Raw genomic sequence first — 121,896 nt, forward strand, 5'->3', positions numbered from 1 at the left:
ATATCTGGTGTCCGTCCGACTCACTGCATTGGTATTCACGTGTGTCTTTAGAAACTTAACATCTTAGGAACCAAATAGATTCCGCTCAATCCCATGATAAGATTAATCTTCTCTAAGCATTGATCTGTGGGACTTATGCTTCATTCAACATTTGAATGGCCTTCGGTAGCATTGAATTTTCTTGTGGTTGTAATAAATCTTCCCATGACTTATTACCAATTCCAACAAATATTCTGTCTGTTATGAATTCTTACTATAAAACTTCATAGTCATATTATGCGGCTAATCTGTAGAGATCATTAATTATCCATGGATTCTTACATATTGAACCCCTTTTGTTAAATGCGGTTTGGGGAAGGATATAATTTGTTCTGATACTAAAGGAATTGTCAAAGGTTTTCAGTTCTTCATGAGAATTATCTGAAGCGTTTTTAATCCCTTGCTGAGCTTTAAGATAAGTGTCAGGCTGAATTGAATACAAAAGTACATTTATTTGTCTGATTTACTATCTAATTTGGAAGCCATTCTTAACAATTATATCTGTCAGGATAGTTAACTTCTAGCCCATTTCTGAAATGTAATCTTCCTGCCAGTATTATTTCTAATGATATATCTTCCTTGTGTGTGCAGTTTTGGTCGCCCCACTCTAGGGAGGATATTATTAAGCTGGAGACAGAACAGAAAAGGTTTAGCAGGGTGTTGCTGGGATTGGAGGGTTTGAGTTATACGGAGAGGCTGGATAGCCTGGGATTGTTTGCCCTGGAGCCTAGGAGGCTGAGGGGTGACCCTACAGATTTACTACTGCCACCCCCTTTCCAGCCAGACATTTACAGGGTCTGTTCAGTCCAGTGTGGTACAGGAAAACTACTTGGCAGCTAAACAAGAGGATTGTGCTCTAACTGAGATGTAGCTTATTATATGGTAGCAACCGCAAACAGGTCATACTAACATTTCACAGAATCTCTACAGAGTGGCTACAGGCCATTCAGCCCATCGTGTCACACTGAGCCTCAGAACAGCATCACTCCCAGACTCACCCCCCCTAACCTATCCCTGTAACCCTGCATTTCCCATGGCTAATCCACCTAGTCTGCATACCATTGGCAATTTAGCATGGCCAATCCACCCAACCTGCCCATCTTTGGACTGTGGGAGGAGACCGAAGGAAACCCACACAGACAAGGGGAGAACGTGCAAATGCCACACAGACAGGTGCCCAAGGCCGAAATCGAACCCAGCTCCCTGGCGCTGTGAGGCAGCAGTACAAACGCCCACCGAGCCATCGTTATAGACATTAGCACAGAGTCTATGAGGACGGCCCAGATGGTGGTCCTACTCCTTCAAGAACCCAAACTGTTGCCCCCATTAAACCCAGATAAAACCATCAGGTGAGAGTTTAAGGCACTCCTCAACACTGCCAATTATTGGCACCCTTTCGGAATCCATCATTTGAAGTAAAGTTAATTAGCATGTATAAATGCTTGTGTTTATGAAGGGCCTCTTAAGACAAGTGCTGTTTATCAAATTTCAGACCATTATGAAATCTCAGGGTATAAGAATGGGTTCATTCATTCCAGAGTGCCTTTTGCTGACTGTTAGAAAAATCTACTCACTGAAACCAATTATCCTGCTCTTTGGCTGTCATTATTTTTTTCCTCTTTTAAGCTAATTTCCAATTTGCTTTTGAATGTTGCCATTGAGTCAGCTTCCACTACTTTTCAAGCCTTCCAGATAAAAATAACCTCCTGCATGCAAAAATAAATCCTTTTTTTTCTCTTGATTCACAAGGTATCCTCTGGCTACGAAGGTACCTGGCAACAGAAGGACTTCCTCCCAATCGATTCTGTCTAAGCTTGTGCATTTCTGAACAGCTCCTTTAAAGCTCTCCTTGATCCTCTCTTGCTCTCCAACGAACAACCCCAGCTTCTCCAAATTCTCCACACATCCCTTGGATCTTTCTAGTGAATTTCCTTCGTACCCTGCTGCATATGAAATTAAACTGGAAAGGGTGGAATTTTTTTTTCCACTGGAGCTTCGGAGGCTGAGGGGTGACCTTATAGAGGTTTTTAAAATCATGAGGGGCATGGATAGGGTGAATGGCAAAGGTCATTGGATTTCAAGACTAGAGGGCATATTTTTAAGGTGAGCGGAGAAAGGCCTAAGAAAGGGCATTAGGGATAACTTTTTTAAACAGAGTGTCTCGTGTTTGAAATGAACTGCCAGAGGAAGTGATGGACGCGGGTACAGTTACAACATTTAAAAGACATTTAGATAAGTTAATGAGTAGGAAAGGTTTGGAGGGACACGGGGCAAGCACAGGCAGGCGGGACTAGTTTAGTTTGGGATTAATTTGGCATGGACTAGTTGGGCTGAAGGGTCTGTTTCCATATGAATCTATGACTCTGTGACTAAGGTTTGAAGAGTTCATAGAACATAGACCATAGAACAACTCAGCGCAGAACAGGTCCTTCCGCCCTCGATGTTCCGCTGACCTGTGAACTAATCTAAGCCCCTCCCCCTACACTATCCCATCATCATCCATATGTTTATCCATGGACTGTTTAAATGCCCCTAATGTGGCTGAGTTCACTACATTGGCAGGTAGGGCATTCCATGCCCTTACCACTCTCTGAGTAAAGAACATGCCTCTGACATCTGTCTTAAATCTATCACCCCTCAATTTGTAGCTGTGCCCCCTCGTACAAGCCGACGTCATCATCCTCGGAAAAAGACTCTCACTGTCCACCCTATCTAATCCTCTGACTATCTTGTATGTCTCTATTAAATCCCCTCTTAGCCTCCTTCTCTCCAATGAGAACAGACCCAAGTCCCTCAGCCTTTCTTCATAGGGCCTGCGCTCCAGACCAGGCAACATCCTGGTAAATCTCCTCTGCACCTTCTCCAAGGCTTCCACATCCTTCCTGTAATGGGGCGGCCAGAGCTGTACGCAATATTCCAAATGAGGCCGCACTAGCGTTTTGTACAGTTGCTGCATGATTATCGATTCATTATCAATATAGTGCCCATGGATTTTTGGGAAGTATTTAATGTTTCACAATAGGCCCGAGAGGAAGATTCATGTATATGATGTAAGAAGAATAGAGTAGCACAATTAGAATCTTTTCCAAAGGGAAAGGTATGGAAAATAGATGTTGCTCAGGTTGTACTTGGATTAAGAGTGTTTGGGCGCAGGCATCAGCGCTGAGATCTTGGTCTCAAGACTTGGAAAGATGTTTTGCACTAGGATATAAGGAACACAATTGAGGGGAATTGGCAGACAGAATGGAGAAGTGGAAAGAATGACCAAACAGACAGCAGATAGGCACAACGTACACAGCAACTTAATGTGGAGAAATGCAAATTGATTATGTTTATTCCTATTGATGACCCATCATAAGTGAAGATGACGGTCTTCCATGAGACTGATGATGCCTGGTGAGGTTGATTCAGGATCTGCAGACTGGGTGGGACACAGGGCAAGTGAGGTACCCAAATACAAAAGCTTAAACACACGTGCCAACAGATTCAAAAACAGCTTCCTCCCTGCTCTGACTAGACTGCTAAACGGACCTCTCAAATTTTAATGATCTCACTCTTTGTGCACCTTCTCCGCATCTGTGACATTGCGTTCCTCCCTCTGTTCTATTGCCCGAATGCACTGTATATGGTATGATCTGCCTGTACTGCACGCGAAACACGACTTTTCACTGTACCTAGGTGCATGGGACAATAATAAATCAAATCAAATATTAGTTTTGGGTCATGGCTTTATCTTTACCCGACTCACACTTTTCCTCTTCCTTTTGTCATTGTTGGGTTTCAAAATCCTGGAATCCTTCCCATCGGCTCTGCCTCCATACGGCTCAGTCCAGAGCACTTATTTGATTAGAAGTGTATTAGTGAAGAGAGAAAGTCCTAAGGACTCTAGTGTATCAAGTTGTGCACTTTTAAAGAATGCCATTAAGGCCAACCAGAATTTGGGGTTTTTATCAATGAAAGCTTACAACACAAGTGTAAAAGAGCAATGCTGAATTCCTATGAAGTATGAAGGCAAGAATGGAGTACTTTGCGCAGGTTTGGAGCAGATAGAAAGGACACTGAAAAATTAGACAGTTCACAGTGTAGATTCACCAAACATGTTTTAAAAGCAAGACTGTAAATGTTATAACAGTGAAGAGAACTGAGATAACAGGGTTATTTCCACAAGAGGAAAAAAAGCCAGGAAGAAATGTAATAGAATGAAGGCTTGTGTTTGAGAGCATGGGCAGGCAGGCTGAGGGACAATTTGAGATTGCCACCAGAAGAATGAGGTCAGGTTTTAGGTAAACCTTCCTCGTAGAGAGTGGAGGAGCATGTAATGCTGCAACGCAGAAACCTGCTGAAATAATGACTTTGTTACACAAAAACTGTATCAATGCTCGAAGCAGAAGGTCAGACAGGTGTGTGACGGGGCATTAGAGTCATTTTCATTGAGTTATAGAGCCACACAGCATGGAAACAGACCCTTCGGTCCAATAAGTCCGTGCCCACCATAAGCCTGATGTGTTCATCCAGTTCCACACCTTGTTATCTCGGATTCTCCAGCATCTACAGTTCCTACTATCTCTTAAACTAGTCACTTCTGCCAACTCCTGGCCCATATCTCTCCAAACATTTCTCACTCACGTGCTTATCCAAATGTTTGTTAAATGTTGTAACTGTGCCCACATCCAGTACTTCCTCTGGCAGTTCATTTCACACTTGAATCACTCTCTGTGTTAAAAACTTGCTCCATTTTTTAAAAATCTTTCTCCTCTCACAGTAAATATCTGCCCCTGCTCTTGAATCCCCCACTCTCGGGTAAAAGCAACTGCTATTCTCCTTATCTACACCCCTGGGCCCCACACCTCAGGAAGGACATACTGGCCCTGGAGCGTGTCCAGCGGAGATTCACACGGACGATCCCTGGAACGGTAGATCCAACATACGATGAATGGCTGAGGATCCTGGATTGTATTCATTAGAGTTTAGAAGGTTGAGGGGAGACCTAATAGAAACTTACAAGATAATGCATGGCTTAGAAAGGGTGGACGCTGGGAAGTTGTTTCCGTTAGGCGGGGAGACTAGAACCCGTGGGTGCAGCCTTAGAATTAGAGGGGGTAAATTTAAAACAGAAGTGAGGAGACATTTCTTCAGCCAGAGAGTGGTGGGCTTGCAGAATTCATTGCCACGGAGCGCAGTGGAGGCCGGGATGTTAAATGCCTTCAAGGCAGAGATTGATAATTTCTTGATCTCGCAAGGAATTAAGGGCTACAGGGAGAGTGCAGGGAAGTGGAGTTGAAATGCTCATCAGCCATATTAAATGGCGGAGTGGACTCGATGGGCCAAATGGCCTTACTTCCAATCCTATGTCTTATGGTTTTATGATTTTATAAACTTCTATAAGGTCAGCCCTTAACCTCCTACACTCCAGTGAAACAAGACCCAGCCTATCCAACCCATTTTTGTAACTCAAACCCTCCATTCCGAGCTACGCCCTGGTACCTCTGTTCTGAATCCTCTCTAGTTTAATAATATGCTTCCTATAACAGCACTCCAGAAGAGACTTCACCAACTTCCTGTACAATGTTAACAAAACTTCCCAATTCCCATACTCAAAGGTCTGACAATGAAGGCAAGTGCGCTAAATATCTTCTTAGCCACCCTGTCTACATGTGACACAAACTTCAAAGAATTATATATCCGAAGTCTACAACACTACCCAAGGCCCTACTTTCAATTTCCTTTGTTTGTTTTACCAAAATGCAATACCAATGGTTTTGGATATTTGGGAGAAGAGTTGGCACAAAGCAGAATAAGTTCAATGGTCTCTGTAAACTTGGATTTCCTACCTTACAATGGCAACTATGCTTCTTTTTGTCCATGCAATGTGGGCAAGTCTAGCTGGGTCAGCATTTATTGCCCAGATTCCAGCTTAGACTCAAGAACGTTGTCGTGAGTCTGGAGTCACATGTGGGCCAGGTAAGGAATGGCGGATTTCCTGACCTGACAAGGATTTGTGAATCTGCTAGGGTTTGACAGCAATCAACAGTAGCTACATGGTCACCATTGATTGTCAATTTCAGATTTTTATCACATTCAGATTTCATCATCCACTACGGTGGGATTTACACACACCATTCTAGGGGCCTCAGAACCATCAGCCCAGAGAGGCACCCTTAGTACAGCACTGCCTGCAAAGCAGTTAGGCACTTGAGGTTTTAAAAGGTATTAAACAAATGCAAATCTTAGTTCCCTGATTATTCAGGGTGGGAGAGACCAATGTAACTACTGCATCTCCTTTTCAACAGACCCTCTTTTTAGTTTATTGCCATAGCAGTCTGACGGTCTAGAGCAAGTTTCTCTCCAAACTCTTTAGCCTGTTTGTTTTTACAGGTCTCAGCTCATAGCTGAAGAACATTTTTATTTAAACTCTCTGCTACTTTCCTGGCTTTTGAATGTTTTTTGAAAAAACAGGTGAAATATCTGGATTTCAAAATACACTTTGAAATTTGAATTAAATGCACAGTCACATTGTTGAAGACGGGATCGAAAATTTTCAAATTAACTGGATTGAAAATATCTCGGAAAATAAAACTTTGATGAGAGTGAGAGCCCCTTAAATATTTACAGATGTGCTATTTCAACGTAGTTATTACACCTGGGCACAAGTATTCCAAACATCAAATTTAAACATTAACAGAAAACTGGACATAAACCAGGAAAATTCCTGGGAATTTTTTTCAACTAAAGTGCAAAGAGTCCTAAAAGACAGTGGAATCACAAACTCAAGTCCTTTCATGTTATGGTTGTAAAACTAATCCAAAGACTACGGTCCAAGCAACTTTATTGGCATCAGAGTCTCTCTGCCCAGAAGGTCCAGACTCAGTCCCTGATCTCTCCTCTCTGACCAAGCTGGATTTGACAGAGGAATAATTTGGATGGTCTCAGCCTTAGTTGCAGGCCCTGGTTTAGGAAAGGTTGAAACCAACCTGTGTCGTCCCTCGATTAAATTTTGGAAATTGTATCAAACCGAAATTTCTAGAGGTTTAGAAAATCCTGAGGGGCATGGACAGGGTGAATAGGTAGGGTCTTTTCCCCCAGGGTAAGGGATTCCAAAACTGAAGAGGTGTAGGTTTGAGGTGAAGAGGGGAAAGGTTTAAAAGGGGTCGAAGGGGCAACGTTTTCATGCAGAATATGGTGCATGTGTGGAACGAGCTGCCAGAGGAAATGGTGGAGGCTGGTACAATTACAACGTTTAGAAGGCATCTGGATGGGTGCAAGAATACAAAGGATTTAGAGGGATATGGGCCAAATGCAGGCATTAGTTTAGGATATCTGGTCGACATGGACAAATCGGACCAAAGAGTTTATTTCCATGCCTTATGTCTCTCTGACTGTATGGGCCTTTGGTCCCCATTGTAAACTAGCCCAACAACATTTAATGAAAGATTTTATTTTCATACAGTGACCATAATGACATCTTATAGTACTTTGTAGCCAATGCAGTGCAACCTGGGTGGCACAATGGCTTAGTGGCTACCAGTGTTGCCTCACAGCACCAGGGACTGTGGTTTGATACCAGCCTTAGCTGTCTGCGTGGAGTTTGCATGTTCTTCCTGTGACTGCATGGGTTTCCCCTGTGCTCCAGCTTCCTCCCACAGTCCAAAGGTATGCAGGTTAGGGGGATTGATGTTGTGAACATTGTCTAAGTATGGGCTGGTTAGGTGGATTAGCCAGGGTAAATGTAGGGTAATGGGTGGACAGAAGGGATCTGGATGGGATGCCCTTTGGAGAGTTGGTGAGACTTGATGGGATGAATGGCCTCTTTATGCACCATAGGGTTTCTAAGTGCAGTTGCTGCTGAAATGTGACTACTAGCAAGCTTCTACAATCTCGTTTGTGTTTTCATCCACGGGATATGGGCATCCCCGGCCAGGCCAGCATTTTTTGCCCATCCCTAATGGCCCGGAGGGCAGTTGAGAGTTAGCCACGTATTACTGTGGGCCTGGAGTCACATTTAGGCCAGACCAGGCAAGCACAGTGGATTTCCTTCCTTGAAGCAACAGATTCATGGCTCACCATTGCACTCCTTATTGTAGATATTTTATTGAGCTCAAATTCCTAAACTGGTGGAATTTGAGCCCAGAGCCCTGGATCTTTAATAGTCATGCTGTAACATCGCCAGGCCATCATCTGTCCAAAATGACCAAGTAATCTGTTTTCGGTGACGGATCTAGGGGTACAACACCGGGAGAATTCTCCAGCACTTGGGTTAGATGTATGGTTAGCTCTTACTCGAGAGGGAAAGCAGCAAAGGTTCGCTCAGCTGATCCAGGATGTCGGGAGGAGAGTTTGGGTCGACTGGGTTCATTGAAGTTTAGAAGAATGGGAGGGGTTCTAAGGGCTGGGCAGGCTTGATGCAGGACAATGGTCAGGGAGACTAGAACCAGGAAACACAGTCTCAGGATACAGGGTAGACCATTTAGGGCTAAGATGAGGAAACATTTCTTCATTCGGAGGGTGGTCAGCCTGTCAGAACGCTGTGGAGGTCAGGTCGCTAAGTGTATTCAAGAAAGAGATTAATAACTTGTTGTATATTAAAAGCATCAAGAGGTGTGGAGAGAAAATAGGAGCATGAGCGTTGAAAAGAAGGATCTCTTAGAGTCATAGAGCTGCACCGCTCGGAAGCAGACCCTTCAGTCCAACTTGTCCATGCTGACCAGGTATGTCAAATTAATCTAGTCCCATTTGTCAAGATTCGGCCCCCAATCCCTGTAAACCCTTCCTATTCATACACCCATCCAGATGCCATTTAAATGTTGTAATTGTACCAGCCTCCACCACTTCCTCTGGCAGCTCATGCCATACACACACCACCCTCTGTGTGAAAATATCACTCCTTAGGGCCCTCTTAAATCTTTCCCCTCTTACCTTAAGCTTTTGTCCTCTAGTTTTAGACTCTCCCACCCTGGGGAAATGACCTTGTCTATTCACCCTATCCATGCCCCTCATGATTTTATAAACCTCTATAAGGTCACTGCTCAGCATCTAATGCTTCAGGGAAAATATCCCCAGTCTATTCAGCGACCCCCTCTAGCTCAAAGCCTCCAACCCTGGCAACATCCTTGTAAATCTGTTCTGCGCCCTTTCAAGTTTAACAACATCCTTCATATAGCAGGGAGGGCAGAACTGGGCACGGTATTCCAGAAGTCCTGTACAGCCGCAACATGACCTCCCAACAACTATACTCAATGTGTTTATATTGAATGGAGGAGGGGGCTTGAAGGGCTGGATGAGTCACTTCTGCTTCTATCTCCATTAAATGGTATCATGAAATCTTTTGTGCCTTACCACCTGGGCTTTCAGTCAAACAATACTCACTAACAACAATACGGCCCTTCTTATTGATTGGATTTTGCTGTGTACTCAAGAGGTCAGACCCAGTCTCAACGCAAAAACTTCTCACTTTGAGACAGAAACAAAGCCATTTGTGACCTGGGGCTGACTGACCACGTGGTTTTGATACCAGAAAGTACCTGCAGGCCCCTGTGAAACATCTCCAGACCGAGCCAGGGGTTTGAAAGTGAGGAGTGGGAGATCTGAAGCCATTACCTAGCCTCTTGTATCTTTGCAGCCTCCTCACTGGACCTTCCTATACAATCCTAGCTTTGGGAGCTTCCACTTTGATAGCGGATTCAGTAACTTGGCCGACACAAGCCCACACTCCCAGAATATTGGAGCTCCCAAATCCCTTTCCTTTCTGGCATCTCTCCCCATCAGACTAGTGGATGTCCCTCTGCCACCACTGTCCCACCTCTTTAGAACATAGAACATAGAACAGTACAGCACAGAACAGGCCCTTCAGCCCACAATGTTGTGCCGACCATTGATCCTCATGTATGCACCCTCAAATTTCTGTGACCATATGCATGTCCCGCAGTCTCTTAAATGTCCCCAATGGCCTTGCTTCCACAACTGCTGCTGGCAACGCATTCCATGCTCTCACAACTCTCTGTGTAAAGAACCCGTCTCTGACATCCCCTCTATACTTTCCTCCAACCAGTTTAAAACTATGACCCCTCATGTTAGCCTTTTCTGCCCTGGGAAATAGTCTCTGGCTATCAACTCTATCTATGCCTCTCATTATCTTGTATACCTCAATTAGGTCCCCTCTCCTCCTCCTTTTCTCCAACAAAAAAAGTCCGAGCTCAGTCAACCTCTCTTCATAAGATAAGCCCTCCAGTCCAGGCAGCATCCTGGTAAACCTCCTCTGAACCCTCTCCAAAGCATCCACATCTTTCCTATAATAGGGCAACCAGAACTGGACGCAGTATTCCAAGTGCGGTCTAACCAAAGTTTTATAGAGCTGCAACAAGATCTCATAACTCTTAAACTCAATCCCCCTGTTAATGAAAGCCAAAACACCATTTGCTTTCTTAACAACCCTGTCCACTTGGGTGGCCATTTTAAGGGATCTATGTATCTGCACACCAAGATCCCTCTGTTCCTCCACACTGCCAAGAATCCTATCCTTAATCCTGTACTCAGCTTTCAAATTCGACCTTCCAAAATGCATCACCTCGCATTTATCCAGGTTGAACTCCATCTGCCACCTCTTAGCCCATCTCTGCATCCTGTCAATGTCCCGCTGCAGCCTACAACAGCCCTCTATACTGTCAACGACACCTCCAACCTTCGTGTCGTCTGCAAACTTGCTGACCTATCCTTCAATCCCCTCATCCAAGTCATTAATAAAAATTACAAACAGTAGAGGCCCAAGGACAGAGCCCTGTGGAACACCACTCACCACTGACTTCCAGGCAGAATATTTTCCTTCTACTACCACTCGCTGTCTTCTGTTGGCTAGCCAATTCTGTATCCAGACAGCTAAGTTCCCCTGTATCCCATTCCTCCTGACCCTGAATGAGCCTACCATGGGGAGCCTTATCAAATGCGTTGCTGAAGTCCATATACACCACATCCACAGCTCGACCCTCATCAACTTTTCTAGTCACATCCTCAAAGAACTCGATAAGGTTTGTGAGGCATGACCTGCCCCTCACAAAGCCGTGTTGACTGCATTTAATCAAGCCATGCTCTTCCAGATGGTCATAAATCCTATCCCTCAGAATCCTGTCTAACACCTTGCAGACGACAGACGTGAGACTTACTGGTCTATAATTGCCGGGGATTTCCCTAGTTCCTTTCTTGAAGAGAGGAATTACATTTGTCTCTCTCCAGTCCTCAGGTACGACTCCAGTGGAGAGCGAGGATGCAAAGATCTTCGCAAGTGGCGAAGCAATTGCATTTCTCGTTTCCCAAAGCAGCCGAGGACAAATCTGGTCCGGGCCTGGCGACTTGTCAATCTTAATGTTTGACAAAATTTTCAGCACATCAGCTTCCTCTATCTCTATCCATTCCAGCATGCACACCTGCTCTTCAAAGGTTTCATTCACTACAAAGTTTGTTTCTTTCGTAAAGACAGAAGCAAAAAACTCATTTAGGGCTTCCCCTACCTCCTCAGACTCCACACACAAGTTCCCTATGCTATCCCTGATCGGCCCTACTCTTTCTTTGACCATTCTCTTATTCCTCACATAAGTGTAAAATGCCTTTGTGTTCTCCCTAATCCGTTCTGCCAAGCCTTTCTCGTGCCCCCTCCTGGCTCTCCTCAGACCATTTTTGAGCTCTTTCCTTGCCTGCGTGTAATCCTCTCTAGCTGAGCTTGACCCTAGCTTCCTCCACCTTATGTAGGCTACCTTCTTCCTTTTGACGAGAAGCTTTGATGTGCCAAGGCAGAGAACGACCCTGCCAGAATTCCAGAACCTGGAGTGGCAGCAGCAGAGATAAAAGGTGATCTCCGACAAAGGTCGCGGGCCTTCAGTCAGGTGTAATTGACACACCATCTGACAAAGTTATTGCTTTCAGCCTACTGTTAGCAACAGAGACACGGCCAGCCTAATGTTTGAGTTGTACTTTCATACAGGCAATCCCCACAGCTCACTGATTTGTTGGGTAAATGCATGATGTGGTGCAAATCATCAGGCCCACCTTACCTTGATAGCACATACTCATACTAAGAGCAGTTCAAAGAAGGTTCACTCAACTCATTCCTGGAATGAAGGGTTTACCATCTTTGTATCGTCGAATCCCTACAGTGTGGAAACAGGCCCTTCGGCCCAACAAGTCCACACTGACCCTCAGAGCATCCCACCCAGGCCCATCCCCCTGTAACCCCCCTAATCTACACATCTCTGAACACTACGGGCAATTTAGCACGGCCAGTCTGCCTGAGCCTGTGCATCATTGGACTGTGGGAGAAAACCCATGCAGATGCTGAGGGAATGTGCAAACTCCTCACAGACAGTCGCCCATGGGTGGAATTGGACCCGGGTCCTGACACTGTGAGGCGGCAGTGCTAACCACTGAGCCACCGTGCCACCCCTTTGGGTACGTTGGATAGGTTGATCCTGGTGGGTGTTAGTTAGCTCAGTTTGCTGGATGGCTATACAGGGTGATGCCAACAGCGCGGCTCAATCCCATTCACCAGCTGAGGTTACCAGGAAGAGACTGTCCTTCCCAGCCTCTCCTCTCGCCTGAGGCACGGTGACCCTCAGGTTAAACCCCCACTAGTCACCTCTCTCATGAGAGAGTAGCCCTATGGTCTGATAACACTCTGGTGACTTTACGTTTGCACCCAATGGAACATGAAAGAATGAGATTTACCTTACCGAAACATTTTAAATCCTGACTTCATGGGTTGACACGGAGAGCATTGTGGGAGAGACTAAAACTAAAGGACGCAATTTAAAAATGAGGGGTTTCCCATTTAAGACTGAGATGCACAGACCTTTTTTTTTAACCCTTGCCCTTGGGGTGGTTAATCTATGGAAAGCACTTCTCCCGAAAGCTTGGCCACTGAAAAATTATTCCACACAGAGTTCAATAGATTTGTGATGAACAAGGTGATGGAGGGGACAGGCAGGAAAAGGGTTGAGAGGACAGTGAGAAGTGCCCAAAGCCACCAATCTCCAGGGCCATCTTAGATACAAAACCAAAATAACTCCAGACACAAAAATAAACAGAATTAAAACAAAAGCAGAGTTGAGAAGAAAAGGAACAGTCTGTATCTTAAAGCCTTGACTCCTTATGGTAAGTGAACCTCCACCATTGAAGCCAGGAGTCACCGTTAACTTGCTGCTGTCACTGTCTCTCGCTTATCATTATTGTCGGTTTGATAAATGGCCTTGTCTCTGTTGGCATCCTTCCAGCCAAATGTAGGGCTCACTGGAAAGCAACCAGGAGATAGGAATCTTCTCCTCTCACAGTCTTACTCAGACAAGTGGAACCTAACACTAGGGAGACTGGAAATTCAACCTGGTCGCTCTCCAGCCTGTGGACACACACCGGCACTCATAAATTTGTCGATTCGCACAGAAAAGGCTCCTTGGTTGTGAGATGTTGTGAGATCTGAAGTGCTCACCCAAATGTGTGTTGAACGTTGTGATGTTGCTGGCCTCCACTACCTTCACAGGCAGTGCATTTCCAGACTACGACCACCCTCTGAGTGGAAAAAAAATGTTTCCCCAAATGGTCTCTTGAATCTCTTTCCATCGGGCAACGGGAGGTCTACAGTCTCCATCCGAGACCCCTCATCAGGAGAAAGGCTGATTGCATTGCATAAGAGATAATGGGAACTGCAGATGCTGGATAATCCAAGATAACAAAGAGTGGAGCTGGATGAACACAGCAGGTCAAGCAGCATTTTAAGAGCAGGAAAGCTGACGTTTCGGCCCTAGACCCTTCATCAGAAAAGATGAAGGGTCTCAGCCTGGAATGTCAGCTTTTGTGCTCCTCTGACGCTGCCTGGCCTGCTGTGTTCATCCAGCTCCACACTTTGTTATCTCACATTGCATAAGAAGCTGGATATCAGGCTGTTAATTTAATTTTAACATCTATTGGGCTTCTCAAATTCCAATTGACCTCAGTAGGCTTTTGGGGAAAGAGTTGACCAGCAGAGAATCAAACTCCATCAATGATGCCCCATGTAGTCGAACAGAATGGCATCATTCCTTGTTTGGCTCCCCAGCAATTTGGTGTCTGGACACAGGTTCAGTGGGATCCTCCAGCGCTCGCGGAACTGTCCTCAATCAGCATCTTTGGGGAGACTGAGAGAGAAAATGTGCATATTGCTGTTTTCATCGACGTGGAGCTGTGGTGGGAGTGGACTGCTTCGAGTCTTAGAGCGCTAGAGATGCACAGCATAGATACAGACCATTCAGTCCAACTTGACCCTATATACTGAATTAATCTAGTCCCATTTGCCAGCATTTGGCCCGTATCCCTCTAAACCCTTCCTATTCACTTACCCATCCAGATGTTTTTTAAATGTTTTAACTGTCCCAGCCTCCACCACTTCCTCACTCCATACACGCACCACCCTCTGTGTGAAAAAGTAGCCCCTTCGACCCCTATCAAATTATTCCCCTCTCACCTTAAACCTATCTCCTCTAGTTTTGGATACTCCCATCTTGGGACAAAGACCTTGTCCATTCACCCTTTCCATGGCCCTCATGATTTTATGAACCTCTATCAGGTCACCCCCTCAGCCTCCGATGCTCCAGGGAAAGTAGCCCCAGCCCAATCCACCTCTGCAGATGGTTCTCTGTTCGGTTTACCGTTAATCTTTCAAATGGGCACCATTCTCAGTCGAAAGGAGGGTGTTTTTGAGGGAGGAGTGGAGGTTACTGTGTGAGGTAGGAAAAAAAAGCCTGAAGAAATCGATCCAGCAATGCTCGCGGGCTCAAACTATTTCATCGCCTCTTGTGGGAAGCAGTTTGGGAATATTCAGACCCAAGTCAGAGAGAGCAGAGGATGAGGCCGTTTCTAGGCGGGCTTGCTTGCTGTTTCATCTGCTCTAAGGTTCTTCTAAAGCTCAGTCGAGGACTACTTTCCCCAGTTACTGACCCACCACCACACCCCCCCTCACCCCCACCGCAGGGTTTAAATATAAAATAGAATACCGAATGCAGTACGGTTCAGCAACTTCAGTGAGATATTCAGAGGCTGACTTTAAGGTCGAAGGCTGCAACTATTTTGGCAGATGTGGGGACTAAAAGGGCCTTGAACCGTTAGGGCTGCTCTGACAAAAAAAAACAGCCAAGCATATGTTTCACTGCCTGCATTTGACAGACTGGCAAATGGATACTGCAGGAAGTGGAGTCTATTAATAATAAGAGTACACAGACTCTATTTTACCTAGTAGAGTCATTCAGAAGATGCTCAGTGCAGGAACTGACAAAATTTCCTGCTCCCCATGAGGTGGAAAGTGAGTTTTTATGCATAAAAATGAAACCATCTGTATGATTGGCACTTTAGCACTGTCAGCGAGAAGCTCCCAGAGTCATGCAAGTCACACTGGCCGCTGATTTGCAGCCCTTGCTACCCACTCACGTCCGTTTCTAAAAGCCCCCTCCATAAATCGGTTTTGTGCAACGGCTTTGCTCAGTCAGAGCTTGGTCTGCATTCCTCTCTGTGTTTGAACAGCAAAGCCTTGCATTGTTAGTGTGCATCGGGAGGTCTGAAGCCATTTTACCGCCAAATGAGGTATCTTCAAAAGTACAGATACTGCAGGAAGACCACCTACTGCTGAATCTCCCACCATCAACATCTCAGGAGTTACCATTGACAGCTCAAACACGCAAATACGACGGCAGGTCAGAAACTAGAGATTTTACAGCGAGTAACTCACCTCCTGACTCCCCAGACCCTGTCCACCATCAACTAGGCACAAGTCAGGAGTGTGATGGAATGCTCCCCACTTGCCCTGGATGAGTGCAGCCCCAACAACACTCAAGAAGCTTGACACATTCAAGGACAAAGAAGCCCCCGCTTAACTGGCAACACATCCACTCCCTCTACCGCCAACACACAGCACCAGAAGTGTGTACCATCTACAAGGCGCATGGCAGATATTCACCAAAGAGACCTGCGAGCTTTACCATCGAGGAGGACATGCATGGCAACATCATCTCCTGCAATTTCCCCTCCAACCCACAGACAATCCCATATCCTTCATTTTCACTGGCGGTAAATCCTGGCGCCCCCCCCTCCCTAACAGCACTCTGGTTGTGCGTACATCGTGCGCAGCGCGGTGGTCCAAGAATTAGAAAGCAGCAAGAAATGCTGCTCATTGCCATGATAATTGTGTGTGAACGGATTTAAAATAAATTCCCGCAAAGTGCGAAAAGATGGGGCCAGACAACCAGCTTGGAGTGATGATGCTTGAGGGATCAGTTGAAACGGGAGAACTGTCCTGCAGCTCCTGGTATGGTGCGAAGACTATCTATTCAACAGGGAAAAGGGAACCTCGGTTCAGCACCTCATTACCACTTCATTTCAAAAGATGCTAGCCCTGACAGCTCAGCACTCCGTCCACGCTGCACTACAATACTAGCCCACTTGGCTCCCTTCGCCTAGGGAAAAATTAGTGACTGGGATTTGTGGAAGAGGGTTCCAAAATTGTACAAGCAATATTTTTGAGAATCCGAGGGCCTTTTAACTGCAGTCCTGTCACAAGGTGAGATACACGTTCCGGTGAGGCAACAGCAACAGATTTTATTTAATTTAACAGTGTGTACAGCTTGGCAGGAGTGGATGTCTAATTTGGAGCCTTGGCAGTCCCAGTGTCCAGTCCCACATGACACCCAGAGTAGAATTACAATTTCCCGTACACTACAAATTCCTTTATGGGTTCCCCATTTTACAATTAACATGTATGATCATTCTCCTTCACGTTCTCCCCTCACTTTCCCCAGTTTTCAGATGCCAGGTTGAACCAAGGCCCCACATCCCCTCCTAGCTGGATGCAACAGAATCTGATGTTACTATTCTAAAGGAGAGCAGGACATTCATCCCAATGTTTATCTTTGACTCACAGTCACCATCTGGTCATCATCCTGTTACTTTCTCCCCTCAGCCTTGAGGCATTAATTCCAGACAGCACTCTCGGGGCTCTGGGAGGAATGTGAGCCAAATGCACTCTCTCACAGAATCTCAACAGTGTGAAGCAGGCCATTCAGCCCATCAAGTCCGCACCAACCCTCTGAAGAACATCCCACCCAGACTCACCCTAATGCTGTAACCCTGCATTCCCCACGGCTCACCCGCCCAGCCTGCACACCCCTGAACACTATGAACAATAGAGCACGGCCACTCCACCCTAACCTGCACATCTTTGGACTGTGGGAGGAAACACTCACAGACGCGAAGACAATGTGCGAGGCTGGGATCAAACCCAGGTCCCTGGCACCGTGAGGCACCAGAGCTAAGCACTGAGATGCCGTGCCACCTACCTGAGTTATGTTTTGGAAGTATAAAACATTGGTGATGCTTCCAGTGTGTGACCCACAGGACAACCCAAACTTCGCACTGAAGAAATGCGGATTCACGGGAGAAGATCCCTACACTTGTTTGATCACAGCCTCTTGGAAACGAAGGCATGGCAGAGAACTCCTCAGTCTCCTGGGAAAGGTAGAATAGACTGGAAGATGAATCAAGTACATTCTAAAGATTGCAATCGAGGCCAGGAGATAACAGCCTAGAATAGAATCATAAAGTCATACAGCACAGAAACAGACCCTTCAGTCGAATCACTCCATGCCAGACATAAACCCTCCAAACCTTTCCTATTCTTGTACTTATCTAAATGTCTTTTAAACGCTGTAATTGAACCTAGATCCACCTCATCCTCAGGAAGTTAGTTCCACATACAAACCGGCCTCTGCGTGAAAAATTTGCCCCCACGCCGTTTTTTGTTATTTCTCTCCTCTCACCTTAAACCTATGCCCTCTACTTTTGGACTCTCTTATCCTGGGGAAAGATCTTGGCTATTCACCTTATCAATGCCCCTCATGATTTTATAAACTTCTACAAAAGGTCACCTCTCAACCCCTTATACTCCAATTAAAAAGAGTCCCAGCCTATCCAGCCTTCCATGAGGACAGGAACAATGTATTCTTACTATGACTGAGTGCAGGGAAGTGGTGTAGAAATGCCCATCAGCCGTGATCTAAATGGCAGAGTGGACTTGATGGGCCGAATGGCCTTACTTCCACTCCAATGTCTTACGGTCTTATGGACTGTACAAGGGCTTGATGGGATCAAACCTGAAGTACTACAAGCAGCTTATGTCTCCTTACCCAAGGAAAGATATATACACACCATAGGAAAAGATCACGCAACTGAATCTGGGACGGCAGGTTTGTCAAAAAAGGGGAGATTAAGTTAACTTGCTCTGTTTTCATTGGAATTGAGAGGAACGCGAGGGGACCACACTGAAAACACAATGTTCTGACAGGGTTAGCTGGGCAGGCTGAAGGCAGGGATGTTGTTTCTCCAGGTTTGGGGTGTGGCGGCAGGGGACATCAGCTTACAGCGAGGAGTCATCTCTTCACTCAACGAACCTGTGGAACTCTATCACACAAGGCTGTGGAGGCCAAGTCACTGAATTTGTTCAGAACAGAAACGGATTCACTGGGTTGGTGACTTGCTCGCTGAGCTGGCTTGATTCATTCAGATGTTTTGTCTCCATGCTAGGTAACACCATCAGCGAAGGTTTCCCTTTCCCTAGGTAGTGGTGTGGCACGGGGCAGTTGAGGTTGCGAGAACAATCCAAGAGAATGGTCAGGATGGAAAGCTGAATAAACTGTGAAAGCAGGATTTCACAAGCAATTTGCAGAGCTCCTCACAGCGACAAGTGAATGGCTGGCCCTCTTAACACTGCCTTCGGATGGTTTGTGGGTTCATCCCTGCTTTCAGAGCATATTCTGAATCTGTTCAGCCACTTGCAGCACTGTGCTGAGAGGGTGCAGCACAGGTGAAGGTTGCAGCTTTCAGATTCCAGATCAAGCCAAAGCCCCAGATGCCCTCCTAGCTGGACGTAACAACATCTGATGGCATTATTCTACAGAAGAGCAGGAGAGTTCATCCCAGTGTTCGAACCAATATTTATCTTTGACTCAAAGTCATCATCTGGTCATTAACCTGTACTGTCCATGGGGGCCTGGCTGTACAACATTTCCTATGTGACATTGTCTATCTCTTGCCAGGGCTTTGGAATGCCCTGAGGATGTGAAATGTTCTATATCAATTTAAGTTTTCTTTCCTCCTTTTGTTTCAAAAGGTCTATTTCCATCTCCAAACAAATGGAAGGAAGTAAGCTTGTTATTAGAAATACAATCTGCGTCCTGAGGAAGGGTCACTCAACCCGAAGCATTAACTCTAATTTCTCTCCACAGATGCTGCCAGACCTACTGAGCTTTTTGTTTCTGATTTACAGCATCCGCAGTTCTTTCAGTTTTCTGTAATGTCCAGAGCTCAACTGACAATCACAGAGCACATGAGGTGAAATCCCATGTGGACATTTTCAGAATTTAAATGCAGTTTTCCATAAAGTAACAGTACATAATACTGTAAATGTTTTTCCGAAAGCTGTTAGATTGTTGTAAAACTCATAACTGCCCTTTTATGAAGGAAGCAGGCTATACTTCCAGCATCTGGCCTTTATGTGCTGTTAATGTAGTCACTGAACTGACCTGCTGTTTTTCATAAGTCAACAGAAAGCATTGAAAGGGTTCAGGAAAGCAGATCACCAGGAGCTCCACAAGGCCAGCTAATGGTGGGTCATTATTGCCAAAGTTCCCAGTGAAGTTGCACAATAAATGATGGAGGACAATTCAGCCCAGATAACGTCTTGATCTTTAGGAGTCTTCAACTACTTCACTTTAATATGAGTGCCATAGAATCTCTAAACTGTGGAAGCAGGCCACTCAGCCCTTATTAACCCTCTGAAGAACATTCCACACCTCGTCCCCGTAACCCTGCACTTCCCATGGCCAATCCACCCTAACCTGCACATCTTTGGGCTGTGGGAGGAAACCGGAGCACCCGGAGGAAACCCATGCAGACACTGGGAGAATGTGCAAACTCCACACAGACAGTCACCCGAGAGTGGAGCTGAACCTGGGTCCCTGGTGCTGTGAGGCAACAATGCCACTGTGCTGCCCCTGATTACTGGCATTATATTGTAGGGTTGTTAAGAAGGCATTTGGTGTGTTAGGTTTTATTGGTGGAAGGATTGAGTTTCGGAGCCATGAGGTTATGCTGCAGCTGTACAAAACTCTGGTGCACTTGGAGTGTTGCGTACAGTTCTGGTCGCCGCATTATAGGAAGGATGTGGAAGCATTGGAAAGGGTGCAGAGGAGATTTACCAGGATGTTGCCTGGTATGGAAGAAGGTCTTACAAGGAAAGACTGAGGGACTTGAGGCTGTTTTCATTGCAGGGAAAAAGGTTAAGAAGCGACTTAATAGAGACATACAAGATGATCAGAGGATTAGATAGGGTGGACAGTGAGAGCCTTTTTCCTCAGATGGTGATGGCTAGCACGAGGGGATTTAAATTGAGGGGGGTTAGATATGGGACAGATATCAGAGGTAGGTTCTTTACTCAGAGAGTAGTGAGGTTATGGAATGCCCTGCCTGCAACAGTAGTTGCCCTGCCAGCAACTTTAAGGGCATTTAAATGGCCATTGGATAAACATATGGACGATAATGGAATAGTGTAGGTTAGATGGGCTTCAGATTGGTTTCACAGGTCGGCGCAACATCGAGGGCCGAAGGACCTGTACTTCGTTGTGGTGTTCTATGTTCTATGTCCTTTTAGCGTTTCTCCTCCAGTAGATATGAGAACTCATTAACAATCAAAGACAATTTCCTTGCCAGCAGTTGGTTTACTTTGGGAATCCCCATACTGCAAATAAAAAATAACTTTTGGTGACCATTGCCAATCCACTCGTGAGATTTCCAATTCATGTATGAGCACCTCATTTGTGACAGAGAAAGTAGCAGCAGTGTGTACTATCTACAAGATGCACTGCAGAAATTCATCGAAGCTCCTCAGGCAGCACCTTCCGAACCCATGACCACTTCCATCTAGAAGGACAAGGGCAGCAGATACATGGGAACACCACCCCCTGCAAGATCCCCTCCGAGACCATCACCATCCTGACTTGGAAATATATCGCCGTTCCTTCACTGTCGCTGGGTGAAAATCCTGGAATTCCCTCCCTAAGGGCTTTGTGGGTCAACCCACAGCAGGTGGACTGCAGCAGTTCAAGTGGCAGCTCACTTCCACCTTCTCAAGGGGCAATTAGGGGCAGGCAATAAATGCTGGGCCCAGCCAGTGACGTCCACATCCCACAAAATGAACAGAAAAAGAAACACAATAATGTATCAGTGGCCTTTTTATTCTTTATCTCACCAGCACACATTTTTCAAGTTTGCCCTAAACTCTTGGCCACATGTTTTGTCACACCTCTGGTCAGCATATATCCAGCACCGTGAAACAAACTATATTCTTCATCCAACCCACACTTCCTCCACCTTCCCAGCTTCCTCTTGTCTTCTCTTCCCTGGACGTGGCAAGAGAACTGGGGACGAGGGAATAATCAGGGGAGTCTGCCCTGGAGAGAAAGTTGACCTCAGCAACTCAGTGCTGGGAAAGAGAGTTTTCTTGAACTGCCAATGATTATGGCCCTTTCAATCGATACTAAATGACCTCAACCTTCCCTCCTCCCTGGTTGGTGAAAGGCGATTGGTTACCCAACTGGGAAGCCATGGCAACGTGTCAGCTGAGTTACAGGAATGGCCCTCCAATTGCCCAATCAAGCTGCTGACATTCAACACAGTTTGAAAAATGTCAAAACGCATGGTGAAACAAAACCCTAACTGTTTTAGCATCATCACTTTACATTATCCCAATAAGAGTGCCCTTCTCCATCACATCAGTAGGCTTGGCTCAACTGTCCCTTGCAACTGTGAAGACAGATGCTTAGTGGTAATATCAATGGATTGTTAATCCAGAGACCAAGGTAATGTTTTGGAGGCCTATGTTCAAGTCCCACCACACCACGTGGTGGAATTTGAATTCAGTAAAAGTCTGGAATCAAGAGACTAATGATGACCGTGAATCCATTTTCAATTGCCAGAAAAGCCCCTCCGGGTTCACTAATGTCCTTTCGGGCTGGAACCTACCACCCTTACCCTGGTCTGGCCTACATGTGACTCCAGACCCACAGCAAACTGGTTGACTCATAACTGCCCTCTGGGTAATAAATGCTGGCCAGCAATGCCCTCAACCCATTGAATAATAATTTTTTTAAAAAATCCCAATCCTGAGACATTAATAGCCCTTTCCTTGGTTATTCAAACAACCGAGCTTAACCTTTCTCAGCTTCAATTTATCCCTTCAGGGCTCTAAGCGAGGACTTCTGATCTGGGACTTGTGGCCTAAAACCCTTGCACCCATTTACTAACTGTTCTGAATCCCTCCTTTCTCTAAGAGAAATTGATTTTGCATCTGATCCAGCTAGGCTGTGAACTGATATGAAAAAAAGGGTCTTCCACGTACAGGTTTTTCCTGATCAAAAATCAATTCTTGCTGCTTCTAAACCAAAAGCTACTTAATGCCTTTCAATGCTTGCACTGTCTTTGATTGTGAAACTCTCATAATACAAATCAATTCTTATTGTCATTCCAGGAGGGTCCCCAGTCACATACTGGTTTAAAATCATGGCTCTAGAAATACTGAGAAATTAATTACTAAACCCCTTCACACACACATCCCACTAATTCAAAATATAAAACCTAAAATAAATTATTTTAATATGCACCTTACAACAGGGTCAGAGTATTGGAAGCAATTGTAGATTCTGTTTTAGATCAGACAAATGACCACCCAAACAGTAACTATATAACAATCTTAGGAAGTGTCAGACTAATCAAACTAGGCTGTAAGCTGATGTTCTGAAAAAAAAAGACTGACATGTGCATTTGCAGAATAAAAACCGATAAAAAACCAGAGAGTGGTGAATCTATGGAATTCACTGCCACAGGAGGCTGTCAGGGCCAGGTCATTGAGTACATTTAAGACTGAGATAGATAAGTTCTTGATTATCAAGAGGATCAAAGGTTATGGGGAGAAAGCAGAGGAAAGGGGTTGAGAAACTTATCAACCATGATTGAATGGCGGAGCAGACTCGATGGGGCGAATGGCGTAATTTCTGCCCCTACATCTTACGGTCTTAACTGCAGAAGCTGTAAATCAGGAACAGAAACAGGAAAAGCTCAGCTGGTCTAGCTGCGTCTGTGAAGAGAAGAATCAGAGTTGACCTTTTGGGTCTGGCGACCCTTCCTCAGAACTTAGAAGCGTTAACTCTGATTTCTTTTCTTCACAGTTGCTGCCAGACCTGCTGAGCTTTTCCAGCAGCTTCCCGTTTTTGATACACATTTTGAGCCCCATCACCTCAGCTGCACGCCATTCTTTAAAATAAACATTGCTACAGCATTCAGCTAACCAGATTTATGACATGTTTGTTCTGCCGGTAGCGCTCTGCCCTCTGAGCGAAAATCCTGTGAGTTCTAGCCCCACTCCAAAGACCTGAGCACCAAACAGAGTTTGATTTTGTCACGAGGGAGTGTAGCACTGCCAGAGGTTTTATTCTCTCAAGTGAGACATTACATCAAGACCCAGCCTGCTCTCTCGGGTAGACATTAAATATTCAATGGTGTTATTTTGAAGAGGGGTATGTAGCCTCAGTTGGTCTGAGTGCCACAAAAACAGAATTACGACCCTTCTTCAGGTCCAGAACTCAAATAAAAGGTTAATTCTGACGATTTCTTCCTGAGATGCTACCAAAACTGCTAAGTTTCTCCAGCAATTTCTGTTTTCGTGTGTTTCAAACCTCCAGTATCCGAGGTTCTTTGATCCTCTATTCATTTGTGGGATGTGGGCATCGCTGCTTGGTCCAGCATTTATTGCTCGTCCCTAGTTGGCCCTTGAGAAGGCGGTGGTGAGCTGCCTTCTTGAACCACTGCAGCCTGTATGCCATGGGTAGGCACCCCATTGTGGTTAGGAAGGGAATTTCAGGATTTTGACACCGAAGGATTTGACCATTTTCACATCACTTTGTGGCGTCCTTGCAATGCATACATTAGCTGATGCATTCCCGACACTATCAATGGTTGACTGCACCTCAAAATGATTCACTGACTTTGGGAAGTTCAGAAGTCCTGCAAGGTGCAAATAAAGCCCTTTCTTTCAATGTGGGAAACTACAGGATTTAACAAGCGTTTGCCAGCAGGTGGCGGCATATACCCACTGTGCGGGAAAACCCCAGATCCCAGTGAGATTTAAGCTGCTGTAATAATTCACTACATCAATGCTTAAAAGGCACAGTTTAAAAACAGGTTCAAAATCTATTGAACTTGGAAGTGCTATATGCACACAAGGTCATGCAATATAAAATATTGGTTCTAAGTTTATAACGAGGTAGGATCCATTCTACCGTTGTCTTGCATTGTTCCTCTGTCAGACCAGCATCAAGATATGGCTTCAATACAAAACAGATTTATAGCTCGAGAACAGAGTGAGCCTCAAGCAATCTACACACCAAGACAGAAACATAAGTGCAGGAGTAGGCCATTCAGCCCTTCGAGCCTGCGCCACTATTCAATATGACCATGGCTGACCATGCAATCTTAGCATCCCATTCCCCACTCTCTCCCCATACCCACGATCCCTTCAGCCACAAGGGCTATATCCAGCTCCCTCTTGAATATATCTAATGAACTGGCCCCCAACAGCTTCCTGTGGGAGAGAATTCCACAGGTTCACAACTCTCTGAGTGAAGAAATTCTACCTCATCTCAGTCCTGAATGGCTTACCCCTTATTCTTAAACTGTGACCCCTAGCTCTGGACTTCCCCAACATCGGGGAACATTCCTCCTGCATCCAGCTTGTCCAGTCCCATCAGGATTTTATCTGTTTCTATGAGATCCGCCCTCATTCTTCTAAATTCCAGAGAGGGCAAACCCAGTTGATCCAGTCTTTCCTCAGATGTCAGTCCTGCCATCCCGGGAATCAGTCTGGTGAACCTTCGCTGGACTCCCTTGACAACAAGAATGCCCTGCGTCAGACTAGGAGACCAAAACTATACTCAAGGTGTGGCCTCACCAAGGCCCTGTATTACTTCAGGAAGACATTCCCACTCCAATTCCCAAACCCTCTCACTATGAAGCATGCCATTGGCTTTCCTCTCTGCCTGCTGCACTTGCATGCCAGCCTTCAGCGACAGTTCCACTGCGACACCCAGATCTCATTGCATCTCGCCTTTTCCTAAACTGCCACCATTCAGACAATAACCTTCCTCCCTGTTTCTGCGACCAAATTGGATAACCTCAGATTCATCCACATTGTACTGCATTTGCCAAGTATATGCCCACTCAGCCACTCTGTCCGAGTCACTCTGCAGCCTCTTAGCATCCTCCCCACAGCGCACACTGCCACCCAGCTTAGTGTCATCTGCAAACTTGGAGAGACGGCATTCAATTCCTTCATGCAAACTGTTATGTGTATTGTGAACAGCTGGGGTCCCAGCACTAAACCTTGCGGTACCCTGCCACTCTGAAAAGGACCTGTTTATTCCAACTCTCTGCTTCCTGTCCAACAACCAGCTCTCTATCTTATGATCTGAGGAAGGGTCACTGGACTCAAAATGGTAACTCTGTTTTCTCCTCCACAGATGCTGCCAGGCCTGCTGAGCTATTCCAGCAACACTGTTTTCATTCCTCTAGCTTATGAATTGGGTGCAGACGTAATTCACTCAGCAACTTGAGGCCACTCCAACGTTTAATAAGATCTTGTCTGATTTGATTGTGCCCAGAACTGCACAGTTCCCATCGAACCTCGGCAGTCCCTCACCCCTTTGTCAGTCAAGAATCTATCTGCCTTCGCCTTAAAAAAATACCCCATGACCCAGCTCCCATTAGTCTCTGGGGAAGAGAATTCCAAAAACTTGTGGCCCTCCATCAGAAACAAGTTCCCAACTCCCAACTCAGTTTGGAGACCTCTTGCTTTCAAACTGTGCCCTGTTCTCCAAAAAACCAAGAGGGAGTTTCATAACATTCCCAAATAAAATCTGGTTCAGTGAGTAATGCTCTAACCTCTGAGCCAGAAGGTCAAGCCCATTCCACAAACCCAAGCACAAGATGTAAACGGATCTTGAATACTGAGGAATTGTAACACTGTGGTCAGGAATGTCAATGTTAACTCAAAGCCTATTCCCCGCTCAATATAAATGAAAACTTCCACAGCACATCACTGAAGAAGACTTGGGGAACTGAGTGCACAAAAACAAATAAGAAGAGAGAAGGAGAGACTGGGTTAGCAGAGGATAAAAGAGACCAAAAGGAAAAGTAAGCACGTTTCATTTAAAATTTAGCAATTTTAAAATGCAAACCGTGGAGAGATTAGACTTCACATTCAGAACAATTCAATTTCAGTGCCAAAGAGATTCACAGGCAATCATTATCATTTGGTTAAAAATGTACTTACCTGCTTGTATTTTTATCGACTTAATGTTTGTCATGTAATCGTGTGAATTCACTGCTCATCCTCCTCCAGCACCATTGTCTCATCCTCCTCCAGCACCATTACCTCATCTTCCTCCAGCACCATTACCTCATCCTCCTCCCGCACCATTACCTCATCCTCCTCCAGCACCATTACCTCATCCTCCTCCCGCACCATTACCTCATCCTCCTCCAGCACCATTATCTCATCCTCCTCCCGCACCATTACCTCATCCTCCTCCAGCACCATTACCTCATCTTCCTCCAGCACCATTACCTCATCCTCCTCCCGCACCATTACCTCATCCTCCTCCAGCACCATTACCTCATCCTCCTCCAGCACCATTACCTCGTCCTCCTCCAGCACCATTATCTCATCCTCCTCCCGCACCATTACCTCATCCTCCTCCAGCACCATTACCTCATCCTCCTCCAGCACCATTACCTCATCCTCCTCCAGCACCATTGTCTCATCTTCCTCCAGCACCATTACCTCATCTTCCTCCAGCACCATTACCTCATCCTCCTCCAGCACCATTACCTCATCCTCCTCCCGCACCATTACCTCATCCTCCTCCAGCACCATTATCTCATCCTCCTCCCGCACCATTACCTCATCCTCCTCCAGCACCATTACCTCATCCTCCTCCAGCACCATTACCTCATCCTCCTCCAGCACCATTACCTCATCCTCCTCCCGCACCATTACCTCATCCTCCTCCAGCAGCATTACCTCATCCTCCTCCAGCACCATTACCTCATCCTCCTCCAGCATCATTACCTCATCCTCCTCCAGCACCATTACCTCATCCTCCTCCAGCACCATTACCTCATCCTCCTCCCGCACCATTACCTCATCCTCCTCCAGCACCATTACCTCATCCTCCTCCAGCACCATTACTTCATCCTCCTCCAGCACCATTACCTCATCCTCCTCCAGCAGCATTACCTCATCCTCCTCCAGCACCATTACCTCATCCTCCTCCAGCACCATTACCTCATCCTCCTCCAGCACCATTACCTCATCCTCCTCCCGCATCATTACCTCGTCCTCCTCCAGCACCATTACCTCATCCTCCTCCAGCACCATTACCTCATCCTCCTCCAGCACCATTACCTCATCCTCCTCCCGCACCATTACCTCATCCTCCTCCAGCATCATTACCTCATCCTCCTCCAGCACCATTACCTCATCCTCCTCCAGCACCATTACCTCATCCTCCTCCAGCACCATTACCTCATCCTCCTCCAGCACCATTACTTCATCCTCCTCCAGCACCATTGCCTCATCCTCCTCCAGCACCATTACCACATCCTCCTCCAGCACCATTACCTCATTCTCCTCCAGCACCATTACCTCATTCTCCTCCAGCACCATTACCTCATCTTCCTCCAGCACCATTATCTCATTCTCCTCCAGCACCATTACCTCATCCTCCTCCAGCACCATTACCTCATCCTCCTCCAGCACCATTACCTCATCCTCCTCCAGCACCATTACCTCATCCTCCTCCAGCACCATTATCTCATCCTCCTCCAGCATCATTACCTCATCCTCCTCCAGCACCATTACCTCATCCTCCTCCAGCACCATTACCACATCCTCCTCCAGCACCATTACCTCATCCTCCTCCAGCACCATTACCTCATCCTCCTCCAGCACCATTACCTCATCCTCCTCCAGCACCATTACCTCATCCTCCTCCAGCACCATTACCTCATCCTCCTCCCGCACCATTACCTCATCCTCCTCCAGCACCATTACCTCATCCTCCTCCAGCACCATTGTCTCATCTTCCTCCAGCACCATTACCTCATCCTCCTCCAGCACCATTACCTCGTCCTCCTCCAGCATCATTACCTCATCCTCCTCCAGCACCATTACCTCATCCTCCTCCCGCACCATTACCTCATCCTCCTCCAGCACCATTACCTCATCCTCCTCCAGCACCATTATCTCATCCTCCTCCCGCACCATTACCTCATCCTCCTCCCGCACCATTACCTCATCCTCCTCCAGCACCATTACCTCATCCTCCTCCAGCACCATTGTCTCATCTTCCTCCAGCACCATTACCTCATCCTCCTCCAGCACCATTACCTCGTCCTCCTCCAGCATCATTACCTCATCCTCCTCCAGCACCATTACCTCATCCTCCTCCCGCATCATTACCTCATCCTCCTCCAGCACCATTACCTCATCCTCCTCCAGCACCATTACCTCATCCTCCTCCAGCACCATTACCTCATCCTCCTCCAGCACCATTACCTCATCCTCCTCCAGCACCATTACCTCATCCTCCTCCAGCACCATTACTTCATCCTCCTCCAGCACCATTACCTCATCCTCCTCCAGCAGCATTACCTCATCCTCCTCCAGCACCATTACCTCATCCTCCTCCAGCACCATTACCTCATCCTCCTCCAGCACCATTACCTCGTCCTCCTCCAGCACCATTACCTCATCCTCCTCCCGCACCATTACCTCATCCTCCTCCAGCACCATTACCTCATCCTCCTCCAGCACCATTACCTCATCCTCCTCCCGCACCATTACCTCATCCTCCTCCAGCACCATTACCTCATCCTCCTCCAGCACCATTACCTCATCCTCCTCCAGCACCATTACCTCATCCTCCTCCCGCACCATTACCTCATCCTCCTCCAGCACCATTACCTCGTCCTCCTCCAGCACCATTACCTCATCCTCCTCCAGCACCATTACCTCGTCCTCCTCCAGCGTCATTACCTCATCCTCCTCCAGCACCATTACTTCATCCTCCTCCAGCACCATTGCCTCATCCTCCTCCAGCACCATTACCACATCCTCCTCCAGCACCATTACCTCATTCTCCTCCAGCACCATTACCTCATCTCCCTCCAGCACCATTACCTCATCCTCCTCCAGCACCATTACCTCATCCTCCTCCAGCACCATTACCTCATCCTCCTCCAGCACCATTACCTCATCCTCCTCCAGCACCATTACCTCGTCCTCCTCCAGCATCATTACCTCATCCTCCTCCAGCACCATTACTTCATCCTCCTCCAGCACCATTGCCTCATCCTCCTCCAGCACCATTACCTCATCCTCCTCCAGCACCATTACCTCACTCTCCTCCAGCACCATTACCTCATCCTCCTCCAGCACCATTATCTCATCTTCCTCCAGCACCATTACCTCATCCTCCTCCAGCACCATTACCTCATCTCCCTCCAGCACCATTACCTCATCTTCCTCCAGCACCATTACCTCATCCTCCTCCAGCATCATTACCTCATCCTCCTCCAGCACCATTACCTCATCCTCCTCCAGCACCATTACCTCATCCTCCTCCAGCACCATTACCTCATCTTCCTCCAGCACCATTACCTCATCCTCCTCCAGCAGCATTACCTCATCCTCCTCCAGCACCATTACCTCATCCTCCTCCAGCACCATTACCTCATCCTCCTCCAGCACCATTACCTCATCTTCCTCCAGCATCATTACCTCATCCTCCTCCAGCACCATTACCTCATCCTCCTCCAGCACCATTACCTCATCTTCCTCCAGCACCATTACCTCATCTTCCTCCAGCACCATTACCTCATCCTCCTCCAGCACCATTACCTCATCTTCCTCCAGCACCATTACCTCATCCTCCTCCAGCACCATTACCTCATCTTCCTCCAGCACCATTACCTCATCCTCCTCCAGCACCATTACCTCATTCTCCTCCAGCACCATTACCTCATTCTCCTCCAGCACCATTACCTCATCCTCCTCCAGCACCATTACCTCATCCTCCTCCAGCACCATTACCTCATCCTCCTCCAGCACCATTACCTCATCCTCCTCCAGCACCGTTGCCACATTCTCCTCCAGCACCATTACCTCATCCTCCTCCAGCACCATTACCTCATCCTCCTCCAGCACCATTACCTCATCCTCCTCCAGCACCATTACCTCATCCTCCTCCAGCACCATTACCTCATCCTCCTCCAGCACCATTACCTCATCCTCCTCCAGCACCATTACCTCATCCTCCTCCAGCACCATTACCTCATCCTCCTCCAGCACCATTATCTCATCCTCCTCCAGCACCATTACCACATCCTCCTCCCGCACCATTACCTCATCTTCCTCCAGCACCATTACCTCATCCTCCTCCAGCAGCATTACCTCATCCTCCTCCAGCACCATTGCCACATTCTCCTCCAGCACCATTTCCTCGTCCTCCTCCAGTGCCATTACCACACCCTCCTCCAGCACCATTACCTCATCCTCCTCCAGCACCATTATCTCATCCTCCTCCAGCACCATTACCTCATCCTCCTCCAGCACCATTACCTCATCCTCCTCCAGCACCATTACCACATCCTCCTCCCGCACCATTACCTCATCCTCCTCCAGCACCATTGCCACATTCTCCTCCAGCCCCATTTCCTCATCCTCCTCCAGCACCATTATCTCATCCTCCTCCAGCACCATTACCTCATCCTCCTCCAGCACCATTACCTCATCCTCCTCCAGCACCATTACCACATCCTCCTCCAGCACCATTACCTCATCCTCCTCCAGCACCATTACCTCATCTTCCTCCAGCACCATTACCTCATCCTCCTCCAGCACCATTACCACATCCTCCTCCAGCACCATTACCACATCCTCCTCCAGCACCATTACCTCATCCTCCTCCATCACCATTACCTCATCCTCCTCCAGCACCATTACCTCATCCTCCTCCAGCACCATTACCTCATCCTCCTCCAGCACCATTACCTCATCTTCCTCCAGCATCATTACCTCATCCTCCTCCAGCACCATTACCTCATCCTCCTCCAGCACCATTACCTCATTCTCCTCCAGCCCCATTTCCTCATCCTCCTCCAGCACCATTACCTCATCTTCCTCCAGCACCATTGCCACATTCTCCTCCAGCACCATTTCCTCGTCCTCCTCCAGTGCCATTACCACACCCTCCTCCAGCACCATTACCTCATCCTCCTCCAGCACCATTATCTCATCCTCCTCCAGCCCCATTTCCTCATCCTCCTCCAGCACCATTATCTCATCCTCCTCCAGCACCATTACCTCATCCTCCTCCAGCACCATTACCACATCCTCCTCCAGCACCATTACCACATCCTCCTCCAGCACCATTACCTCATCCTCCTCCAGCACCATTACCTCATCCTCCTCCAGCACCATTACCTCATCCTCCTCCAGCACCATTACCACATCCTCCTCCAGCACCATTACCTCATCCTCCTCCAGCACCATTACCTCATCCTCCTCCAGCACCATTACTTCATCCTCCTCCAGCACCATTACCTCATTCTCCTCCAGCACCATTACCTCATCCTCCTCCAGCATCATTACCTCATCCTCCTCCATCACCATTACCCTTCATCTCCCTCAAATTGTTCACCATTGACCCCTTCTATTTGTCACTAATGTACCCCATCTGAAAGTTAATTTTCATGTTGCTTGTACACTAAAGACACACAATTCTGCCTCACTGCCTCTTCTTTTCATAGAAGCTCCTACAGAGTCCCTATAGTGCGGATAGAGGCAACTAAGCCCTTCGAGTTTGCACCGACCATCCGTGGAGCATGCCACCCAGACCCATCCCCCTACCCCATCTCTGTAACTCTGTATTTCCCATGGCTAATCCACCTCACCTACACATCCTTGGGCATTATTGACAATTTTGCGTGGCCAATCCACCCTAACCTGCTCATCTTTTTCACTGTTGATAAATTATCACACTGCTTACCTGACATGAATTTCATATTGGAAAGCCCAAATCTATTGTTCCTTGACCCTTGTTCTTAAATGCGGTTCCATAGTGACTGATTCCATCCATCTGACTTGAAACAGCAAATTTGGTGTCACACTTGATCCTGTTTCCAACCTGATATTTGTGCTATCATGAAGACTATCTCCACCTCCACAATACTGCCTGACTTTGTCCCTGCCTTTGCTCATTGGCTGCTGAAACCCTCACCATGACCTTCAATACTAACAACCTCACAATTCTCCCAGCCATCTGAGCTCCCTCCAAAATTGGCCTTTTGCATATCCTCCCCATTTTATTCACTCCACCAATCCTGGGTGTGACTTGAGATGCCTTGGCATCAATGTAAAGCTGCCTTGGCCCCAGAGGGCCCTAGGGCTGCCCTGTCATTGGAGAGGCAACTGGTGGTGGTTTAACATGAGGGTCATCGGGGCAATGCTGGGACTGGTGCCCCACTACGAGGATTTGCAACAGTGGCGTTTCTTTTTATTCATTAATGGGGTGAGGGCATCTCTGGCCAGGCCACCATTTATTGTCCATCCCTAATTGCCCACTTATGGCAATTAAGAGTCACCGACATTGCTGTGGGTCTGGACTCACATGTAAGGTATGGAAAGGCAGTTTCCGTCCCTAAGGGGCATTAGATGGGTTTTCTACCCGCCCCAACAAGTGGCAACACTTTCATGGTCAACATTTGACTCAAGGTTCTTTATTGGGTTCAAAGTCCACTATCTGCCGTGGCAGGATTTGAACCTGGATCCCCAGAACTTGGGTGTCCGGGTTTACGGCCCACTGATAGTAATACTGGGCCGCCACCCCCCCCCCCCTCCCAGTGACTGGGGAGGGATCAAACCAGGTTGGCCGGGGGATGGGGTCCTCTGCGAGAAATCAGAGGAATCAGGGACAAGAGCAACAAAGAGGAATAAGAGAATTGATCATTAGAGGAATCAAAGGCCAGAAACAGACAAAGCCACTATAAAGAAAAGGGATAAGGAATGTTAAAAAGACAAGCCTTAAGCTTTGTGCCTGAACAAAATAAAGAGGATGATTTAATCACGCAAATGGATGTAAAAGAGCATGATATAGTTGGGATTATGGAGACAGGCTGTATGGGCGCCCAGAGATGGGAACTGAATATCCAAACTTGCTCACTTTTTGGGAAGGACAGACCAAAAGGAAACGGTGGGAGATGATATAAACACCTTATTGAGGAAAGCTGTTAGCTCGGGCAATGTAGAATCGGTGTGCGTAGAATTGAGAAGTACCAAGCGGGAGAAAACATTAGTGGGGTAGTATGGAGACCACCAAACTGTAGTAATGGTAGCAGGAATGGCGTTAAACAGGAAATCAGGGACACATGTGGTCAGGGAACATCAGTAATTATGAGTGGCTCTAATTTACATATGGATTGGGTGAATTAAATTACTCCCCGTACAGAAGAGGAGGAATTCCTGGAATGTATACGGGATGGTTTTCTGGATTGATACATTTTGAAACCTAACAAGACAACAAGCCATCCTAGACTGGGTACTATGCAATGAGAAAGGATTAATCCAGAAAGTAGAATCCCTATAGAACCCATTTCCACCGTAATGGTTAAGACCAAAACATTGAATTCTTTCAATGATCTAGTTCCCACAGCTGAAGGGATCAACAGGCATGGGGAGAAAATGGGAATGGGGGAGCTGAGCTGAATAATTGGCCATGATCATATTGAATGGTGGAGCTGGCTCACGGGACTAGATGGCCTACTCCTGCTCCTACCCTCTCTGTTCCTGTTTCACCAGGTGAGGGGCACCCTGCCTGGTGACTGCCCAGAGGCCGGTATCCTGCCACCAAGTCACCCTTTGTTTACATGTGCACAGAACATGGGCTCTGACCAGCCAGCTCGGAGCTAGTTCCCAGAGGGAGGAGACTCTCTGAATCTCCTGCTTATACCTGTCAGCCAGGGCTCCCCAATTGGGTCAGGATAACAATCTCAATTAGGGATCTCATAGTCATTGAGATCCACCCAGTTCCAATCACCACAATGACCTCGGCAGCAGTTGGCTGGATAGCTGGCTTGGAATGTAGTTTTTACTCTTAGCAGTGAGGGTTAAACTCCCACACAGGCTGAGGTTACCATGAAGGGCTCTATGGAGTTTAGGGGCACGACCCACTGCCCTGGTCTAATGAGGAGGTGGGACTGCAATGACTTTAGTTCACTCAACCTCAAGCTCTAAAATTCTCTCCTAAAGCTCTCAATCTCTCGATCGTACTCTCCTCCTTTAAGACATCCCTTTGAATTTTCCTCTCTGACCAGGTGTTACACCTGACTCTACATCACTTTGTGTGGCTTGATGCCATATTTTATTTCATCACCTTCCTGTAAAGCATTTTAATGTGTCCAAAGCACCATTCAGCTGTCTGGGGGTTGTGTAGCTCTCTGGGCCTGAGGAGTTGTTCGGCGACGCAGAGTGAGATTGACAGCACGGGTTCAGTTCCCACACTAGCTGAGGTCACCATGAAAACTGCTCCTTCTCGATCTCTCCCCTCACCTGAGGCATGGTGACCCTCAGGTTAAACTACCAGGGTGGCTCAGTGGTTAGTACTAGCCTCACAGTGCCAGGGACCTGGGTTCGATTCCACCTTTGGGCAACTGTCTGAATGGAGTTTGCATGTTCTCCCCATGTCTGTGTGGGTTTCTTCTGGGTGCTCCGGTTTCCTCCCACAGTCCAAAGATGTACAGGCTACGGGGATTGGCCATGCTAAATTATCCCATAGTGTTCAGAGATGTGTAGATTGGGGGATGGACCTGGATGGGATGCTCCAAGGGTCCGTGTGGACATGTTGGGCCGAAGGGCCTGTTTCCACACTGTAGGGATTCTATCTCTTACTAATGAGAGAGCGACCCCCTCTGGTCTGTAATAGCATGGAAACTTTTACTTATTTCAGTTGCAAATGGTAAGAGTTAAAGTTGGCAAATGCAGCAGGATCACAAAAAACAGTGGAATCTTGGTGAATAACGTGAACATTTCCTGACTCCCAGACATAATGACATTGTCTTTGCCAATTTATTAACAGCAGATTCTGACATGATCATCCATAATCATGACATGCATGCCTCACAGTGTCTGACATGTATACAGTAACTCTCCATGGCCAAGTCTAAATATATGCCTCAATTAGATTTAGACTGACTCTCGGTATCTCCTGGTAACTTCACCTCCCTCTCTTTCAGGGTCCCTCTGTGCTTGTGTATTTCAGTAATGCTGTAAACGCTGTAATGCAGATTTTTCTCCCTAGAAACGTGCATTTCTCACCCTCTGTTTACGTTCAGATGGGGCCAGCCTGTCCCTCCCACTCTCTACTCTCTCTCCCTTCCAGTGTGCTAGTGTATGTCCAGTATTCCCTGTGTGTGTGTGTGTGTGTGTGTGTGTGTGTGTGTGTGTGTGTGTGTGTGTGTGTGTGTGTGTGTGTGTGTGTGTTGATAGCCTACTGTGAATTGTCCTGGATTCAATTCCACACTAATCCTGTACTCCCTCAATGCTGCCCTGTGCCAGTGCTGTACTCCCTCAGTACTGCCCTGTGCCAGTGCTGTACTCCCTCAGTACTGCCCTGTGCCAGTGCTGTACTCCCTCAGTACTGCCCTGTGCCAGTGCTGTACTCCCTCAGTACTGCCCTGTGCCAGTACTGTACTCCCTCAGTACTGCCCTGTGCCAGTGCTGTACTCCCTCAGTACTGCCCTGTGCCAGTGCTGTACTCCCTCAATGCTGCCCTGTGCCAGTGCTGTACTCCCTCAGTACTGCCCTGTGCCAGTGCTGTACTCCCTCAGTACTGCCCTGTGCCAGTGCTGTACTCCCTCGATGCTGCCCTGTGCCAGTGCTGTACTCCCTCAGTACTGCCCTGTGCCAGTGCTGTACTCCCTCAGTACTGCCCTGTGCCAGTGCTGTACTCCCTCAGTACTGCCCTGTGCCAGTGCTGTACTCCCTCCGTACTGCCCTGTGCCAGTGCTGCACTCCCCCAGTACTGCCCTGTGCCAGTGCTGTACTCCCTGAGTACTGCCCTGTGCCAGTGCTGTACTCCCTCAATGCTGCCCTGTGCCAGTGCTGTACTCCCTCAGTACTGCCCTGTGCCAGTGCTGTACTCCCTCAGTACTGCCCTGTGCCGGTGCTGTACTCCCTCAATGCTGCCCTGTGCCAGTGCTGTACTCCCTCAGTACTGCCCTGTGCCAGTGCTGTACTCCCTCAGTACTGCCCTGTGCCAGTGCTGTACTCCCTCAATGCTGCCCTGTGCCAGTGCTGTACTCCCTGAGTACTGCCCTGTGCCAGTGCTGTACTCCCTCAATGCTGCCCTGTGCCAGTGCTGTACTCCCTCAGTACTGCCCTGTGCCAGTGCTGTACTCCCTCAGTACTGCCCTGTGCCAGTGCTGTACTCCCTCGATGCTGCCCTGTGCCAGTGCTGTACTCCCTCAGTACTGCCCTGTGCCAGTGCTGTACTCCCTCAGTACTGCCCTGTGCCAGTGCTGTACTCCCTCAGTACTGCCCTGTGCCAGTGCTGTACTCCCTCCGTACTGCCCTGTGCCAGTGCTGCACTCCCCCAGTACTGCCCTGTGCCAGTGCTGTACTCCCTGAGTACTGCCCTGTGCCAGTGCTGTACTCCCTCAATGCTGCCCTGTGCCAGTGCTGTACTCCCTCAGTACTGCCCTGTGCCAGTGCTGTACTCCCTCAGTACTGCCCTGTGCCAGTGCTGTACTCCCTCAGTACTGCCCTGTGCCAGTGCTGTACTCCCTCAGTACTGCCCTGTGCCGGTACTGTACTCCCACAATGCTGCCCTGTGCCAGTGCTGTACTCCCTCAGTACTGCCCTGTGCCAGTGCTGTACTCCCTCAATGCTGCCCTGTGCCAGTGCTGTACTCCCTCAGTACTGCCCTGTGCCAGTGCTGTACTCCCTGAGTACTGCCCTGTGCCAGTGCTGTACTCCCTCAATGCTGCCCTGTGCCAGTGCTGTACTCCCTCAGTACTGCCCTGTGCCAGTGCCCATTGTGCCAGAAACCCTCCTCAGAAGTTGTAGATAATTCAGTTGATAACTAAACAACTGTATATTAGCCTTCAAGAGGCCCCAGCATAACATGAGGGAAGTCCTGGCGGCGGAAGGTTTGGGAACTAGGACAGCAAAGTTACCTGTCCCAAATAAACATGCGATACTTATCATGTGTCCTGTTTCATGTCATGCTAAATAGTTTGGGGCTATTTTCCCTGAAACATCAGAGCCTGTGGGGGTGACCTTATAGAAGTTTATAAATTCATGAGGGGCATGGATAGGGTGAATAGCAAAGATCTTTTCCCCAGGATGGGGGAGTCCAAAACTAGAGGTTTAAGGCGAGAGGGGTAAGAGTTAAAAGGGGCCCAAGGGGCAACTTTTTCACACAGAGGGTGGTGCGTGTATGGACTGAGCTGACAGAGGAAGCGGTGGAGGCTGGTACAATTACAACATTTAAAAGGCATCTGGATGGGTGTATGAATAGAAAGGGTTTAGAGGGATATGGGCCAAATGCTGGTAAATGGGGATGGATTAATTTAGGATACCTGGTCGGAATGGACAAGTTGAACCGAAGGGTCTGTGCAGCTCTGTGACTCTATGAATCCGTATTCCAACTCTACGGAAACCCAGTTATATAAATTTACTATTCACTCAGTGAGATATTATTTCTGAAGATTAGTTTTGGATTTACACTCCAGTTGCAGATCATGTACTCTAGATCTTCTATCCTGGACAAGGTGATGTAGCTCATCACGTTTTCCATTTGCAAAGTGACGGGTTGTGAATGCACAGTTCCTTTTTTCAAATCTTTGCTTCCAAACCATGATCCAGAACAGTGCTAAGCCAGAAGATCATTCCATTTGCCTCTCCCGCCCTTCCTAATGTTTCGCTGCTCCCTTTCTACTGCCCTCAGGTAAGCTTCAATCTTCAGAGACAGCTATCATTCCCATCGCCCACAAGGGTGAGCACGGCCGCCTCACAGCGCTAGAGACCCGGGTTCAATTCCACCCTCGGCTGACTGTCTGTGTGGAGTTTGTGCATTCCCCCTGTGTCTGTGTGGGAATCTTCCCACAGTCCAAAGATGTGTAGGCTGGGTGGATCGGCTGTGCTCAATTGTCCAAGGATATGCAGACCAGGTGGGTTAGCCATGTGAAATGCAGGGTTACAGGGATAGGGTAGGTGTGGATGGAATGCTCTTCTGAGGGTGAGGATGGGCTGAATGGCCTACTTCCACACTGCAGTTGTCTCTGAAGTGAGTTGCATTCCTGAACTAGATGACTTTAGACATTGAAATTGATCTTTTAGAAACCCTATAAAGATGAGGATGATAAGTATTTTGTTCAAATATGGTGGTACGTTTTTTTTTCTGTCTGTTTAACCTTTGGTGGATGTACAGACTTATTTGAAATAACTCTGCAGCACATGACAGTTTTCAGATAAAATCAGAGCATCAAATTATCATTGCAAGTGCAAAATACCTAGATTAAAAACTTGGATGGTGAGATAGAAAGCTACATTTTCAAGTTAGCAATGAACCAAAAATAAGCAGCATTGTCAGTAATGTTTAAGGAGATATTTGAATCAATACACTGAAAGCACAAAACTGTGGCCACAGGATCTCAATTTGTTCCAATTTTGATGTAACGTCAGTCACTTCAGACTTAAAAGTGATGGAACAGGGTACTGTCTAAATGGTGAAATGCTAGCACAGTGGACGTCAAAATAGACTTGATGAACTAAGAACATGGTTCCTAAAATGTGGTGGGCATGTACAATAAATGTTAACAGAACACTTTTACACTTAGAAAATGAGAGTACTAGAGGCTCTATCTCACACTCTGCAATTATACAGAGGCCCCTAGTTTGACCACACCTGGGAATCTATGACAGATTCTATGAAGTCTACTGAAGTAAGAAATAGACTTGGAGAGTGTGCACTGTTCAATTGTTAGAGCAATGCTACAAGGATTAAATTATAAAGACAGATTATACAAATCAGGGTTGTATTCCCTGTATTTTCAAAGATATCATGGGTTGATTTGATGGAAATTTTCAAGTTATTCATGGGAACAGAATATCTCTGCTTATTGAGGCATTGAGGATCAGGAAGCAGAGCCTAAAATGTGGAGCACACTCTTTCAGGAGTGATGAGAGGGACACTCCTACATGCAAAGGCTGGTAGAAGTTGGAATCTCACTCTTACAAATGGCAGTTGATGCTAGATCAGCTGGTAATTTTAAATCAGTAGTTGGTGTGTTTGTGAAAGGTTTTAAAGGGTGTTGGGTAAAGGTACTATATGGAGTTGGTTACAGATCAAAGGTGTAGAGGTTAGTTGGATTGGCCATGCTAAATTGCCCATGGTGTCCAGGGATTTGCAGGCTGCGTGAATTAGCCATGGGAAATGCAGGGTTCAGAGATAGTGATACAACTTTTCAGTTGTTTCAGCAGTGGGAGTCCGGCAGAAAGCGGGAGGACAGCCTGGGAAGGTAAGCTTCCACTCAATAAATTTCCGAGTTGACTAATACCCGAGGCACTACACCTGTAAAATCTCCCATCCTTCCACCTCCTCTAACCAAATAATAACGACTAAGTGTGGTGAGCAGGTAGCTATTTGCATTTTTTTTCATCTCTGTTATCTTTTGCGGTGGTCACCCAGATGCCAAATCCTCTGGGAGCGGGTCGGAAGGGAAAGCTGGAATCTGTTTGAGTATATAACGGAGTAAACTTACTGGTGCAGAAAACACTGCAAAACTAAAAAAAAAGCTAATTAACTTTAAATAACTAACTAAGTAGAGATGGCAGGCCAGGTGGTGTGCTGTAGCTATATGATGTGGGAGCCAGCTGATCCCATTGAGAACAGCAGTGACCACATCTGTAGCAAGTGTTGGCTGCTTGAGGAGCTCCAGCTCAAAATTAATGATCTGGAATCCGAACACCAAACACTGTGGCACATCCGGGAGGGGGAGAAATACCTGGATGCTCTGTTCCAGGAGGCAGTCACACCTGGTAGATTAACTAGTGTTAATTTGATCGATGGGCAGGGACAGCAGTGTGTGACTGCGAGTGAGGTAGGTCGAGGGACCCTGCAGACAGGAACACAGGAGCCACAGCCCTTGACATTGCCCCACATGTATCAGGCAGTTGTTCCCTGCGTGGATGAGGAACAGGGCTGCAGGAAGGATGAGTCAACTGACCAAGGCGCCATGGTCCAGGAGGCCATTCAAGAGGGGGGAGCAAAAAGACAGATTGTAGTTGCAGGGGATTCCATCATCAGGGGGATAGACAGTATCCTCTGCGAGCAGGTTAGAGAATCCCGCATGGTGTGTTGCCTGCCCAGTGCCAGGGTGCGAGACATCTCTGACCGGCTTGAGAGGACACTAGAGAGGGAGGGGGAGGATCCAGTTGTTGTCCATGTAGGTACCAACAACATAGGCAGGACTAGGAAAATACACCTGTTTCGGGATTAAGGAAAGCTAGGAACAAAATTAAAAAAACAGGTCTTCAAGGGTCATAATCTCTGGATTGCTGCCTGAGTCACGTGCAAATTGGCACAGGGAAGTAAACACATGGCTAACAGAGTGGTGTGGGAAAGAAGATTTCCTTTTCATGGGGCAGTGGCATCAGTTCTGGGAGAGGAGGGATCTATACCACTGGGATGGACTCCACCTGAATAGGGCCGGGTCTAGTGTTCTGGCGAAAAGGGTAAATAGGGTGGTCAATAGGACTTTAAACTGGTAAGTAGGGGGCAAGAGACAAGTGAGCGTACAGGGAGTATAACAATAAATGGAAGGCAAAGCAGTAGGTTAGCAGGTGACAAGGAAGCTTCAACTCCATTGAATATTAGGAAAAAAGTTAAAGGGAAGGAGAACTCCAGAGCTGTTAGTAATAAAGTTGACAGGACCCAAAAGGAAGGTGCAAAAACTAGCATAAGGGCACTTTATCTGAATGTTCAGTGCATTTGGAACAAGGTGGATGTGTTGACAGCACAAATCATGGCAAATGGGTATGATTTAGTGGCCATTACAGAGACATGGTTACAGGATGGTCATAACTGGGAGCTAAATATCTAGGGGTATCAAACTGTTTGGAAGGACGGACAGGAAGGTAAGGGAGGTGGCGTATCTTTTGATTTTTAAGGATGATATCAGGGCGGTAGTGTGAGATGATATAGGTTCTACTGAACAAAACATTGAATCCATTTGGGTGGAAATTAGGAATAGCAGGGAGAAGAGGTCACTGATAGGTGTGGTCTATAGGCCACAAAATAATGACATCGTGGTGGGACGGGCAATCAACATAGAAATAGCGAATGCATGTAAAAATGGTACAGCAATTATCATGGGGGATTTTAATCAACATATCGACTGGTCAAACCAGGTCGGTCATGGCAGCCTTGAGGAGGGGTTCATAGAATGCATCCACAATAACTTCCTTGAACGATATGTGATGAACCTACGAGGAAGCAAACCATCCTAGATCTAGTCCTGTGTAATGACACAGGAATGATTAATGATCTCACAGTTAGGGATCCTCTCGGAAGGAGCGATCACAGTATGCTCAAATTTAAAATACAGATGGAGCTTGAGAAGGTGAAATCCAGTACCAATGTCCTGTGTTTAAACTAGGAGGCTACGATGGGATGAGGGAGAAGTTAACCACGGTGGAATGGGAGCAAAAACTTTCTGGTGGGTCAATTGAGGAGCTGTGGAGGAATTTCAAAACGATTTTTCACAGTGCTCAGCATAAGTATATTCCAGTGATAAGGAAGAACTGTAGGAAAAGAGAGAGCTGGATGTCTAAGGAAATAAAGGAAAGTATCAGACTGAAAAAAAACACATATAAAAAAAGCAGAGTAGAGAAAACTAGTAGACTGGGAAATCTTTAAAGACCAACAGAAAGCCACAAAAGAAGTTATAAAGAAAAGTAAGACAGATTATGAGAGTAAACTAGCTCAGAATATAAAAACAGGCAGCAAAAGTTTCCATAAATATGTAAATCGTAAAAGAGTGGCGAAGGTAAACATTGGTCCTTTACAGGATGAGAAGGCCAAATTAATAACTGGGAATGAGGAAATAGCCGAGACATTAAATAGTTATTTTGTGTCGGTCTTCACAGTGGAAGTCACAAATAACATGCCGAAAACTAATGGCAAGAAGATTATAGCGGGTGAGGACCTAGAAACTATCATTATCACTAAGGAGGCAATGCTGGGCAAGCTAATGGAGCTAAAGGTAGACAAGTCTCAGGGCCCTAATGAAATGCATCCCAGGGCACTAACTGAGGTGATGGTGGAAATAGCAAATGCACTAGTAATTATTTCCCAAAATTCACTGGACTCTGAGTGGTTCCTGCAGATTGGAAAACAGCCAATGTGACGCCAGAGTTTAAAAAAGGAGTAGACAAACAGCAGATAACTATAGGCCAGTTTGCTTAACTTCAGTAGTGGGGAAAATGCTTGAATCTATCATTAAGGAAGAAATAGCAAGACATCTGTATACAAATTGTCCCATTGGAAACACTCAGCATGGGTTCATGAAGGGTAGGTCATGTTTAACTAATTTGGTGGAATTCTTTGAGGACATTACTTGCATTCTGGACAGTGGGGAACCTGTGGATGTGGTGTATCTGGATTTCCAGAAAGCATTTGACAAGGTGCCACACCAAAGGCTGCTACATAAGATAAAGTTGCACGGTATTACAGGTAATGTATTGGCGTGGAGAGAGGATTGGTTGACCAGTAGTAAGCAAAGAGTAGGAGTAAATGGGTGTTTTTCTGGTTGGCAGTCAGTGGCTAGTCGTGTGCCTCAGGGATCAGTGTTGGGACCGCAATTGTTTACAATTTACATAGATGGTTTGGAGTTGGGGACTAAGTGTCGTGTGTCAAAATTTGCAGATGATACTAAGGTGAGTGGTAGAGCAAAGTGTGCAGAAGGCACTGAAAGTCTACAGAGGGATACAGATAGTCTAAGTGAGTGGGCAAAGGTCTGGCAGATGGAGCACAATGTGGATAAGTGTGAGGTCATCCATTTTAGTAGGAATAACAACAAAATGGACTATGTTTTAAATGGTAAAGAATTGCAGCACGCTGCTGTGCAGAGGGACTTGGGTGTCCTTGTGCATGAATTGCTATAAGTAGGATTGCAGGTGCAGCAGGGAATTAAAAAGGCAAATGGAATTTTGTCTACCATTGCTAGAGGGATGGAGTTTAACAACAGGGAGGCTATGCTGCACCTGTATAGAGCCCTGGTGAGGCCACACCTGGAGTACTGTGTGCAGTTTTGGTCTCCTTACTTGAGAAGGGATATACTAGCACTGGAGGGGGGGCAGAGGAGATTCACTTGGTGGATTCCAGAGTTGAGAGCGTTGGATTATGAGGAGAGACTGAGTAAACTGGGATTATACTCATTGGAATTCAGAAGAATGAGGGGAGATCTCATAGAAACTTATAAGATTATGAAGGGAATAGATAAAGTGGAGGCAGGGAGGTTGTTTCCACTAGCAGGTGAAACTTGGACTAGAGGGCATCACCTCAAAATAAAGGGAAGCAGATGTAGAACTGAGGTCAGGAGGAACTTCTTCACCCAAAGGGTTGTGAATCTGTGGAATTCCCTGCCCAGTGAAGCCGTTGAAGCTACCACGCTGAATGTTTTTAAGGCAAGGTTGGATAAATTTTTGAACAGTAAAGGAATTAAGGGTTATGGTGAGTGGGTGGGTAAGTGGAGCTGAGTCTCACAAAGATTAGCCATGACCTGCTTTAATGGCGGGGCAGGCTCGAGGGGCCAAATGGCCTACTCCTGCTCCTAGTTCTCATGTTCTTATAGGGAAGGAGGGTGGGTCTGGATAGGCTGCTCTTCACAGATCATTGCTTCAAAAGTATGCAAGTGCAGTCAGCAGGAAACAATGGACTACAAAATACCAAACAGTTCCACATGTTTATGCCAGCAATGGGAAGCATTATGTCAATGGATCCACAATTATTGACAACATATCAATGACTTGGTAAGGAAAGTGAATCCAGTGGGAGATTGAGAGGTGATCCTATGGAGGTTTATAAAACACTGAGGGATATAGATAAGATGAATGGCAGGTGTCTTTTCCATAGGATTTCAAGACGGGGATCTATTTCTTCAGGTGAGAGGAGAAAGAGTTAAAAATGACATGAGGGGCATGTTTCTTTACACAGAGCATGTGAACTTCCTGAGGAAGTGGCGGATGTGGGTACAGTTACAACAATTAAAAGATATTTGGATAGGTACATGATTAGGAAAGGTTCGGAGGGATATGGGCCAGGAACAGGCAGGTGGGACTAGTTTGGTTTGGGATTATGGTCGGCATGGACTGGTTAGACCGAAGGGTCTGTTCCTGTGCTGTACGACTCTGTGACTCTACTATAGTCCAGTTTGTGGATGACACAGAAATAGGTGGGAAGGAAAGTGGTGAAGACAACAGAAAGAGTCTGCAGAGAGATATGGATGGGTTAAGCCAGTGAGCAAAAGCATTAGATGATGGACTATAATATGGGGAAATGTGAGGCTATCACTCTAAAAGGAAAGAGGATTTTAGAGGAGCTGAATATTTTTTTTCTCTCCATTCATTTGTTGGATGTGGGCATCGCTGGCAGGCCGGCATTGCTTGCCCATCCCTAGCTGCCCTTGAGAAGATGGTGATAAGCTGTCTGCTTGAACCACTGAAGTCCTCCTGCGAAGTGGAGAAAAACTGCAGAAAGCTACAACACAGAGGGATTTGAGCGGCCTCATGCCTAAACTACAAAAATCTAGCAGACAAGTTCAGCAGGAAACAGGGAAGGCATGTGAAATGTTGGTCTTTATTTCAAAGGGAATGGAGTGTAAAAATAGGGAGGTTTCACTGAAATTATACAAGGCACTATTCAGATCTCAGATGGAATATTGTGAGTATTGCCCCTTATCTAGAGAAAGATGTACAAACAATGGAGGCCGTTATTAGGTTGATCCTAAGTATGGAGGGGCTATCTTATGAGGAGAGACTGGGCCTGTACTCACTGGAGTTTAGGAGAATGAGACAAGACATTATTAAAGCATACAAAGGGACTTGTTGGTAAAAGTTGTTTCGTTTTGTGGGAGAGTCTAGGACCAGAGGGCATTATCTCAGTGTAAGGGATTGCCCATTTAAGACAGAGATAAGGAGGAAATGTTTAAAAATTGAAGAAAATTCTGAGCTTTGGGAAAAAAGGCAAGTAAGTGGAGTTGAGAATTATCTGGTCAATCATCATCTCATTGAATGGTGAAGTTGACTTAGTGAGCTGAATGGCCTACATCGGGTCCTATTTCTGATGGCCAATGAAAATCAGTCAATTCTCATTACTGGCCAATGTCAACTGTGGGCAGACAACAGAGCTATGCCCAATTTTGCTTTGAATTGAAGAGCATAACATCCCAGAGAACAGTCAAGAGTAAAGCCCCTGAATCCATTTCTTGCTCTTCGGGGCTGGTCCACGGGAATTAAGGTCAACTATACGGTCATAATTGTCACAAATCTACTCGGTGTCCATGGCTCAGCTCCTCACAGTGCTAGCTACGGGAGTGAAGGGTGGACCTTCATTCCATACTCTGTCTATGGTACCATAATTTTTTTTAATAAATGAAGACTGAACAAAAAGAGACATTGATTAGGTTAGTGTGGAAACAGGCCCTTCGGCCCAACAAGTCCACACCGCCCCTTGAAGCATCCCACCCAGACCTAACCCCCTATAACCCACACACCCCTGAACACTACGGGCAATTTAGCATGGCCGATCCACCTAACCTGCACATCTATGGACTGTGGGAGGAAACCAAAGCACCCGGAGGAAACCCACACAGACACGGAGAGAATGTGCAAACTCCACACAGACAGTCACCCGAGGGTGGAATCGAACCTGGGTCCCTAGCGCTGTGAGGCTGCAGTGCTAACCACTGAACCACCGTGCCGCCCTTTCTTACACTCCCCAATTGGGCTAACATCTCAAATGTTACCCTATGGATTATGCAGTCTGCATCCTGCAGATGATGAAATGAAGGCAGAACAAGGTTTAAGTGTGAATGTCCCCTCCCAATCATAGAATCCCTACCGCGTGGAAGCAGGCCATTCGGCACCTTGGGCCTGACCCTCTGAACAGCATCCCACCCAAACCCACCCCATCTCTGTAACCCTGCATTCCCCATAGTCACCTAACCTGCGCATCTTTGGACTGTGGAAGGAAACTGGAGCACCCGGAGGAAACCCAGACGCAGACATGGGGAGAATGTGCAAACTCCACACAGACAGTCACCCAAGCCTGGGATCAAACCCGACTCCCTGGCGCTGTGGGACAGCAGTTCTAACCGCTGTGCCACTGAGCCACCAACTAATAGAAGATCATTGAATCCCTATAGTGTGGAAATGGGCCTTTTGGCCCAACAAGTACACACCAACCCTCTTAAGAGCATCCCATCCAGATGGCTACTCTTTTCCTATAACCCTGCATTTCCCATGGCTAACACACCTAGTCTACCCGTTTCAGGGCACTATGGGACATTTCAGCATGGCCAATCCACCTAACTTGCACATCTTTGGACTTTGGGAGGAAACCGGAGCACCCGGAGGAAACCCACATGCTTGTTTTCATCATTGGGCTGTCTCAGCTTAACCAATAAACAACAATTATTTGGATGAGGTATTGTAGGTCAAACCACCTACCTCTGAAGCTGTGTACGATAATATACCGGATTGTACTGAACCATGCCTTCAAGACAAATCAGTCTCAGTCTGTAAATCAGTTGAGCTAAGTGTCCAATTTCTAGATGTTAATGATTGTTTTTGTTATTCCTCATTCAGATACCAAGGTTTACGCTGCAATTGGAAACCATGATATTCATCCAAAGAGCCAGTTCCCTGCTAATGGCCACATACTTTACAAACGAACTGCAGAGCTGTGGGCCCAGCGGTTGGAAGGAGCATCAATTCTCCCTTTCCAGCAAGCTAATGTTTTCATATCTAAAGCAGATCCGAGCACTGCCGAGTTGTTGCGAGTGTTTTTAATTTTAGCCTCTGCATAAATCATCCCTAGGGTCACTGCACCACACCCGCCATCCCGCAACCCCTTCCCACCAAATAAAAAGTCAAGACGTCACTTTGGTTAAATTATTCGTGAAACATTTTGCCTCAAGCACTGCATCGTCCTTCTGCTCACAGCTCCACAACTGGCAACCTTCCCATACCTTGAGAGGGTTCAGAAAAGATTTACAAGGATGTTGCCAGGGTTGGAGGGTATGAGCTATGGGGAGAGGCTGAATAGGCTGGGGCTATTTTCCCTGGAGTGTCAGAGGCTGAGAGGTGGGTGTTCATAGACGTTTATAAAATCATGAAGGGCATGGATAGGGTGAATAGCCAAGGTCTTTTTCCCAGGGTAGGGGAGTCCAAAACTAGAGGGGCATAGGTTTAAGGTGAGAGGGAAAAGGTTTAAAAGGGACCTGAGGGGCAATATTTTTACACAGAGGGTGATGCGTGTATGGAATGAGCTGCCAGAGGAAGTGGTGGAGGCTGGTACAGTTACAACATTTAAAAGGCATCTGGATGGGTACATGAATAGGAAGGGTTTAGAGGGATATGGGCCAAATGCTGGCAAATAGGACTGGATTAATGCAGGACATCTGGTCGGCATGGAGGGGTTGGGCCGAAGGGCCTGTTTCCGAGCTGCACAGCTCTGTGATTGTATGGCTTTATTTAAGGGTTACTGAATAGATAAAGCCATCTTCCATGTGAGATGGCACAGTTCAAAATACAACTGGAAGGGTTGGGTTCCAGAGAGAAGAACCTGATCACAAAGCAGCCTTTTTTGATTCTTGTGCTTCAACAGGCGCTCCTGTCATTTGTCGAGATTCCTTTGGGAAGGCGGGTATGCAGTGGACTAATTTGCTGAAGGACATCTAGGGATGGGCAAAAGGCAGCAATGTCGACATTCCAATAAGAAATTAAACAAAAACTACAAAGTCCGTTTCTGGGTGGAGTTAGTGGAACCGAAAAAGATGTCTCCCTCACAGCGTTTGTGACAAAAGAATTGCATCGTTCCTTGGCGGCCTTTCAACAGAATTATATTCAGAGATTTCCCGAGTGGTAAAAATGTAACTTCTTTTACTTTATCTCACTTTTTCCAACAATTGGAAAATAGATTTTAGAAATAACGTCGAGCTGATGAAGTGTGAAAAGAATAATAATTCCAAGCAGTGGTGGGAGTTGGTCAGTGAGCTGGGAGGAGTGGATAGGTGGGAGAGAAGGCGGACAGGTCATGGAGGCAGGGATAAGGGGAGGAACTAGTCTTGGGATGAGGCTAGCGGGTGGGGAGATTTTGAGGGTGGCAAAGTCCATATTGAGGCTATTGAGTCGGAAGCTCCCGAGGCGGAATATGAGGTGCTGCCCCTCTAGTTTCTGGGTGGTGTGATTGTGACACTGGAAGAGGCCCAGGATGGACATGTCGTCCAGGGAGTGGGAGGGGGAGTTGAAGTGATGCAATGATTTGGATATGAAAATAGAAGGTGTGGTTCGTAAGTTTCCCAATGATTGAAGGTGTAGTAGCCAGCCAAGAAGGTCACCTCAGAATGCAATGGGGCATTGACAAGGGCCAATAAATTGAGGAGTGGCAGATGGAGTTGAGGTTAGATAAATGTGAGGTGCTACATTTTGGAAAGGCAAATCAGGGCAGCACATATACACTGAAGGTTGTGGGGAGTGTTGCTTAATAAAGAGACGCTGGAGTGCAGTTTCGTAGTTCCATCAAAGTACAGCCACCGGTAGAAAGGATATGAAGGAGACATTTGGTGTGCTCACCTTTATCGGTCAGTGCATTGAGTATAGGAGTTGGGAGATCACTTAGCAGCCATATAGGACGTTGGTTCGGCTGATTTTGGAATACTGCAATCGATTTTGGTCTCCTTGCGAGAGGAAGGATGTCGGCGCAACATTGAGGGCCGAAGGGCCTGTTCTGTGCTGTCTTGTTGTATGTTGTATGTATGTAAAACGAAGGCAAATTACTGTCCACAGTCTCCCAGAGTTTAATCACTTGTTTATGTGAATCGCTTGCTTCATGCCAGACTCTGCATAGTATTTTTCCATTGTACATGCACACTGGTTACATCAGGAAGGACAGCGTATGATTGTCCCCAACATAAACTTTTACCACAACACGAATGCGCTGACAGTGGGTCTGAACCACAGTTCCCAGTTGTTCGATGACACCCTCTCCAGGGCCTCCGCGGCGAACAATAAAGTAAGAGATTATGCTCAATGTTTGGTTTAGAGTCACAGAGACGTACAGCGCAGATACAAACCTTTTGGTCCGACTTACCCATGTTGACCAGACACGCTACATTGATCTAGGCTCATTTTCCAGCATTTGGCCCATATCCCACTAAACTCTTGCCCTTCATGGTTTTATAAACTTCTATAAGGTCACCCCTTAACTTCTGATTCTCCATGCAAAATATCCCCAGCCTATCCAGCCTCTCCCTGTAGCTCAAACACTCCAACCCTGGCGACATCCTAGTCAATCTTTTCCAAACCTTTTCAAGTTTCACAACATCTTTCCTATAGCAGGGAGACCAGAATTGCATGCAGTATTCCAAAAAGGGCCTAACCAATGTGCTGTACAGCCACAGCATGACCTCCCAATTCCCGATACTCAATGCACTAACTAATAAATGCAAACGTACCAAAAGCCTTCTTCACTACCCTCTCCACACAATAGTACACAGAAGCTGACACTATGTTCAGAAGAGAAACAGACGTTTAAATGATGCTTATCAAGGCCAAAAGTGCTTTATAGACAGTAAAGTATTTCTTGAAGTGCCATCACTGTTGTAAAGGAGGAAATGGAGCAGCCAGTTAAATGCAGCAGACTCCCAAACGTAGCAGCAAGATCAATAGCAAAGCAGAAGGATGTTTCCCAGAGTTTACATTTGCCACTCTTTCGCATCTGTGCAATGAACCAACCATGGAAGGTTTTGCTGCGATAGGACTCTGTGCAGTCAGAATGCTAAGATGCAACACGTTGCCCTGCAGCTCTCGGCAGTGTGGATGACACAAGGGGCAGCATGGTAGCTCAGTGGTTAGCACTGCAGCCTCACAGAGGCAGAAGCCCCGGTTCAATTGCACCCTCGGACAACTGTCTGTGTGGGTTTCCTCTCACAGTCCAAAGATGCGCAGGCTAGGTGGATCGGCCACACTAAATTGCCCCATAGTGTTCAGGGATGTGTAGATCGGGTGAGTTATAGGGGAATGGGTCTGGGTGGGATGCTCTGAGGGTCAGTGTGGACTTGTTGGGCCAAAGGTCCTGTTTCCACACTGTAGGGATTCTGAGAAAGGTGTGAATACCGTAGAGTGGACAGATTACACAATTTTCCAACTGGGGTGATATTATGGCTTTAAGAGATATATTTTCTCCATTTTTTTTAAAATGAAGAAAAGTTGTGAGAGGTGACAAGCAGTCTATATAGAGCCAATAAAGTAAACAGTGTGTGAGGTCTTGGTTTTATTTTTAAAGTTAAAACAATAAAAGCAGCCTGAATGGGTGGGGTCAAGTTCCCACAGAAGCAGGGTTTTTAGTATCAGTTTTTCAGTGCTGGTTGCTGGGGTCTTGAAGCTGAATATGGAAGCTGCTGTACATCTGTCTCTGCTACTCTCCCTCTCAGAGTTTTCTTTTGATGCTTTTCCTCTCAGACTGAGAACTGCCTGCTGTGAGACAATCTATTTTACTGAATTTGCCTTTGTCAAGGGCATGTTTATAGGATGTTACTCTCTGGGAACAGTTTACTGTTTAGAAGTTAAATAATCTATTATTCTGTTAAGTTTTCCAATAGAATGAACTTATTCCAATTTCTTTTCTGATGAAGGGTCTAGGCCTAAAACGTCAGCTTTCCTGCTCCCAAGATGCTGCTTGGCCTGCTGTGTTCATCCAGCTCCACACGTCGTTCTCTCCAATTGTCCAGCATCTGCAGTTCCCATTATCTCTAGTGACAATATTACTCAACCATTACCTCCCACGAACCACTGCCAAACTGTCAGCATTCAACTTTTCACACTTTTGAAATTTGGTAGGCTTACCTCTGTCCCAATGAGTGCAAGATGGCAAGTTGCTTTCTTCAGCATTATTGAAGTAATTTTAATCTTATCATGGCTGTGTCAAGTAGACACAGAAAAGGGATGGAAACCAGCAGCTTATCATTCTTTCACTGAAAACAGTGACACAACAGCAGCTCTGAAGCATTGCCGCTACAATTGGAACTTACTTTTTCAAACCTCAAAAATGAAATGACGGCTAATTTGTCTCTTTCTCTGCTTTCCCCCCCCCCCCCCCCATTTTAGAGCATGGTGACCTAGTATTTAAATTCAACTTTGGCCAATACTCAGGCTCCACACTGGGAAAAAGAATACTGCTTAAGAGGGATAATTTAACATTATTGCGGAGACTAATCAAAAGTAGAGGCTCAAACAATAAGCCTTCCAAGTACGCAATGGTACAGCTAAATCCATGCAAGCTGTGCTGGATAAATTGAGCCAAGACAAAAGTTACCTGCAGAAATTTTACGAATATAACTCAGTCAGTTACAACTTGGGCGAATGTGACAACAGGTGCCACGCTAATGACATTTGTGTAATTAAGGACGTTGATTACTCAAGGTACAAAGTTGTATCAAGCCTGAGGGATCATCCATAATTAGTGAAATTCATTTGCTATTACACCTTTCTGTGCTGTTATGTAGCCTGTTGCTTCCTTGTAATTGACTGTAACCTGATGTATATGGAATTTCACCTCCTAGTATGCAAATCATTGTTCAGATATTCCTGTTGATTTACTAGGAAAATGGTGGGATAAAGCCTGCAAGGAATATAAGCAACAGGTTAGACCTTTGGGGTCAAAAATCTTGCTTAAGTGGTTTAAATTCTGTACCCGAGTGCAGTGAGGCACCATTATCTTTATTATTCAGACAGAAATAATTTCAGGCTCAGTTCTTAAGCCCATGGATATTTTGTCCACCTTGAACATTAAGACTGAAAAATTGAAGGCTATCTTCTCAAAGGATACAACCATGGGACTCCATCACAAACAATGAGTTCCACTTGCACAACTGGACACAAATTGTTTTGTTTTCCATTTAAGAAACTACACATGGTTTCAGCTACTGCCCTTGATTACTCTCAGCAATAATATTAAACCTTACCTGCAAATTTGCAAACATTTCTCTCAGGGAAGCTGTTAATTCAATGGTATACATCAACCGTTTTAGTCCATACTAAGCCAGATGTTCAGCTATCACTGCTGAATATTACTGGACTATTTAGGCTCAATTTTCTCAGTCATTTAAACTAGAATTAAGCACTAGCCTTCTCTTTTGCAAGAGCCACAATCCTAGTTGGCACCTTGCTTGAAGAACATTCTCAGATGCTGATTTAAGAAAAAAAGCAATGAGATGCAGGTCTTCAACTAAAGGCTTGCAAATTTGTAGGGATAATTTAACATTATTGCGGAGACTAATCAAAAGTAGAGGCTCAAACAACATGTAAGTTTGTAAGTGGAAAACAACTCAAGTCCTAGGTATGAACGTGGAACTCTGTTTACATATGGCAAAGTCCCTGAATTTTAGTTACTTGCTTGTGAGCAATTAAGCAAGATAATATCCAGTGCTTCCTCAGCAAAAAAAACCTTCAGTTTAAAGTTAAAAGGCTTTCTTTTAAGCATGTTGAAACTGGAATATCCTTAACACCCTTTCTTCAACTTGTTACTGAGAGGCAAGGTAAAGGTGAGCTCCACTCCAATAAACAATCAATAGATAGAGAGCCATTAACTACTCAAATTTTATGGCAAGTACATGTTAAGATTCTCAAAGACATGAGGGGAGAGGGGCACGACAGCCCCAGTGCCACATTTGAACACAAAGGTTAAAACCACTTTGTTCTGGGCAAATTGTCCAACAAGATAACCATTGTTCCAGGGTGAAGTCAAATCCCACCTTCACAGTTTGTGAATTGAATTCAGTAAATAGTACAAATCCTTAATAAGCTGTGATCAGTATTAATGATCATGAAACTACTCTATTATAATATGCTGTCTGGTTAATCATTCACTTTTAGGAAAGGAGGCTTTTCGTCTATATTCAATCTGCGTGTGACCTCAGACCCACACCGCTGCTTCTTAATTGATCTGCAAAGTATCTGAAAATCTATCAAGAACAGGTGGTGGTGGTTGGGAGCGAGTGGGAATAAGGGGGAGAAGAAATTAGGGATAGCCCTGACAGTGACGTCTATGTTCCAAACAAATGAACAAAACCTGCCCAACAGTTCCGATTTTCTTTTGGTTCCAAGGTCGAGCAGCAGGTGCTGAGGAACTAAACCAATTCCAGTTTCAGTTCCAGCACTAGCATTGAGATTTATGCTAACATTTAAAATTGTGTATGAATCATACAAGCATACAGAAATAAATTAAGATTTTTCCGATTTATATATGCCAAACCTGACAACTGACCTTCCTCCCCGAAACTAGAGTTAAATTTCGGCCCAATCGAGGCACTCAAAGTCACATATAGCAATATGAAAAAATATTTTGCCAGCAGATGACAAAAAAAGGGACTCAGGAACATCCAACATCACTTCCTGATGGGAGCAACGTTGGTGTTAAGGGGTGCATCTTGCATTAACTTTATGACCACCATACTAAACTGCTCTGGTTAAGCTAACATTCTGGAGCACATTGGAAAAACTGGACTCTACAGGAACACACAGAACAATGAAGGATAGATATATGAACACGTTTATTAAAACTTTTAAGTGAAAAATAAAATCAATTTAAAAATGATTTACAAATCCATCTTGTTTTTTTCTTAAAAAAAGAGCAATCAGATACAGCGATTTGGACTATACCATTTAAATACTGAACAGATGTCTAAATCAAAGTGCAGTCAGCTCCAGAAATTCAGACAATTTTCACATGTCCACCTAGGTCTAACTGTTAGAGAGGATCCCTCAGCCAAACAGATGAAACCAGAACATTACCCACATCTACCCAAATTGTTCACTTCCAGTGTATTGAAATCAAATAATTCATTACTTTAAATTCGACAGACACAGATTTTCATTCTTCCCAGTTTTCTATCCACCACTCCCCCAAGGATCCACAAACCCTCAAAGCTCCCCACTACCTCAACAGATTAGTCTTTTTTCACGGACATATCAGGACAGCAAGGTTTAGAAAGCTGTTTATACTTGAGGGGTTTAAGGATGACCCAATTCCAGTCTCAACATCAACGTGCAGGGATTAATTGCTGGCCAGGTCAAAATGAGTAGAAATTTCTTTCCTCTCCTGCACGTTAACCCTCACTCCCTTGCCCAAAAGTGCTAAAGTCTCACACTACATCCCAGTTAGGGTCAGTGAGCTCCCCTATGATGAGAGATCTGATCTACAGTGCATGGTTCATATGATTCAGTATCTCAGCATTTTTATGCAGAGGGTGACAAAATAACACCTGACAAAGTAGCTTGATGGAATCACTGGGCTGCAATGTATTTTTGATTTACCACATGTAGAGAATCATTAAACCGAAGATTTTGTTTCCTGAAATTCAAATTATGCCATTTTGGTGGTTGCCAGCATGAGAAATAAGAAACTTTTCAAAAAAAAAGGTGGAAATAGTTTATTTCAAAAATGAGAACTTCTGAAAAATGGTCCAGGAACTTGTACATGACAGTTACTGCAAAACACAAGGGAACAAATCTCATGAAGCAACATAATCTCTACATAAAATGCATCAAGTTCCAAAAGAGAAAAGAAACTAAGAAGATGAAAAAAAAATGGAAAATGTTCACTTGAAAACAGGCAGAAATTTACAGTGAGGCACTATTTATTTTTTCAACATTGATATAAATCAGCGAATTGATTCTGGGGCATTCATACAACATATAGATGTCTTCACCTTGGTATCCAAGACCAAGTACCCATTTTCAATACAGCTGTCTTCATCCATGTTCGCAAGTGGACTAATTAAGATACTCAACAGTTTAGACTGATGGTTTCCAAGCATCGCACACACTCTCTCCCTCCACTTCAGCTTTGCAAACACTGTGCCCAGAGCCTTGCTAAAGGTGTGCTGCTACTTTCAAGGATATCTCTCACGTAAAAGATATCAGTGGTGCAAGTAATGGATTAAAGCAATAATATCCTGTCCTTTAGCGTAACATTGCCTCGAGTATGCACTTCACAATCCAGACAGCTCCTCTATATTTCCTTTTGAAAAGAATGTATGTAAAATCTTAAAGCACAAAAGCATCTTCCCTGGGAAATTAGTCAGCATAAAGTCTGCAACATAAGAACCCACTTTCCGATCAGATGGCTTGGTCAAAGCCAGCAGGAAACCCACTTTTTCAGACTTAGCCAGACACCTGAAATGAAACCTTTTTGTCACACAATGGCACACAACTCTGATTCCTGCCTCATGTTGAGAAAACTAGGCCTGTTAATCTTGAAAACATTAAGTGGAGAAGTGTAGACCTAATGGTGCATGTGAATTGGTACAGATCAAAACTCAAGAGGAGTCATAAAAATCCAGGGGAGAATAGGCCTCAGTTGACTGGATTAATAGCAATCGATTTGCCCAACCTAAATGGTATTTTTTTCAGAAAGAGGGGTGCCCAAGCAGTGAAAGTCATGTGTGATAGGTTATTGCCTTGAAAGAGAAGAAATCACACCTATTTATCATTCAAGTTTTTCAAACATCAGAACTCGATGACCAGGTTCAAACAACGGGTAACAGTTCAATCAAAAACAGAGAGCAAAAGTGGTCGGCTGTGATTAGATGAGCCTGATTTATCACACAAGCACAGCACGTGTTTGAAGCAGCGAATGAAGTAAAGAAACTGCCTGTTGAAGACGGGGCCATGGCCTCAGCTTTTAGAACAGTTTGTATGCGGAAAGCCATAATTCTGCCTTGAACAACCTGCCAACAAGTTACCAAGTTGCTGGCAGCAATGGATCATGAAGGTTTAAACTTCCAATATCGATGACCAAACCAGCAAGGCTGGATATCTGAGTAATGCAATCATCTTGGCTCCCCCTTCCAGCAGTTCAATGATGAGATGCCCTAAAGTGTAGAACTGTCAAACTCAGAAGGATGTCCTACATCATTAGTAGTACTTTGGTCTACTGGATTAATATGAACAGACCTAGACTCTGACATCCCAGCAGTTTCTTAGACTGCAAAACTTGGTGAATGCAACCCAATGGGGTCAAGCTCAAACAGTACTGTCACTAACAGTAGAACACAGCAATGGCCACACTCATTTTCCTACCCTAATAAAAATAAAGGAGATGGAGAAAAAGAAGCCCCGATCGATGTAATGAAATTTCCACCCAACCTCTATCCATCCAAAAAAAGCAGCAAAGTTCAAAACTCTAAAATAGTAACAATTTGAATGCAGTCAGATTGAGAACCCACCTCTGGGATCTACTCCTGCCAATGCACCATTCAATCACGGATACTCAGCAGTGACATGGTACAAGTATTTACAGCTGCCTCCAAGCAATCAAGATCAAGGGCAGCTGCATAAATGGAACACCAACCTTTTTCTAACCAAATCGAAACAGGACACCACCCTGCCCCAAACCCGACAGTAACATGTAAACAGTGGTTCCTACGTCCTTCACCTGCAATGACTGATATGACCAAAACCAATGCTTCCAATCACAAAAACAAACGAAGGTCAATAAATTATAGTGCTGAGAACATTACGAGAAAATCAGAGCACTTGCTTGCTCTGAAGAGTCATTCAATAACAACCAGAGATTTAGAAATAATTAACTCTTGCTTAGCCTTTCCTTAATGACTAAGTAAAGCATTACTCACACTTCCATGATCACATCTGGCTATGTCGAGGCTGCCCTGCACAATTTTTAAGGATGGCTCAAATGAAAAATGTCACACAAAAGCTGGACTAATTAAGTCTTAGAAACAAGTTCACAGGACATTGTTTGGTAATTAGTTTCAAAAATGTTAAGATTAGCCAATGGATGTTTGAACAGCTCAATCATTGATTGGGCATGGAATACAGACTTTAGCACACTTAAATACTGCCTAACTCCACTTTGAACACTATTACTGAAGCATTCAGAGCTTTGGTGTGATGAGAAGAAAACTGATTGACAATGGCTTAACAAGATATGGGGTAAAAGAGGCAACAAAGCAGTCAACTCAATTTGGACACAGCTGCCTTTTTAAACAGTGAAGGCACCTTTCCAGAAACACACCCGGCAAATACATTATCCATTGCGTGATAAACTCCATTTGGAAAGAAAACTTTGCATTTACACAGCATATTTCAAAATCTCAGGATACCCCAAAGCACTTTACAGCCACTGTTTTGTAGGAAGCACTGCATATCATGGAAGTTGGGTAGGGGGAAGAAACTGGATAAAATCCGACGAGCCAGGGCTTGAACTGTGTAATTGAAAATGTGCTTTTGGCTAGTCAGCCTTCTCTGTATTTAAACCAATCAAGCACAGGTCATCGTGATCATGGCCTATACCAGTTTCTTGGCTTCAAAGAAGCTTTTCAGATGCCTCATCTGCCAGATCCCAGTCAGAATGAGGATCAGTGTTTGCACAATGGACCACCATAGGACTCGCTGGTTAGTGCTCTCACTGGTCACCCTGAAACGCTCCTCACGATACTGGAACAGAAAATAAAATTTAGGATATCCATATCTCTTGCAATAGTCATTACTTTTCACCCATGCTACATAAACAACTTGCTCTGCTGTCTCTCCACAGACCCAGCCAAACCTGCTGAGTTTTCTGTTTTCATTAAATGTTTTGTTAAACAAAACAGCACACTGGTGGCTCACTGGTTAGCACTGCTGCCTCACAGCACCAGGAACCCAGGTTTGATTCCACTCTCAAGCAACACTGCTTGGAGTTTGCACATTCTCCTTGTGTCTGTGCAGGACCCCTCCAGGTGCTCTGGTCCCCTCACACAGTCCAAAGATGTGCAGGTTAGGGGGATTGGCCATGCTAAATTGCTCAGTGTCCAGGGATGTGTAGGCTAGGTGCATTAGCCATGGGAAATGCAGGGTTACATGGACAGGGTAGGGGGGTGGGTCTGGGTGGGATGCTCTTTGGAGTGTCTGTATGGACTTGATGGGCCAAATGGCCTGCTTCCACACTATAGGGATTCTTTGCTAATCAATAGCAGTTAAACAGTAACTAGACATTTGAGCCCCACAGCAACAATTTCAAAAAGTACAGAGTGCAGTACTAAGCTCAACTTATTGACATGACTTTTTTGACTAGTTTTACTGCTGCATCTAACCCACATACATGTGCCTGATTTCTTATTTATTAGCGTTTTAAGTTTCCATCCCCCTTACTTACAGTAATTCCCTCATTTTCTATTTTGGTCAGTCCTATCCATCTCCCCGGCAATTATATTCCCCCCAATTCATTTATCCCAAAAGCTTTGTCCTTACCTCCCACCTACACAAACAGGTGAACCCTAGATATCCTTCCCACTATCCTCACTTACCCGCTGGTAGTTCTGCTCTTTCTGGATTTGTTCCACCTGTTCAATGAGTTGCCTGACACGGAGTTGGAGCTCTGACAGCTTGTCCTTTGCTGCGATCTCAACATAATCATTGGCATGTTCACCAACCTGGATGTCCAAGTGAACCCGCTGCAGGTAGAAAATTCATTACCCAATGCACAATAACTTAGATGCTCAACTAAATCAGGGAGCATCCTGATCTATATGAGTTAACATTAATATAAAGGTATTCAGACAGGACCACAAGGCTACATTTCAATGCTCCTTTAATTAATAGTGTTCAACAGTGCTCTTTTAAACAATGGATTGGGATTAAAAAGGGGTGTGCAAGAAGGTTACAGTCACACTGGCAAAAGAAAGGACTGGCTCTTAAGCCTACAGCTGAAATACTACAAAAAGAACATGGAAATGTTCAATATGAATGTCAAGAGCTGGTCAAACAAATCCAGATTCATTTATGATCATCAGCCTGATAATTTTCTTTCTACTTTCTCCTCTCACTTCAAACTAAAAGCAAACCCATAAGAAACATTTCATACCTTGGGCAAACATCTTAAACCAAAGAACGTTAATTTTTTTCTTAAAAGCTAGCTAAATTGTGGCTGTGAATTACAGGAAACATGACGCTGTTAGATAATGTTTCAAATTAGCTTATCTGGCAATCAAATATGGTCAGCAGAATACTTCCATTTTTTAAATACCTCAAGGGATCAACAGCCCCTTTATCCCCACTGTATAAGACTTTTCAATGTAATAGGCAATGTATCTAAAGTAATATCACGTTATCACTCCCAGCACAGTTCAGGAAATCCAAATAGTGAGGACGAGGTGAATGATGCAGAACTAAAATTAAAAAGTTAACACTAACATATTTGTTGGATCTTTGATATGATTAAAGTATGAACGGAATTCATTTCAACAGAAAGGAAAGCAATGAAATTCACTAACATTCTTTCCCCATAACTACATTAAAATCAGAACAAATCTTATTCATTAAAAGACAAAAAGGAAAAATAAGCAAAATCTACTTACAAGGAGAAAGTTATACTAAAGAACCTTAGCGAAACCACACTCTCAATAATGTGTATAGATCTAGACCATGTTATAAAAAGGCATTTGAAAAGGATAGTTTCTGGGATACTAAAACTGAGAGGTTATAACCGTCTTGAAAGACTAAACAGGCTGAGGCTCTTTTCTCTATTCAAAACTAAGAGGTAGTCTAAAAAATGCTGAAAATTGTAACTTGGTTTAATCCAGTAGTTGCAGAAAAGTTGGTTCCACTTGTAAAAGACTCCAAAACTAAGTGCTGTAATGTAAGGTAATCACTAATTTGGGAATACCGTTTGGGAATACAGGAGAAAATTGCTTACTGGAGAAATTATTAGAACATGAATTTGGTCAATGGGATTGGATGACGTTTTCTTTTCCCATTCATTCACAGGGTGAGGGTATCAATGGTTAGGCCAGCATTTATTGCCTTTCCCAATTGCCCACAGAGCAGTTAAGGGTCAACCACTTAGCTGAGAGTTTGGAGTCACGTGTAATTCAGATGATTCGGTTAGGACGGCAGTGTGAATGTCATGTCTCTAAAGAACATTAGTGAACCAGGTGGATTTTCCTGACAACAACAGATTTATGGTGATGTGGAGACAGTAAGGACTGTAGATGCTGGAAGCCAGAGCCAACGTGAAGCTGGAAAAGTACAGCAGGGCAGACAGTATCCGAGCAGCAAGAAAGTCAATGTTTCGGGCCAAAACCCTTTGTCGTCAGGAGTCCCAATGAAGGGGAGGTCTCCTGACGAAGGGTTTCGGCCTGAAAAGTTGACTTTCCTGCTCCTCGGATACTGTCCGACCTGCTGTGCTTTTCCAGCTTCACACTTATTGATAATGGATTTCTGGTTAACATTAGAGTCGGAATTCCAGATTTTAACTGAATTCAAATTCAACCATCTGCTGCAGCAGGTTTCGAAACAGGTTCCCATAACATTACCTGGATCTCTGGATTAACAGTCCAGTGATAACACCACTCGGCCGTTGCCTCCCCAATACAGGATGGAAAGAGGCTCAGCAAAGACCACTTGGGTAAAATGACTACTCTCTACATTGCAAATTTGATGTAAAGTTTTCATAATCAATATCCATTACAGATTTTATGCTTCTTTCCCAAAGACACTGTTTCAGTCTTAGAAATTCTTTCCTTACCAGCATTCCTGATGCAAAGAGAGAGAGTTTGGTGGAATTGGAGTGTAGGCAAATCTGGTGCTCTCCTGGAATATGGGAGGTAAATGTGAATCTTCCCTCAGAAGCATACTGCCTTGACAGAATGACCTACACAGCAAAAGACAAACATGAAAACATTAGTTCTGTATTTGATATTAGCTACATTTTTTTATACCTTAATCTGCAGACGTGTCTACAATCTTTTATTGGCTTTTAGAATCATCTCCGGACAAATGCGTAATAATTGCAAAACATTCTGAGAACTATAGACAGTCAGGGTTATAGAAACAGCTTCATACCCCTTTCATTAAAAGACAGTGCCAAGGCAGACTTGCAGATTCAGAAAACATTTTTAAAAATATATATTTCTTCAGAGGATGCGAGTGTCACTATGAGACCAGTTCTTACTGGCCTTCCCTAAGTGAACTTGAGGTGATGTTAAGTGCCTTTTCTTTAACTGCTGTAGTCCATGCATTTTAGGCATAGCCACAGTGCATTTAGGGAAGTGAGTTCTAGGGACTAATCCTTGCAACAAAGGAGCAGCAATACAGAACCAGGTCAGGATCGTGCGCAATTTGAAAGGCGGTTGTCTTCCCAAAAGCTCTCTGCCCTTGTTCTTCTCAATAGTAGCATTTGCAGGTTTAGAATGTGCCAAGGGAGCATAAAGGCAAGGAGCAGGGATAGGCCTTTCAGCCCCTCGAGTCTATTGCACCATTTAGTAAGATCACAGAGTACTCCATGCTCCTGCCTACCCATGATGACCATTCACCTTCCTTATCAAGAATTTATCTACCTCTGTCTTCAAAACATTAAAAAAAAACACTGCATCTTTAGGGAAAGCATGTTCCAAAGACTCATGACACTTAAATTTTCACCTCATCCATGTCTTAAATGGACGACCCCTTATTTTTTAAGCAGTGACCATGACTGCCAGGTCTAAGTTTAAATCACTAATGAATTGCTGCAATGCATCTTGTACATGCAGCAGGCTGCTGCCATTGTGCACTGATGGTAACAGAATGTGTGATGTGATGGATCAAGTACCAATCAACAAGGCTACTTTGCCCTGAATGGTATTTAACGTGTGTTGTTGAAGTTGCATGTGATTGGGCAAGTGGGGAACATTCCATCTCTCTCCTGTTCACTGTCTTTAGCCAGTGGACAGGCTCTACAGAACTCCCAGCTGCTGTCCCACTCTTACACTTAGGGTACTTATATATTGATGCCTCTACGTTTTTGGTCATTGGTATGATGTTGACATTTGGGAATTCAATAAAGGGAATACTCACACAGGTATGATTTTCAACAATTTCACCTTTGGTCTGCCAGCGTGAACATTACACCACACACTCTGTAGTGACAAAAACCATCATAGGGATACAAATACTGTTTAGCTAAGCTTCTACTTCCAGAAGTAATACAGCAAAGGGAAACTTCCCCGCCAATTTTATCCTGAGTCAAACTGAGCTCTGAATGAAATCAGGTAAAAAATACACAATTTCCCAACACACTCATTTACACAAGCACAACATTTGTTTAAAAAGTGATTTAGTTGAGAAATAAAATCTCAAAGTCATTAGATAGTGCGCTTGAAGTGAGCAAATAAGCAGGCCTGGATCTCTGAACTTGATTATGTTGTACCTTTTCATCGGGATCCTTCACTTCAACAAACATTCCTAGTCCTGGAGGAGAAGGCAGGTACTCCTCCCTCTGTTTGTCATACATCAGTGTTTTATAATTACCTAAAAACAAGAGAAATTGATTAATTCCATTAATTTCTAAATAACAATTGGTCAATGGCAAATTGTCAAATAAATCAAGATGCAAGACAGTGCACCTTGCTTAAACAAGCCCCTGCCTCATAAATATAAACAGCAAGTGCAGAAGAAACTCAGCAAGTCTAGCAGCAATACATGGTGAAAATCAGAGTTTCAAGTCATAACCTTGTTAGTGTAAATGGTTAAAAAGCATGACCTTTACACCAACATCCAATACAAGTCTATTTGGGAAGGAGGGATGTGGAACTTGAAACATTTATAACAAATACTTTGGCTCCAGGCCACACATTGGTCACTAAGAATGGCTCAGCAGCACCATTACTCGATGAGCCCTGAAGGACAAAGCTGCCAGGCCGGGCCAGTGATTGGTGTTAAGGGAATTAATGAGGAAAACCTACCTGGCCAAGTCCTCTCTAAGCTACAAGCTGCAAATCCATTCATAGCTGAATAGGTGTGACCACACAGTCCTTCTCATCACATCTACATACTGAGCACATCCTCCACGACATCATGTGGCACTACCACTCTTCTGGTTGTGATAGATTTCAATGAATTCAGCAATCATACAGCACAGAAACACACTCTTCAGCCTAACTCATCCATACCAACCAGGTTTCCTGAACTGAATTAGTCCCATTTGCCTCATTTCGCCCTATTCCTCTAAACTTTTCCCACCACATACCTGTACAAATATTTTTTGAATGTTGTGATTGTACTTCCCTTTACCACTTCCTCTGACAGTTTGTTCCACATAAAGACAACCCTGCATGAAAACGTTGGCCCTCAGATCCCTTCTAAATCTTTCCCCACTCACCTTAATGGTACAGCCTCTAGTTTTCAACTCCCCTACCCTGGGGAACGGACCTTGGCTATTCTACTTATCTGTGCTCCTCACGATTTCATAAACCTCTATCAGGTCACTCCTCAGCCTTCTATGCTCTCTGCATCTCATGTGATCTAACCTCATCAACCAGTCTACCGTGCAGAATCTTGTCGAAGGCCTTGCTAAAGTCCATGTGGACAACATCTACCACTCTGCCCTCATCTCTCTTTCTGGTCACCTCTTAAACACTCAAACTTAATTCTTAAATAATGACACATCACTGTAGACTTGCTCGCCGAGCTAGTGTGTTTGTTGCAGATGTTTTGTCACCCTGCTAGGTAACATCATCAGTGTGCCTCCAGTGAAGCATGTGTGTTCTGTCCCACTTGTTATTCATATGCCTCTGTTTGCTGTGGAGGTTAGCATCACTTCCGGTTCTGTTCTCCAGTGATTTGTATGTCTGTTCCAGTTCAGCATGTCATTGATGGAGTTCTGGTTAGAATGCCATTCCTGGAGGCCTGGCATTCCAACCAGAACTCCATCAACAAACACAGTGAACTGGACCCAACATACAAAGCAGTGAAGAACAGAACCAGAAGTGATGCCAACTACCTCTGCCAACTGAGGGATATAAATAAGCAGGACAGAACACCAACGCTTCACTGGAGGCGCACTGACAATGTTACCTGCAGCTAAATGTCTGCAATCAAACACACCAGCTCAGCAGGCAAGTCTACAACCTGATCCACAACCCAAGCTACAAATCGTCTCAAGAACTTTATTGGCACATCATTAGCCAGTCTCCAGTCTTCCGTCAGTTCACCCGTGGCTGTTGATGATACAAATATCTCTGCTGGGGCCCCTGCAATTTCTTCCCTACCTTCTCACAACGTCCTGGGACACAATTGGTCAGGTCCAGGGGATTTAGCTACACTTATGTGTTTAATACCTCCAGCGCTTCCTCTTCGGTCACGTGAACTCTTTTCAAGGAATTGCTATTAAAGAGGGGAGGCGACGGCCTAGTGGTATTATCGCTGGACTGTTATTCCAGAAGCCCAGATAATATTCTGGGAACCCAGGTTCAAATCCTGCTATGGCAGCTGGTGGAATTTGAATTCAATAAATATTTGGAACTGACAGTCTAATGGTGACCACGAATCCATTGTCGATTGTTAGAAAAACCCATCTGGTTCGCTACTGCCCTTTAAAGGAAGGAAACTGCCATCCTTACCTGGTCTGGCCTACATGTGACTCCAGACCCACAGCAATGTGGTTGACTCTGAACTGCCCTCTGGGCATTAAGCATGAGCAATAAATGCTGCCTGACCAACAACACCCTCACCCCATGAATGAATAAAGAAACAAGTTTATTGCGCCAAGTTCCCAAATTATCATGTCTTTCTCCACAGTAAATATTGATGCAATACAGACAGCCTCACTGATCTTTAAAGGGACTCCCTAGTTACTCTTTTGCCCTAACTGCATTTGCAGATTCTCTTTGCATTCTCTAACTATATCTGCCAAAGCTATCTTTTGTCTTCTTTTTTTGCCCACCTGATTTCCCTCTTAACTGTACTCCTACACCCACTGTATCTTCAAGGGATTCATTTGATCCCAGCTGTCTATACCTAGCATAGATCTGCTTCTTCTTTACTAGACTTTTAATATCTCTAATTATCCAGTGCTCCCTACACCCGCCAGCCTTGCCCATCATACAAACAGGAACATGCTGTCCCTAAACTTTCATTATATCACTTTTGAAAATCTCTTACTTGCCAGCTGTTCCTTTACCTGCGAACAGCCTCCCCCAGTCAACATTTGAAAGTTCCTATCCAGTATCAAAATTGACCTTGCCCAATTTATAACTTTAAAGTGTGGAATATGCCTATCCTTCTCCATACTTACTTTAAAACTAATAGAATTATGGTTGCTGGTCCCAAAGTGCTCCCCCATTGACACCTCAGTCACCCCATCTTATTTCCCAAGTGGAGGTTGAATTTTGCTTCTTCTCTAGTCGGGCCATCTACATATTGATTGAGAAACTTTTCTTGAACACACAAAGCCCTCTCAATCCAAGCCCTTAACACCACGGCAAGCTCAGTCTATGTTTGGAAAGTTAACATCCCCTGCTAATACAACCCTCAAATTCTCACAGCTATCTGTGATCTCCCTGCATATTTGCTCCTCACTTTCCTGCTGACTACCAGGGCCGACTGTACAAACCCATCATAGTGATCACCCCCATCTCATTACTCAGCCCACCCATATGCTTCACTGGATGACGCCCATGAATATCCTGAGTACTGCCATGATTTTTCCCTAATCAAAAACACTCCTCCTCATCCTCTCTTGCCTACCCTGCTATCCTTCCTATAGCATTTGCGCCCCAGAACATCGTGCTGCCAGGCCTGTCCCTCCCCGTCATGTTTCTGTAATTGCTAGATATCGCAGTCCTGTGTTCTCATCCGTGCACTGAGTTAACTTGCTTTACCTGTCAGGCTTCTTGCATTGAAATAAGGCAGTTTAATTCATTAATCTTTCCTCATTGCCTACCACGCTCTTGTCTCCCTCGTCCTTTTAACTTGCTCTCTTCTGTACCCACCTCAACCTCCTTTCTTGTCTGACTACTGCTTAAAGACCCAACCCACTGCCAAATTAGTTTAATCCCTCCCCAGTAACTTTTACAAACCTCCCTGTCAGGCTATTAGTCCCCTCCAGTTCAGGTGCAACTTGTCTCTCTTGTACAGGTTACTTCTCCTTCAGAAGAAATTCCAGTGATCCAACAATCTGAATTCCTATCCCCTGCAGCAGCTCCTCAGCCATGCATTCATATGTCCTATCCCCCTATTCTGACTCTCGCTAAAGTGTGGCACTGGGAGTAATCTAGAGATTACAAACCTTGAGGTTGTGCTTTTTAACCTGCCCAACTCCCTGTATTCACTCTACAAGACCTCATTCCTTTTCCTACCTACATCATCGATGCCAAGGTGTACAACGACCTCCAGCTGACCTTTGAGAATTTGCTGCAATTGCTCAGAGACATCCTTGACCCTGGCAGCAAGGAGGCAACTTACCAGCCTCAAATCTCACTCGCGACTGCAGAAACACGTGCCCCCGGCCTAGGGTGTCCCTACCACAATTGCTCACTTGGTCTTTGCCATGCCCTGATTTATAGCAGAGCCAGTCATGGTATCTAAGACTTGGTTGCTGCTGCTATTTTCCCCTGAAAGGCTACTGACTGTACTTACAGTGCAACCACCTCCCTGAAGCTACCGATCACACACACTTCCTCCTACATGCTCCTCAGTGCTTCCAATTACTGTTCCAACCAATCCATGCAGTCTGAGAGAAGCTGCAGCCAGACACTCTTCCTGCAGATATAGTCACCAGGGTCATTAGACAGCTTCCTGATCTCCCACATCTGACAGGAGGAACATACCACTCCACTCACTGCCTCCTCTGCCCCTTTAATCACGAGCAGACTTGGGGAGAAACGAAGGTCTGACCTTACCTTCACCTTGCTGCTGCTTCCTCTCAACAAAGCCCGATATTCACTGAGGCCCACTCTTAATCTAGCCAGCAGCATCTCAATCACAAAGCATCGCCTTGCAAAAACAAGCCAGAACAAGACAAAAACTTCTCCCTCCCACACTTAGCTCAACTCCCAGTGTTTGTACACTGTCGCACTCTTTTGCCAGCCCATAAAACAGGTATATACAAGACAGTGTGGGTCATCAGCAGAAGGGCATCAGATACATGTTAAGGCAAGACCTCCAAGTTTATCTCCAAGCCATCCAAACATGGAATTGCAACACTGTCTTCACTGATGTGTGATCAAAACCCTGGCACTCACTTTCCAGCAACATCAGTGTACCTGCACCTCATGGACTACAGCGATTGGAGGCAGCACACCACTTTCATGAAGGCAATTCATTGTTCAGGAGATCAGATAACTAGGCCCAAACATGAAGCTAAACCAAAAACTTTCTGCTCTGCATGCAGCAGTTAGTGGTTTCATCTGCCACATACCTGAAGAGCTGAGTATCTCATTTTCCTTCTAATAAATCCTGCATCTCTGTTGAGGGGTGTGCAGAGGTCTTCTGCAAGCATAACTACTTTCTTTAGCATTGGGCCTAAACAGCACAGTGCTCTTCGAAATACTGTACATAAAAAACAGGATGCTGACCCAGAGTTGATAAGTAGCTCTAAAGAAATCATTATCCCGTTTGTAATTTTGATGAAGAATTGCTGCAAACTGATGCAACACAGTGCAAGACTTAGATCTAAACATTCCTCTAGAAGACCTACAACTCTCAAAAACAGCACAATCTACAGACTCTTTTAAGAAAAACATCCTAGAAATTTTGGAAATTCTTACACATGAGAAGGTTTGCCCAACCTTGCATAATGTCAGGGACTACATGGAGAACAAAATGCACTGAGGAAGATGCAGTCTGCACAGCAGAAAAATGCCATATCAACAAGTTACAGAACATTATAGAAGTGGCAAAAGGAAGTGGTTCACTGAAAGAGAAAAGACATACTTAGCAACTGGTTGAGACTGTGACTAAAACAAATTCTGACTAAACTGAAAGATAATTGACCTAAAGGATTTGGTCATTATCATACAATGGGCGCTTTCTGCTTTCCCCTTTATAAATACAGCGATTACACCTCAATAAAAAAATCTTTAAATGGATGAAAACCAACTTTTGTCAAGATGCCATGAAAAGTGTCACAGAATTGCAAGTCTTTCCATTTGCAAAACGAAAGATTACAAAGTGGCACACAAAACGGAGCATCATCAGAACAACCACGCTAGTATGCTCCACACACAAGGTAATCTGCAGAACACCAACAAAACTATTGGTTAATGGAGCGCCACCTCTCATGGAAAAGACTTCCACTCTCCTCTTCTGAACCCTTCTTTTCCAAAAATATTGATTCGTTCCCTTCACCCTCTCACTAAAAGAGAATTTTATCTAAAATAAAAATCAAGCAATTTTTAGAGCTTTGCTGAGGAGTCTTTCTGTCCATTTAAGACCAATGCATTTTGAAGGGAGAGCAAATCCCAAAGTGACTATTTTTAATGCAAACTGGATCAAAGTGTCAGTTTTTTTCCAGTATATCTGAAGTCAAGCACTGATGATTGATGAAGTCAATTTACAGCTCTGAAATATGGAAAAAGGGCTGCATTAACCAATGGACAAGTAATGTGGTCTTATTCATCGCTCCTAAATGACACCAATGCAAGTGCCACGGACAAATTTATGGCGTGAGATTGAAGTAGCACATTAATGAACTTAAAATGGTACTGTTTCACCAAGTAGCACAGGCTGAAGGGTCCAGCACTGAATTTCACTATTCTTAAAAATTCTTTCATTTGGATGTGGACAGTGACAAAGCCAGAATTTACTGCCCATCCCAAAACATCCCTGAGCTCAGTGGTTTGATATGCCAACTCAAAAGAACAGTTAAAAGCCAACCACATGGCAGGATTAGGAATTACATATGGGCCAGACCTGGTAAGAGTGGCACATTTCCATCCCTAAAGGGCATCAGAGAACCAGATAGATTTTAACACAAGGAAAACTTGCACAGCCAGCCACAAACAGGCTTCAAACTGGTGGATTGCGAAATCCTCTCACAGCAAGGGGGTGAGGCACGAGACAGAACTGCCACAAAAATAGAACCTTGATGGCCAGAAGTTCTGGTCAAAAGTCTGGTAAGAAAAGGGACCAAAAAAAAGCTAGAGTGTTTGGGTAGCGTGGATTAAAACTAATAAGATAAGTACAGTGACAGTTCCAAATGGGGCAGACGTAACTTTGCCACTCTGCAGAAATAAATCTTAGCATTTTAAAATAAAAGTATGTAGTAGGGCTATAGATGAGTTTAAGAGTAAATGGAGGGGAGAAGACAGAAGGTTAGCACGGACAGTACTGCAATCACATCTGCAGGTGACAAAAACTTGCAAGCAATGGGCAGAAAAACTAAGTTGCTGGAAAAGCTCAGCCAGACACCAAAGATGATGGTGAAAAACTGTCTCATACTTGGATCCATTTGTTCAACAACCCTCGACAAGTACTTCTTGTTCAGTATTTCTAAGACTGCATGCAGGAGTGTTATTGAATAATTTGAGTGTCACTCAGAGACAACAGTGACTCCGCAATAAAAACTGCACATTTTGACTGCTGTAAACCAACAGATCCCACCTTTGTGGCCACCAGAACCACACCCTGATCCCTCCTCTCATGTTCACTTTCCCATCACTCAATTCAAAAACACTCCCAGCCTGCATCCCTGGCCCACACAAACTGCCTTGTTCTATTCAAGAATGGGTCACCCTGCCATGAACATCCATGCATTAAAAAAGGAACAACGCAAATACTTACACTGTACTACCAGTCCATCGAAGTACAAACTGAACTATTACAGTAAGCTTCTTTAAAAAATATTAATTCACAGCAACTCATTCAAGGAAGCTCAATGCAGAAGGCTATTGACGCCACCAATCATTATGATCCAATTACAGAAAGGAGGAGTGTGGATGCTGGAAATTACAATTTGTTCTGGAGAAGAGTCACTGGATTTGACAAATTAACACTGCTGCCTGACCTGAGTTTTATTTCTTCCCCAACAATTTGTTTTTGAATCCTACTACAGACCCTACTTTGGTTCAGCAAATCACCACACAAAAAACAAAAGCCAATCTCCCAACCCTCACCCTCTCTCTTCCCCCGTCCCCCCACCCACATTGACCTTGAAGGTGCAGCCAGTTACCTGGCATTAACAGGCACCCACGGTTCTGATGCAAGTGTAGTCAGGGCAGAAACCGGAGTCATTGAACTGCACAGCTCGGAAACAGGCCCTTCGGTCTAACTTAACCATGTCAACCAGACATTCTACATTGATCTAGTCCCTTCTGCCAACATTTGGCCTATATTCCTCTAAACTCTTCCTATTCAGCGTACCATTCCAGATGCCTTTTAAATGCTGTAATTGTACCAGCCTCCACCATTTCCTCTGGCAGCACATTCCAAACACACATCACCCCCTGAGTGAAAAAGTTACCCCCTAGGTCACTTGAAAATCTTTCGCCTCCCACCTTAAAACCTACTCCTTCTAGTTTTGGACACACCCACCCTGGGGAAAAAAGACCATGGCTACTGAACCCTCTCTGCGCCCCTCATGACTTTTTACACCCCTGTAAGGTCGCCCCCTCAGCCTCCGACGCTCCAGGGAAAATAACCCCAGGCTATTCAGCCCCTTCCCTCCAGGTCAACCCCTCCAACCCTGGCAACACACTGTTAAATCCTGCAGGAACAGAAACAGCTGCAGCAAGAGAGCAGAGTTAACGCTTCAGGACCAATGTCTTTTCTTCAGAGCAGGTTCTGATTTCCAGTATTCGCAGTGTTTCCACGCCCCATACCCCGCAGTTGGATCTGAGGGACTGCTGACAGGGTTAGGGTTCTAGGCCAAGCCCCTAACCTTGCCTGGTACGTGTCACTCCGATTCCATATTAAGGCACAGACTCTCCATTCCGCTTACCGATGACCATGGTCTCGTCGGGTATCTCCTCAATGAAGCATTTCTTCTCGGTCTCGCCGATGTGGAAGTAAAGGCCAGAACATAACGTGGCCACCAACTGCAGCACCGTCAAACCCCGCAGCCACTCACCCACCGCCATCTTAGACCAGGCCCGCTCACTGCACTGCGCCGCGCCTGCGCATCACGGCCCCCCCAGCGGGCGTGGGGAGAAGGTGCGCCTGCGCCCAACCGGCAGCGCGACGCCGCATCAGCAGTGAGCACGCGTGTGGCCGGCAGCCGGTGGGGAACGCTGCGCCCATGTTGCCTGGCCGTCCTCGCCGGCGGAAAACCGGCCGACAACGCGCATGCGCGCAGCGGAGGCCTGCCCGTCGCCACCACGCATGCGGTCATCGCAGTGCCACGTACTCCTTACCTTGTCGCCTCTGATTGGACGGCTGCTCACGACCTCCGGTGACAGGTGCATCCTCACCGCCGTGGCTTCGCGGATTGGTCAGGGGCACGTCCTTCGTTGTGATTGGCTATCAGTGCCGGACGCTTTGTCGCCCCCTCCGGGTGGATGGGGGTAAGTTCAGGGACATGGTCAATCCAAAAGAGAAGGTTTCTCCATTGGAATAGCTACTTGTCAATAGAAGGAATTAACTTTGATTCTCAGAGGCTGAAGTGGGTTCGTCCTTGTTAGCAACCACATACACAATACAAAAAACTCGAGAAAAAAGAAACGAAAGAACTGTGGGCCCTGGAAATCTGAAAGAAAAACAGAAATTGCTGAGGAAGATGACTCAACAGGGTCTGGCTGTATCTGAGCATAAAATCATACAGTTATTGGGTCATCCAGCATGAAAACACACCCTTCAGCCCAACCAGTCCATATTAACCATAATGGGTGGCAAGATGGTGGCAAAGCTGCCTCACATTGCCAGGGGCCCAAGTTCAAGCCCACCCTTTAGTGACCGTGTAGAGTTTTCCCTGGGATGGCTCTCACAGCCCAAAGATGTGCAGGTTTATGTGGATTGGTCTCAGGAGATGCAGGGTTATGGGGCTGGGATGCCGTTGAGAGGGTTGGTGTGGACTTGATGGGTCGAACGGCCTGCTTCCGCACACTGCATGGATTCTATCATATTCCCAAACTAAACAAGTCCCACCTGCCTGTGCTTGGCCCAAATCTCAACATGACGTTCCAACTCCTATACTATGGGCAATGAAGGCAAGCGTTCTAAATACCTTCTTAAACATCCTGTCTCGTGAGAGAAGCAGAGTCAGCATTTCAGGTTCAGAGACCTATCCTCAGAATGTTCTGGAGAAGGGTCACTGGATTGGAAACATTAACTCTGTTTTCTGCACACATATGCTGCCAGACCAGCAGAGGTTTTCTAGCACTTTCTGCTTTTGTGACAAAGAACTGGACATCTGAAACAGATAAAGTCATAAATTGCTGGAGAAACGCAACAAGTCTGGCAGCATCTGTAATGAGAAAATGGAGTTAATGTTACCAGCCCAGTGAGCTTTCTTCAGGACTTGAAACATTAACTTTGCTTTTTCACCACAAATGCTGCCAGACCTGCTGAATTTCACCAGTAACTTTGTCTGGTAATCACAACTAGTATTTCAAGCATTTTGAGCGGTCAGATCTATCAGCTCCAAAAATTAAATTTCCACACCCAGCAGTCAACCTTATTCTTGATGTGGGTTTCAACTTATGGATTTCACTCAGTGGACTGATAAAGCCCAACAAATTTCCCCTATTTTGCCACTCTTTCAATGGGAGGTGGCATCATGGTGGTAATGTCACCGGACTAGGAATCCAGGAGCCCATGCAGTAAAATGAACTAGTGAAATTGGTTCAAGAATTTGTGAATATTTCTAAAGCAGTGGTAGATAGATTTTTGATCTGGAACGAGGTTTGGTTTAATTTGATTTATTGTTGGCACATTTACCTGAGTACAGTGAAAGTTTTGTTTTGTGAGGAGAACAGGTGGATCATAACATACAAGGACATACAGATCATTGGGTATTTAGATAGATCGAGGCATGTAGGGTTACAGCTGCCCAGGAGGTGCACAAAGCAAGATTAACATTAGATTTGAAATTAAGGAGGTGAGCGGCTATCAGGATAAACAGGAATTTGGAAGTGGAGTTAAAACATCAATTCAGCCATGATTTTTTTATTGAACGATGGAGCAGACTTGAAGGATTGTGTAGTCTACTCCTGTTCCTAATTCTTATGTTCAAATCCCATGTGGAATTTAAATTCAATTAATAAATCTGGAATTGAAAACTAGTCTTAATCATGGTGACTATAGCGTTATCAGGATTTATTACAAATTGTATCTGGCTCAATTACATTGCCGAGAGAAGGAAATCTTCCATTCTTACCTGGACTGGCCTACATATATCTCCAGGCCCTCGCAAAGGTGGTTGTGTGAACTGCCTGCTAAAATGGCCTCAAAAACAACTCGATTCAAGAGTGATTATGGATGGACAACAAGATTATCAGTCTTAACAATTATCAGTCATGCCCACATCCCATGAAAGAATAAGGAAAACAATGAAATTCTCCCTTGATTATTTTCAATGGATATGTGCCATTGTTTATCTGTGCAGACTATTTCACACCTTCTGCCTCATGGAAATTTGAACCAGTGACCCCCACCTTTGGAATCTGTGCCGATCTGAAAAGATAAAGCGCAAATTTTGCAGTGGCCATGGTGGCACAAGCTGTCTGGTTTTCATTATCATTGCTCGTTCAAATTTGACAGAAATCTCAGGACCCAGCTCATGTTCAAAACAATGACAAAATCAAGAGCTGCTAATTCCTGGGTTCTCCCAAGGATGCACAGATGAGGTGCCACTTCCTTCAAATCTTAATCAGTAGAAAACTAAGAACATAAGAAACAGAAGCAGGAGTAGGCCATCTGTTCCCTGTCAAACCTGCTCTACCATTCAATAAAGTCATGGCTGATCTTCTCATGGACTCAACACTACTTCTCCGCCCCACTCACCATAACCCTTAATCCGTTTACTGTTCAAGAACCTATCTTTACCTTAAAAACATTCAATAAGGTAGCCTCAACTACTTCACTGGGCAGGGAGTTCCACAGATTCACTACCCTTTAGGTGAGGAAGTTCCTCCTCAACTCAGTCCTGAATCTGCTCCCTGCACCCCCCTGTATTTTGAGGCGATGCCTCCAAATTTGCCCACCAGTGGAAACAACCTCCCTTCTTCTTTCTTACCTATTCCCTTCATAATCTTATATGTTTCTGTGAGATTCACACCCCAACCCCCATTCTTTTAAATTCTAATGAATGTAGTCCCAGTCTACACAATCTCCTGTCATAATCCAACCCTGTTAATTCCAGAATCAACCTGGTGAACCTCCTCTCACCCCCTCCAGTGCCAGGACATCCTTCCTCAAAAATGCACACAGTACTCCAGGTGTGGCCTCACCAATACCCTATACAGCTGCAGCATAACCTCCCTGTCATTTAAACTCCATCCCTTTCACAATGAAGGACAATATTCCATTTGCCTTCTTAATTACCTGCTGCACCTGCAAACCAACTTTATCTGATACATGCACAAGGACACCCAGGTCCCTCTGCACAGCAGCATTCACCATTTAAATAATAATCCATTTTGCGGATATTCCTACCAAAAGGGATGACTTCACATTTACCAACATTGTACTCCATCCGCCAGACCCTTGCTCACTCAATCCTGAGGAGGGAGGTCACCGGACTCAAAACGTCCACTCTGATTTTTTTCTGCACAGATGCTGCCAGACCTGCTGAGCTTCTCTAGCAACTTCTCTCTTTGTCGCAGAAGTTGGGGTTGGTGATAATTAAAACAAAGAAGGCCAGGAAGGAGAATGTGGGTTATTTTTCAATCAATGCTTTCAGAAAGGTGATGACACACTCTGATTTGGAACACAGGACTTCTAGTACACAAGTAGAAACTGCTGCCACACCACAAAAGCTCTTTGCAAGAGTCAACCTCATTGCTGGAGTTGGGGTTTCTCTTTGCAATAATCAATGTTGGTTTTCACAATCACAGTTACTGAGACTAACTTTTAATTCCAGTCTTGTTAATGGAATTTGATTTCCGTTAGCTGCCCTGATGGGATTTGAACCTGTGTCCGTGGACCATTTGCCAGTCCATTGATATTCCTGCTGCTCTACCACCTTTCCCAAAGGCGCGTTTGCACTGACTAATTAACTCTGCCAAGTGTCACATTGCATCGGACCAACTGGAGCACCAACACCAAAGCATGCAAGTAACAAGAGGAAATTTTACAGCTGGTATTCCATTGCAGTATCTATCACTCCTTAATTTGGTTTTCTACCCTCGCCCTCATGCACGACACCAAAGTTGCTGTTTTTTATTCCTCCTTTTTTCCTGTTTTGAAATCAAAACCCATGGCACAGTCTCTTCACTAACTTCTTCTTTGTCAGCCCTTCCCCTGCCCTGGGACACAATCCCTCCTTCTGTCAGTCTTTCCTCCGTTATGGAATTTATACTGAGAACTTAGCAAAAGCCTTCTAAAGAGGGGATTTAATAGAGACATACAAGATGATCAGAGGATTAGATAGGGTGGACAGTGAGAGTCTTTTTCCGAGGATGATGACTTCAGCTTGTACAAGGGGGCATAGCTACAAATTGAGGGGTGATAGATTTAAGACAGATGTCAGAAGCCGGTTCTTTACTCAGAGAGTGGTAAGGACGTGGAACACCCTGCCTGTCCATGTAGTTAACTCAGCCACATTAGGGGCATTTAAACAGTCCTTGGATAAGCATATGGATGATGATGGGATAGTGTAGGGGGAGGGGCTTAGATTAGTTCACAGGTCGGCGCTACATCAAGGGCTGAAGGGCCTGTTCTGCGCTGTATTGTTCAATGTTCTATGTTCTAACACTGTCGTGCTGAACTTTCTCACTTAATTCTTTATTTCTCTGTTTCTGGAACTTAAGATTTTATGAAGCAGTTGAGGTTACTTTGCTGAATGTTTTTAAGGCAAAAATAGATAGATTTATTGAACAATAAAGGAACTAAAGGTTATGGCGAGCAGGCACATAAATGGAGCTGAGAAGATCAGCCATGATCTTACTGAATGGTGGGGCAGGCTTGATGGGGCAGATGGCCTATTCCTGCTCCTAGTTCTTATGTTGGTAGCTAAGATGGCATTATGTGTGGCAACCTTGTTCAATTTTCAAATACCCCATACCTGAGTATATGTGACAATAAAACCTAACTCTAAAACCTAATCTAATTTACAAATAATTTACTTCCGAACTCCATACTTCCAAAGCTCTCTGATGAAGGGTCTAGGCCCGAAATGTCAGCTTTTGTGCTCCTGAGATGCTGCTTGGCCTGCTGTGTTCATCCAGCTCCACACTTTGTTATCTTGGATTCTCCAGCATCTGCGGTTCCCGTTATCTCTCTCTCTACTTCCAAACTTGGTTTGGATCAGCAATTGAGCACATTTTGGCCCCACTTCTTGTCAGTTTTTTTTTTAGATTCACTCGTGGGACGTCTTTTTGGATTCTTCCACGAGACATGTGCCAGTAATGGTTGACCACCCTTAATTCCCCTTCAGAAGCTGGTTGTGAACCATTTTTCTGAACCGCTGCAGATCCCACGGTGGTGGTACATCCGTATTGCTGTTGGGATAGGAGCTACAGATATTTGACACAGCAGCAATGGAGGAACGACAGTATGTTTCCAAGTTAGGATCATGAGTTACTTAGAGAAGAACTTGCAGATGCTGGTGATCCCATGCATTGCCTGTCCTTGCTGCTCTAGGTGGACGTGATCATAAGGTTTGAAATGTGTTATCAGAGGAACCTTAGATGTTGCTGTGCGGTGCATTTCACAGAACAACAGACTGCTGTCAATGTCCACTGGCTGTGGAACCAGCCAATGTTTAAGGAGTTGCCTCTGTTGCCAATCTAGTGATTTCGGGCTTTTTGTGGAGATGGTCATTGCCTGGCATTTGCGTAATGTAAGTGTTGCTTACCGCCTGCTGCCCCAGGCCTAAATGTTGCCTCGATATCTCTGCATGCACGTGCAGACCACATGAAGTTCTGAAGAGCTGTAACTTATACTGAACCAGCTGGCAAACATCTCCACTTTGAGATGACATTGGTGTGAGTGTCAATTGATGAAGCAGCCGATGATGGCTTTGTATAGGAGTCGGCTCTGTCAAATGCCTGCAACAGTGCACTATGGCTGAGATAGCTGACAATCGTAACTATCACCAGTGCTCAAGGATGCTGCAAAGATAACTGTTAAGGCCCCAGCTATTTCCTCTCTTGCTTCTATCGATCTACCTTCCGATAGATCCCATCCAGACCTGGGGACTTGTCCACCCTAATGCCTTTAGAATACCCAGCACTTCGGCCCTCTTTATGCCAACTTGACCCAAAGTAATCAAGCATCTATCCCTAACCTCAATATCCGTCATGTCCCTCTCCTCAGTGAATACCGATGCAAAGTACTCATTCAAAATCTCATTCATTTTCTCTGACTCCTTGCATAACTTTCCTCCTTTGTCTTTGAGTGGGCCAACCCTGTCTATAGTTTACCCTCTTGCTCCTTATGTATGAATAAAAGGCTTTGGGATTTTCCTTAACCCTGTTTGCCAAAGATATTTCATGACGCCTTTTAGCCCTCTTAATTCCTCATTTCACATCAGTCCTACTTTCCCGATATTCTTCCAATGCTTCATCTGTTTTCAGTTGCCTAGACCTTATTTACGCTTCCTTTTTCCTCTTTGATAGTCTCACAATTCCACGTGTCATCCATGGTTCCCTAATCTTGCCCTTTCTATCCTCATTTCACAGGGACATGTCTGTCCTGCACTCTAATCAACCTCTCTTTAAAAGCCTCGCACATATCAAATATGGATTTACCCTTAAGCATCTGCTCGCAATCCACATTCCCCAGCTCTTGCCAAATTTTGTGAAAGTTGGCCTTCCCCCAGTTCAGCACTCTTCCTTGAGGACCACTCTTGCCTTTGTCCATCAGTATTCTAAAACTTACAGAATTGTGATCACTATTCCCAAAGTACTCCCCTACTGAAACTTCAACCACCTGGCCGGGCTCATTCCTCAACACCAGGCCCAGTATAGCCCGTTCCTGATATGGACTCTTCACATAATGACCCCTCTCTCTTCAGCCCTCTGTGGTTATAAATTTGCAGATTCATGACCTTCTGAAAGAAGAAATTCCTCATCATCTCTGTCCTAACTTGGTGACCTCTGTTCTGTGGTTTGGTTTGTTCCCTAGCCCTAACTCTTCCACAAGGAGCAACAATCTTTCCAAGTCTATCATGCAATATATGTAATCCTGCAATAAGTGCATCCCATTCTTTTAAACCCCATAAAGTACAGGCCCAACCCACTTAACATCTCCACGTTAAAAAATCCCTCCATGCCCAGGATCAAAATAGTGAACTTTCTGCGTACTATCTCCAATGCCAATATATCTTAGATAAAAGGACCAAAACTGTTTGTAGTAATCTAGGTATGGTCTAACTTGTGCCTTGTGTAGTTTCAACAAGACTTCCCTAGTTTTATACTTTATTCTCTTTGAAATGAATACCAACATATTATTCACCTTCTAGATTTCTCACTGAAATTAGATGCTAGCTTTTTTGTATGATTTCTGCACGAGGACACTCATATCCCTCAGCGCTGCAGCTTTCTACAGTCCTTCTCCGTTTAACTAACATTCAGCTCTGCTATTCTTCCTGCCAGAGTGCATAACCTCATATTTTCTTACACTCATTCAACCTTCCTGTCTCTCTCTGTCGACTCTTCGTGCCAATTCTCACGAGTTATCTTCTCAGATATTTTTGTTGGGTTGTCCGTAAATCTGGTGATAGCATATTAATTTTCGTCATCCAAGTCAAGAATATATATCGGAAATAATTGAGGCCGCCAGCGTTAATTCCCCAGGTACACCATCATTTGCTGGCAGCTTGAAAATACCCCCCCAATCCCAACTCTCCATTTTCTTTAATTTATGTTGCATAAAACATGGACACACACAATCTCTTCACGTCAATCACTCAGCTCTGTTCATTTGTCTAATTGTTCCATTATCAGAAGGGCCCACCTTTGTCGCCTATACAGTAAGTACTGACCTGTGCAGGGGAACTGTTCTCTGGGTGCCATTGAATCATAGAGTCATACAGCACAGAAAAAAACCCTTCGGTCCAACTCGTCCATGTTGGCCAAGTTTCACAAACTAAACTAGTCCCACCTGCCTGCATTTAGCCCACATACCTCCAAACCGTTCCTGTTCCTGTGCCTGTCCAAATGTCTTTTGAATGTTGTAACTGTACTCACATCTACCACTTCCTCAAGCAGTTCATTCCACACACAAACCGCTCTCTGTGTAAAAGCATTTCATGTCCTTTTTAAATCTTTCTCCTCTCACCTTAAACATATGCTCCCACACCCCAGACCTTGTGGCTGGCACAGTGGCTCAGCGGTTAGTACTGCTCCCTCACAGCACCAGGGACGTGGGTTCCATTCCACCCTGGGACAACTGTCTGTGTGGAGTTTGCACATTCTCCCCGTGTCTGTGTGGGTTTCCTCCGGGTGCTCCAGTTTTCTCCCACAGGCCAAAGATGTGAAGGTTAGGGTGGATTGGCTGTGCTTAAATTGCCCATAGTGTTCAGGGATGTGCAGTCTCAGTGGGTTATAGGGGGGTGGGACTGGGTGGGATGCTCTGAGGTTCAGTGTGGATTTGTTGGGCTGAAGGGCTTGTTTCCACACTGTAGGGATTCTATGATCTAGTTTTGAACTCCCCTATCCAGGCGAAAAGACCTTTGCCACTCACAATATCCATGCCCCTCATGATTTTATAATCCTCTATAAGGTCACCCCTCAGCCTCCTACACGAGAGTGAAAAATGTCCCAGCCGATCTAGATTCTCTTCATATCTCAAAACCTCCTGGCAACATACCGGTAAATATTTTCTGAGCCCTCTCGAATTTAATAATATCCTTCTTATTGCAGGGTGACCAGAACTATACACAGTCCTCCACAAGTTTCCTTACCAATCTCCTGTACAACCTCAAAATGATGTCCCAACTCCTATCCTCAATGGTCTGAGCCAGGAAGGCAGCAACATTTTATTATAGAGATAGCAAGAACTGCAGATGCTGGAGTCAGAGACAACATTGTGTGGAGCTGGAGGAACACAGCAGACCAGGCAGCATCAGAGGAGCAGGAAAATTGACATTTCAGGTTGGGACCCTTCTTCAGAAAGTGGCAACTTTCTTGCTCCTCAAAATTTTATTGTACTTTGGAATATATTGTTGAAGCTGCCAATCTTATTGTGTGAGCCAGATGTCGAGTGCTTTCAGGTTATCCAAATAAACCTGATCTTTTTCTCATCTGATACCCCAACATGTGTGATTTTTTTCGTATGGATCCCCAGAAAACAAGCAGGAGGGAGCGGGAGAGAGAGAGAGAGAGAGAGAGAAAGAGACAGCGAGAGAGAGAAACTTGCTAAATTTCCCAGTGCAACCCAGCTGCCAAACATAGCCTCAACTTGTCAGGCATGAAGATGAAATAACTAAGTCTTTCCCAGGAATCAGAATCAGGAGTGAATGACTCAAACGTTATTGAACAATGTCTTTGTCTACCAAAATACTGCAATATCTCGTTAATGTGTACCAAGTGGCATTTTAGTGGTTTAAGGCTGCCAGGAAGTGGTTGGGGGGCAGGGTGTGTATAGGTGACAGAACATAGGTCCATCGTAAACAAGGAAGTTGATAGTTTCCAGATCTTGCTGATTGGTCAGCATTGACAATGGCCTGAGATATCTGGTCCTTGTGTTATGCTGATGCATCAGGACATTAAATCATTTACAGCCATATTAAACTTTAACACCAACATGTTCCGCTTTTAAAAGATCATTTACAGCTAAAAGATTATTGTGGATGTGAATCTACTGACTGGCAGTTTTGTCTGGAAATTCACAGCGTTAGGAAAACGTCAAGCATGAAGATTAAAAAAGAAGAGATAACGAGTAGCTTTTCAACACACTCTCCTCTCAGCTCAGAGCCATCTCCACAGAAATATATGTGTTTTGCCCTTCCAGGGATATACGAAACAAGGGAGTTAAAAACCAAACCCTGATCTGTGTTTATAGAAGGCCTGAGTAGCATGTAGCTTACTGTGTGGTGAAGGTCACAGTTGAGAACAGTTAATAAACACCCCTGCACTGTAACGAAAAGAAAAAAAAGGATTCTGCCACTCTGATTTATACAAATTAGTGAGCATTGAAGGGAAATAGGACAAAAGAAGTTCAATTAACCTGTAAAGCCAAGAATTTCTGAATTTAATATCTAACCACCAACGTCAACACTACCAGTACCACCCAATGTAATGGCCCCAATTTTCTACTATTTATTCTTTGCTATGACTCAGAAACTGCTGCGTTTTTAAAACTATTTTTGGACTTATTTCCTAATCAAGCACATGTGCGTGTATCATCTAGAATCGCTACAGTGTGGAAACAGTCCCTCAGACCAACAAGCCCACAGCAACCCTCAGAACATCCCACCCAGACACATCAGGGCAATTTAGCACAGGCAATCCACCCTAACCTGCACATCTTTGGACAGCGGGAGGAAACCAGAATACCCACGCAGACACAGGGACAATGTGCAAACTCCACACAGACAGTCGCCCAAGGGTGGAATCGAACCTGGGTCACCTGGTGCTATGAAGCAGCAGTGTTAACCACTGAGCCACTGTACCACCCTAATGTCTTGCATTATTAGTTATTCTCTAACTAGTAAACTCAATGTAATGTTATCTCAACAATACCTGACTAAACTGGCTCCTTTTAAAACATAAATACAGTTGACCTGGGGAAAAGGCATTGATGAGGGAAGGGATCCTTCTTAAATTAATCTTCTTGTGACCCACCAAAGTGATGGATCAATAACCCGGGGAGCCGCTTTATCCAACCTCACCCAAGAACTTAACGTTTTGTGATTTCCTGTCTGGAATTGGGACAAATATCGAAATTGCTGGAAAGACTCAGCAGGTCTGGCGGCATCTGAGGAGACAGAAAAAGAGTTAACGTTTCAAGCCCAAACACTTCTTTGGAAAGTTCTGGAATTTCCATCCTCAAGTCTACGAAGAAGCCAATGTTAGCCGAAGGAAAAGCAACTCAATCTTCCCTTATTGGCTTCATAGGCCCTGGGATTTAACATTTAAGTTTATGAGTATTGTCTTCATTGAATCCCTAAGGTGCACAAGGAGGCCATTTGACCCAATGACAAGCATCCTGCCTGGACCAAGGCCCCTCTCCCATCAGCATAACCCTCCTCATTCCCCATGGCCAATCCACCCTAACCTGCACATCTTTGGACTGTGGGAGGAAACCGGAGCACCCAGAGGAAACCCACGCAGACACAGGGAGAACGTGCAAACTCCACACAGACAGTCGCCTGAGGGTGGGATCAGACCCTTATCCCTGGCGCTGTGAGGTAGATATAACCCTATCACCACCATGCACCCCTTTTGATTAGGCTCCCTTCTCCCATCTATCTTCTACTATTCACACCTACCATGAAGTGGTGTCATATTAGACTTGAAATGTTAACTCCGTTTCTCTCTCCAGAGATGCTCCAGACCTGTTGAGTTTCTCTGGCAATTTCTATTTTTTTTTGTTTAAATTTCGGAGCTACAGCATCTGCGGTATTTTGCTTTTATTTCTTCAAAGAGTTATCCATCTTATAATCTGATAAAACAGTGTTTGATGGTTCTACTCAGACAGACCTTGCTTTAACTTAGCTGGTGAAATGGGGTCTTTGATCTATCAAAGTTTCAACATTTTTCTGAGATAATTTATGCCTCATTTCAGGCAAATTCTTCACAATTCTGAAAGGATTAGGATCTATTCAAAATGCAGCAGAAGTCCAAGCATTGACACAGAACTTTTTTATCCTCTAGGTGTGTGGAATAGATTGCCAGAGAAGGTCATTGAAGCAGACTATATCCAGTTTTAAAAGACATTTAATTGTGTTTTTATTGTGGGAAGATTTTGAGGGCTACGATTTATGAGGAAACACTGAGAACAATGGAAAAGCAATGGATTTGTTGGCTTCAATGAACTCTTTCCATGCCTAAATATTCTTAAGCACACATTAGTCACCAGTACAGGCTCTTAACTTTGACCTTGAAGACCAAAACTTGTATCAGCAATTATGCAAGCCACACATCTAGCGATATCGTCAAAAGCAGTTCCTGGGGATACATTTCCTCTTCTGCTCCAGGTCTGGGCATGGGGTCCCACTGCTGGAAGGCCATGTGTGAATAAACCGTGTCCTACTTCTGGTCCCAAACTGAGTGCAATCTCCGTTGCACAAACCCCAGGAAGACCAGCTGGAAACTTTGCAATCCAGAGGCGTTTCTGTATTTCAAAGCAAGATCAAATTGGAATCAGTGTGACGCTGTTCTTGGAGGCTGTCTAACTCCAAACAACAACATAAGTATTCAGGAAAATGGATTGCCCTCCTTGGAACAAAAGGCATGAAGGGGTATTTAACCAAGGTGTTCAACATTATAAAGGGTTTTGATCGAGTCCAATGAGTTGATATTCAGAAGGCACAAACTTGATACAATTTGTAAAAGAATGGGGGGAGGTGGTTGGCAGTAGAAATGAGGGAGAAGCTTTTTTTAATGATCTGGAATGTGTTGCTTAAAGGGTGATGGAAGGCTATTCAGTAGTAACACTCAGAAGAGAATTGATTGGATACTTGTAAAGGAAAAACAGGAGAGACGAGCAACCATCAGATTGCCCATTGAAATAGCTGCACCTGCCATGGTGGCCTGAATAACTTCCAGGCATGCTGTAAAATACTCTGTTCCCATGGACTGTCTTTGGCGCTACACCTCAACTCTAGACCATCTGGACTATGTGCAATGCACTCGTACTCACCTGCATTCCCCCTTCACACTACTGAGAAAAGAGTTCAATCCAATTCCTGGCCTTATTATGGTGTGCCCTATTTTTATCTGGAGTTTGTTCTTTACCTCCAGGGGAGAAACGCCGTCAACAACAGCATTTGGCCTTAGCTACAGGCTGAAGGATGGCACACTGCTGACATTCTGGCATTATCAAGTATGATATCATTATCCATTTAACTTTAGAACCACATGAGCATCTACAAATCCATTCCATAATACAAACAGGTTGCATTCGGAGCCCAGGTGTCTGCAACCTACAGCCTCTACTGTACATTTCACAGTAATAAAGAGATTTATGATTTTGACTGCATCTAACGTGTTACAGCGTGGCCCACCATGTCTGCACTGGCTTTATATTGACAATTCATCTGTGTCTTTGTTTCCATATAATATGTAGTCAGGATTAATTTCTGGTCAGCACTGGGTTAGCTGACAAACCTGAAACATTAACTCTGATTTCTCTCCATCAATGCTGCTGAACTTTTCCAGCAATTTTTGACAAACTTAGCTGATCGATGTAGTATCAGAGATAATGGGAACTGCAGATGCTGGAGAATTCCAAGATAATAAAATGTGAGGCTGGATGAACACAGCAGGCCAAGCAGCATCTCAGGAGCACAAAAGCTAAGTACTTGGCTCATAACAGTTCGCTTAAGCACACCATGCCTGGGTTAAAACGGGGGAATAAGGAATTTGTCAGGATTCCTGGCACTAACCTCCGACCAGTGACCTGTGCCAGAAGGTGCTGGTGTATGTGAAGCTGGGGCTGGATTCCTTAAAAATCTTTGGCAGAGGTTTTGGTCAACTGTCCTAATTTCCTAATGTACCTCATTGTCGTGTTTTGTCTGATATTGTTCTTATGAAGTGCCTTCCAATGTTTCATTATGTCAAAGGAGCTATGCAAATGAAGTTATTGGATGGCCTGCTAAGGCAACCTCCTTTTTTATTGTCTATGGGGTGGTGCAGTGTCTCAGTGGTTAGCACTTCTGCCTCACAGCGCCAGGAATCTGGGCTCAACCCCATCTTCAGGCAACTGTCTGAATGGAATTTGCACATTCCTCCTGTGTCTGTGTGGGTTTGCTCCAGTTTCCTCCCACAGTCCAAAGATGTGCAGGATTGGCTGTGGGATGTGTAGGGTTGTGGCTCTGGGTGGGATGCCCTTCAGAGGCTCCTTGTGGATTCAGTGGGCTGAACAGCCTGCTTCCATGCTGAAGGGATTCTGTGAGAGAATGGGATTTTGGAGGAGTTGTCATAGAAGGCACATGGAATTATATTTTAACAAGAAAGAGGAGGAGACAAAACCCACCAGCAGTGGCAAACAGGGATTAAGAAGTTTAAAACTAAAACTGAAATTGCTGGAAAAGCTCAACAGGTCTGGCAGCATCGATGGAGAGAGAGAAATCAAGAGTTAATGCTTCAGGTCTGGTGACGCTTCTCTCTGCTTTTTAATTAAGAAATTGATAACTGATAACAGCAGCAAAATATTTCACTACAAAATGTTTCAAGACCAGACGAATTCATTAAAGGATAAGTTAGGTTCTGGTATTAAAGGAGAACTTGCAGTTACAGCTGTCTCAAATTAATCACAAATAGAGTTCTGGGCATGGTCCATGCCCAGCGATTTTGGTTCAAAATTTATAGCAGAAGTGGAAATCACTGAAACATGTGTCCCGAAGTGTTAAACAGCCACGGGATACCTGGAACAGATGGGATACACGCAAAAAACCATGAAGGAAATAAATGAGGCGACAGACCAGGCCCAAACCAAGATTTTTAACATCTCTATGAACAAAGGACTGGAAAATGGATGAAGTTATGGCCCAGATAAAAAGGTGTAGAGCTGGATGAACACAGCAAGCCAAGCAGCATCAGAGGAGCAGGAAAGCTGACATTTCAGGCCTAGTCACTTCTTCAGAAAATTTTCTGCATCTGCAGTTCCTACTATCTCTGAAGGACTTTGGAGAACATTATTGGCCGTTGCAGAGAGAGTCAGAATGGGTCGGAAGTGTAGTTTTAGAAATGATACTGAAATTAAGAGACATTGCTAAGTTGTCTGACTGCTAATAAATTAAAAAGACTGTGCCCTGAACCAATTTCATTTTGCTTTGGTGTGGGTCCTCTGCACTTTATACAACTCAACACTCTCTTGCGGTATAGCTGGGCTGATACACTGTATTTAAAAAAACATTGTATAATTTCAAACAATCGTTCTGAGGAAAACCAAACGAACTGTGGATGCTGTAAATCGGGAACAAAAACAAAGTTGCTGGAAAAGCTCAGCAGGTCTGACCCTTCCTCAGTTCACCAGACCCGAAATGTTAACTCTTGTTTTCTCCTCCACAGATGCTGCCAGACCTGCTGAGCTTTTTCAGCAACTTTGTCAATCATTTTGAGGGTCTGGCCATCTCTAGCAAAGCTGACATTTATTCGCCATTCCCTAGCTGCCCTTGAAAAGGGTAGGGATGGTCTTCTTGCATTGTAGCAGTGTGTACTCAGGGAGGTTCACTCAGATGTTCCAGGATTTTGATCTAACGGTGATGAGGGAACAGCAGTGTATGCCTGGGTCGAGATACTGTGTGACTTGGGGGGTGGAATTTGGAGGCAATAACTCTCTGCGTACCCACTGCCCCTTGTCTTGCTGGCTGTGTCACCATCACACTTCTGAACCTGCAATAGGATTTAACGCAACCTAGCACTTTAGAAAGGCCTGGTGGTATTATCACAAAGACCCAGATAATGTTTTGGGGACCCAGGTTCGAATCCTGCCATGCGGTAATTTGAATTCAATAAAAATCTGGAATTAACAAATCAAATGATGACCATAACTTGACTATCAGAGGCAGAAAACCCATTTGGTTCACTCATGTCCCTTAGGAAAGGAAACTGCCATCCTTACCTGGCCTACCCAGTGATGCCCACATCCCGTGAATCAGTAAGGAGGTTTAAAGGAAAATATTTATGTGAAAGAGTGGCTGTATTTATTCTGCACTGTTCCTTTCTGTTCAACGATTGTAAATAGGCCCTGCAGCATGTCAACTATTGAATATTTGTTGCTGGTGGGTGAAGTTTACAGATTGTAGCCTTATGTCTCCACATCAAAAAGAAATCACTTTTAAAACAGAGATAATGTGAACTGCAGATGCTGGAAAATCCAAGATAACAAAAGTGTGGAGCTGGATGAACACAGCAGGCCAAGCAGCATCTTCATCAGAGAGTGGTCTAGGCCCGAAACGACAGCTTTTGTGCTCCTGAGATGCTGCTTGGCCTGCTGTGTTCATCCAGCTCCACACTTTGTTATCACTTTTAAAACATTTGCCTCCTTCATTCCGTTGTGCGCAGTGTTAACACTTGGTAACTTGGCTGCGTGAAATTTGGCAGAAACACCACCAGATAGGAGGGAGAGGTGCTTTTGCAACTTAGTCCCTTTCATCTGCCGTCTTTTCAGGGAGTGGGTGGAATAGAGGAAAGACCAGAAAAAGCACCAGCCTAAGGAGCAAATACACCATTTATTTGAGGGGCCTGCAATATTCTTCTGCCACAATGAAACACAAATTAATAGCTTTTCCAATTTAACTTCAGAATTGGATTTGCTAGGGGCGAGGGGAATGAATTGGGGAAAATGGTGAGAAACCAGGCCTCAGAATTAACCCAGAAGATTCAGAGGCAGGGGTTGGGCCTAGAAAGTGGTAGAATATTTAGGTTTGGCTAAAACACAATTTATTAGAGTGGTACAGTGGTTAGCACCGCTACCTCACAGTGCCAGAGATGTGAGTTTGATTCCACCCTCAGGTGACTGTCCATGCGGAGTTTGCACATTCTCCACGTGTCTGTCTCCCACAGTCCAAAGACGTGCGGGTTAGGGCAGACTGGCCATGGGAAATTGCCCCAGAGTGTTCAGGGATATGCAGCCTAGGTGGGTTAGCCAAGGGAAATGCTGGGTTATAGGGATAGGGTTGGGGGTACATCTCAGTGGGATGGTCTTTGAAAGTTCAGTATGGGCTGAATGGCCTGCTTCTACTCTGAACGGATTCCATGAGGAAACATTAGGATTGTACTAACTCTTTTTTAAGAAAAGCAAAGAATTCCAGATGCTGGAAGTCCAAAAACCAAAGCGTTATAACAATGTTGGCAAATTTGTTGATAAAGTTTAGATACAGACCATTTGATAATAAACTGGGCAAATTCATGATGCAATTTGGTGCCAGCAATGAGATTTGCCTGTTTGCTAACTAATAGGCTGAGCTTGATAATTGTAAGTTGTTTTGCTTCGCAGAGACCTCCGACCTTCTGTATGAGTAACTCATTATCAGTGAGGCTCAGATACAGTTCAAAAAGGAATGGACTAAAATGCAAGTAGCCATCCCACACCTTATTGCCATTCTTCACTGCTGAGCTTAGGCTGCGAATGTGGACTATTCCTCTATGGTAGACATCCCAATTCCTCCTGTCTGATCCGCATTAGTTCCTTGTGGACAGGGAGGCATTGTTTGATTACAAAAGTTGCCAACACTCTACGCCCCTGTACCACTGGCTCAGGGACAGAGGCCAATGTTGTCACCTCTGTTCCCTCGTTGAATGAAATAAAGTGCTGAGCAGAAATTGACGCTGTTGGTTGCTTGTAGTAACACCGCACGCTTTGTCAGTGTGGTTCCTGACTGTGGGCTGTTGTAGGATGCAGTACAGTAATTATAAACCAGCTGCAGCTCCACAGTTTATGGAGGCCACATTAACTTTGTATGGGTCCTGTTATACATAACCGTCCCCAGTTTGCTGTATGGACTGCTGATCTTCATAAGTACAGAATACCTTTCCGGTCACTCAGTCTTAGAGAAGATGCTTAAGCAAGCGATTTATGTACCTGCATTTATGTAGCACCTTTCGCAACCTCAGGGTGTCCATAGCCCTAAAAGGCTTTTGGGGTGGCACAAGGTTTAGCACTGCTGCCTCACAGCACTAGGGACCTAGATTCAATCCCACCCTCGGGCAACTGTCAGTGTGGAGTTTGCACATTCTCCCTGTGTCGGTGTGGGTTTCCTCCCACAGCCCACAGTTTGCAGGCTCGGTGGATTGGCCGTGCTAAATTGCCCACAGTGTTCAGGGATGTGTGGATTATGTGGGTTTGAGTGGGTGCTCTGAGGGTCAGTATGGACTTGTTCAGCCAAAGGGCCTGTTTCTGCACAGTAGGGATTCTAATTTTTTTTTATACAGGAAGCTCTCAGAAATTGTGATATAGCTAGTGGTGTATTTACAAAATAGGTTAAACTAGATTCCTTAGAGTGTGGAAACAGGCCCTTTGGCCCAACAAGTCCGCACCACCCCATGGAGCATCCCACCCAGACTCATCCCCCTATAAGCCCTGAACACTACGGGCAATTTAGCATGGCCAATCCACCTAGCCTGCACATCCTTGGGCTGTGGGAGGAAACAGGAGCACCCGGAGGAAACCCACGCAGACATGGGGAGAATGTGCAAACTCTGCACAGACAATTACCCGAGGCTGGAATTAAACCCGGGTCCCTGGCGCTGTGAGGCTGCAGTGCTAAACACTGAGCCACCGTGCCACCTCTTCACATGTATCTGTTGTCCTTGCTCCCCCTAAAACCACACACCATCCTGACTTGGAGCGACATCATTGCTCCCTCACTGTCGCTGGATTAAATCCTAGAACTCCCTTCCCAACATCACTGTGAGTGCACATGAACTGCAGTGGCTCAAGAAAGTGGCTCAACAGCACCTCCTGCAGGACAGTTATGTTGAGGTTATGAGTAGACAAACAGGAGGCTGGAAGAACACAGCAGGCCAGACAGCATCTGGAGGGAAGGAGCAGTCAACGTTTTGGGCTGGAGAAGGGTAATACCCGAAACGTTGACCGCTCCCTTCCTCCAGATGCTGCCTGGCCTGCTGTGTTCTTCCAGCCTCCTGTTTATCTACCTTGGGCTCCTGCCTCTGCAGTTTCTTTTGTCTCTGAGTAGAGGCCATGGGTTTGGGAAGTGCTGATGAAGGAGCACTGGTGAGTTGTCATTGAGTTTTGTAGATGATGCCACTGCAAACCACTGACAGAAGGAATGAATGTTTAAGATGGTGGAGAACGTGTTAATTAAATGGGCAGCTTCGTGGCATTGCCAACAACACGGTCCATCAATGGGTTGATGAATGAGAGTAAATCGATGGGTGGTAAGTGCTTTTTGTAGATAGGACTCACCTCATATTTCTTACCTGTTGAGGAAACGCTAATATTGTGTGTTTTTTTCCTTTATTCATTCACAGGATGAGGGCATCACTGACTAGGCAGCATTTATTGCCCATCCCTAATAGCTAAGTATTGCTGTGGGTCTGGAGTCACATGTAGAACAGACCAGGCAAGGATGGCAGTTTCCTTCCCTGTGGGGCATCAGTGAACCAGAAGGTGCGGAGCTGGGTGAACACAGCAGGCCAAGCAGCATCAGAGGAGCAGGAAAGCTGACATTTTGGGTCGAGACCTTTCTTCAGAAAAAGGCTCTCAACCCGAAACGTCAGCCTTCCTGCTCCTCTGATACTGCTTGGCCTGCTGTGTTCATCCGGCTCTACACCATATAATCTCAGATTCTCCAGCATCTGCAGTTCCTACTATCTCTAGTGAACCAGATGGGTTTTTTTTCCTGACAATTGATTTGGATTCATCATTACACTCTTAATTCCAGATTTTTTAAAAAAAAATTGAATTCATATTCCACCATCTGCCATGTTGGCATTCAAACTCTGGCCCCCAGAACATTGTTTCAGAGCTAGTAGGAACTGCCGATGCTGGAGAATCTGAGATAACAAGGTGCAGAGCTGGTTGAACACAACAGGCCAAGCAGCCCCAGAGGAGCAGGAAGGCTGATGTTCCGGGCCGAGACCCTTCTTCAGAAAAGGATCTCGACCCGGTACATCAGCCTTCCTGCTCCTCTGGTGCTGCTTGGCCTGCTGTGATCATCCAGCTCTACGCCTTGTTATCGCAGATTTCGAGAACATTACCTGGGTCTCTGGATAAAGGGCCCAGCTATAATGCCACTAAGTTATCACCTCCTCTGAAACAGTTTGGACTAAGGTAAGCGTGATTCTAGTGACCAAGCAGTCAGTACCACTGCTGAGAAATTGTCAGGGCCCATAGCTTTTGCAAATACCTATGTTAATCAGGTGAAGTAGCTCTAAGTAAACATTGGCACGAGGAATCTGTTTTTGACTTGTTTTTGGGGTTTGGTGTGTGACAGGATCTGCCAGTATTTATTGTCTATCCCATATTGTTCTTAAACTGAATGGCTTGCTAGACCACTTCAAAGGGAACGTAGGAGTCAACCATATTGCCATGGGTCTGGAGTAGGTGGCTCAGTGGTTAGTACAGCGGCCTCACAGCAACAGGGACCACGGTTCGATTCCAGCTTCGGGTGACTGTCTGTGTGGAGTTTGCACATTCTCCCCGTGTCTGCGTGGGTTTCCTCCGGGTGCTCCAGTTTCCTCCCACAATCCAAAGATACGCAGGCTCAGTGGATTTGCCCCACAGTGCTCAGGGATGTGTAAGATTAGCTGGGTGAAAGGGGAATGGCTTGGTGGGTGGGGGGGTAGGATGCTCTGAGTGTTGGTGTGGACGTGTAGGGCCAAAGGGCCTGTTTCCACACTGTAGGGGGCTGTATGAGTCATGTATAAACCAGACCAAGTGAGTTTTCCTTCCTTACAGGATATTAGTGACCCAAGTGGGCTTTTTAAATAAACGGTCAGCATATGGTTGCCATTACAACAGCTTTTTATTCTAAAAATTTATTGAAATCAAATTTCACCATGTCTTGAGAATATTAGCCGAAGGGTTAAGGATTGCTCTCGAGTGGCACTATCTCACAGCCATGAGCATGCCCAACATTTCACAGGTTTATACTGGGACTTGTTGCTAACTGGACACTTCCTGGGAACCAGTCATTCCAATACCCTTCCTTTATCAAACAATCCACAAGGAATGGGGCTGACTTACCCAAAACACTCTCCATTTCCCCGCCATGAGGTGTGGAATTTAAGTTGCCAGTGTGTTCATTCACTGACTGCTGATCCTTTAACTTTTGTAGTGTGACTGTTGCCATCGGTGGAAGGTGTCTGAGTCGAGGGTAGTAGAACGAATTAGCGCCATGATTGGGAAAACTCGAGGTTATCTGCAAAACGCAACCTGTTACAACCTGAAGTTACAGATTAGCCAAGAATAAAACCCCTTGTTCAGAGAGAGAGCGAGAGACAGACAGCTTTCAGAATGTATATATAATTAAATTGCCCCCTTCCGGGGTTAGCGAAGCAAGGAAGAAGTCTTGATCAGGTTAGATCGGAAAAAATCAGATGTCACTTTCAAAACAGCCTCTTGTGATTAAACGTTCTCACTTTAGATAGAGAGACCACCATTTACGGTTCTTCTGCCAAAGTTAAATGAGGGTCTGTTCAGTTATTGGACCCTTTCTGATGCCGCAAATAGATGTAAATATGATCTGTACAGCCTTGATAAAAACCAAAAGAACTCAGGATGCTGTGAATCAGAGACAAAAGCAGAAATTGCTGGAAAAGCTCAGCAGGCCCTGGCAGCATCTGTGGAGAGAAATCTGAGTTAACGTTTCAGGTCGAGTGACGCTTCCTCAGAATTGGAAATCCTCGGGTTTGTTTGCTGGATACAGTCAAACTCCATTGTTCGTTCGTTTCTTCATCTGCTACTGTACAGAACCAAACTGCTGTAGTGACTACGTACAAGATATTTTTATGATTACAGTATATTTTTGAAAATTAAAAACCTGTACTGAATCTCACTGTTAGGTGGCAAGAAGGGTATTTGCATGCATTTGTGTCCCATCAATACCTCGACTTGGCATATTCTAATCTTCCTCAACACAAAGACCGGGAGTGATGGAAAGGGAGTCTGTTTGCAGGGATTCCCAGGCTGTGAATTGTGAGCATCAGTGCAGTCAGTTATAAACTTCAACACAGCAACAGACCTCGAGCAAAGTGCTACAGAGTCTCCTAAAGGTGTTAATAACCGACATGGCCCTACAGCTCACTCTTTATTTAAAACAAAGCGAAACAGTAAGGCTGTTTCAGAGATAGTAGGAACTGCAGACACTGGAGAACCTGAGATACCAAGGTGTAGAGCTGGATGAACTCAGAAATGCTGCAGAATTCAGAACTTCTGAAGAAGGGTCCAAACCCGAAACGTCAGCCTTCCTGCCCCTCCGATGCTGCTTGGCCTGCTGTGTTCATCCAGCCCCACACCTTGTTATCTCGAACAGTAAGGTTGGTACCTTTCACTTCAAAACACAGAGGATTAAAAAAAGCTTTACATTCTACACGAACATGTCAGTGTATGAGATAATTCATCCCAGGTCACGGTGAAAATAGCACCATGAAACACCCCCTACCGCCCCCAGGGTATCCCCTCCCTTACCCACCATCTCACAGCTGGGTACTGGGCCTGCTCTCCTCGCAATGAGACACAGGAAAGGGATCGAGGGGGATGGAAGTGGATGCAAAAGCAGTCATTGATTGTACATGAGCAGGAGAGGCTGCCATCTATGAGTGAGCAGGAAGTGCAGAGGCCAGGAAGGGTTAGCAGTGATGGAAGTTGTGTTGGGTGCGAGCCCTCAAGTGGACATGATGCCCATGATGGCGCTGAGGTTGGAGCCCATGGTGAGATGCCTGCACAGCGGTAGAGTTAGAGCGAGTCGTGGCCCTATGGGTGTGAGGCAGCAGAGAGAAAAGACAGTGCGACTTCCCTCTAGATGCTGCAGGACTGACCTCTTTGATGGTTGACCTCTTGTTGCAGTCAGTCAGGAAGAGCACAGACCTTCTCCCCATCGACCCATCCACCAGCGTCGTGAGATCTAACTCCGCGAAGCGGTTCGGTGCCAGATCATTTTGTTTCTGTGCCAGCTGGTCAGAGTTTCAGAGTGAGCACCGCACAGTGAAAGTTAGTTCCCATCTTGCGGTGTCGGAAGTGGAGTCCTGGGCTTTAACTCTTCTAGCACCAGAGGCCTGTCTTGACTTTCTACATTGCTGCCCACACGAGTTACCAAATAACCTCTCACTTGCACAAATGATAAGGAAAGGAACATGTCAGTGTATGAGATCATTCACCCAAGGTCACGGTGAAAATGGCACCATGAAACCTGCTCATGGCCATTCTTTCAATTCAGGTGGGAAAATAGGAGCAGTAGATTTTGTTCATATTCAAGATGGCAGCAGAGTAGGATGTTCCAGTCAGAACTCCCTGGAGCTCCTCTGCTTACCAGGCCCTTTACCTTTCGCGCCTCTTTTTTTTGTCTGCCCTCACCTTTCTCCTCCCAGGCCCTGCACACCCACCTGGAGAGTGGGTTGCGAGGTGAGCAGGCTGAGTCCCGTGGTGGACCGGGGCATGTTGGCTCCTTGTTGGTTTGCCCAACTGATGATTGATGGGTTTGGGTTTGATGAAAGGATCAGGATGAACCTGAGGCGGTCTTTGATCGGTTTGGAGCAATGGGAATTGTCTTCGTCAAGGCTCAGTCTTGACAAATGCTGGCCAACATATTCAATGAGATAGTGGAATCCAGATTTTCTTGTCGTATAGTTCATGTCTCTTTCCATTTTGGCGAAATTAGCACCCCAGGGGGTGATCACATAGTCCATTGTGAAATGCTATTGCTCTGAAACAGTACTCCACTTAATCCTATTCCCCTCCTGCACACACATGCTCTTAAGTTGTCCATGTTTAAAATAATTATCATTTCTATTGAAACAATTACAAATTCTGTTTCCATCCTTATTTCTGGTGGAAAAGCGACTGCTCTGACAACATTCTGCATTTAAAATAGCTAACCTTTCCTTTTGATCCTTCGGTGAAGATTTTATATTTGCGTTCTCTAGTTACAGATGGATCAGCAGAAATTGTCTTTCACAATTTAACTTGCAAAAGCTGCCCCCAAAATTTAAGCTGCTCCATTAGATCTCCTCTTTATCGTTTACTGAAGACAATGGAGTCCATGTGGCAATAAAGGGATATTGTACTGTCTTGAAATCCACTTCCATTTGGCTCCCATTTAACTAAAGCTTCTGTTTCCACCTCTCATTTGGTGTAGATCTTTGTGGGAATGTTTAGCGTACAATTGTATCAGTGATAATGGGAACTGCAGATGCTGGAGAATCCAAGATAATAAAATGTGAGGCTGGATGAACACAGCAGGCCAAGCAGCATCTCAGGAGCACAAAAGCTGGCGTTTCGGGCCTAGACCCTTCATCAGAGTGGGGGATGGGGTGAGGGTTCTGGAATGAATAGGGAGAGAGGAGGAGGCGGACCGAAGATGGAGAGAAAAGAAGATAGGTGGAGAGGAGAGTATTGGTGGGGAGGTAGGGAGGGGATAGGTCAGTCCAGGGAAAACAGACAGGTCAAGGAGGTGGGATGAGGTTAGTAGGTAGGAGATGGAGGTGCGGCTTGGGGTGGGAGGAAGGGATGGGTGAGAGGAAGAACAGGTTAGGGAGGCAGAGACAGGTTGGACTGGTTTTGGGATGCAGTGGGTGGAGGGGAAGAGCTGGGCTGGTTGTGTGGTGCAATGCGGGGAGGGGACGAATTGGGCTGGTTTTGGGATGCGGTGGGGGAAGGGGAGATTTTGAAGCTGGTGAAGTCCACATTGATACCATTGGGCTGCAGGGTTCCCAAGCGGAATATGAGTTGCTGTTCCTGCATCCTTCGGGTGGCATCATTGTGGCACTGCAGGAGGCCCATGATGGATATGTCATCTAAAGAATGGGAGGGGGAGTGGAAATGGTTTGCGACTGGGAGGTGTAGTTGTTTATTGCGAACCGAGCGGAGGTGTTCTGCAAAGTGCTCTCCAAGCCTCCGCTTGGTTTCCCCAATGTAGAGGAAGCCACACCGGGTACAGTGGATGCAGTATACCACATTGGCAGATGTGCAGATGAACCTCTGCTTAATGTGGAAAGTCATCTTGGGGCCTGGGATAGGGGTGAGGGAGGAGGTGTGGGGGCAAGTGTAGCATTTCCTGCGGTTGCAGGGGAAGGTGCCGGGTGTGGTGGGCTTGGAGGGCGGTGGGGTTGGAGGGCATTGTGGAGCGAACAAGGGAGTCACGGAGAGAGTGGTCTCTCCGGAAAGCAGACAGGGGTGGGGATGGAAAAATGTCTTGGGTGGTGGGGTCGGATTGTAGATGGCGGAAGTGTCGGAGGATGATGCGTTGTATCCGGAGGTCAGGTTCTTCAATTTGGAGCGCAACTGAGATGCAGGTTTCATAGCATCTAAAGTCACCAGTTAGAACAGAAACAAATCGAATCTGAAGATGTATTGGCAAAGAAAAACCATGGTCTCTTTGAACAAGATTTATTGGCCTCTTTTGGAGTATTAGACTGAACCTTACATTTTATTTAGGCGATGGGAGTTGCATTCATTTTTTTAGGAGAGTTTCTTGCCACGGAGTCTAGTGAGTTCTCTCACCGTATCCTGCGAAACTCGCTTTACTAATTGCCTACCGTGGCCTATGGTATTTCTCCGCTCTGATTTCTGCTACATTTTACCTGGTGTAGTCCCTGGAAAATCTCGCAGCTCAGTGATAACTGCAAAAGACCAGTGTCCCTGCGTCTGTGTCATCTTTAAAAAAGACCTGTTGTGCACTCGGACAAGCTCTGTCAGTGTGGAGCTGCCTTGCACTGTTCTTGATATTTATCCAGGGCAGGGGGAAGTCCACTCTGTGATGCATGGGCACTGCCCTGCTGGATGGGGGCGCTACCAATGCTAGGCTTCATCACCAACCCAGGGACTGGCAGTGGAGCCCACAATACCAGTCCATGCCACCTTCCAGTGAGCTTTCCACCTGGGTGAATGCAGTCCGGAGGATGGCCCAGGACTACAGGAAGTAGGTCAATGTCTTTCTCCACTCTGCCAGGATACGTGCCATCATCTTCTCTCTGATACCTCACACTCACTCTATCCCTGCTTCCCAACCAAGGCTCATGCTGTATCACTCTAATTATTATCTGCAACACATTTCCTCAATCGCCTGCAACCACCCCAACTGCCCTCTGCAATTCCTTCTCACCTACCGCGGGCCTACTCATTCACCTGCACTGACACTGCACCCACTTTCATCTCCTGGAGCATCTGTCCTCCCACTTCTCATTCCTGAGGAAAACAGGGTAAAGTGAGTCAATTTGACTGCCAGGATCAAGAATGTCTCAGAGAGGGCGTGGAATGTCCTCAAAAGGGTGGGGGGCCAGCAGGAGGTTGTCATACACATTGGAACTAATGACCTAGAACAAGAAAAGGACAAGATACTGAGGCGAGAATATAGGAAGTTAGGCAGGAATTTACAACAGGAGTACTCAAGGGTAGTAATATTTAGATTAACCCCAGTGCCATGAGCTAGTCAGAACATGAATAGGAGGATGGAGCAGATAAATAAGCGGCTGAGGTGCTGGCGCAGGGGAGAAGGATTCACATTTTTGGATCATTGGGATCTCTTCTGGGGTAGAAGTGATCCGTATAAGGACAGATTGCACCTGAATTGGAAGGGGACCAATGTACTGGCAGGGAGATTTGCTACAAAAGGATTTAAACTAGTAAGGGGGGATTGACAGTGATACCCAGGGATGGAGTGAGGAAAGAGATCAGTCGGAGACTGGTGCAGTGGGAAAAGGAGCAAGTCAAACAGTCAGGGCAGGCAGGAACAAAGCAGAGGACAAGGTAGGGCTGATAGATTGAACTGCATCTAGTTCAATGCAAGAGGCCGAACAGGTAAGGCAGATGAACTCAGGGCATGGAATTTCTTAAGTTGCACAAGAAAATGTTCTGACTCAGTATGTGGATGTACCTACTAGAGAAGATGCAAAACCTAACCCACTTTTGGGGGAAATAAGGCAGGGGCAGGTGACTGAGGTGTCAATGGGGGAACATTTTGGGGCCAGCGACCATAATTCTATTAGTTTAAAAATAGAGATGAAATAGGATAGACTGGACCTAAAAGTTAAAGTTCTAAATTGGAGGAAGGCTAATTTTGACGGTATTAGGCAAGAACGTTCAAAAGTTGACTGGGGGCTGATGGAAACTAGAAAGCCTTCAAAAATGATATAAAATCCAGAGGCAGTATGCTCCTGTTAGGTTGAAGAGTAAGGCTGGTAGGGAATGTTGGATAACAAGAGAAATTGAGGTTTTGATCAAGAAAAAGAAGGAAGCATGTGTCAGGTATAGAGAGCAGAGATCAAATGAATCCCTAGAAGAGTTTGAAGGCGGTAAGAATATACTTAAGAGGAAAATGACGAGGAGCAAAAAGGGGACATGAGATAGCTTTGGAAAATAGGTTTAAGGAGAATCCAAAGGGATTTTCTAAATACATTAAGGGCAGAAGAGTAACAAGGGAGAGAAAAAGGCCCCTTAAAGATCAGCGAGGCTGCCAATGTGTGCAACTGCAGGAGATGGGGAAGATACAAAGCGAGCATTTTGCTTCAGTGTTTACTGTGGAGAAGGATGTGGAAGATAAAGAACATGGAGAAATAAATAGCAACACCTTGAAAAACGTCCATATTACAGAGGAGGAAGTACCGGACGGCCTAAAATGCATAAAGCTGGATAGATCCTCGGGATCCGATTAGGTGTACCCTAGCCGTCTGTGGGAAGCAAGGGAAGTGATTGGTGGGCCCCCTGCTGAGATATTTGTATTATCGATAGCCACAGGTGAGGTGCTAGAGGACTGGGGGTTGGCTAATGTGGTGCCACTGTTTAATAAAGGTGGTAAGGAAAAGCCAGGGAACTATAGACTGGTGAGCCTGACATCAGTGATAGGCAAGTTGTTGGAGGGAATCCTGAGGGGCAGGATTTACATGTGTTTGGAGAGACAATCACTGTTTAGAGATAGTCAACATGGCTTTGTGCGTGGGAAATCATGTTTCACTAACTTGATTGAGGTTTTTGAAGAAGTAATGAAGAGGATTGATGAGGGCAGAGCAGTAGACTTGATCTAAATGGACTTCAGTAAGTTTGACAATGTTCCACAAGATAGACTGTTAGCAAGGTTAGATCACATAAAATAGAGGGAGAATTAGCCATTTGGTTACAGAAGTGGCTCGAAGGTAAGAGACAGAGGGTGGTGGTGGAGGGTTGCTTTTCAGACTGAAGGTCTCTGACCAGCGGTGTGCCTCAAGGATTGATGTTGAGTCCACTGCTTTTCATCATTTATTCAAATGATTTGGATGTGAACATAGGAGTTATTGTTAGTAAGTTTGCAGATGACACCAAAATTGGAGGTGTAGTGGACAGCGAAGAAGTACAATGTACCTTAGAGTATAAGGGGACTTTGATCAGTGGGTCAATGGGCCGAGGAGTGGCAGATGGAGTTTAATTGAGATAAATGCAAGGTGCTGCATTTTGGAAAGGCAAATCAGAGCAGGACTTATACACTTAATGGTAAGGTCCTGGGGAGTGTTGCTGAACACAGAGAGCTTGGAGTGCAAGTTCATAGTTCCTTGAAAGTGGAGTGACATGTAGATAAGATAATGAAGTTTGCTTAGTATGTTTACTTTTATTGGTCAGTGCATTGAGTATAGGAGTTGGGAGGTCATGTTGCGGCTGTACAGGACATTGGTGAGGCCTGTTTTGAAAAATTGTGTGCAGTTCTCATCTCCCTGCTATAGAAAACGTGTTGTGAAAGTTGAAAGGGCTCAGGAAAGATTAACAAGGATGTTTCTACTGTTGGAGGGTTTGAGCTACAGGGATTGGCAGAATAGGCTGGGGCTTTTTTCCCTGGTGTGTTGGAGGCTGAGGAGTAACCTTGTAGAGGTTTATAAAATCACAAGGGGCATGGATAGGGTGAATAGCTAAGGATTTTTCCCCCAAGTGGGGGAGTCCAAAACTAGAAAGGCATAGGTTTAAAGTGAGAGGGGAAAGATTTAAAAGGGACCCAAGGGGTAACTTTTTCACACAGAGGGTGGTACATGTATAGAATGAACTGCCAAGGAAGTGGTGGTGGCTGTCATAATTGGAACATTTAAAAGGCGTCTGGATGGATAAATGAATAGGAAGGGTTTAGAGAGATATGGGCCAAATGCTGGCAAATGGGACTACATCAGTTTAGGACATCAGGTCAGCATGGATGACTGGACCGAAGGGTCTGTTTCCGTGCTGTACAACTCTATAACACCATGTGCTAAGTATCGTTTAGCTCCTCACCACTAACTAAGAGAATAAGCTGTCTCTGGCCATCCTGAACATGCCCTGGAGAGATATGGATTTGATCTGGTTTGGTTTGAATTGATTTGATTTATTATTGTCACATGTACCTAAGTACAGTGAAAAGTTTTGTTTTGCATGCAGTACAAAGTGCATTGGGGTAATAGAACTGAGTGAAGAATACTACGTTACAGCTGCAGAGAATGCGCACAGAGAGCAAGATCACATTAAATTTGGAATTTGAGAGGTGCATTCAACAGCCTAATAACAGTGGGGAAGAAGCTGTTTTTGAGCCTATCGGAGTGTGTGCTTAAGCTTTTGGATCTTTTGCCAAATGGAAGAGGCCGGAAGAGATCATGGCCGGTGTGGAAGTGGTCGTGGATGATGTTGGCTGCCTTCTCGAGGCAGCAAGAAGTATAGATGGAGTCAATGGATGGGAGGTTGGCTTGCGTGATGGGTTGGGTTGTGTTAACAACTCTCTCTCGTTTCTCACGGTCCTGGACAGAGCAGTTGCCATACCAAACCACTATGTGCCCAGATAGAATGCTTTCTATGGTGCAACTCTAAAAACTGGTCTGAGTCTCTCTGGACATGACCTTGCAGGCTGCCCTTGACTTACTGAGGTGGATCTGTGGAGAGAAGACTATCACCTTGACTTGACTGAGGGCAACAACGGCCCTGCTGATCATCAGGATGAGCTTTCTACCTTTGCATACACGCTAAATGGCACAGCAAAGCACCAGTAATATTATCCTGCAGTCTCTGGCTGAGGGAACAAATTAAGCCAGTGGAAAGGATGGCCACTGTGAGCATGCAGGGATGCTCGGAGAGGATGGAGCTAGCAAAGAGAGCGGAGATGCAGCTTGGTGCAGACCATAAACTGGATTGATGTCCCTGGGCACCGAGTGTCCTTGCTGGTGCAGCCTGCGGTACAGTACCAATGTGCAGGAGGAACTGAATGAATTGTAGATTTGAAACTGCAAGTTTCTTTGGCTTGGATAAATGAATTGTAATCAATCATGTGCTTTAATAAACAAATCCAAGGATGTACAGGTTAGGTGGATTGGCCATGGGAAATGTGGAGTTACAGGGAGAGCGTAAAGGGGTGGGTCTGTGTGGGATGCTACTCAAAGTGTTGGTGTGGACTCAATGGGCTGAATGGCCAGCTTTGCCACTGTAGGGATTTAATGATTCTAAGAAATGTTAACTGACGCTCTCAGAGTTCGATGCAATGTAATTAATGTTGATTTCGTAAGAAAAAGAGCTGGGTAGCAATGTGTCTGACCAGCACTGAGATCTCCAGGAGTTTGTTTTTGATTAACTCAGACTCTAGAGATTTTGTAAATGTGTTTCTGTCAAGTGTTTCCACCACATCAATGGGATGGTTATCACCAGTGGGTTCAACCAAGTCTTCGTAACGCAGGAGGCTTTTACCAAATTTCTGTTCTGGAAAATGGTCAAAAACTGGAAAGAGTCAAGTTTTATTGAATTATTTTTTCATCTTTTCTCTTCACAACCAAAACGTTAACTCCAGTGGAGACTGATGAGTGCGGTCATGTGGTACAAATCACTGTTGGCGAAAGTGATCTCTTAATATACTACAGGGGCCACAGCCGACATACTGGGTGATTTCTGTGTGGAGATCAATGCAAAGTTCAGACTTATCTCTCATGTATTTCCCTTGCCTTGTTCATTTTGCGTCTCAAACCTAGTCGCAAACGTGCAGTCGGAAGTCGCAACTAATTACCTGCGTTATTTTGTCCTGGGGAACCGTTGCAAAATTAGGCGAAGAAAAAGCGAAGCCACTGTCTGTCCCAGCATCATAAGGGTAAAGGTCAAGGGTGACAAACTCCTTCCAGTGATTCGCCTCACATAGAATGATGCTGTCACCACCGACAAACCAGTCAGGGCTAGGCACTATGCGAACCATGAAGGATAGCTGAGGAACAATCAAACCACAGTGAAAGGATACAGCTTTCCATGTGACTCATTAAAACACCGCCTTAGAATAGATCTCCCCACATTGCCCCACAACTCCTAATCTCTTCCCCTTGATTGCCATTAAAATTCCAAAAAGAAAGCAGTGGAAAAGAAAACACATAATTGCTTGTGAGAGAGAGAGAGAGAGAGAGAGAGAAAGAGGAAGAGGAAGAGGGATAGAGACAGAGAAAGAGAGAAAGGAATAGAGGCAGAGAGATAGAGAGAGAGAGAGACACAGAGAAAGAGAAAAGAGAGAATGAGCGAGAGATAGAGAGAGAAAAAGAGACAGATAGAGAGACATAGAGAGAAAGAGAGAGAGATAGAGAGAGAGAGAGAAAGAGAGCGCGATAGAGAGAGAAAGAGAGATTACACAATAATCCTGGTAACCCTGCATTTCCTATGGCTAATCCATCTAGGGAGTGGCACTGTTGCTCAGTGATTAGCACTACTGCATCGTGTTGCAGGAGGGCTTGGTTCAGTTCCACCCTTGGGTCACTGTTCCGTGTGGTGTTTGTGAGTTCTTCCCCCTCCTGTGTTGGTTTCTTCCCACAGTCCAATGATGAGCAGGTTAGGTGGAGTGGCCGTGGGAAATGCAGGGTTACAGGAATGCGGTAGGTCTGGGTGGGATGTTCTATGGAGGGGACAGTGTGGACTCAGTGGTCAAATGGTCACAGGGATGTAGGGATTCTGAAATTCTCTGAACCTGCACATGCCTGGGCCATATCTTTGGTCTCTCTCAAACCAAGAGGTTTGTGAAACTTGGCCCACGTAGCTCAAGCCACTGACTAGCTTGGCCTGCCTGAACATTTTACGGTCCCTGGAGAGATTTGGGAAAGGCTTGTTGCCTCAGCACACCGAGACATGTTGGTATCGGTAGCTTGCATCTTCTAAATGTTAACTGTAACATCAACTAACTTCCAACTAGAGGTCCAAATTCTGCAACTAAAAGTCAAACATATTGCCAGGTCTACACTGGCATTCACAATGTTTCCAGTGGCACCTCAGTAGAACATATCCATGGGTTTCTGTGCTTCCCCCAACACCAGCCTCAAATTACAGCATTGGGTGTCTATCTAATATACAAAACAGCATTGCATCACCAATTCCTTACCAGTGGATGTGTTGGGTAGACTGTAACTTTCATTAACCTCTGTCCTATTCCACTTGGAATAGCTGGTCCCTTGAAGAGTCCAGCGATACTGTGCATCTTGCTTTTGGTTTCTTCCACTTCCTGTGCAAGTATAGTGTGAGTTCCTTTCTCAGCATATTCCCGTACTCCAGCACTGGCCAGCGAATCCAACTGCCAGAGATGGTAGTCATCATTGTGAGTGACGGCTGCATTGGAAGATTAAGTGGTTAACTCAGCGGAAAGCATTCCTCAAGTTACCGAGTGAGCTCTTTGAATCATAGAATCCTTATAGTGCAGGAGGCCATTCAGCCCATTGAGTCTACACCAACCCTCCAAAGAGCAGCCCACCTAGAACCAGTTCCCCTTACTCTATTCCCAAAACCCTGCATTTCCCATGGTTAGCCCAACTAATCTGTACACTGTGGGCAATTTAACATGGCCAGTTCACCTACCCTGCACATCTTTGGACTGTGGAAGGAAACCTGCGCAGACACGGGGAGAATGTGCAAACGCCTGTTGCCCAAGGGTGGAATCAAACCCCAGGTCCCAGATGCCATGAGGCAGCAGTGCCAACCAATGAGCACCATGCCACCCACTGGGTGATAGTGAAGTTAAGATGATAAACAACTAAACTATTCAGGCTAGCAAAGATTAAACAATTACTCAGGCGCAGATATTTTCTGACAGGGTTAACAAATTAGAGAATATCTGGAGACAGATAGTAGGAACTGCAGATGCTGGAGAATCTGAGATAACAAGGTGTGGAGCTGGATGAACACAACAGGCCAAGCAGCATCAGAGGAGCAGGAAGGCTGACGTTTCGTGCCCAGACCCTTCTTCAGAAAATGAAGAAGGGTTTTCTGAAGAAGAGTTTAGGCCCGAAACGTCAGCTTTCCTGCTCCTCTGATGCTGCTTGGCCTGCTGTGTTCCTCCAGCTCTACACCCTGCTACATCAGAGAATATCTGGACTCTGTTTTTCCCACTCTCCTGATTTTTATTTTTATTAGCTGCAATTGGAGAGAGATTTGAAGTAGACTGCTGACTCACCATCAACTGTTTAACGCAGTCAAACGCTATTCCTCACTGTCTATTTTAACAGCACTTTATAGGGGCACCTTATACCTACATGTCCGCCTTGCTGACCAGGTTTCTCAAACCGTATCAATCCCGTCTACCTGACTTTGTCCTATATCCCTCTAAACCTTTCCTATCTGTGTGCCTACCTAAATGCCTTTTAAATGCTGTAACTGTACCTGCATTTACCACTTCCTCGGGCAGCTCATTCTATACGTGCGCTGCCCTCTGTATGAAAAAGTTGCCCCTCAGCTTCCTTTTAAATCTTTCCCCTCCCACCTTAACCCTATGCCCCTCTAGTCTTGGTTTCCCCCACCCGGTGGGTAAAGACTTTTTCTATTCACCCTATCCCTCGTGATTTTATAAGCCTCTTTAAAGTCACTCCTCAGCCTCCGACCCTCCAGGGAAAATAGTCCCAGCCTATTCCGTCTCAAATCATCCAATCTTAGTAACGTCCTTCTTCTCTCTATATTGCAACAGAGGAATTAAACTCCAGGAAAGCCGAAAGGTCAGTTCCTGCAGTAAAGTGATGGAGGAGAAATTTGAAGTCTATGTGTGCAGTTGTACACTAAGAGGGTCTATATACTTATATGAGGAGATTTTCAGTTACCTATTACTTCCCCAAAACTCTCCTTGCCCCTCCTACAGTCTGCCTTACTCTTGCTGCCCAAGAGGGTATTTGTTCTCGTACCTATGAGGGGGGACCACTGCGCAGGAGGTCTGTACATTGGGTACTGTTTGGGGAAGGCACTAGGCTTCCATTTGCCTTCAAACGTCAGTGAGTATGAGGCAGCACCATGAGATGGACAGGGCAAAAAGGAGTGGCCACCAGCAGAGACGATGAGGCACAACATCTCCAGAACATTCCACAGGCAAATGAGAGGCTCCATTGGCCCACCTGTGTGTGTGAGAGGGAAAGAGAATTACATGGTACAGTATTGTATTAGACTCTTTCCATTCATTAACATGCCTCTGCGAAATGAAAAAAAAACCATAATCTGTTATTAATTAGATGTACTAATGCATCAGAGACAGAGATGAGCCCTTGGAGAGGACTCAGGGGATGGAGTAAGGCACAGGGTGCAGAGAAAATACAATCAGGAGATGGAGGAATTCATTCGAAATATTTTAACATTGCATCAAACCAAGAGATGAACAATGAAACTGGTCATTTCCAAAAGAAAAACAGATGAAGTATCCTGATAGGGTTGTGGGAGACGGTACGGGGGCGGGCGGGGGGGGGGGGGGTGGGGGGGTTTGCGGCGGTGAAGTTTGTCTCACATGTAAAGTTTAAAATTAATCGCTATGTTTCTCGGAGTTATCATCATCAGTAGCCAGTGTCCAACTATCTCCTCTCCTCATTCATCCCAGTTATGGTTGACATTTTGAACTGGGGAGGTTTTTATCTGACAAGAAGTGTGCGGTCAATCACTGAATGATGTTACATTTGGAGATAACATTTCCAGATAATTAGAATAATGAAAGTCCATTTTTAAGACCAATATTAAATATATCCCCCAGGTGCTTTGCAGACTCTTGTTTTTAGCCTCGAAACTTGGTGGAGCTGAGAGAAACAAAGGTAAAACAACTGGGCCTGAAAAATCCTGAGTGAACTTGCATAAAATATCGGCATTAGCCAGGAATACGGCAGCAATCTGAAAAAGAAGGCTAGGGACTGATAACTGCGACCACCTTTAACCAAAGTGAAACACAGAAACTGAAAGCATTTAAAAAGACATTTCGCCTGCATATCGAAAAATCTTAATACCGAAATGTGTTAGCTTCTGCCTGTTCAATCAGGTTGTGTTAAAACGCACTTAGATTGAAGTATCTTTAACCCTTTAGCATATAAGTACCATCTGGGTGGTGTAGAGGAGGGAAAATTTGACACGACCCTAACAGAATCCAATGGATTGTTCTTCCATTCAAGCATACCACAAATTGCCCTCTAGGATAAAAACAGAACTCTTGTCGACACCTTTTGCATTAAAGCAGGGTGGGGGAAGGGAGCTGGTGAATTGAGGAGGTTAGAGTGAGAGTGTGGTGCACAATTATCCCAACTACCAGGTTTCAGTCCCTGTGCTAGCTGAGGCCATTCTTGAAGCCTCCTGCCACAGTGATCTTGTGGAAATTAGCTCTCCCTCCATTGAAGAGGACACTACCTTATGAAAGAGAGGAAACAGAGGTGAAAGCTGCGCAGCAAACAGGAACAGTAAAGGAAAATTGGGGGGAGACAGTAGGGTGAGCTTTGATATGAGATTTAATAAGAGCAGAAATAAACCATTTTAAGAAAACTTGGCATTACAGCAATGTGGAGCAATCTTAAAATATCCAAATTAAAAATTGAAAGACTTACTGAGCTGGAGAAGATGGTCAAAAATGTTCGTTTCTTAGCAGCTTTTGCCTGGATATCTTTGTCTTCCTCTACAGTCTCCTCCAAATTTCTTTATTTTAATTTTTGCTGTATTTTTCTGTTGCCTCTCTAACCTTTCTCTTCCCAAACTGCCTCTCTCTTCTACTCCACTCCCACTCCTTTCTCCTGCACCTCCTCTCCTGTCCTCACGTTCCTATCTCCTCTCCCTCTCCCTCTCTCTCTCTCTCTCTCTCTCTGCTTTCTCATTTTATACTGTACACATGCAGGTCCACTTAAGTTAACTCATTAGCGCAAACTCACACATGTTCTGCTTGGCTCAAGAGAGACTGCACATCATTTCTTTTTCCTACTCTTGAGCACTGAAATTTCTTAAGCCACGCAGCAAGCTGAGCGCAATCATTTGAGCTACTATAACTTAAGGTAAATGCCTTCAAAAAAACACTGTTGCATTTTATTGTGTAAAATTCCTTCTGGCTTGTCGCTGAAAGAGCTGATGAGGAGTGGCACGGTGGCTCAATGGTTAGCACTACTGCCTCAGTGCACTAGAGACCTGGGTTCAATTCCAGCCTCAGATGACTGTCTGTGTGGAGTTTGCACACTCTCCCTGTGTCAGCATGGGTTTCCTCCCACAGTCCAAAGATGTGTAGGTTGGGTGGATTGGCCATGGGAAGTTGTGCAGGCTAGAGGGGGTTAGCCATGGGAAAAATACAGGATTACAAGGACCAAGTGGGATGCTTTTTGGACGGTCCATGTGGGCTAAACAGCCTGCTTCCACATTAGGATTCTATAATTTGTCAACCTTCATTTGGTTTAGATTTATTCATCAGACAATACATTATCTAAATATAACTGTGAATTCTACTAATCACCATCAGTGTTGTTAAGTTTCTCCTGATAGCAAACAATGTCTTGGGAGAAAAGTCAATATTTCTGTCACATCCTCAATTCACTACCTAGTTTTCAAGAGACCTATATTACTCATAACTACCTCTTTTTCCTTTGCATAACAATTTAAAAGATAATTGTTCTGGTTTTAATATCCTTTATGTGATGAAAGGTGTAGAATAGATATTATGTTTTAGGATTTGGGCTTCATAATAGAGACAGCTGGATGCAGGTTTGTTCACGAAGCTTATTTTTAATAAGAGGCCCAAAAGCCACTTGGAGAAGTGGCCTACAAAGTATGAACTCCATGCAGACGAAAAGTCTGAGAGAGAGAGAGAGAGAGAGAAGGAAGAATAAAGAAAGAAGGAAGAGGCAGTGCCTCAGAGGATACTTCCTCAGGAGATGAGGGATTCGATTTTACTAGAACTTACAATTGGTGCCTAAATTTACTGAGGGTAGAGTGAGAGAAATATTTCACCTCATTTTGCAGTAGGCAACTGGGCAGAGGAATGAAAGGATGAATTGGGCAGTAATTATGGAGCAGTACACCACTTTTTCAGAAGAACAACAGCAGGTTATGAAACTGTTAAAGATAACTTAATCCAACGATCTTGTTCCTAAAGTTTGTCAACTAAAATGTAGGGCTTTAAGAAAGAAATCTAATCAGGCACTTACGGACTTTAATGTGAACTAGTACCTTATTTCTTTATTTTTCTACTTGTTCTGTGAAGATAATGCTTGACTTTTTAACTCTGTTTCTTTTACTATTTTGAACCAAAATGTTTGTACCAAAGTACCTTGGTACCTAATTGGCACCTTGTGTGGCAATATTACACACTTTTCACTGTACTCCTGCACATGATTACTCGTGACGATAAAATCTAAAATCTAAAAAAAATCCAGATTTGCAAGAAAAACAGAAACAGTATAGAATCAAAAACAGAAATTGCTGGAAAAGCTGAGCAATGACGGCAGCATCAGTGGAGAGAAATTGGAGGTAATCCCTCAGAAGGGTCAATACTCCATTATCAATGGTTTTGATCGCAGAAGTTGGAGAAAATGTTTAACAGTATAAGGGAAATCAGGATTATGGAAAGATTGAGAAACAGTATTCCAGTAAATGTTAAGCTTATTTAGATGAGCACCAAGGTTCAGAAGCAACAGTTCTGGCAGATACTTATGGCAGCTCACACAGACAGTTACATGTAGGATAGTAGTCACATGGAAATCTAAAGGAGAACTGGAGCATTAGACAAACTGCAGGTGGAAACAGTATTAGGTTCAGAGAACTAACAGTAGGATGCCAAAGTAACGCAGGAAAAAAGCCAGAATCTGAAAATGAAAACAAGTAATAAAACCCGGTGTACCAAAGCCAATGGATTTAAGTCAAATGGGAGGTTGATTGCAGTAATAGGAATACCAAAGGAATTTGTGTAATAGTAGCCATCCAGAAAGAAATGAGTATAAAAGAGGTCACATGGTGCAATGAAAACATGTTTCCTGAGGATCCATTAAAAAGGACTCAGAACAGTCAAAAAAGCTCTACCTCAGTAACTGATGTAGAGGATTAGACCATTGAAGATTCTGAGTATTTTTTTTCAAAAGGAGAGATATTTCTTATTCTTCAAATCAAGGAAGTTAGCCGATAAAGATATTGAGAGACACTGGAGCAAATTGCTTGCTAATGCTAATGTCCTCTAGGCATCTTGTGGTGAAAAGGTGGTCATACAGTCATATAGCACAGAAACAGACCCTTCGGTCCAACTCGTTGATGCTAAGTTTCCCAAAACTAGTCCCACTTGCCTGCATTTGGCCCTCATCCCTCCAAACCTGTACAAAGGTCTTTTAAATGTTTGTAACTGTACCCACATCTACCACTTCGTCTGGCAGATCATTCCACATAGACACCACCCTCTATGCCCCTCAGGTCCCTTTTAAACCTTTCCCCTCTCACCTGAAACCTATGCCCCCAAGCTTTGAACTCCCCTAGTCTGGGGAAAAGACCCTTGTTATTCACTTTCTGCGCGGCCCTAATGATTTTGAATCAGAACCCATATCATATTAACTTGAATGGCCTGCTCCCACACTGTAAGGATATTTCCCTCACCACCCCTTACCTGCCTTCCGTATGGACCGCTCTCTCCGCAACCCCCTCATCCACTCCACACTCCCCATTACCCCCGGCACCTTTCCCTGCAACCCGCAGGAAGCGCTACCCTACACCTCACACACCTGACCTCCATTCAAGGCACAGAACCAACCTTCCACATTAGATAGAGGTTCACCTGCACATCCGTCAACTTGGTCTATTGCATTCGCCGCTCCCGATGTGGCCTCCTCTACATCGGTGAGACCAAACGCAGATTTGGAGACTGTTTTGTGGAGCATCTGCGCTCTGTTCGCAACAGATGACAAAATCATGGTTTGGTCACGAATCATTTTAACCTCCCCTCCCACTCCCTGGGTGACATGTCCATCCTGGGCCTCGTCCAAGTGTCTCAACGACCCCACCTGCAAACTGAAGAAACAACACTTTATAATTCCGCTTCGGGAGCTGACAGCCCAATGGCCTAAATGTGGATTTTACCAGTTGAAAATCTCCCCACCCCTGGCCTCATCCCATGAGCAACCCTTCCTCGCATCCCCGCCTCCTTGACCCGACACAACTTGTCCATCTTCTCTTCCATCCTACTGACCAATCCCCATAAGCCCCCACCAGCATCCACCTGTCACCGTCCCACCTACTATTCCCCAGCCCCACCCCTCCTCCCTATTTATTTCAGAGCCCCCTTCCCCTCCCCATTTCTGAAGAAGGGTCCCCACCCGACACGTCAGCTTTCCTGCTCCTCTGATGCTGCATAGCCTGCTGTATTCCTCCAGCTCCACACAATATGGAGATAATTTTTTTTCTCATTTATGAAGTCTGTGTGCACGTTTTGGGGCTATTTAGCAGGTTAAACATATATGCTACCATATTAATGGCTTCGTACCATTTGCAACTATTGCATCGTCATTGAAAATAATTCTTGTTGGATGGCAAACCAATAATTATGTTTATTAAGAAAGTTTATGTAGAAGGCACTCCAGTTTCCTCCCACAGTCCAAAGATGTACAGGTTAGTAAGATTGGCCATGCTAAATTGTCCATAGTGACCAGGTTAGCTAGATTAGCCAAAAGGAACTACAGCGTTGGGGTGGAATGCCTCCAGAGGGCTAGTTTGGCTGAATGGCCCGCTTCCACACTAAAGGGGTTATGTGGCTTAATTTCCCCAGGCCTAAGTGGATTTTATGTTGTTTTTTAGAAGTGAACCAATTTACCAAGGCTTTCTTGAATCAATTTACCGAGGCTTTCTTGAATCAATAAAAAAGACTTGAGTTTATTTATTGCTAAAAGCAAAGATAAATAGTCATTCAACACATGTGCACATAGAACATAAATAAAAGGTGAGTCCAAAAAGAATAAAAGATACATGGTCAGTCACTGAATTGTTTGCAAGGGGCAGTTACTTGAATATTGCAGCCATTATAGTGGATGTTACTGAAAGGTTTGAGGTTGATAGTTCAGATAAAGTTTGAGATTCTTACCTTTGTAGGTTAATTGAAGCTCTTTCTTTCTGAATCCTTTCAGAAGCAGCTGACTGGCAGCACTTTGAACAAGAGAGACTTTTTTCCCCATCGTTTTACATACCTTGCACGGGTGTTGAGATTGTTGATTGCACGGTTGTAATATCACACCACCTTGGTCCAGGCAGAAGGATATTAGGCCACAGATAAACATTGACCAGGGTTGAAGTTCATTTTAAACCCCTATCCCTCTGTAGTAAAAAAGGGAACATACAATTCTTTATCCTCCAAACTGCTTTCATTTTGTACTATCATGTTCACAGTTTAAATACTCCCAAAAGATTACAAATTCAGTGTGTAGCACATTTTTCTCCCCTTGAAGCTTATTTGACACTTCATCAGGTGTGACATTCCAGAACCTCTTTCTTCAGGCAGCCACTGAATTTAGACATCCATCAACTTTTAGTTGTATGTCCTTTTTCTTCAAAAAAAAACACATTATAGTTCAGAAATAAGGGGAACTGCAGATGCTGGAGAATCTGAGACAACAAAGTGTGGAGCTGGATGAACACAGTAGGCTAAGCAGCATCATTTGAGCACAAAAGTTTGATAAGTGCATAGGAAATCTGGGGTTAGGATCTATGGTCAGAACAGTTGTGGCCCGTGGTGTAGTGGGAGTAAAGTCACACTATGATTTGGTTCTGTTTAACATTCACTTTTTTTAATGAACACTTTCCCCAGATTTGTCACTGTCACGCTGAAATATTCCGCTCCACCCTTCATCTCCTCTTGATTTCAGCTTACCAACTTGGCTGCTCATGCAAATTCTAAGCTCTCTGCATGAGACATCATCCAAAATGCTGTTGCCCACATCCTAATTCGCAGCAAGCCCTGTTCACACATTACCATCCTCACTGAACCTATATTGGCTCCTGGTCAAGATTTTTAAAATTCTCATGTTTGTTTTCAAACCCCTCCATATCCTCACTCAGCCCTGCCTGTCTCTGTTATCTCATCTAGGCTCCCAACACTCCCAGACATTGGAATTCCTTTCAATCAGACCTCCCATATTTCCCACAGTTTCAATCTCTCTGCCAATGGTGGCCAAGTCTTCTGTTGCTTAGGTCCTAAGCTTTGAACTATCTTCCCAATGAATTCTCTTCTTCTGTATCTCATGTTTCTGCTGTAAAACAATTCTTAAACTCTCCTCTTACACCAAGCTCTGACTTATAATCTCCTGTTGCGGCACAGTGTCATATTTAGTTTGACAATGCTCCTTTCAAACCTTGGAACATTTCAGTACATTACAGCTGATATATCTATGTGCTATTTTAAATAGATTTGTCGAGTTTACTGTCATTTCTCTTTAGGATTAGAATTAAGTTTTATTGTCACGTACTCAAGTACAAAAACACAGGGATATGTTGAAAAGTGTGTAATGTCGCCAATCATGGCATCACCCGAGGGACGAAGATTCCTAGTTACACATCTTAGGTACTAAAATAGATTTTAGAATGAAGTTGCATGAAAACACTACTTAAACAAGAAACAAGAAACTGTAGCAGCCCAGAACAACACCAGAATGAAGAAGAATATCTCCACCAAGTATTCATAAACAACAGATAACCAAACAACTGGGTCAGAAGATACCTATTACACGAACAACACCAGCAAGTTACGACACACCCCGACACACTCATCACACCATCTTACATCATGAACACTTTCCCCCGATCTGTCACTGTCACATAGCACAAGGCTACTATGACCACTGGGCATCAGACTAGCACACAAACCCACATCAACCCTACGCCAACTGCTCACCTGAACCAAAGACCCCTTACCCACTATGGACAGAACCAATGTAATATATAAGATTCCCTGCAAAGACTGTGAGAAACATTACATTGGACAGATAGGAACAAAATTAGCCACATGAGTACACAACCATCAACTAGCAACAAAAAGACACAAGCAATATTCTCTCATTTCCATCCACACGGATCAGGAGAGCCATCAGTTCAATTGGGACAACACCAGGATCCTGGGACAAGCAAAGCAGAGACAAGCATAGGAATTCCTAGAAGCCCGGTTCTCCACCAAGAAGGACACCAACAAACACATAGAACTAGACCCCGTATACACACCACCACGAAGGAAAATTGGAAGTGAGGTAACCCAGCTCAATGGACCCCAGGGTTTAAAAACCAGGCGGGAAAACACAACAGCGCTTCATTGGAGCTGGCACTGATGATGTTACCCAGCAGGGTAATGAAACATCTATGGAGCAACGAACCAGATTGGCGAGCCAATCAATCACAATACCCACAAACAGCACTACAAATCTACGTTAAAACCCAGAGACTAAGGTAGATTAGGCACAAAAATACAGAAATGAAGAAAAGAGCTAAAGTTCTATGCTTACATAAAACTAGGGTTTAGATTTTGCATTTCTTTCTTTCAACATTAAACAACAGTAAATTTCCAAACCCATGACCACTTCCATCTAGAAGGACAAGGGCAGCAGATACATGAGATCACCACCACATTCATGGTCCCCTCCAAACCACTCACCATCCTGACTTGGAAATATATCGCCGTTCCTTCACTGTTGCTGAGTCAAAATCCTGGAATTTCCTCCCTAAGGGCATCGTGGATCAACCCACAGCAGGTGGGCTACAGCGGTTCAAAAAGGCAGCTCACTCTCACCTTCTCATGGGGCAACTAGGGACGGGCAATAAATGCTGGTCCAGCCGACAATATCCACATCCCATAAAATGAATAAAAAAGAACTCAGCAATTGCTTAGATCTTCAGATAGCAAATGGTCCTTGCAGTAGCATGTACTGGAGGTGCACATTGAAATCATGTTCTTCGAATATCTACCATTAAGCTGTTTAATACATCGGTCTCATTGCTCAAGGAGATGACGGACACAGATGGTACAAAAATAAATGGAAGGACCAGATTAAAATTTGGAAAGGTATTCATTTTTGGGACTTGTTGGTTTGGTTGTAAGGATTTTATTGCATTCTGTACTTTCCTATGTTCCCAACTTATTTGCAATTATTACACGATCTTGCCAAGTACAGTAACAAGTCCATTCCAAATCAAACAATTCAGCTCCAGGTTGAAAACGAAACTGTCCTGTAAGCAGAATAGAGCCACTAACTGGTTTAAATCATTTTTTAAAATGGGGATTATTTGTCTGTTCTCCCTCATTAAAACACTGCTGTAAGCTAGCGGAATAGGTTTCGTCGGGGGAATGGGACAGAAACTATAGGGTGCAATCTGGAGGCACTTAAAGAAATTGAAAACAGGCAGCTCCACATTTGATGACAGCCTGTTTTATTTTTTCTGGGAAGCCCAGTCCCAGAATAGAAATAGAGGCTGGGTGAGAGGGATCATAGCAGTAACAAGAGCGATTAATTAAACAGCCTTCCAGCATGGAAAGGATCTTCTCAGAAGAAAATAGCCATTAAATTCCAAGTTTCCCACTCTCTTCCTGCCAAGAGAAGTCTGACCCCCAATGATGGAAAACTGTGTGGCTGGTTCAGGTAAATTATTGGCTTTAATTCATTATTAATAGCAGGTATATTCCCCCCAAACGTCTCCTTCCTGTTGCGCAGACATTACAAAGATAGAGAGGGATGAGGACACAGAGATAGTTTAAGGGGTGAATGAGAATATTGAAATCAAAGAGTTTCTGAACCGGGGGCCAGTGTAGATGAGTGAGCATAAGGTTACGGAGAATGTTACAATATGTGTGTCAGGATAAGAGCAGGAGAACTGTATTATGGGTGGAAGGTAGTGAGGGTAACATTAGAACCATCAAGTGTGAAGCTTATAAAAGCAATGGATGTGAGTTTCAGCAGCTGTTGGGCAGAGATACAAACAGGGAATGTTATAGTAGTAGGGAATTACAACATTGAAAAGCATCTGGATGGGTACATGAATAGGAAGGGCTCAGTGGGATATGGGCCAAATGCTGGCAAATGGGACTAGATTAATTTAGGATATCTGGTTGGCATGAACGATCTGGACAGAAGGGTCTGCCTCCATACCATATGACTAAGACTTCTATGTGTGTGGTCGTTAGAGAGGATTCGAGTTAGAAACTTTGCTCAGGCTTATGCTATAGTTGTGAACCATCTGGTTAAGGCAAAGGAGGGAATTAGTAGCTAGGGAACAATAAAAAGGAAAGAAGACTATGGCTTTGATTTTCCCATTTTTTAAAAGGTGAAAACTTCAGCTCACCTAGTGGTGGCATGGTGGCTCAGTGGTTCGCACAACTATCTCAGTGCACCAGGGACCTAGGTTCAACTCCAGCCTCGGGCCTCTGTCTGTCTGTAGTTTGCACATTCTCCTCGTGTCTATGTGGGTTTCCTGCAGGTGCTCTGGTTCCTTCCCATGGTCTAAAGATGTGCAGGTTAGGGTGGATTAGCCATGCTAAATTGCCAATAGGGATGTGGACCAGCCATTGAAAATGCAGGAATAGGTTGGTGGGTCTGGGTGGAATGTCCTTGGGAGGATTGGTGGGAACTCAATGGGCTGAATGGCCTGCTCGCTCACTGTAGGGGTTCTACGATTGTACCCAGAAAGGAAGCTAACAACGCAGAAGCAATGGAGAAAAATGGAGATTACATTGATGTGTTACCAGTCTCTACTGGTAGGCCATTCACTTCATTTATGTCTATTTGCTGATCTGACAGACCAGGGCTGATCTGTACCTTTGCACATCTACACTCCTGTTTGGGTCACACATGTTCTCAGTCAGATCCACTAACGTCAGGCCGGTGCTCTTCTCGAACCACTGCTGCCTGCAGGTCAATTGGCCTATAGGGCTAGCAGGGGAACGCAGGAGCTGTGTGTGAAACTATTGACCACAGCACACAGTCAGGTGCTCAGAAGGGATTACACAGCTTGGAGAGTCATGGAGCGGCGGTTAGAATCTCCAGTGGACTGTTGGGAAACAGCCAAAGGGAGCGTCAAGAAGGCGAGAGATAGATGTGGAAAACTGCCCAAACTCCAGGGAACCATGCAGTATCTGCTCCTGCGGCAGACAACGGGGTGAATGTCACAGAGGGCCTCCAGGAGGTGAAGCGACAGCAAGCCTCGCTGTTTCCCTCTGTGGCCTCTGAGGCAATCTTCCAGCCCAGGGTCCGCTCTGTGGAGCTGGATGAGACATGCTCATGTTTCTTCTTCCCGAAGGTGAACAGAATGGAGAGGTCTGTGCCCAGCAGCCTGAGGGAAGAAGGTGGCTCGGTAATATCATCTCAGACTGACATCCTGAGGATCAGCGAATGACATGAAGCCCATTGACAGCCAGTCCTGTCCTCTATCACAGAGCTCTTAGATGACAGCACGTGGGAGCGGATGGACCAGCCGATATCTCTGGATGAGCTGACCAAGGCTCTGGAGTCATTTGAAAAGGATAAAACTCCCGGAAGCGACAGCTTACTGTCCAAGCTGTATTCAACTCTGTGGGACTTGCTCGGCCAGGACCTGCTAGAGGTGAACAACATTATGCATTTGGCAGGTACGATGTGCGAAAGGTATCATCGCTCTCGTCTACAAGTGGAACGAGGGGAGGGAGGGAATTAGATATTGGAACCAATTGCACTGCTGAATGCAGACTACAAAATCCTGTCTAAGTCCATTGTCAACAGGATAACAAAGTGTGTAGCTGGATGAACACAGCCGGCCAAGCAGCATCTCAGGAGAACTAAAGCTGACGTTTTGGGCCTAGACCCTTCATCAGGTCTAGGCCCGAAACGTCAGCTTTTGTGCTCCTGAGATGCTGCTTGGCCTGCTGTGTTCATCCAGCTCCACACTTTGTTATCTTGGATTCTCCAGCATCTGCAGTTCCCATTATCTCTGATCTCCATTGCCAACAGGGTCAGGTCTTCTCTGGGGTTGGTGATTCACCCTGACCAAACCTACGCTGTACCGGGCAGGAATACTCCTGAGAGCCTGGCGTTCTTCAGGGATACAAGTGCTGGCCAGAGGTGTGGACACCTGTCTGGGCCAGGAGAAGGGCATTTGACAGGATATCACATACATCCATGTGGGACGTGGTCTCCAAAATGGGATTTGGGGAAGGAGTCTGTAATTGGATCCGACTGCTCTACACCAACATTGTTAGCGCCTTCTCAATCAACGGGTGGGAATCAGAGAGCTTCCCAATCAGATCCGGAGTCAGGCAGGGCTGCCCACTCTCTCCTGCCTTGTTTGTGTGTTGTTTAGAGCCTTTTGCAGAGTCCATCAGGAAGAATGTGAGCCTGAGAGGGGTGACTATTGCAGGCAGTGGGGGCCTGCAAGGTCAAAGCCTCCCTGTGCATGGATCATGCTTCCATTTTCTGCTCAGATCCATTGTCAGTGCGCAGACTCATGAGCATCGACGATCAGTTTGAACGGGCCCCGGGAGACAAGGTTAATCGAGGGAAGAGCGAGGCCATGTTCTTTGGGAAATGGGCCAACCAATCCTTCATTCCCTTCACTAACAAGACAGATTACCTGAAGGTACTGGGAATATGGTTCGGGGGGCCGAGGCACGCACAGGTATTGGGAGGAGCACATTGCCAAAGTGAAACAGAAACTTGTCCTCTGGGAGCACCGCTCGCTCTCCGTTGCAGGTAAAAACCTAGTCAACATGTGTGAGGCACTCTGCGTGTTGTACTTTGTGCAGGTCCCCCGAAACTGCACTGTTTGAGTTACCCAAGCCATCATCCACTTCGCCTGGAGGTCTAAGGTGGACAGTGTCTGCAGGGAGTCCCTATACAAAGCTCTGGATAAAGCAGGATGACCACCCCCAGTGTTGTCCTCATCCTGATGGCCATCATTGTGTGGTTGCATCACCCTGTGCATTGACCCCTGGTATATAAACACCAAGCGTCACTATGTACTGAGGTTCTGCCTGTCCCTGTTATTGTGAAGGACAAGAGCAGCATCACTACGATGGAATGTTCCAAGTGGCTGGTTAGTCCTGCAGCACCTGTCCTTCATAGAGAAACTTGCAAAGAAATACACCTTCGACCACAAGTTCATCAGGAGGTGGTCAACACGCAGCATCTTGGAGATCCTGAAGGATAAGGAGAGGGTGGATCCCATCACCTGGTCCCCTGAGCAGAATGCCTCATCACCAGAACTTTCCAACCAGCACCAAGACATTGGCTGGCGGTGAGAAGGGCACTACCTGTGAGATCCTTTATGTATGCCCAGTCAAGCTATGCCATCACATGCTGCCATGGAGCTAACCCTCAAACCAGTGTTGCAGACTGGCACATTCCAAGGTCTGGCACTATCTGCTGAGGGACACACTAAAGCTTGGGAGGGAAAGACCACTGTCTGAGGTCTTCCTGCTGAAGTTAAAAGGGGGCGCATTCAGTTATCGGACCGTCCCGATCCCTCAAATATATTTAAATACCATCTTGTGCAACTAAGAAATGCCTTGGGTTGGTTTGCTGGGTAGAGTCAAACTCCAATGTTTATTTGTGTCTCCACGTTACTGTACAGAACCTAACCACTTCAGTGGCTATGTGTGCGCATGAAGGTATATTTTACGAATAAAGTATATTTTTGAAATTAAGTGAAGTTTTCAGAAAAGGCATTATGAAGCCAGAGGGATAGTAAGAACTGCCGATGCTGGAGTCAGAGATAACACAGTGTAGAGCTCAAGGAACACAGCAGGCTGGCCACATCAGAGGAAGATGACGATTTGGGTCGGGACCCATCGTCACATGCTGCCTAGCCTGCTGTGTTCCTCTAGCTTCACACTGTGGTAAAAAGCCAGAGACGCTGGGGGTGACATGCACAGCTTGTAAAACATAGCCCAGAAATGGTGGAATTTGGCACTGTGTTTGTGGGAAAGTAGCTGGCTTTCCTAGTGGACAGGAATGATGCAGGGGAGGTATATGTTTTTCATATACCTATACCATTTCCTATAGCAAGGAGGCTAGACCTGAATGCAGTATTCCAAAAAATGCCCTAACCAATGTACTGTGCAGCTGCAAAATGACCTCCCAACTCCTATACTCAATGCACTGACCAAAATGGTGGCAATATGATAAGTTCAATAATATAGATTTAGTGTTATAGAACAGGGATTCCGGTATACACCACTCAATCGACTTAAATGCTCCAAATCGTCTTTGAAAGGAACAACAGTTGTAACAATAAAGGCTTATCACAAGCAGCTGGGAATAACTACAGCCGTTTTTTTCCCCAAATCTGTCTACATTACAGCCTTAAATTGCTGACCTCTCTGTTGCCAGAAGTGGTGCGAATGAGAATTTATGTTTACAGCAACAAATCGAGGTTATAAAACGACTGCCACGTGGCTGTAATTTGGCCATGTAATGAAGCCAGCCCAGGGTCTTTGCAATAAGTTTTAAGAGGGGGAATAGTGGAAATCGCTGTCTTCAGCAGCTGGGCGTGGCACACACACTCAACCCCCATCCAGCGCCGTGCTGAAAAGTCGGCGGGCAGCTACACCCTCTCCAGGTCAATCATTGAATTACTTAAGTGAGTTAGGGTAATTCACTTTGCAAAGGAGAAGCAATGGATGATTTTAAGTTTACAGATTGGGTGCAGGCTTGGATATTTTGTAAGAATATAAGATTGCTTGTCCAAAAATACATAGGTGAAAGGCTAAAATCAGAGTTGCCAGCCATTAGGGGGTGACTCTCCCCTGTGGTAGATACAAGGGGTAAATGAAAACACAGTGAGCCCTTTAAAAGGGCACTTAATCGGGTCAATTAAGATCACGCAGCAATGTGGCACAATCTTTGCTTGATTACCTTCCAGAGTGAGAGAGGAATTTTCTCGAGTTCCCCTGAAGATCCCCCTGGGGTCACTTGTTGCACCTGCTGGCTTTCCTTCAGAAATGAACATTTTAAGTGCTCGCACCATCTGGTGGATTAGATGAACCCAAGATTTTGTTGACCTCGCTTTTTCTTTTAAACATGGGTGTAAAAATTCGTGCTTAAGTCTTCAAATTGGTGAAAGGAAGTTGGCAGGACGGAGAGAGAACTTTGTCAAACAGTGGTGTCACGGTGGCTCAGTGGTTAGCACTGCAGCCTCACAGCTCCAGAGACCCGGGTTCGATTCTATCCTCGGGTGACTGTCTGTGTGGAGTTTGCACATTCTCCCCATGTCTGTGTGGGTTTCCTCCGGGTGCTCTGGTTCCCTCCCACAGTCCAAAGTTGGGTGGATTAGCTGCACTAAATTTCCAGAGATGTGTAGGCTCAGTGGGTTAACCCTGGGAAATGCAGAGTTACAGGGATTGATAGATTGTGTCTAGGTGGGATACTTTTCAGAGGTTTACTGTGGACTGAATGGCCTGCTTCCACACTGTAGGGATTCTACAAACAGTTGAGATCTCACGGGAAATAAATATAAAGCTTGCATGGAATTATTTATTCAAAGGCAACAATTGCTTCCTGAAATCTACATTTAGCATTGCCAACAAGTTAATTTTGCATGTTTTTCTAATAAAAATATAATCAAACTACATTATTTCATGGCTGTTATTAAACATTGTTGATGGGCTGGCTCGATGTAAAACATTTTAAATATAGTTCTTATCAATTGCACGTTAATTAATAGTAAGGAAACAGAATCAAATGCAGCCAAAACTAAAATATTGAAATGTCTCTCTCAGTACAATACAGAAACATGGCTCCACCATTTCAAATTTTAATTACCATTTCAATAAATGCTGTCTTTACCTTTGCAACATCAATGAGTTTATGCTGTTGTGACCTTAAATAGAAGTCTCTGCAATGGCACAGAGAATACATCAGGAGATAATAAGGGCATGTAGAAGACCATAGAATGCCTATAGAGCGAAAGCAGGCAATTCAGTCCATCAAGTCCACACTAATCCTCCAGAAAGCATCCCTTCCAGATCCCATTCCCCTGCCCTGCATTCCCCATGGCTAGCCCTACTAGCATACACATCCCTGGACACTATGGGGCAACTTTGCATGGCCAATCCGCCCTAACCTGCACATCTTTGGACTGGGGGAGGAAACTGGAGCACCCGGAGGAAACCCACGCAGACACGGGAAGAATGTGCAAACTCCACACAGACAGTCACCTGAGGGTGGAATTGAACTCATGTTCCTGGTGCTGTGAGGTGGCAGTGTTAACCACTGAACCACCGTGTGCCGCCCAAAAAGGCAGTACATTAGTCACGGATCACATTAATAATCACCTGGATTGGGATGGTTGAATTGGAAGAGGTAGCCTTGAGGAAGAATTCATGGGGTCTATTTGGGAGAGTTGCCTGGAACAATCTGTTGTGGATCCAGCCAGGGATCAGGTAATTATGGATCTGGTCATGCGTCATGAGGCAGGTTTAATAAATGATGTCAGCGTAAAAGATCCTCTTGGAAACAGTGATCATAACATGGTAGAGTTGCGTTTGAGAGGGAAGATCTTGGGTCAGAAACAACTGTGCTAAACTTAAATAACGGGTA

General features: G+C 45.1%; 2 protein-coding genes across 2 annotated transcripts; both read right to left on the reverse strand.

Annotated features, from left to right (window-relative positions):
* Positions 1-54,074: 54,074 nt before the first annotated feature.
* Positions 54,075-71,419, reverse strand: LOC125458239 (transmembrane emp24 domain-containing protein 9-like). The gene is made up of 5 exons (XM_048543327.2): positions 71,238-71,419; positions 62,730-62,830; positions 61,071-61,196; positions 58,852-58,998; positions 54,075-58,000 (listed from the first exon to the last, which is right to left on the reverse strand). The coding sequence occupies exons 1-5, from the start codon at positions 71,374-71,376 to the stop codon at positions 57,851-57,853; spliced, it is 663 nt and encodes a 220-aa protein (XP_048399284.1). The 5' UTR covers positions 71,377-71,419; the 3' UTR covers positions 54,075-57,850.
* Positions 71,420-83,406: 11,987 nt separating this feature from the next.
* On the reverse strand, positions 83,407-110,344 carry LOC125458475 (spondin-2-like). Its single transcript, XM_048543746.2, has 6 exons — positions 110,139-110,344; positions 105,286-105,492; positions 103,503-103,726; positions 102,159-102,350; positions 92,216-92,390; positions 83,407-83,674 (listed from the first exon to the last, which is right to left on the reverse strand). Exons 1-6 carry the CDS (start codon positions 110,290-110,292, stop codon positions 83,496-83,498), a joined length of 1,131 nt encoding a protein of 376 aa, XP_048399703.1. The 5' UTR covers positions 110,293-110,344; the 3' UTR covers positions 83,407-83,495.
* Between the last annotated feature and the right edge of the window lie 11,552 nt (positions 110,345-121,896).

Source organism: Stegostoma tigrinum, chromosome 13 (assembly GCF_030684315.1).
Source record: "Stegostoma tigrinum isolate sSteTig4 chromosome 13, sSteTig4.hap1, whole genome shotgun sequence".
In the NCBI taxonomy this organism is placed as follows: Eukaryota; Metazoa; Chordata; class Chondrichthyes; order Orectolobiformes; family Stegostomatidae; genus Stegostoma; species Stegostoma tigrinum.

What these genes read in the sequence shown, in the direction of transcription:
- LOC125458239 (XM_048543327.2), bottom strand. Translation starts at nt 71,376, where the DNA reads ATGGCGGTGGGTGAGTGGCTGCGGGGTTTGACGGTGCTGCAGTTGGTG. An exon ending in TGAAGGATCCCGATGAAAAG is followed by an intron (nt 61,197 to 62,729) that starts GTACAACATAAT and finishes TTTGCTGTGTAG; the next exon opens with GTCATTCTGTCAAGGCAGTA. An exon ending in TCTTTGCATCAGGAATGCTG is followed by an intron (nt 58,999 to 61,070) that starts GTAAGGAAAGAA and finishes TTCTACCTGCAG; the next exon opens with CGGGTTCACTTGGACATCCA.
- LOC125458475 (XM_048543746.2), bottom strand. Translation starts at nt 110,292, where the DNA reads ATGATTCGTGACCAAACCATGATTTTGTCATCTGTTGCGAACAGAGCG. An exon ending in CCAAGTTGACGGATGTGCAG is followed by an intron (nt 105,493 to 110,138) that starts GTGAACCTCTAT and finishes TCACACACACAG; the next exon opens with GTGGGCCAATGGAGCCTCTC. An exon ending in GCAGTGGTCCCCCCTCATAG is followed by an intron (nt 103,727 to 105,285) that starts GTACGAGAACAA and finishes CTTCCAATGCAG; the next exon opens with CCGTCACTCACAATGATGAC.